At 40.8% G+C, this 129,256-nt stretch overlaps 16 protein-coding genes across 16 annotated transcripts; 7 read left to right on the top strand and 9 right to left on the bottom strand.

Moving 5' to 3' along the window:
* Positions 1-5,178: 5,178 nt before the first annotated feature.
* LOC310691062 (olfactory receptor 6B1-like) lies at positions 5,179-6,185 on the top strand (the record flags this gene model as incomplete). The annotated part of the gene is made up of 1 exon (XM_083470662.1): positions 5,179-6,185. The coding sequence occupies one exon, from the start codon at positions 5,179-5,181 to the stop codon at positions 6,115-6,117; it is 939 nt and encodes a 312-aa protein (XP_083326788.1). The 3' UTR covers positions 6,118-6,185.
* Positions 6,186-12,463: 6,278 nt separating this feature from the next.
* Positions 12,464-13,393, top strand: LOC310691080 (olfactory receptor 5V1-like; the record flags this gene model as incomplete). Its single annotated transcript, XM_083470679.1, has 1 exon — positions 12,464-13,393. The coding sequence occupies one exon, from the start codon at positions 12,464-12,466 to the stop codon at positions 13,391-13,393; it is 930 nt and encodes a 309-aa protein (XP_083326805.1).
* A 3,620-nt stretch (positions 13,394-17,013) lies between these two features.
* On the bottom strand, positions 17,014-17,958 carry LOC310691057 (olfactory receptor 12D1-like; the record flags this gene model as incomplete). Its single annotated transcript, XM_083470655.1, has 1 exon — positions 17,014-17,958. One exon carries the CDS (start codon positions 17,956-17,958, stop codon positions 17,014-17,016), a length of 945 nt encoding a protein of 314 aa, XP_083326781.1.
* A 4,824-nt stretch (positions 17,959-22,782) lies between these two features.
* LOC310691067 (olfactory receptor 12D1-like) lies at positions 22,783-23,721 on the bottom strand (the record flags this gene model as incomplete). Its single annotated transcript, XM_083470667.1, has 1 exon — positions 22,783-23,721. The coding sequence occupies one exon, from the start codon at positions 23,719-23,721 to the stop codon at positions 22,783-22,785; it is 939 nt and encodes a 312-aa protein (XP_083326793.1).
* A 4,037-nt stretch (positions 23,722-27,758) lies between these two features.
* On the bottom strand, positions 27,759-28,718 carry LOC310691675 (olfactory receptor 12D1-like; the record flags this gene model as incomplete). The annotated part of the gene is made up of 1 exon (XM_083471541.1): positions 27,759-28,718. The coding sequence occupies exon 1, from the start codon at positions 28,689-28,691 to the stop codon at positions 27,759-27,761; it is 933 nt and encodes a 310-aa protein (XP_083327667.1). The 5' UTR covers positions 28,692-28,718.
* Positions 28,719-31,894: 3,176 nt separating this feature from the next.
* On the bottom strand, positions 31,895-32,833 carry LOC310691674 (olfactory receptor 12D1-like; the record flags this gene model as incomplete). The annotated part of the gene is made up of 1 exon (XM_083471540.1): positions 31,895-32,833. The coding sequence occupies one exon, from the start codon at positions 32,831-32,833 to the stop codon at positions 31,895-31,897; it is 939 nt and encodes a 312-aa protein (XP_083327666.1).
* A 6,454-nt stretch (positions 32,834-39,287) lies between these two features.
* Positions 39,288-40,226, bottom strand: LOC310691673 (olfactory receptor 12D1-like; the record flags this gene model as incomplete). Its single annotated transcript, XM_083471539.1, has 1 exon — positions 39,288-40,226. The coding sequence occupies one exon, from the start codon at positions 40,224-40,226 to the stop codon at positions 39,288-39,290; it is 939 nt and encodes a 312-aa protein (XP_083327665.1).
* A 4,122-nt stretch (positions 40,227-44,348) lies between these two features.
* Positions 44,349-45,281, bottom strand: LOC310691672 (olfactory receptor 12D1-like; the record flags this gene model as incomplete). The annotated part of the gene is made up of 1 exon (XM_083471538.1): positions 44,349-45,281. The coding sequence occupies one exon, from the start codon at positions 45,279-45,281 to the stop codon at positions 44,349-44,351; it is 933 nt and encodes a 310-aa protein (XP_083327664.1).
* Positions 45,282-48,983: 3,702 nt separating this feature from the next.
* LOC310691671 (vomeronasal type-2 receptor 26-like) lies at positions 48,984-60,799 on the top strand (the record flags this gene model as incomplete). Its single annotated transcript, XM_083471537.1, has 7 exons — positions 48,984-49,104; positions 50,398-50,458; positions 52,634-52,780; positions 53,772-54,060; positions 56,196-57,053; positions 58,246-58,372; positions 59,519-60,799. 7 exons carry the CDS (start codon positions 48,984-48,986, stop codon positions 60,418-60,420), a joined length of 2,505 nt encoding a protein of 834 aa, XP_083327663.1. The 3' UTR covers positions 60,421-60,799.
* An 8,090-nt stretch (positions 60,800-68,889) lies between these two features.
* On the top strand, positions 68,890-91,404 carry LOC310691670 (vomeronasal type-2 receptor 26-like; the record flags this gene model as incomplete). The annotated part of the gene is made up of 8 exons (XM_083471536.1): positions 68,890-69,341; positions 72,351-72,438; positions 78,703-78,806; positions 86,244-86,553; positions 87,211-88,068; positions 88,432-88,659; positions 89,198-89,324; positions 90,503-91,404. Exons 1-8 carry the CDS (start codon positions 69,220-69,222, stop codon positions 91,402-91,404), a joined length of 2,739 nt encoding a protein of 912 aa, XP_083327662.1. The 5' UTR covers positions 68,890-69,219.
* A 1,761-nt stretch (positions 91,405-93,165) lies between these two features.
* LOC310691669 (olfactory receptor 12D1-like) lies at positions 93,166-94,230 on the bottom strand (the record flags this gene model as incomplete). The annotated part of the gene is made up of 1 exon (XM_083471535.1): positions 93,166-94,230. The coding sequence occupies exon 1, from the start codon at positions 94,102-94,104 to the stop codon at positions 93,166-93,168; it is 939 nt and encodes a 312-aa protein (XP_083327661.1). The 5' UTR covers positions 94,105-94,230.
* A 3,114-nt stretch (positions 94,231-97,344) lies between these two features.
* LOC310691668 (olfactory receptor 12D1-like) lies at positions 97,345-98,298 on the bottom strand (the record flags this gene model as incomplete). The annotated part of the gene is made up of 1 exon (XM_083471534.1): positions 97,345-98,298. One exon carries the CDS (start codon positions 98,296-98,298, stop codon positions 97,345-97,347), a length of 954 nt encoding a protein of 317 aa, XP_083327660.1.
* An 8,678-nt stretch (positions 98,299-106,976) lies between these two features.
* On the top strand, positions 106,977-107,924 carry LOC310691053 (olfactory receptor 5B21-like; the record flags this gene model as incomplete). Its single annotated transcript, XM_083470652.1, has 1 exon — positions 106,977-107,924. One exon carries the CDS (start codon positions 106,977-106,979, stop codon positions 107,922-107,924), a length of 948 nt encoding a protein of 315 aa, XP_083326778.1.
* A 5,151-nt stretch (positions 107,925-113,075) lies between these two features.
* LOC310691667 (olfactory receptor 5B21-like) lies at positions 113,076-114,020 on the top strand (the record flags this gene model as incomplete). Its single annotated transcript, XM_083471533.1, has 1 exon — positions 113,076-114,020. One exon carries the CDS (start codon positions 113,076-113,078, stop codon positions 114,018-114,020), a length of 945 nt encoding a protein of 314 aa, XP_083327659.1.
* Positions 114,021-122,507: 8,487 nt separating this feature from the next.
* LOC310691051 (olfactory receptor 5AR1-like) lies at positions 122,508-123,455 on the top strand (the record flags this gene model as incomplete). Its single annotated transcript, XM_083470650.1, has 1 exon — positions 122,508-123,455. The coding sequence occupies one exon, from the start codon at positions 122,508-122,510 to the stop codon at positions 123,453-123,455; it is 948 nt and encodes a 315-aa protein (XP_083326776.1).
* Positions 123,456-126,279: 2,824 nt separating this feature from the next.
* LOC310691666 (olfactory receptor 6B1-like) lies at positions 126,280-127,137 on the bottom strand (the record flags this gene model as incomplete). Its single annotated transcript, XM_083471532.1, has 1 exon — positions 126,280-127,137. One exon carries the CDS (start codon positions 127,135-127,137, stop codon positions 126,280-126,282), a length of 858 nt encoding a protein of 285 aa, XP_083327658.1.
* Between the last annotated feature and the right edge of the window lie 2,119 nt (positions 127,138-129,256).

Here is a 129,256-nt window from a genome sequence, read left to right as displayed (position 1 = left end):
AGCCAGTGTTATATCCTTTTTTTGCACCACGTTGCATCAAATGTTTTGGGGAAAGTTGTAGACCACAACATCTGGAGAGCACCATGGCATGAGTGTGGCAGTACCTTCTTGCTCATGATCCCCAGCAAATAGAACCCATTTTTATGTAGCTAAATAGATAGATAAAAAGTCCTTTGAATTGCCACTAGTTATTATAGTTTATACACAGTGGATATCAAGCATTAAAAACAAACAAACAACTGTGCAGGTTTCCTATGGGTCAACTACTGTAGGAGCAAGATACTCCAGTAGATAGACCTTTGTTCTAATGTAGCATGGCTCCTCTTATGTTCTTATCTTCAGAACAGCTTTCAACTGAAATTAGATTGCAAAGAAGAATTCAGAATGCATCCTGGTACTGGATAAAAGTCTCAGAAATTTGGACAACTTACAATGGACTTAAATTGACATCAGCTCATATTTGAATCCCATAAAATCATTGAGCTATGTGGTTAGTCTTAAAAACTCAAAGTGCTGAAAGTATAACAATGTGATTTTGTATAAACGCATTAGGATTCGAATGCTCTGTAACCCTATGTAAGTGTCTTTCAGAAGACCCATGTATCTCTAGCTATGAATTTCTCTAATGCTCAATGAACCTGGGGCTGAAAACATTCTAAGCTTGCAAGAAATCCTAGGAAGTAGACAATTATTATTGATTCAAATTTGTTGTACAACCAACACTTTGTAAAAACTTTATTTAACACAGTGTGGGGAAAGTAAACTCCACCAAGATATTGTAACACCTTTAAATAAATACATACTTCCTTTTAAAATAAGAGCAAAGAACTTTACTTATTACACACAAAAAATGTTAATGATTAAAATAAATTGCATTACACACAGCAATTAGGCACATATTTAAATACAGTGGTACCTCGGATTACATATGCTTCAGGTTACATACGCTTCAGGTTACAGACTCTGCTAACCCAGAAATAGTGCTTCAGGTTAAGCACTTTGCTTCAGGATGAGAACAGAAATCGTGCTCCGGCGGCACGGCAGCAGCAGGAGGCCCCATTAGCTAAAGTGGTGCTTCAGGTTAAGAACAGTTTCAGGTTAAGTACGGACTTAAGTACGGAATGAATTAAGTACTTAACCTGAGGTACCACTGTACAATCAAAAAAGGTGTGTATGAAGAAAGGTTTAGTTCCATTATAGGCATATATAATATATAGGGTTTATATCACTCTGTCAAGTCTTTCCATAAGGGATCCTGGGATTTCTGAGCTGATGTGGGAGAGAAATTAATTTCCATTACCAAATTTGCACTTCCTAAATCAATACATGAACCAAGAAATACATGTTCTTTGAAAGTTGCACTTTACAAAGTTTGTGATGCAGCTGAGAACATGTACAAAAATTCAAAAAATGCAGGCAAAAGAAGTGTACAGAAGTGAAAATAGCAAACAAAATTGTAAATTGAGTCCCCTGCTGCTATGGGAAAGCACACCTTGGTTTAAGAACGGACTTCTGGAACGGATTGTGTTCATAAACAAAGGTACTACTGTATTATAAAATGAAGTCTTCCAGGAAACTTCCAGACTGTCCTTGACCATATTATATGAATCATACACCCAGTTCCATATCTATCTCGGATCCTGAGGTAGGGGCAGTGATCTTTTATGATGTTTGGATGTCAGCTACCAGTTTGAATCAAAACGGAGGCCCAAAACTTCACGTTGGCATGACTTCACCATTTTTGAAGTAATGGTTTGGCCACCTATCTACATAACACTTCCAAACTCAGCATGAGGGGTTCCCAGGTGGGAGTGCCGGCCTTCATCAATGTTTGGATGTCAGGTGCCATTTTGAATCAAGACTGTGCACCAAATATGATGTTTCTGCCTGGTTCCCTGTAGCTTTACTTCTTTCAGCTAGAAAGCCCTTGGTGCTGGAACTCAGTGTCTGGGCTGAATGATGGGGTGGAGATTTTCCTACAGGTATACAGGGCTGAGGTAGTTTAGGGCTTTAAAGGTTAGCACCAACACTTGCAATTGTGCTCAGAAACATACTGGGAACCAGTGTAGATCCTTTAGGACCAGTGTTATATGGCCCTGGCAGCTGCTCCCAGTCACCAGTCTAGCTGCTGCATTCTGGATTAGTTGTAGTTTTTGATTCACATTCAAAGGTAGCTCCATATAGAGAGCATTGCAGTAGTCCAAGCAGGAGATATCTAGAGCATGTACCACTCTGGTGAGACAGTGAGCAGACAGGTAAGATCTCATCCGGTATACCAGATGGAGCTGGTAGGCAGCTGCCCTGGACACAGTTGACCTGCACCTCCATGGACAGCTGTGAGTCCAAAAGGACTCCCAGGCTGCACACCTGCTCCTTTAGGGACACAGGCACCCCATTCAGGACCAGGGAATCCCCCAAACCTGCCCTCACCCTGTCCTCCAGAAACAATACTTCTGTCTTGTCGAGATTCAACCTCAATCCATAAGCTGCCATCCATCCTCCAACTGCCTCCAGACACTCACATAAGATATTCACTGCCTTCCCTGGTTCTGATTTAAATGAGAGGTAGAGCTTTAAAAGTGCTTTTAAAGTACCGTAAGTACAGACTCTCAAGTCATAGATCTAAATCCATTAAACTATTTATGAACATTTATGAAAATTAGAACTCTACACTTAGCCAAATACAGAAGTGTAGCATATTCACTCTATTGATAATATTAAATGCTCTGAACAAGGGTTAACCTTTATGCCATCATTACTGACTTAAATTAGACTAAACTGGATAATTTAATACCAAGGGAATACTTTAGAGCAAAACCAAGGCAGAAGTTCATTTAAGACTTTGTTGTATCCTTTATCCCCTTTATACACACCTACACCTACACCTACACCTACACCTACACCCACACCCACACACCAGCTAATTGTGTCAGGTTGGAGAGACTGTCTGCTAACTAATTACACATTAGTAGATGCACTCATTGGTGTGTCTTCAGAAAGCCAAGGGACTTTATTTAAAGGAAAGACATCTACAGTATCTAGCCACTGGGGAAAAAAAAATACGACAAGCAAGCTGACTGTTACAATTGGGCCATAGGCAAAATGAAATAAACGCATTATTAGATTTATTCACAGAGCAAAAAAATTGAAGCCACAACATAGGTACCTATGAAACAATTATGCTTGATTCTGGAACGATTTAAAGCAAATGTGAGTAGAAAACTATATCAGACCTTGTGTGTTCGGTGACACACAAATACCAAATGCAATAATGGCCTTATTTATCTAATCAGTCTTGTTGATAAATTGTTTGTTTTTGTGCTTTTTATTTATTGGGGGAACATTAATGGGACTTATTCATTTCAATTTAAAGTATAGGAAACAGATTTAACTTTATTGCTTATTTCTTTGATTTTCTCTCCCTTATCCCCATTCAACTGGAAAATTGTACAAATCAAGTTGTAGTTGTCAGACAGGAGCTCCTGAATTAGAACTTCCATCATCCTTAGCTAGCAAGACTAGTGGTCAGGGATGATAGGAACTGTAGTCCAAAATCAGCTGGAGTCCCAAGGTTGGGAAACACTTCTGTAAGGGGATTTCTTCAGGAGAATAAAGGCTAAGGAGTAAACCCTACACAAATCTAGAGTGGAGTGCCTAAGACAGTTGGATGGCACCTTGTTGCTGCCTTCTGGCAACTCCTGCAGCCAAGCTGGTGTCAAATGTATTGCTCTGCTTTCCTTTGGACCACATCAGTGAGGCCAAGAGAGGGTCTTGTCATCTGCATAGCCCAGGACTTCCAGACATACCACCTAGGTTTGCTCTCTGTTGGGGTTAGGGATTCTACCTTTGCTTGGTCAGGCCACTCCATATATACATCACCTATATGACCCCTCAGCAACATGGAGCTTTTCCCCTTGCAATATTTCACATCATGCCACCTGTAATTCTGCACAGAAGATTCTCAAAAATTCCATCTTCAGAAAGGCATTATTATTGCAATATAAAACAGGTCAAAACCATTGCACATGTTTTATTTTACTGCCCATTTTACACATTTTAAAATCTGTGATAAATATTTAAACTCCATGCTGAAAGGAAGGTTAAATTGCCCTGACCTTTCCAGGACCTTTTCTTAGAGATGTCACGGAACTATAAGACTTGAGAGGCCCTTTTTAACCTTCTTATTAGTTTTACCTCAAAGAACAGTGGTACCTCAGGTTAAGAACTTAATTTGTTCTGGAGGTCTGTTCTTAACCTGAAACTGTTCTTAACCTGAGGTACCACTTTAGCTAATGGGGCCTCCCGCTGCCGTCACGCTGCCGGAGCACAATTTCTTTTCTCAACCTGAAGCAAAGTTCTTAAACCAAGGTACTATTTCTGGGTTAGCAGAGTCTGTAACCTGAAGCATCTGTAACCTGAAGCATCTGTAACCCGAGGTACCACTGTATGCCCTTTTCTGAACAGATGCCAATTTTATGCTTTGGCTTGTATACTTTAGTATGTCAATAAAGGTGATTGTTATAATGCATGCTGGTATTTCACTGCTGAAGCTTAGGTATTAAGTTATTACTGAAATGTTTGTGCTTAACTCTTTCTCTGAGAGCAATCCTACAGCTCCTCTGCCCACAATGTTGATGACTGAAGGGGGTACTTTGGTGGTGCAGGGGTGCCTCTCCTCTAGTAGAGCAGGAAACTGCTGGTGGAGAACTCGACCATGGTAGGAGCCACTGCGATGCCAAAAGCTACAGCCTCTGCTGGTGGTAGCAAGTGGGAAATCCTGGTATTGGACATTTCAGACTTGGGCAATGGTGGCATTAGATCTGCTTTATCCAAAGCTTGTGGTTACCCTAAGGGACCTGATCCTTGGGCTCCTCAGCTGCATTGACCTGTAGCTGGCACAGAATAATTGGAGAAAGAACTATTCCATCACCTTTAGGTAAGCTGACAAGGCTTGGGATGCAGTGGTGAATCTGTCATTCCACTCTTCCCTGGTCCCACTTAGGATTGCTCTGTTAATGTAATCAGTGAGAATTCAAAATGCTTAGTTGGCTGTAATGTGCCCTATGTGACTAATACTACTAAAATTAATAATTCTTTCTGTTGTATATTTTACTTTACTAAATATCATGATTTGCCATTTTATTCTTTAGGTTTGCATTATTACAGATATATTTGGAGATGAAGAACCAAACTATCATTTCTGAATTCATCCTCCTGGGGTTTCCTGCTGAGCTGGAGATCCAGAGTTTTCTTTTTGTGGTCTTCTTCATCACTTATATACTAACAGTCACGGAGAACCTCATTATTATCTCTGTAGTAAAAGGTAACCGGAACCTTCACAAGCCCATGTATTTCTTCCTGGGAATCTTGTCTTTCTTAGAAATCTGGTATATAACTGTCACACTTCCAAAACTGCTGTTAGACTTCTGGTCACAGACCAAAGTAATCTCCTTCGAGAGTTGCATGGCACAACTCTACTTCTTTATCTCCCTTATGTGCACTGAGTGTGTCCTCCTAGCAGTCATGGCATATGATCGCTATGTAGCCATATGCAACCCACTTCGTTATCCAGTTATCATGACCCATAGATTATGTTTCCAACTGGGTGTGTTCTCCTGGGTGTGTGGTTTTTCCATCTCCTTGGTCAAGGTCACCTTCATCTCTAGATTGAGTTTTTGTGGGCCTGGGGTCATTAATCACTTTTTTTGTGACATCTCCCCTGTACTCAACCTCTCCTGCACTGACATGTCAGTGGCTGAGTTGGTCGATTTCATTTTAGCTTTGGTCATCCTCCTAATCCCATTGTCTGTTACCATTCTGTCCTATCTTTTTATCATCAATTCAATCTTCCGTATCCCCACAACCCAAGGGAAGAAAAAAGCCTTCTCAACTTGTGCTTCACACCTCACTGTGGTCATCATCTTTTTTTCAACAACAGTCTTCATGTACGCTCGACCTAGAAAAATTCATCCCTTTAATCTCAACAAAATAGTGTCCATTTTCTATGCTGTGGTCACGCCAGCTCTCAACCCTCTCATCTATTGTCTGAGAAATAAAGAAGTAAAAGAGACATTGAAGAAAAATCTGGGCAGAAAATGCTGGCTCGGCTCAGAATAATGCTGCCCTTCCAAATCAAGATAGGTGGGATTCTCTAAACCAAGACGATATAAGTTTGAAGAATACCATTGTCCAAGGTCAGGAGTCTCTGCCAATGGGATGGGAAGTAAGTGAAAAGCAACCCAGCCCAATAACCTGGCCACTCCTTTTCTCCTTATTATATGACTACCATTATGGTAAGAATGATGTTGGAAGGAGCTAGTTAGGATGGCCAGAAGAAGGCCTCCAGGATTTTACATTTATTATCTTGGTAATCCCTATTTCTTGTTGTTCAGAGAAAATAAATAGAAAAAACAAACCATGTCTAGTTGTTTTATAAATTTTATAGCGATCACCAGAAAGAGTTGATTCAGTAACTCTCTTGCGTAACCCCACACTACAGATAAAAAGCAGTTTGCAAAAATATTGGCTTGTCTAAAGTCATCTATTAGCGTTGCCATATTATGAAGAGAAAAAAGAGGACACATTTGTCGACTTCTACTTTTAACTATGAATCGCTATGACGACTCTCATTTTACAAACCCATGAAAAAGAGGATGTGTTCTGGAAAAAGAAGACATATGGCAGCCCTGAGTCCTGAGCCAAAGCTGAGTCCTGAGCCAAATTGGGCATACACAGAAGGTGAGGCCTCAGGGGTGAGGCCTTGTCATGGGGTAAGGCACCAGGTAGGAAAGAGAGTCAGGCATCAGGTGGGAAAACCATGACCTCTAGTTGCATCTTCTGGGGAAAGAAAGAGCTTGCAGTCAGAGGTAATGGGAGGTCTCAGCCTTTCCATTGAGTTTTCCCATCTGATGCCTGACTCTTCTTCCTTCCCGAGGCCTGCCCCTCAAGACCTGGTGCTCCATGAAAGTTCAGTGCTGCCCTCAAAGGAGATACTGATGTTGCATGATTCAGGGTGCTCCTTTGTAAGTGGCGTCCCAGGAGAGAAGCTGCTTGCAAAGGAGCACAGAATTAACATCTCCACTGAACAGGCAGGTGCTCATCCTGCATAGTGCAGTGTGATCATTTGCCTGCTGCTTCCCAGAGGTTGGTAACTGGGTCTGGCTGGTGGACCAGATCCTTAACTTTACTATAGTCTATATGGGTCAACTTTGAAGGTGGGCACAAGCCCCGGTTTGCACCCCCATTGAGTGTTTTTGTCCAGCTGGAATGCATCATTGAACTCTAATAAAGCTCGTTGTTGTATGGCTGTACACTGGGCAGAACTAGCTGCAAAAATGGGCAGGGGAATGGCTATGACTCTTTCTATTGCAGCCTACATTCCAGCCATGCAAATGCCAAAGGTTTGCATACACACCACAAACCTCCTTGCTCCTTCTAGGTGAGCAAGAAGTTATATCACAGTTTAAGGGCACATTGCAGCCAGAAAAAGCATGCATGTAAGGGACTTGGACCTGTGGGAAGTCCCCCCAGGCCTGATGTTCTCTAGTCCTTCATAACTTATATGGAACCTAAGATGTCATGGGCCAGCAGTTTCTCTGTGGACCTACCAATAGGTTTAGGTCAACTATTATGGTCAACAATTAAGGCCCTGATCTGTGTTCCCTCATCTCTGAGGTGCAGGGGATGATGAAACACACAAATAATTTCTCAGTAGCACGGGTGCCAACTTGACTAAAGTATTGAGGGGGACAGGCAAGCCCTGCCCCACATAATCAATCAAATGACACAGAGCGCGTGCGCGCGCGCACACACACACACACACACACTGTGCCATTTGAATGGCAAGCTATGAAACATCTTGCTTCTTCTCTATTAGCTTAAGGATCATCTAAATATCGTTTTATTTCTGATGGTGTTTGAGATGTAACAAGATATGGTTCTCTTTTAATTGTCCATGATTTGTGTTTTGTGATTGTCACTTTATAAATACTCTTTGTTTTGCACTGGCATTGTCAATGTTGCTATCTTTTTTCAAGCAGCTTTGTCTACCTGTACAGAAGGGGGGGGGAGAGAAAATAATATAATATAAAATTAATACAGACAAAGCACTTTTTTTTCCTTTTAGCAAAAGCAGCTATATGCATGTAAAGTGTGAGTAGGGTGAGATGTGATTTTTTTCCTTCTGCCTTTTTAGCATTATTCTACTGTATTGACTTACATGACTTGTTCTTGTGAACCATCAAGCCCAAATGTCTAACTTAATCCCTAAAGAATTCTTGGCCCTAGTGATTTTGCTTTCAAGTTCCAAGTGAAAGACACTGAAATGACCAAATTGCTCTCTGGTCCCAAAAGTGAAGCTTTAATAGTTTATGAAAAGGACAATGTTGATTTTCAACATAATTCAATTACAGGCTTTGATTATGTATACAGGACACATATCAAGTTGATGCTTAAGTCTAAAATAGTAACTGGGGGGAGTATCAATTGACAAAGTTAGGATTAATAATAAAGAAAACACAAAAGAGTTAACCACAGAATACCCAGGGGTTCAGAGCAATCAAGTTAGAATAATAAGGCCTTAGTGTATCCACAGAATTTGCAGAGCTTTCTTTGTTCAACAATTAGAAGCAAACTGTTAATATATCCTTGTAGGAGACTGAATTTGTAGTGTGCTGAAATACAACAAAAGTAAAATACCAAACACACAAGGAAAGCAAGAAAGTGAGCATTAATGAAACTGCTAATATATATGGCCCAGCTTGACCCTTATTAAAAATATGTGACCAAAAAACAATGAGAAATACATTAAGGGAGAAAATGTTGGACAGAGAGTGGATATCAAAACTTTTAATTCTTCGTTTGCAAGCAATGTATAACATTGAACTAAAACATGAAAGATAAAGAAAAATATTTAGCACTACTGTTGTGTGGGAATTCTAAAAAAAAACTAAGAAATTCTGAGATGTATAAATGAATAGTGGTCTCTATAAGAATGCACAGAGTAGGGGAAACAAGCAAGATGAAATTGTGCTCTAAATAAAGGATACCAGATATGACCTAATGGGCATTACTGAAACCTGCTGATATGAGACATTATGATTAGAATATAGAAATTGAGGGTAAACTTCTTTTTCTTTTTCTTTTTTGAAGACCAAACAGAAAGGGAGGAGGAGTAGCTGGGGCTTATCTTACTCCAACATCTGGGCCTCTGTGTTCATTCACAGCTTGTTCAGAGGCAGATTTCAGGGGGTGCAACTGGTTCCACTGCATTGGGCACCGACACTAGAGGGTACTGTAGGTCTTTGCAATTATAACATCACAAATTGAGCAGAATAGAAGGCAAAATGTTGGCCTTACACAGAGTGCCACTGAAAATTTAAAAACCATGTCCACCACTGATTTGTTCCTTCTGGTTTTACTGTGAATGGGCCTGGGTAGAACGGTCAATATTCTCCTAGTGATTCTTTTATGCTATTAACATGCAGGAAAAGAAAAGAAAAAAGAAAAAAGAAAACCTATACCAGAATATTACAGATCAGTTAGTTTTGACATAAAGGAGTGCAGATTTTAGAAACTGGAATTGACAACCTCAGAATTTCAGAAAAAAAACTATTTCCTTTAAATTCCACATGGAAAATCATCAAAATTATCAGTTATATGCCTGTCCATGGAGTTTTCTTGGCAGGGATACTGGAGTGGCACAAAGTGAGGAGGAATTAAAGAACCTTTTAATGAAGGTGAAAGAGGAGAACGCAAAATATGGTCTGAAGCTCAACTTCAAAAAACTGAAGATCATGGCCACTGGGCCCATCACCTCCTGGCAAATAGAAGGGGAAGAAATAGAGGGAGGGAGAGATTTTACTTTCTTGGGCACCATGATCACTGCAGATGGTGACAGCAGTCACGAAATTAAAAGACGCCTGCTTCTTGGGAGAAAAGCAATGAATAACCTAGACAGCATCTTAAAAAGCAGAGATATTACCTTGCCAACAAAGGTCCGTATAGTTAAAGCTATGGTTTTCCCAGTAGTGATGTATGGAAGTGAGAGCTGGACCATAAAGAAGGCTGATTTCTGAAGAATTGATGCTTTTGAATTATGGTGCTGGAGGAGACTCTTGAGAGTCCCACGGACTGCAAGAAGATCAAACCTATCCATTCTTAAGGAAATCAGACCTGAGTGCTCACTGGAAGGACAGATCGTGAAGCTGAGGCTCCAATACTTTGGCCACCTCATGAGAAGAGAAGACTCCATGGAAAAGACCCTGATGTTGGGAAAGATTGAGGGCACAAGGAGAGGGGGACAACAGAGAACGAGATGGTTGGACAGTGTTCTCGAAGCTACCAGCATGAGTTTGACCAAACTGCGGGAGGCAGTGGAAGACAGGAGTGCTTGGCGTGCTCTGGTCCATGGGGTCATGAAGAGTTGGACACGACTAATCGACCAAACAACAACAACATCAGTTATATGACATGAAAGTACATATTGCCGTTTTCCACACTATGTGATTTCTGCTGTGATAATAGTGTCTAGAGCAATCATGTTCTCCATTTAAGAGTATGGAGCCTGGCCCTGGCAAAATCATCATAGGAAGAAATTACTTTGCCAGTCCTCTTCACAATTTCTCTTTCCTGAGAGTATGGCACAAATGCAGGACCTTCCAAACCACTACACATATTGATTGGGACATAGAATGTGTACATAAATGATAGAGGGATGGCCTTCAGATGCAGAAGTATGCAAGAGCCAAAATTTGTGGGTTCATATGAGGAGGGGACTTTAACATTTGCATCTACTATAGTGTCAATGCAGATTAGGACCCAGGAAGTAGCCAATTGCTCACAATGAGTGCCCAAGCCATTAAGACTTATCCTGGTCACATATCAAGAGTTTAGGAGCTCTGTTGGTTATTGCTGAGGAGCACTCCCCTCAACCCATATGTAGCCAGATAGGATGGATGCAGGCAGTCATCTCAAGGGAGACACATTATTAGTACCCAAGAGCATTCCTGTTTTCATCTGTGATATTTTGGAAGGGATGTAATGATTACATAGTTAGAAAACACACTTGGATTAATGATTTGTGCATTTCCTTTTACCCATGTGTGCAGTCAAACTGGTCCAGCCCATGTTTGTGAACAGGATTTGAGGATATATTAAAGGCCAAGTAATAACAGACTGCTGCTCTTTCATATCAGGAGTGGTGAACCAAAAATAAATTTTGGTGCTTTTTTGTGGGGGTGCTTGTTCTAAGTGCACCGACTTTGAAATAAACTCAACAAGATCATTAAGAAACTTTGCAGCACTGCCATGTAAGTGCAACACTGGGGCAGACATCAAGTGGAAACCATGACTGCAACTAAAGTAAGTCGGGGATATGAATTAGTATTGACAATGTAGACAGGTATTTGCATGATGCATAGTATATTTCTACCACTTACAGTAAAAGAAATCTAAAAGAATTTGAAAAGATTAAAAAAAAATGTTAAAGCAATTTACAGTGTAGACTAGACTCACTGAAATAAATGAATCTAAATTAGTTGTGTCCATTAATTTCATTGCGTCTGTTCTGAGTAGATCTAACTTTGGATAAAGAGAGACCAAGCCACAGATTATAGGGTGCAATGGTATGTTTCTGAGGCTTGGTTATTGTGTGGCAATACGGACACAGAATTTTAGTTTAAGGTTATTGGCAAACTTTTGGGCCACAACTTTATTGAATTACAGAAATGTGAGCAGTATTGGCTTAGGCATTGGCTTAGACTATATCAGACTCCTGCCCCCTTTGCAGGAAGTCAATAAGGGTAAACCTTACAAAGCCCTAGCTCCTCAAGCGGACTTCGGACAGGATCCAGGCCCTGGATTCCTTTAACGGAATACCATAGTGGATCAAGCAGACAAGAATAAAAGTAAACAGCCAAAGTTATCGATACTTGCATGAGGTACCCTCCATTTTCTTTACCTACTAAGAAGGAGGAAATGGAGATGAATGACTCACAAAATACATAACGGTAATCATAAATTGTGAATCGCATGATGCCACTCGAATTCTACACCACACTTAATCTAATAATTATTTGCTTTGCAGTTCTTTGAAACTCTTGTTTGTGATCATTTACTCCAAACTAATTGGCTGAGGAGCTATGGTATTGCATGGTGAGCCATACAACTCTCAAAGCTGTCCCTCCTCCCAGAGGCTTGATGAATGTCCAAGGCTACGATCCTATATATGCTCAGCTGTGGGATTTTTCCAGTTGAACTCAGTGGAGGTTAATTTCTTAGTAGAGATGTGCAGGAATGAACTGTGGTTAAATCAGCTTAACGGTCTTCCTTCTTTGCAGTACCTCAGAGGAGAAGACTTCTAACATTGCCAGGTGCTCTTCTTTCTTAAAAAGAAACAAATCTGATTGTCAAACCTTTCCAGTTAAAATTAATTCTCTCAGTATGATCCAAAGGATATGCAGGAATGGAAGGTAACAATCAAACGTCTGTGACAGAATTCATCTTACTGGGCTTCTCTGGCTTCTCTCAAGCACAATTTCCCCTCTTTGTGGCCTTTGTATCTGCCTATGTAGGAGCTCTGGTGGGCAACATTTCTATCATCACATTGATCAGGGTCTGTCACACACTTCACACTCCTATGTACTTTTTCCTGGTCAACCTCTCCCTCCTGGACATTTGCACCATCACTGCAATCATTCCCCAGATGCTGTTGAATTTAATGGATGAGAAAAAGACCATCTCCTTCCAATGCTGCTTAACACAGGCTTATTTCTTTGTCATCTTCCTGGCCACTGAACTGCTGTTGTTGGCTGTGATGGCTTTTGACCGCTATGTAGCCATCTGCCAACCTTTGCGCTACACCATCATCATGAGCCAGAAAGTCTGCAGTTACTTAGTGATTGGGACATGGGTGCTTGGTATCCTACTTGCCAATGTTCATGTACTCTCTGTCCTCCGCTTGTCCTTCTGTGGACCCAGTACTATCAACCACTTCTTTTGCGAGCTACCACCACTGCTTCAGCTCTCCTGCACAGACACAACCTTCAACCAGTATCTAATGTTGGTGACGGACCTCTTTTTGGGCTTTGGTTGCTTTCTGATGACTCTAGTCTCTTACATCTACATTGTTTCCTCTATCCTGAAGATCCAATCGGTGCAAGGGAAGAAAAAGGCTTTCTCCACATGCTCCTCTCATTTAATGGTGGTGACACTTTTCTACAGTTCAGTCATTTACACTTATGTTAGACCTCCATCCATGTACCTTGACATGGACAAAATTGTAGCAGTATTGTACACAGTGATCACCCCTATTCTCAACCCCCTTATCTACAGTCTAAGGAACAAGGAGGTAAAAGAGGCATTCAAGAAGTTTGTGAGGCTAGACAGAAACTAAGGTAATCCTCAACTCAGAATTGAAAAATTAGAACAGATTTCTTCTAGCCTGATATCAGAAATACTAGGGGTATTCTACATAGTGCCACACCATCACTCTTAATGTAAATCTCTCATTGCCTTGAAGCTAAACAACACACATTTTCTATATATGTCTTTTGGGTAACTGTATCCTCACACTGAAATTCTCATTAAAACCTGTTTAATATGAGAAATTTCACTAGTAAAAGCATGTTAAATAATGTTGCAACAAACACTGGAGCTGCTGGAGGGTGGGAGGCAAATCAGATTTGTCAAGAGGAATGGTTAAATAGCCAAGACTGTGCATCACAATGAATTATCACAGTTAATTTAACACAATTTCTGTCAGGGAACTGGAGACAGAGAGGGAGGAGGGAATGAGAAGTTATCAGGAGAAAGCCCCTTTGATTAGCAGCTTTTCATCTTCAGAAGAGAGAGAAGATGAAGGGGGGTCAGAGGGGAATGAATTTGAGAGGGAGGAGGTACTTCTGAGGGCAAGTACCTCTCGTCACAGAGGAAGGAGGGGGGTTGGGCTTAGACGTTGGTTATGCTGGCCCCCAAAGCGGAAGGTAGTTAGTCGGGATAACTACCCACCATGATCGGATCACATTTTTGAACTGCTTGTAAATAATGTCAAGAAGCAATAAAGCCTTGTAAAATATGGCTGGATTCCCGGACTCTTATCTCAGCTGAGCGCTTACAACTCACCTTGCTGACAATTTCCTTTTATTATTAAAACATATGTGGCAAATTGGTGGATATGTGAAAATTCATCTTAACCACATGCTAAAACTAGAAAGCCTTCAGATGCCTTTCTTTTTAATTAGAAAGGCTTCAGTTTCATTTTCTTTTTAATTAGGATGATTCTATACCATGTAGCAAACTCCCTCAGTAAAGATGGGAACAAGAGAATGTGACCAGGTCTGGGTGATTTAAACTTAGACAAGTCAGATATGTCAGAGACTATGAATTCAGAGGTTCTCTGTATCTGGCAGTGTTTACTATAATTCAACAGCAACTACTCTTGTTGCAGGGGTCTTGTGACCACTTATTTCTTGAATTGGGAACACCTTATAGGTGAGGCACAATGGATACAAAACTGAAACTTTATTAACAAGTATTCTATGAAGAATAGATCTTAATGGTTTCACTTAGATCCAGGACTGCCTACAAAGTGGTCAATGGCAGGTAGGTTGGGAGGTGGGGCTGACTCAGGGGGTGGACCCAATGAAGCATGAAATCTTCCTTTGAGTCTGCTGTTGGGGCATTTAAAGTGGCCTGCTCTGGCTCTAGTGCTCAGTTCTTCATTGGCTCACCCACCCTCCCATTGTGTAAAGGTTTGTCTTGGGTAATTTGACCTTGCTATGGACTCTGTTGGTTGCCATATTCAGGGCCAGGCAGAAATTTGTCCACCAGGCCAATTGGCTCCTGTCTGTTGGTTTTGCCTACCAAATAGCAATGGTCACAAATTAGGTGGCTTAGGCATTGGGTGAGCCTTAGTCTTGGATGGAGAGGAGGTTGTAGTCTCTGCCTACCCCTTCAAGTGAAAAGGTATCCTGCTAAAGGGATCTGAGATAAGTTGCTTCTGTACATGGGGAGTTCATATGCCCAAAGGGTGGAGGGGTGGGGGTTGGGCCATGGCACTCGTCAAGATGACGATCCCCACAGGGGCCCTCATATTTTATATAAGTCCTAGGACCCTGCACTGTCAGGTTGACCCAGGGCTTCACTTCTGGTAGGCAGGCCAGAAGTTGGGGTTTATGCCCAATGCCTATGCCAGACCTCTTACATCTTTAACCAATAAAGTTGTAGCCTTATTTGACCCATAAACTGTATTATGTCTGGTTCTTCCTAAATAGTTGAGGGGCAGTGGGTGGGTGGAATCTTGACACGACTTTGTTCATTATTTCCCTAGTGGGATAGGGATAAAAAATGTCATACAAGTAAAGTCATGGATCATGATGAAGTTCAGCAACATAAACTCTATCTGTGCTTTTGTATATGCACTTCAAGGTGTATTTTTATCACATTTTCCAAGTGTTGTCATGCAAAGTGATTGAATCCAGAGATAAATGTTATCACCGGTGCTATTTTTCTAGAAAAATAGGTGCTGGGATTCACCATGAACACCTCCCTTGTTCTCTTAGAATGGCAATGGAATTCATCTGAGAGGAGCCAGAACTGAGTTCCAGTGAGTTCCAGCTGATAAAAAGACCTGGTTATCATGTTTTAAAAGCTGCAAATCAAGCAGCTACTGGAAAAATCAGAGACAATGTATTAGCAGGAAAGAGAAAGTGCAGGAAGACTGCCCCCAAACACCAGCAGAGGAGGCGGTGTGTGGTGTGTGCAGCCTGTCGCAGGTGTCATCCCTGGGAGTGACATTGCCGCACTACCCCTAAGGGGTTTGCCACTCACCGCGGACGGCGCCCCCCTGGGACTCTCGCCCTGCCCTGTTAAAAAAACTGTGGGCAAAGGCCTGGCCAGGGCGAAGGCCTCTTATATACCTGCTGTGATTGACAAGGCATCTGACCCTCACCTGAATCTCATAACTCTCTTAACAGGTGATTTGGTCTGCAGCCACAGTGTGGAAATAAAGGATGAGATTGCCCACCAGATACCAGGCACTCTACTATTCAAATTAAGCCCCAGTGTTTACACCAGCGTAATAGAGTTGGCCGGGATGCCAGAAGGGATATAATTAAGAGCTTTCTCCATTATCTGCACAGCAGGGGGTGTTCAGTCAACAGTGCATAGGCTGAACTGACGTGTTCCCTGCTGGTTACCTGCTTTCAGCAATAGGGGTCGCTGTTTGATAGTACCCAGTTGGTTAGCTGTCAGATTCTAGAGCTCCCTATAGGTGGCTTTTAGGTAATTCACAATATACAGAGTCCATTCATAAAACGCAGTGTTCATTCATAAAGCAGTAACGTAAATCTACATTGCTACATATTGGGTGTATATTTCAGTAGTTGAACGTACAGGTTTATGGCCATGCTGTAGTGTAGTGCTTATGCTGTAGTGTAGTGCTTATGTGACTGTGAATAAAAGATGGCTGGGCTCATTGTCTTCGGGTTTGGGGGGAGAGGTGGCAAAACTGATTTCCAATAAGTCCCTTTGTTTCCATAACAAGTCCTTAATTCTTGTTATGTGACACCAGGGACCTAGAAGGGCAGGGCTTGTCAGTCCAAGCCCTGTACAGTCTCATCAGGGCTGCCCTTAAGGCAATTGGAGCAATTGGGCCAAATTGGGTGCCACTCCTAAGGGGATCTAGATGGATCACACCAGGGCAATCTAGATGGATTATATTTATATCTATGAGATTTTGCAGACTTTAGCTGTGAACTGGGGCCCTACCAAAAAACAAAAAACAAAAACCCAAGGTGCACTCCACTGCTTCAAATTGGACCCCAATGGCTAGCCCTGAGTGTCATAGTTGCTGGGCCCAAGTTGTCCTGCCCTCACATGAAATCTTGGGTTTGCAATTTTGGGAGAGGGGAGACTGCAGCACTGGGGAGAGGGCAGGCTGGTGAGGCCTGATAGATTTAGAGGCCCTAGGCTTCAGCCTACTTAACCTATACATAAATCCAGCGCTGCCTCTAATCATTTCCATTCAGTGAAAAGTGAAAATCTTCCCAAAATCTTCACCAAGGCAGCTTTGACTTCCTGGTTCCTCAGAGTATAAATAAGTGGGTTCAAAACTGGTGTGACTGCACTGTATATTAGGGTCACCATCATGTCCCTTTGAGAAGCATTACCCACAGAGGGGAGCATGTAGTTAAACAAAACAGGCACATAGAGCAAACCAACCACCATCAGATGGGATCCACAGGTGGAGAAGGCTTTCTGTTTACTACTTCTGGATTTCACTTTGAAGAGAAGAAAAATGATAATGTAGAAGTAGGAGAGGAGTGTTGCTATAAAAGGACCCATTACAATGCAGCTGGTTACAGTATTGAGGAGCATGAGGTTGAGGTGTGTGCTGCCGCAGGCCAGTTTCAACAAAGGTTTGATGTCACACAAAAAATGCTCAATGTGATTGGGCCCACAGAAGGGCAAACGGGCAGTTGCCACTGCATGCATCAGGGCATGAAAAAAGCCAGTGGACCACGTGGCTGCTGCCAAGATTTGGCAAACCTGCCTGCGCATGATGATGGAGTAACGCAAAGGGTTGCATATTGCAACATATCGGTCAAGTGCCATTATTCCCAGAAGAATGACTTCGCTGCTGCCCAAGAAATGGAAAAAGTGGAGCTGGGCCATGCAGCCAGCAAAGGAAATAGTTTGGACTGGCAACAGAAAACCAGCTAGCATCTTTGGAACTGTGGTTGTGGTAAAGAAGATGTCAAGGCAGGAAAGGTTTCCAAGAAAAAAGTACATGGGAGTGTGCAGCTTTGGTTCAACTATTGTGACGAGCAAGATAGCTGCATTCCCCACTAGGCTGGCCAAATACATCATCAGGAAGATGGCAAAGAGTGTACACTGAAGCTGCCAGAGATTGGTCAGGCCCATCAAGATGAATTCTCTCACCTCTGTTTGGTTCTCCATTGCTAAAAGACAATAGGGAACAATAAGAGGAGGTGAGGGCATTGCAGAATGCTCATAAAATCATTTATCTGTATCAGAAAATTTAATAGTCAGTAAGCTCTGAAACTGCAGTGGGAATAGAAGGTGGACAAAACAGGCTAATAACATGCACACAAATGATGGAAGGTGACTTAGAACTTCCCAGCCTAATTGTAAATGCATCTCTCACTGAGTTTGGAGATATCAGTTAATACTTACGAGCTTCATCTTCGTATTATCTCTTATCTCATGGGGTGGGGGGATGACTATTTGAAGCTGCACTGTAGCATCAGAGTCCATCATGACCAAGAGAATCCATACTTTCAGTCAACAAACTCAAAAACATTCATCATTCATACTTCTTTGTATTTTGCAATGCAGTCTTCCAATGAAGTAATGTGTACAGAAAAATCACATGCTGAGATGAAGAGTGAAGAATATGCATCTGCTAGTGAGGAAGACATTCACCTATGAATTATATTATATAAAATTTGTTTTGCAAACATGAGTATATTTAGAGAAATTCATGCAAACACCCAGTGAATCTTCATGCAGATAGATAGTGAAATTTAAAGAACCAAATTTAAGTTTGAAAATAATGAGATCCTGAGAAAAACCAAACAGAGATATTTGGCCATCCCTACCACAGATACAGATACTAGGTGAATTTTGTAGCTGGTGCACAGTCTTACAATCTAGCTAGAATCTGGATTTCCTGCCTTGAAATACAAATGGGGGAAATAATCAAAACAATGACAGATATATTTGGAAGCATACAAATCATGAACTTAGGTTAGATTGCCTTTGGGGGGGGTGTGCCTATTTGTGTGGCAGAGATAGGAAGGATGCCTAATTTCGGTCAGTGTTTGGCCACTTGGGAATAGCTGGTGGACACCAGTGTTTGGGGTCAGGATGAAAATTCAGAATGAAGTGGCTTATGGAATCTGCCATAAGCTTTTGAAGGAAAAATGGGTTATAAATATGCAAATGCTCTTCCGCACATTTTACCGTTGGTGAAAACAGCATTCAGAATTTCAAAATTATAATGAATGCAAAATGTTCATAAAGAGTTCTAATGAGACTATGAAACTTAGTCATTTCTGCAGTTCAGGTGAGATGCTAATTGTATGTTAAAGATGGTAGACTTTGCTGAAATATTTTCACCTTGCTTAGAAACGCATCTGAAGACCAGCAAAGGGTATTCTGCCTCAAACCACAATAATGCAAGGGGCATTGCCTCCAAACATTAATGAAAACTCAGTTTTAGAATTAAACACTTAATGCAACAATGGTAATGTTGTGTCCATGCCCGTGTTACCCATGGAAACATACACATAAGCACACAGGAATAGGCACTCATATTTTAATACCAAATTCCATAAATAACTAAAGCAAGATTGTTATTGCTTTCTCTTTCCAGTATGCCTCATTGGGGATCTTCTGACATGTTGTCTAGGATCAAAGAATGGAAACAGATAGCATTGTTTAGGATCAATGTGTGCTAATCAATTATTTGAGTTGTAGGCCACCAATTCTATTCAATTTAGACCAGCCTTTCTCAACCTTGGGTCCCCAGATGTTGTTGAACTACAACTCCCATCACCCCTAACTAGCAAGGCCAGAGCTCAGGGATGTTGGGAGTTGTAGTCCAACAACATCTTGGGACCCACAGGTTGAGAACCGCTGATTTAGACCCACTGAAAATAAAGAACCTAACTATGTAATCTTCAATAATTTCAGAGGATGCTATCTGTGTAGGACTAGCATTGGACACAATATTTGTATTTTATCATCATGAACATTTTCATTTTTCTATTGTGTTCTTTACCAAGGTTTATTAGCTGTAGCTTTCTGCAAAACAGACTGTAAGCTCGAACATGTACACTGCAACTTTCATAAGAAAGAATGGGACAAACATAAATCGCTTCATTAACATCCTATTATATATTGTGTCCTGTAAAGCTGCAGACAGCTCCTACCTTGATGAATCCACTTGTCCATAACATAAAACTAGAAGTTAATTGAAGCAGAGAATACTATACAAGGTAGGAGGTCATATGACTTTTAATAGATAAAAACAGTGTTACTGATTGCTGTGTGAACCACACATAAATATATGTGCCTAAACCCTGGTATGTAACATGTGACCCATTTGGGGAAAGAACTACCAGCATTAAGTTAGAGACTCTTGATTGTTCATGTGGGAATTGAATCTAGAAGCCTATCTATTTTGAGAAAATAAACTAGTTGCACTTTTGAGAATACAGATAGTGCTTTTGAGAATAGAAACAATTTGTGCAATCAATGCATGCTGGCAGTTGCATTCAATGATCAAGCTTTTTTCTTCTCTTTTCTTTTAAAGTAGCATTATGAATTTTGTTTATTTCGGTAAAATCTAAAAGGACTAGATTTCAGACTAGCAAGACACACATAAGAACTCATTCTTATGTGTGGCAAAGGGGGCAAAGAAAGGTCAATGAGGGGTGTGGCCTTTTAGTCTCAAAGCCAGACAGAGAGAACAGGGTGGTAGTGCTGTGGTTCCCCACCCATAACTTACTGTTACACCCAAACCTGGGGTGGTCATTTCCCCCCCTCTCCAAACAAACCACACTGTCATGGACAAGCTGGATTCAGAAGAGTGATGGGAGGTACCAGCTGAGGAACCCTCTAGGGAACCCCCAGAGGAATAAGGCTCAGAGCCGAGGAATTTGTGGTAAGATGACAATGAGTGGTCAGAGGGAGAAGGAGCAGACTGAGAGGAGGAAGCGTCAGAAGCAGAAGAGCAGACCCTCCAAGTGTCCCTATTTTCCAGGGATGTCCCTGATTTAGAGAAGCCATCCCGGTTTCTGATTTGATCCCAGAATGTCCCACTTTTCCTTTGGACGTCCCTATTTTCATTGGAGAAATGTTGGAGGGTATGGAGTTATCTGACCTCTGAGCCATCTGAAAGCAATCTTGTATAGGGAAGTTGTTTTTTTTAAGTTTAATGTTTTATTATGTTTTATATATGTTGGAAGCTGCCCTGATGGCTGGAGCAACCCAGTAAGATGTGTGGTGTATAAATAGTAAAAATATCGTTATGGAATGGGACTCCCTATTTTCATTGGATAAATGTTGGAGGATATGGAAGAGGTGACAGGATTTAGGGAACAGGAAGAGGCCAAGGCAGAGGACAGTTCAAACTCTGAGGCAGAAGAGGGGGCTGTAGAGGGGTGGAGCCAAGAGATAGAGAGGCAGGCTGCTGAAGAAGTCAGCGGGTCTCCCCCTCCTGCTGCAACCAGCTACCCTTTCCCTGGTCTCCTAGAACATGCTGAGAAATGAAAGGGGCAGAGCAGAGGGTGGTTGTGTGCAGACACAGCCTGAGACTGCAGGGGAAAGACCCTGGAGAGGAGGAGTTCTAGGCAGCACTGGGAAGGTGAGAATCTTCAGCCCTTGCAACTACTTCATCGGGGCAATACCTCGTAGAACGAGTTGCTGAGACCACTGGGCCGGATCTGTGGTTTGTTTCCTTGAATAAAAGAGTTAACTTCACTGACCTTGGGTGATTTATTGTTTCGTTGCTGACCTACTACTGACTCCAGTCCTGACACACAAGTTGTAATCAATGTTTGTCATTGGTTTACTGGTTTGGGTTTATTGAGACCCAGGTTCATATGGAATCTGAAGCAAGGAAATGTATGTGCTCCTGGCAGCAGCACAATCAGGAAAAAATGAAGCATCCACAAAAAAATACACAAAAACAAACCAAAACCCCCTCCCCGACCTGCTGCCCCAGCACATTTTGACCTGGTGCCAAAAGATGTGTAATGAAGGCACTAGCAAAACCTCCTTGAGCAGACCATTCCATAAATGGGGAGCCATTGTAGAAAAGACCAGTTCACATATTGCCACCCTCCAGACCTCTTATGGAACAGGCACATGAAGAAGACCATTCTGGTCTGCAAGGCAATTTCCTGAAACCGCATCCACCTATCAATCAGCTGATGTTGTAAGTGATGTCAACTGATGGGAGGATAGAATTTAGTTCTTTATTGCATGTGCATCCCTGTTCCCTACTTGGAACACATGTGTTCAGCCAAGACAAATCTCTGCCTCATCACCATTATTATTATTATTATTATTATTATTATTATTATTATTATTTTGCAGGCATCAGTTGTGATTGGGTCCTGTGTCCCATGCAGCCAATGTTTGTAAAATGCAGGAGAAAGGATGCTTTCCTCACCCTATCCTCAGATTTCCCCAAAGCATCAAGCTTGTTACTGCCATCCCCAAGATTCCTACCACAAAGTGCCAGGAGCTAGAGAACCCTGTGCAAGAGATGTTTACAAGACAACCCAGTCATCTTTTATGTGATATCATAATGCTGTAATATGATCAACAGGAGGATTTCCCTCCCTCCCTTAAAATTGGCACTTGTGCTCAAGAAAAAAAGGGAGAGTTCATCCCTGATATATGAATGAGGCCACAGCAATTTACTTTCGGGTCCTTTGATAAATAGAGTTCTTATTGATTACATAAGATGTAGAATGTAAAGCATATTTGGAGATTTTACTGAGAAAACACATCAGAAGTCCTTTAGAAGTAAGCTGAACAACCACGACACTCATAAAATTTCTCAGGAGTTGTGGCTTACAAATTTAAACAAAAAAATTCATCCACTATCAGAGGCCTGTAATGATTTACCACAAAGTAAAACCCAATTGTCTTTCTCTTGCAGTTCTGCTACAGTGTGAGTTCCTGCTCTGGTGGTTACATGTCTAAGAGTACTACCATTGGGGAAAAACCGTCTTTGATCATTTCCTTTCAGTGAAAAATGAAATATTTTTTCCCCAGAATCTTTAGCAAGGCAGCTTTGACTTCCTGGTTCCTCAGAGTATAAATAAGTGGGTTTAAAAGTGGGGTGAGTGCACTGTATATGAGGGTCACCATCATGTCCCTTTGAGAAGCATTACCCACAGAGGGGAGCATGTAGTTAAACAGGACAGGCACGTAGAGCAAACTAACCACCGTCAGATGGGATCCACAGGTGGAGAAGGCTTTCTGTCGACCACTTCGGGACTGCACTTTGAAGAGAAGAAAAGTGATAATGTAGAAGTAAGAGAGGAGTATGGCAATAAAAGGACCCATAGCAACACAACTGGTTACTGTGTTGAGGAGCATCAGGCTGAGGTAGGTGCTACCGCAGGCCAGTTTCAGCAAAGGTTTGATATCACATAAAAAGTGTTCAATGCGGTTTGGCCCACAGAAGGGGAGACGGGCAGTTGCCATTGTATGCATCAGGGCATGAAAAAAGCCAGCGGACCATGTGGCTGCTGCCATGAGTTGGGAGACCTGCTTGCGCATTATGATGGTGTAACGCAAGGGGTTGCATATTGCAACATAGCGATCAAATGCCATGACACCGAGAAGAATGCCTTCACTGCTGCCCAGGAAATAGAAGAAGTGGAGCTGAGCCATACAGCCACCAAAGGAAATATTTTGTGTCTCTGATAGAAAACCAGCCAGCATCTTTGGAACTGTGGTGGTGGAATAGAAAATGTCAAGGCAGGAAAGGTTTCCAAGAAAAAAGTACATGGGAGTGTGAAGCTTTGGTTCAGCTATTGTGACGAGCAAGATAGCTGCATTCCCCACTAGGCTGGCCAAATACATCATCAGGAAGATGGCAAAGAGTATACACTGAAGCTCCCAGACATTGGTCAGGCCCATTAAGATGAATTCTGTCACCTCTGTTTGATTCTCCATCACTAAAAGGCAGCAGACAACAATAAGGCGAGAGGAGGTCACTGTAGAGTGCAAGTAATATCCATTACCTACAGTATATAACAAAATTGTTTAGAAAGAAGTGTATAAAATTGCTCAGTGGAATTGTAGGAAGGGTGAAAGACTGTTAACATGTACATAAACGATAAAGATGACGAAAAACATTTCTATTTAACTCTAAACCCACCTTCATTCTGTTTAGGGATTTTTTAATAATAAAAAAATATTATAACTACTTATGAGAGTCATACCGTTCTCAAGTAGCCTGTTACTTGTTCATGGCCACATCAAAAGCTGAACCAAGTGCATCAGCACTCTATCCACCTGCAATTTCTAGAAAATGGTATTCAGAGACACACTGCCTCTGACAGGGGAGGTAGAAAATGGCCATCGTGACTAGTGCCCACTCATACTGTAGCTTTGTAGATTTCAAAACAGTTGATTACATCATCAATGTTGAAATTGGTTGGAGAAGCTGTCTGCAACCAACATGGATTCAAGACACTAACAAAAATGTTCTTCTCTTGATATTGGAATATGTTTGTTAAAAATAGTATGCCTGTATCCAGTGGTGATGCAGCTTTTTGACCTTTTTGTTTTCTATTCCTTAAAAGTATGAAGGTTTTCATACGTGCATCAGGTGGCAACAGAGTACAACTCCCAGCAGCTGACATGGTGTGTGTGCCTAACAAATACCAGGAACCTGCCTTGTAGCATCAGAGTCTATCAACAGAATTCATACTTTCAAAAACAACATGGGGAGCAAGCACAAGCTTCTTCCAAAATTAACCCTTATCTGAATGGTGCAACTATAGCCTTGTAATTTGTACAAAGATTGATATACGGTACATGCACGTGCAGGCATAGTGTGTATATACATTCATCTATTTGTGAGCATCAACATACCAAAATGTATCCTATTAGAAAAAATGGGAGAAATTTGTGTTAAAATGATGTTGAATTTTCATGAGGACTTTTCTTTTTTAAAAAAAACGCAAACTTGATGTGGAAATGTGAATAACCAAATTTAAGACTGAAAAGATGAGAAACTGAGTGTATGGGATAATTATTCTAGAATAATTATTGTGATTTTGAGACTGGTGATCTGGCATGGTCAATTCTTCCTGTCTCTGATTATCCCTTCCTGGCTCTGGTTATCTGTGTTTTATTGTTTTTTCTATCCTGGTCAGTAAAAGCCTTTGATGTATGGCCTGGCTTTTTGTCTCATAGCTGAGCCTGTATAAGCCCTAACAGGCCACAGGTCGATAAAATATCATAGAAGTCAGAAGTTTGGCACAGTCTATTGGCCACAGAGCTGTGCATCAAAGGCTACCTGGGGGTCACTTCGCCACTTCTTCAGGGCTTCTCAGTGGCAGATTGAAGTGCTTTCTTGGTAATGTATATTTTGCTTGCTGTTTGGAATAAAATCTGTAATCTTCTCACCCACTTGGATTTGTATTGCTTCTGAATCTAATTTTAAAAGAACCATCTTGCATTTAGCAAGACACTGAGAGGTTAACAAAATTGAGATATTTGCTCATCCCTGACACTGATACAGATACAATGTGAATCTTGTGGCCTATGTATGCTTCGCAGCATTAGATACAATGAATTATTGTAGCTAGTGCACACCCATGAAATCCAGACATTCTAGATAAGCCACCTTATTTGCATTGCAAAAGGGGTTGGAGGGCCAAAACAATGACAAAAATATTTGGAAAATGGGTTGCAACCTTGCTTGACACACATTGTGCTAAATATTCTGTTTGATCATGCTGCAGGCAGCTCCTACCTTGATGAGCCCATTAGATAAGACTAGAGGTAAATTGAAGTTTTGAATGCTGTAAGAGATATGAAGGAAGCCATATGTATTTAAAGGTGACAGGAAAAAATACACACTGATGGCTGTTTGAACCCCACATGGCTTTATAAGCCTAAACCCTAATATGGAACATGTACCCAGCCAATTAAAGATTTTTGCTGTCATTGGGGAAAACAACTACAATAATCAAGTTAGGGACTCTTGATTGTTCAGATGGGAACTGAATGCAAAAGCATATTGGTTTTAAGAAAATAAACCATTACTGCTTCTGATTGTGCAGATTATGCTTTTGAGAATAAAATAATATGTGACATTGGTTAATTCTAACAAGTTTTATTTAATGGCATTTTTTTTTCTGCTGTAGCATCATTATAGCTGATTGTTTCAATAATTTTTAAAAGACTCACATTTCAGAGTAGAGTATCTGTTATAAAGCACCATTATTTTCCCTCCTTGAAGACTGGTACACAGTGCAGATTTTCTCATTCCCTCTCATTTCACTCACCCACAAATCTCTACCAACCTCTTCTGTAATAATTTTGTGTTCAATGTATTGAGAAAATGGTTGACATGGTGGTATTAAGTAACACTTAGAACAAGCAATAATTTTCTACTGGAGCCCTTTCAGCAAACTAGGATCATTTCATTTTTGTTCCATTTATTATATTTCTATGCTGCTTTTCACTCACATGAGTTAACACTATCCAGAATATTGTTGGAAATTGATTTCATTAAACCATACAATCATTCTCTTTTGCTGTTTAAACTGAGGTAAGGTGCTTGGATGAGAAGTCGTTGACTGTAACATGCATTTTATTATCAAGATCCTGGAAGCAAACTCAGTTTTGGACATCTAGTGCCATTGGGCCCAGGTTCAGATGAAGGATGAAACCAGGAAATGGCTTAGCTCTTGGCAACAACACAAACAGGAAAGAGTGAAGTATCCACAATTTCAGCTATGTTGTATTGCAAGAGTAGGAAACCTCCACCCCACAGGCCAATCATGGTCCACCGGGGGTTCAAATTTGGTCTGTATGCCATTTCTGCAAATCATGCTCACCTATCAATCAGCTGATGTCGCAAGTGATGTCAGCTGGTAAAATACTAACTTGCATGCCTGTCTCCTACTGGGAATAGCCCAGGAAAGCAGCCCCAACTTTTTGCAGGCATTGCCTGTGGCAGGGATTCTCCTGCCTACAACGTGTGTGTGTGTGTGTGTGTGTGTTTGTGTGTGTGTGTGTGTGTGTGTGTGTGTGTGTGTGTAAAATACTGGTTTATTTCTCCACTCTCAATCACTTGATTGGTGATAGGTAATAGAAGCGTATAAACTATGCCTTAAAGCAAGGGGCCAATCTAGGCCCACCAGGACGTCCAATTTGGCAGATGCTGTGATTTCCCCAAACCACATCCACATATCAATCAGATGATGTCACAAGTGACATCAGCTGGTGAGTGGGAGGGTAGAGATCAATTCTGGCTTAGCTGTGGATGCAAGTGTCCCCCTTTTATGCAGGCATCAACTGTGAGGGGGACTTGTCCTGCATGCAACCAATCCTTCAAAGTACAGCCTTATTTCTCTTCTCTCCATCACCTGATGGAGAGGGAATAATCAAGGCTTTACCAGTCAGATACTTAGAACTCCCAAAAGCACCAAGCAAAGGGCAGGAAACACCTCTCACACTGAGATTCCCAAGTGAGTGAAAGCCAGGTGATTGTTGGGAGCTTGGGAACCCTGCAGAAGGGATTTTTAGTGGTGGGAAGAGGAAAGCACCCATCAATCATGTGACTGATGAGCGGATTTCCCACCCACCTTTCAATCTTGAGCTCCAGAACCCAATAGGTTCACCACCCAGGTTTAAATTGACATAAATGAGGACACAGCATCTGATTCTTTTAGTGCTTTGATAAGTAAATGGTCCATTGTCTTTCACAACAAGAGATAAAGTACATTTGGAGATTTCACCTAGGAAACACATCAACAGAACTTTCAAAGAAAGCTAAGAGACCACGATGGTCATACGGTTTCTTAGGAGTGGTGGCTTATATTATCTATGTTTAAACAAAAGATTTTAGCTGATATCAGAGACCTGCAATGATGTCCTGCATTGTAAAACCCATTTTTTTGTTTTGTTATTCTTCTTGTATTACCGTGGCATTTTGAGTTTCCATTTTAGTGTATGCTTGTCCTACTGTAGTATTATTCACAAAGTCTTTTTTGATTTTTTCCTTTCAGTGGAAACTGAAATATTCTGCCGAAAATCTTTAACACAGCAGTTTTGACTTCCTGGTTCCTCAGTGTATAAATAAGTGGGTTCAAAACTGGGGTAACTGCACTGTATATGAGGGTCACCATCATTTCTCTTTGAGAAGCATTCTCCACAGAGGGCAGCATGTAGTTAAACAACACTGGCACGTACATCAACCCAACCACCATCAAATGGGATCCGCAGGTGGAGAAGGCTTTCTGTCGACCACTTCGGGATTGCACTTTGAATAGAAGAAATATGATAATATAGAAGTAGGAGAGGAGTGTGGCAATGAAAGGTCCCATGGCAACGGAGCTAGCTACAGTGTTGAGGAGCATGAGGTTGAGGTGGGTGCTGCCGCAGGCCAGTTTCAGCAAAGGTTTGATGTCACATAAAAAGTGTTCAATGTGGTTTGGCCCACAGAAGGGCAGACGGGCAGTTGCCACTGCATGCATCAAGGCATGAAAAAAGCCAATGGACCATGTGGCTGCTGCCAAGATTTGACAAACCTGCCTGCGCATGATGATGGTGTAACGCAAGGGGTTGCATATTGCTACATAGCGATCAAATGCCATTACTCCAAGAAGAATGGCTTCACTGCTGCCCAGAAAATGGAAAAAGTGGAGCTGGGCCATGCAGCCAGCAAAGGAAATGGTTTGGACTGGCAACAGAAAACCAGCTAGCATCTTAGGAACAGTGACTGTGGAAAAGAAGATGTCAAGGCAGGAAAGGTTTCCAAGAAAAAAGTACATGGGAGTGTGCAGCTTTGGTTCAACTATTGCAACAAGCACAATAGCTGCATTCCCCAGTAGGCTGGCCAAATACATCATCAGGAAGATGGCAAAGAGTGTACACTGAAGCTGCCAGAGATTGGTCAGGCCCATCAAGATGAATTCTCTCACCTCTGTTTGGTTCTTTGTCACTAAAAGGAAGGAAGAAAGGTAGTTGAGATCACTGTAGAGTATTATTCACGTCCATCACCCATATCAGAAATCCATACAGACATAAGCAGATAAAACTCAGTCTAATTCTAAACCCCCTTAGAGAAGTGATTTTCTTTTCCTTCTACCATTTTCATTCCTTTTGAGATTCCTAGTCATATCATACGGATGAATGACTTGTAAAATCTACAGACTTTTTAAATGTGCAGAGAAGCTCGTGGCACACTCTTCCTGAGCCTTTACTCACGAGAACATTTATCCCAGCATCCTGTTCTCACAGTGGTAGGCCAGATGTCTATTTCCAGGTCACAAGCAGAACTTCAGTGCAGCTCCACTTTTTCCACCTACAATTCCCAGAAAATGGGGTGGAGGAAAACAGTGAACAAAAACCATAGCCAAAATGGTTAAGTCTCTTAAAAATAGAATCTAGCCAGACTGTATGAGAGAAAACCAGCAGGAACTGTTAATGAAAAATGCTGTAAGCTTTCTAAAGAATAATGAAGTACAACTATCCAAAACATCATTAACTTGCATTAACAATACATTTTTGAGTTTGTGTAAATAACATCTAGAACTTCTACATGGTAATTACAGTAATGCAAAATGTTTGCAGAGTGCTCTAATGTACAGGGAAGTTTTTAATGTTTAATGTTTTATTGTGTTTTTAATATTTTGTTGGAACCCGCCCTGAGTGACTGGGGCAATCCAGTCAGATGGGTGGCATAATAATAATAATAATAATAATAATAATAATAATAATAATAATAATGTCTCTTTTGCAGCTCAAGTAAGGTATTAACTGTATGTTACACATGCAGGCTTTGCTGCAAAATTCTCAATGAGTCTCTGCTTAAAAAGCACATCTGAAGCACAGCAGAAGGTATTCTGCCTCTAGCAACATTAATACTGGGAAATTAACTCCAGACATTGATTATAACTCAGTTTCAGTATTAAAGACTTCATAATCCAACAAAAGCATTGTTTTGTCCTTGTTTCTGTTACCCACAGAAACAGACACTGAGATATGAATATTTCATTGTCCATCACACAGCAATAGCATTGCAGGGATTAGATTAGATGATCCTCAGAGTCTCTTCCAAGTCTTTGATTCTATAAGACACTAACATTTTAGTATCTGATTCCATAAATAACTACAGCAGTGGTGAAATGAAGGGGTTTAGCCAGGAATTTTGCCCTGGGTGAAGCCTCTAGAGCAGTGGTTCCCAACTTTTTTTGGTCATGATCCACCTAAGCCACCTAGGCCTCTCGGAAATCCTGATTCCCCACCCCCCACCCCGGTGACATATAATTCTTATTATTCAAAAAGTGAACTCCTATTAACTTGGTCTAATTCATTCTCAAATTGCCACCCTTAAAAATCACCCTTGTGGGGCATGTGCCCCATGTTGAGAACCATGGCTCTAGAGCCATTGAAGCTCTGAGCCTCCAAGCAGTAAGCCTGGTCTGCCCAGTCACACAGACCCCACTCCATAGCAGTTTTGCTTTGCCTTTGTTGGCTCCGTCGTGTGACTCTGTGCCTCAGTGGAGTTGGAAAGCAATGAAGATTTTTCTTTTCTGTTGCAACAGAGTTCTCTCCCTCCTTGCAAGGAAGACAACTTTTAAAGACTTTAGAAATACATACAGAATTCCTTTAACTAATGTCTAAAATATAACCACTAATTTCCTGGTCACCCTACATATGTAACACAACCTTAGGAAAACGTCAGGCATGCAATGGAAGGGCACTTCCTCTTTGAAAATAGATTCGCAAAAAGAATTAATGCAAATTATATGGAACCTAAAGTGACTACAAAGTATAATTTTCTGAAATGAGTAACCTGGATAAAACCCTTTCCTCTGTGTTATCATAATTAAAATTTCATTTTTCTATTGCGTGCTTTAGTCAGGTTTATCAGCTGTAGATTTCCACAAATGCAGACTGTCAGCACAAACTAGTATACTTTCATCCTTGGAGTAAAGAATGGGATGAGCATACATTTCTTGATTAACAGATAGCTATATAGTGCATTCTTTGAAGCTGCAGACAGCACCTACTTTGATAAGTCCGCTTGTCCATTGAACTTGAGACTGCATTAAGTGGTATGAAGGAAGTACAGTATTTAAAGGAGACAAAGCAACAACAACAGCACTCTGATTGCTGTGCGAGCCCACACAATTTTAGTATGCAACATGTGCCCAGCTTGTTAAGATTGTTGGCCGCCGTTGGGTAAATTAGCTACATTCATTAATTTAGTGCCTCTTGATTGCTCATGTGGGAATTGAGAAAATAAACAATTTGTGCTTTCGATAATACAAAGTGTGCTTTTGAGAATACAAAAATTATGCAATCCATATATTCTGCTACGTTATTTTTAATGACCAAGATTATTTTTAACATCATCAATGTTTGCTCGTTCAACAATTTTTTTAAAGGCTCACATTTTTTAGTAGATAGTCCATCTTAACACCATTCTCTCCTCTCTTTAGAAGTTGTGTGCCCTGGCTCCACCACATGCAATGATTCCTGATTTAGGAAAAGAACCAGTCAAGACACAACATTTACATTTTGGGGTCAAAAAAGTCCACAACTTTTATTCATTGCAAATGTAATAGGTTTGGCGTAGCATTGGGTATAACCATTAACATCCAGCCTGGCTGCTGGAAGTATTTCCAAAGGGGTTTGCCCCTGAGACCAGGAGGACCTATAACATACATCAAAATGTCTCACCCCCACAAGAGAACCACCTTAAGGGGTTCAATGACCATAGCCCCCTCCTAGGCATCTTCCTGGATCCCTTTAATGGGATACCTCTTTCGTTTGGTGGAACAAGCAGAGGATTACAGCCTGCCCTCCACCAAGACTAAGGCCAAGCAAATGCCTAAACTGCCACATGAGCCAAGCACTTTTGGCTTGTCATCAAACCAATCATATTTTCAACCAGGCCTTTAAGCCTCCAGGCATTATTCCCTGCAGCTGACAGGTGGACACCGTCATGTCTAAACAAGAGTATGGCCCAGGCTACCATCTCTGATTTATTCCTCAGCATCTCCAGGTAGGACTAGGAGAGGACCCTGTCTTACACCCCAGAGAGCCACCATCAGTTAGTCAAATAGATCAATGATCCAATTCTGTATAAGCCATCTTCCTATGTTTGAAATATAATTTTTCTGCATAATATTTTCCTCAGAGCAGATTTTACCTCTTGATTCCTCAAAGTGTAGATCAAGGGGTTTAAAACAGGTGTGACCACACTGTACAACAGAGTGATGCTCATTTCCCTTTCAGAAGATTCACCAGTAGAGACAAGCATGTAGTTGAAAATAACTGGAACATACAAAAGTGCTACCACCGTTAGGTGAGAAGCACAGGTTGAGAAGGCCTTCCAACGGCTCTGCCATGACTGGACTTTGAAGAAGAGGAAGGAGATGATATAGAGATAAGAAAGGAGAGTGAGAAAGAAGGAACCTAGAGCAATGCAACTTGTGACAACGTTGAGGAGGGTCATGTTGAGGGCCGTGCTACTGCAAGCCAATTCTAGCAGGGGCTTGATGTCACAGAAAAAGTGCTGGATAAGATTGGGGCCACAGAACCACAGCCGGGAAGTGACTACTGTGTGTATTAGGGCATGAAAGAAGCCTGCGGCCCAGGTAGCCACAGCTAGCGCAAGGCAAGCCCATTTATTCATGATGATGGTGTAACGCAGAGGATTGCATATGGCCACATAGCGGTCATATGCCATGACTCCCAGAAGCATGCCTTCACTGCTGCCCAGGAAGTGGAAGAAGTGCAGTTGAGTCAGGCAACCAATAAAGGAGATAGTGTTGTGCCTCTTTAGGAAGCCATTCAGCATTTTGGGTACAGTAACTGTGGAGCAACATATATCAAGGCAAGAGAGATTTCCAAGGAAAAAATACATGGGGGTGTGAAGGCGTTGCTCAACCAGGACTACTGCCAAAATGGCCCCATTTCCTAGCAAGCAGGCCACATAGAGCAGCAGGAAGACTGTGAAAAGCATGTGTTGCTGTCTGTGGTCATTTGCTATACCCAAGAGAATGAACTCGTAGACCTCTGTCTGGTTCCCCATCTCTGTGCAGATAAAAAAAATAAAAATGGGGGGAAATAGGCCAGTGGTTTTAGAATGGAATTAGAAGAGAATGTACTGTAGTGATGAATGAATTGAAAGACAATGGATTGTGGTGTTGGGACTGAAGCCATGAAGGCAATTTGACAAGGCTTCTTTCCCTGGTCAGTTTTTAAATTAATTTTAAGGAAAACAATATGAGATAGAAAGGCATGAAGATTATTTTCAAAGTATGTAGTATTTCAGCAGAAGTCCAGAGTGTTGGATTAAATAATCTCCATCATTTCTTCCATCTTTGTGATGCTAAGTAGAGTGCTGAATGCAGGGTGGAATACATCTGATGCAATATTTATCTCACTCTGTCATTCCTGAAAGAATGATGAATTTTCATTAGCGCAGGGATAGTCAAAGTGGTGCCCTCAAGATGTTGTTGGACTCCAACTGCCACTAGCTCTAGCCAGTTTGCTCAGGAATTGAGTGAGTAATAGCATCTTCTGGAGGGTACTGCATTGGCCGCCCCTGAATTAGAGAAACACAGTTAGTGACATATTGAATAATCAGATCACATTTTGTATGAAATGAGTTTGTTAGAGTCTCTTCTATCCTACACACACTCTCTTTCTCTCTCTTGCTATTCCCAGGTAGAACACCATTCCCGCTGTGGGAGAAGTGCAAAGCAAAAAAAATTAGTGGTTGTACCTTCTCTCCATCACCTGTTAACACTTCACTGTCTTGTCCAAGCAATAAACGTATCCCTCACTTCTTTTTCTTGCTCTGAACATAACCAAGGAACCACTTTGCATTGCTTTGTCATTGTTTTAGCAACCTTTGTAAACCTGCCTTACATCACACTTACAGGCTTGGGCTATCTATTGCATTGGTCTGTGGTTATATGCCCCTCCTTCCATTTCATATGCACATCCTTTAAAAGACTCGACTCACCAGAGTGCTCACCAAACAACCAAACTGGCTTCTTCAGATGTGTCCCATGTTTCTTTTTGTTCCTCCTTCCTTTCATTTGTTAAATGTGTAAAAAATGACAAAAACCACAAGTGTTGCATAAACTACAAAAAGGTTTGTTCTTGTTGATTCAGACTGGCAACTTTAATTGGCCCCTGTAGCTGTGTCATTATGGGAAGTTTGATGTCACTTTCCTCCCGAGAAAAAAGACATTGAGTTAAACATTATTAGCTGCAAAGTTGCTCAACATCAAACTGCACTTAAAGTTACAGTACAATGGGACAGCTGCAAACATGGGAAACTCATTGCCCCAGTTGCATGCAAAGGAACAAAGAAAATGAAAGATAGTGAAATTTATGGAAGATCCATATTATACACCTAAAGCATGTTCAACACACATTTGAAACACATTATTCACCCCAAAAATTGTAGGAACTATAGTAAGGTTACCAGATTTTTTTCAAAGAATCCGGGGACACTTTTTTTTTTTTTGAAAAGAGAAAAAGGTTATTTTAAAAAGTTATTATTATTATTATTTTAAAGAAGTAATATGTCCTCTTCTGTGGTCTCCTCTGTCACATGGCCTTCCTCTAGGCCCCAACCTGCTCTCTTGGAGTGCTAGCCACTGTGGAGTAGGCTCAGCTTGGGCCTGGGCTTGGCCATGTGTCCTTGCCCTCCCAGTGCTCTCCTACTTCTCCTCTTCAGCAGCAGCAGCGGCGCAGCAAGGTTGGGGCTCACCTCTTTTTTCTCCTTCCTCTTTCTCTCCCTTCCTTCTCCTTCTCCTCTCCTCCTTCTCTCTGCATCAGCTCTGGGGTTTTCCTGGCCCCAGAGCACCACTGGGCAGTCGGCCGGGCGGCCAGGTGCTCTCGCTCCAGGCTCGATTTGGGTTGGAGGTGTCAGCGGTTTCCCCAGTTGATGCGCCAGGCGTCTCCAGTTCCCCCTTGGCAGCGGCTGTGGCAGTGACAGTCTCAGCAGCCCGGAGCCAACCTGGTAGCGCAGTTGGCTCTGGCTGGCTTCAGGAGCTGCCTGCTGCCATGGTGCCCACCATTTTGCCTTGCCGGAGGTCCCCATATGATGTGTCTTGTGCCGTTGAACCAATCACACAACATTCATTCCCTGCTAATAAATCTACAACACCTAAAATATAAATCTGGGGACATTAAATGAAATCCAGGGACATTCCGGGGATGGATTTTGTCCGTGGACAGATTTGTAAATCCGGGGACTGTCCCCAGGAAACAGGGACTTCTGGCAGCCATAAACAGAGCTACTCCATCTCAGAGCTACCATTTCTAGCACTCCTAAGAACTTACACTTCCCAGGGTTGTTTGGGAGAAGTCCTGTGCTTTAAATGTGCACCACTTGTGCTTTAGATGTATAGTGCAGATCTGCCCATAGCTATGTATACTCATTCTATATTGGTGCAGCTCCATCAAGTTGCATCTCCAACTGATTACCCACTAGTTATTAGGCAACATTTAATCAGATAAAGATTTTTACTTGGCATGGAGACAAGTGTTTAAAACTGTTAATTGCTGAAGATCAATTGTTAATTGCTGAAGTAATTGTTAATATTGAAAACTAGCACAACAGTATTACTACGAGACAGAAAACGAGACATGATTTACATGTGCAGACTGTAAAAATCATGCTTTGTATCATTTCCCACATCTATTCCACTTTTTCCACTGTGTGAACTGTACTCCTAATTTTTAACTCATTTATTCCTTTATTTCTGTAATGCAACCCATAGGGGAGAATAAGTTATGAAGGTATCTGAAATTTGCTAAGTAGATGGGATGTGGGTGGTGCTGTGGGTTAAACCACAGAGCCTAGGGCTTGCCGATCAGAAGATTGGCGGTTTGAATCCCCACGACGGGGTGAGCACCCATTGCTCGATCCCTGCTCCTGCCAACCTAGCAGTTTGAAAGCACGTCAAAGTGCAAGTAGATAAATAGGTATCGCTCCAGCAGGAAGGTAAACGGCATTTCCATGCACTGCTCTGGTTTGCTGAAGTGGCTTAGTCATGCTGACCACATGACCGGAAGCTGTACGCCAGCTCCCTTGGCCATTACCAGGATTTCAAAGGTGGAATTGATGTCCCAGGGTCATTTCCAACAGGCTCTTTATATTGGATCTTAGACAAGTTGACCGAAAATTGTGAGTTTTTTGCGTTTTTGTAAAAAAAGAAAGAAAAAAAGCTCAATAATCTTGGAGTTTGTTTAAAAACAGCTCAACTTTTTGAAATATGGCAACCCTGTAGTTAAGGGATCCACATACTGAATGCATTTTTGTTATCTTTTTTAAAAAAGTTGCTTGCTGCTGCAGCTCTTACCTTAACAAACTATATACTTCTTTCAGTCTAGATATTCAACTTGTAAATAGATTAAAATCCACAGAACCAGAGTAAGATGTTATCATCAGTTTGCCCACACTCATATTAAAGCAGAGGAGAGATATAGCTTCTTTGTATACGTTTGAGAGTGCTCATTTTATCACATCTACCCTCCTTTGGAAAAGAAAAACCAACCTCCCTTTAGGAGAAAAAACCAAAACCTTTAGAGATTTTTCATGTCATATGAGAATTCCTTTGTTTTTGAAAACATAAATGATTAATAAGGTCTTTTGAGATGGTATGTTAATTGTTTGTTTTATATGATATTGTCTAGAGTGAGAGAGAAAATTTTGAGCTTGTTTAAGCAAACTTGCTGATGAATTCCAGCTATGAAATTTCATGCTGGAGTCCATCTTTGAAATTCTTTTGTAGTTCTTCTCAGGCCAGTAACAGTGAATCCTTCTTCTTTTTTACCCATTGGTTTCTTCATGTTGCCTTTTTTATATATCAGATCTGTATCCAATTATTAGTTTGGGAAAGGCTCATCAGTTTGTTCTTTGTAGGCAGCAAATGGGTATTGTTGACAACTAAAGGAATATATCATATTGGTTGATTTTATCATGTCTCATAATGCTTTTGCAAATAGGGAGATTTCACCCCAACTTTCATTTCCTTTTTGCCTTCCCATCCACATAATTTTGGTGAGCTCAGTATGAAACTTCAATACTTGATTGAAAACCACCAAATAAATTGTGGTGGAGTTATTAAGTTATAGTGGACTTGTGTTGAGTTAAACTGGAAATGTGTTTATAATGTTATCAAGACTATTTTTGGGAACATGTTTTTGTTAAATACTATGATTGTTCTGTTAGGCTCTTAAAAGTGATGTAAGGTTCAGACAAAGTTCCTCAGTTTATTTATTTGCATTTATTTATTAAATTTTATACCACCCTTCATTTGCATACCCTCCAAAATTTCTCCAATGAAAATAGGGACATCCCATTCCATAATGATAATTTTACTATTTATACCCCACACATCTTACTGGGTTGCCTCTGGGCAGCTCCCAACATACCGTAATTTTCGCTCCATAATACGCAGTTTCTTCCTCCTAGAAAGTAAGGGGAAATGTCTGTGCATGTTATGGAGCAAATGCCTACGGATGGCGGGGGAATCTGCTGCAGTCGTGAGCAGTCCGTGGCTTGCTTTGAAACAGCAAAGCCGGTGTAAGCGGCTCCTGTCAGCGAGCCCAGCCGGGGAGGAGGGAGAGAAGCAGAGCGGGAGAGGACAGGAGCCACTTACACGAGTGTAAGCGGCTCCTGTCCAGTTGGCTGCTTTAAAACAACCCCGTGCTCTCTGTCCCTGCCTGCAGTTTTTTGCTGTCCGATTTTGGATTAGCCACTGTAGGGGCTGTGTGTGTGCTTGAGCTATCGTTCTCCTCCTCCTGCCTCCCGTTCACTCTCCAAGCGCCCCTGCGCTCTCCCAGTGCTCCTGCGACTTTAGGATTGATACTCTGTATGTCTGTGTGTGTGTGAGGGATCGTTCTCCTTCACTTGCTTCCCGTTCACTCTCCCAGCACCCCTGTGCTCTCCCAGTGCTCCTGCGACTTTAGGATTGATACTCTGTATGTCTCTGTGTGTGTGAGGGATCGTTCTCCTTCACTTGCTTCCCGTTCACTCTCCCAGCACCCCTGTGCTCTCCCAGTGCCCCTGCGACTTTAGGATTGATACTCTGTATGTCTGTGTGTGTGTGAGGGATCGTTCTCCTTCACTTGCTTCCCGTTCACTCTCCCAGCACCCCTGTGCTCCCCCAGTGCTCCTGCGACTTTAGGATTGATACTCTGTATGTCTCTGTGTGTGTGAGGGATCGTTCTCCTTCACTTGCTTCCCGTTCACTCTCCCAGCACCCCTGCGCTCTCCCAGTGCCCCTGCGACTTTAGGATTGATACTCTGTGTGTGAGAGAGAGATCGTTCTCCTTCTCTTGCTTCCCGTTCACTCTCCCAGCACCCCTGCGCTCTCCCAGTGCCCCTGCAACTTTAGGATTGATACTATGTGTGTGTGTGAGGGATCGTTCTCCTTCTCTTGCTTCCCGTTCACTCCCCCAGTGCCCCTGCGACTTCCAGCGCCCCTGCGACTTTAGGGCCGGTTCTCTGCCTGTGTGTGTGTGTTTTGACCTCACTGGGCTTGTTGGGGGAGAGTGTTGGTCACAATTTTTCTTGATTTGTCTCCGAGTGGTTACTATCGTGGTTTCCTTTGTTTGTCTTAGCGCGTTGCTTTTAATTATCTTTAAGTGTGAGTGTGAGCGTTTCGGCAGCTGCCGAGCCGGGGAGGAGGGAGAGAAGCAGAGCCTGCTTGTTTTAAAGGAGCAAAGTGGGAGAGGAGAGGAGCCTCTCCTGCATTATTAGCAGCATCCTTCTCCACACACCCCACACGTGCTCCTTGTCCCTTGAATGCTTTTCCTTCCCTCCCCACTTAAAACGTGGTTACAAAGCACAGATCCACATGGATCCTCAGGATTTTTGCACTGGGTCACCCCAAATTCACCATCAGATCACATAGCATGTCCATGGCTACAGCCTGCACCAAAAAACACACACGCACCCACTGTTTCATTGGGCCGCAATGGCACAAAAACGTGGTTACAAAGCATGGATCCACATGGATCCTCAGGATTTTTGCATTGGGCTACCCCAAACTCACCGTCAGAACACATGTCTGTGGCCACAGCATGAACCACAAAAATCATACATCCACTGTTTCGTTTAGAATATTTTTTTCTTGTTTTCCTTCTCTAAAAACTACGTGCGTGTTATGGTCAGGTGCGTGTTGTAGAGAGAAAAATATGGTACATAAAATCATAATAAAACATTTAAAAAAACCTTTCCTAAACAGATTTCCTTCACATGGCTCAGGGGTCAGATACCCTCCAATATTTCTCCAATGAAAATAGGGACATCTTAAGGAAAAGTGGGAGATTCTGGGATCTTATCAGAAACCAGGATAGCTTCTCTAAATCAGGGATGTCCCTGGAAATTAGAGACACTTGGAGGGTCTGCATTTGTAGATCTCAGGGTGATTCTCAACATAAAAATACACCAAAGAACCACAAAAATATAATAAGAACAAGAACAAACCAATAAAGCCTCTTTTGATCATTTCCTTTCAGTGAAATGTCAAAAACCTTCTTCCCAGAATCTTCAACAAGGCAGTTTTGACTTCCTGGTTCCTCAATGTATAGATAAGTGGGTTCAAAACTGGTGTAACAGCACTGTATATGAGGGTCACCATCATATCCCTTTGAGAAGCATTACCCACAGAAGGAAGCATGTAGTTAAACAACACTGGCACGTACATCAATCCAACCACCATCAGATGGGATCCACAGGTGGAGAAAGCTTTCTGCCGACCAGTTTGGGATTGTACTTTGAAGAGAAGAAAAATGATAATGTAGAAGTAGGAGAGGAGTGTGGCAATGAAAGGTCCCATGACAATGCAACTGGTTACAATATTAAGAAGTAAGAGATTCAGATGAGTACTACTACAGGCCAGTTTCAGCAAAGGCTTGATTTCACAAAAAAAGTGTTCAATGTGATTGGGCCCACAGAAGGGCAGACGGGCAGCTGCCACTGCATGCATCAGGGCATGAAAAAAGGCAGTAGACCATGTGGCTGTTGCCAATATTTGGCAGACCTGCTTGCGCATGATGATGGAGTAACGCAAAGGGTTGCATATTGCTACATAGCGATCAAATGCCATTACTCCAAGAAGAATGGCTTCACTGCTGCCCAAGAAATGGAAAAAGTGGAGTTGTGCCATGCAACCACCAAAGGAAATGGTTTGGACTGGCAACAGAAAACCAGCTAGCATCTTTGGAACTGTGGTTGTGGTAAAGAAGATGTCAAGGCAGGAAAGGTTTCCAAGAAAAAAGTACATGGGAGTGTGCAGCTTTGGTTCAACTATTGCAACAAGCACAATAGATGCATTCCCCAATAGGCTGGCTAAATATAGCATCAGGAAGGTGACAAAGAGTGTACACTGAAGAGCCCAGAGATTGGTTAGGCCCATCAAGATGAATTCTCTCACCTCTGTATGGTTCTTCATCTCTAAAAGACAGCAGGGAGAAAGAAAGGTAGGTGAGTACCATTCAAGCCATTTACCTATACAGTGGTTCCTCTACTTATAAACATGATCCCTTCCGGGGTGTCGTTCGCACCCTGAAAAGTCCGTAAGTAGAACACCACTTCTGCTTGTGCGTGTGACATGATAGAGCACTTCTGCGCATGTGCGAACCGGCGAACCCAGAAGTGTTCATAACCTGGAAAAAGGCAATGTGAAGGAAACGCAACTCGAGGTATGACTGTGTCTGAAATCTCTACAAACATAGCCAGATAAAACCCCAGTCTAATTCTAAACCCACTTACATTCTTTATAGGGAAATGATTTTATTTTTCCTACAACCATAATCATTACTTGCGCGCCCAGGTGTCGCACAACCCTCAAACCTGTCTGATGAATAACAGTCAAGAAACAGTATTTTTGGTCAAATCAGGGACAATTTTATCGCCATCCCAGTCGCAGAGCCATCCCCTCCTACCCCTAGAAATAGAGACTCACATTTTAGCATATCGTTACATAAATAACTACAGCAAAATTGTACCTGTGTTCTCCTTCCAGTATGACTCTTTCAGGATCATCTGAAATCCACATTTGGACAAAGAATAGTTACAGATAGCATTGGTCAAGATTAATGTTTACCAATTAATTAATGTTTGCCAATCCAGTTATTTGAGTTGTAGCAAACACCCATTTAAATTATTGAACCCAAGTTATGTTCATTAACTTCAAATGGTCTTATCTTACTAGCACTAGCACCAGTTTCAACCCTTTGCTTTACTTTATCATCATGAGCATTTCATTTTTCTATTGTGTTCTTTACTCATGTTTATCAGTTGTAGTTTTCACAAAAGCAGGCTGTAACATGCATAATTTCACCCTGGGAGTAAAGAATTGGATGAACATAAATTGCTATATTAACATCCAGCTATATAGTGAGTTCTTTCAAGCTGCAGACGGCGCCTACCTTGATGAGTTCGCTTTTCCCTTAGATGATTGAACATGAGACTGATGTTAAGTGGTATGAAGGAAGTATTTAAAGGAGACAAAAGAAATACACTCTGATTGCTGTGTGACCCCACGTGAATGTGTAAGCCTAAGACTTAGTATGCAACATGTACCCAGCTTGTTAAAGATTGTTGGCTGTCATTGGGGAAATCAGCTACATTCATTAATTTAGTACCTCTTCATGTGGGAATAGAGTCTATAAATCTCTTGGTTTTGAGAAAATAAACACTGTGTGCCTTTGAGAATATAAAGTGTGCTTTTGAGAACACAATTTGTAGAATCAATAAATTCTGCCAAGCTGTTTTTAATGACCAATTTTATTTTTAGAATATTATTTTATAAGGCCCACATTCTTGAGTACAGAATCCATCATAATGTAATTGTATTTGTGCCTTGGAAGCTGCGTACAGATTTTCTCCTCATGTGCCCAGGCACCACCACTACCCTGATGTCCCCTGATTTAGGAAAAGAACCAATCAATACACAATAATAATTTTGGGGGTCAAATAAGGCCACAACTTTTATTATTTACAGATATAATAGGTTTGGCAAACACACTGGGTATAACCATTAACACCCAGCCCAGCTGCTGGAAGTATTTCCAAAAGGGGTTGCTCCTGAGACGAGGAGGACCTGTAACATACAGTACATCCAAATGGTTCACCCCCACAGGAGAACTGTCTTAAGGAGTGCTATGGCCCTAGCCCATGCCTAGGTGTCTGAAGAGTAGCACCTCCTCCCAGATCTCTTTAATGGGATACCCATTTCCTTTGGAGTGTCAGGCAGAAGCTTACAACCCCCCTAAAACAAGAGTAGGGCCAACCTAAACTGTCATCTGAGCCAACTACCATTATATGTAAATGCAGCCTCTTGTCAGGTTTCAGTGAATTCTGATCCTTTCCCGTCTCACAGTAGACAGCCAAGGAAGTAGACAAGGAAGCTCTTACCAAGTCTTTATTCAATATCTACGGCAAGAGGCCTCTGTACGCTGCCCCTTAAGGTTAATGGTGTTGCTCCAACTGAGCTCCTGTCCCCTCCCTTCCTAGCAACAGCACTTCACCTTACAGTGGTCGCCAGGGTCTAATTGTCTCTGAGTCCTTTGCTCTTCCACTTTCAATGCATGTCAGGTTCTGGGAGAAGGAGGGGGGGGGTCAGAAATACTGTTCTGTGATAATGTGTTTCTGTCTCGCCCTTCTCTTCTCCCAAAACCTCCCAACTCTTCTGTTCACGTGTCTCTGAGCTGTGACCTTCCTCAAACCACTGCTTCAGGAGAAGGGGGGCAGTCTCCACCATTCCTCCTCAGTCTCATCCCCCTCAGTCCAGTCCCTGACATATCTTTATCAGAGGTGATGTTGGGGTGCCAAATCAAGAATCCACCCAATAACTCGACTTTGCATTTCACTGCACAGTTCACCTTCTTTCTTGCTTGAGTTATACAAATTGGGTGTGGAACACCACACCATTGCCTCCTTTCCAACAGTTCAGACCCATTTGTGGGTAATTTCTCATTAAAAAGCAAATTAATTCATACTTTGTGAAGCAATCAGCAAAACAAAACACAGCCATGCTTAAAAATTGTAACTTCTTTGAATTTTGCAATGTCACCCAAGTAATATGTACAAAAAATTCATACACCAGCATAAAGTGTGCACAAAAGTGACATATTTGTGGAAGTAGCACACAAAATTCTATTATAGCAGGGGGAAATGATATATCAGGAGAAATCCCATACAAACATGTGGCAATCAGGAGAAATTCACACTGAAATTGGAGAATTTTCACAAGGACTTTAAATAATGCAAACTGATGTGGAAAAGTGGAAAAGTGAAAATAAGTTGGAAAAATGAGAAACTGAGGGAAAATGTAATTGACAGATTTGCTCATCGTAGCCTAGACAAACTATGTTCTATAACCAAGGTGTCACAGGAGCCCCTCATTTTCCCAAGAGATTGCTTTTTCAGCTGAATGTTGCTTTTATTTGTTTATACCTGCTTACAATGATACCCTCTTTCCATCAGATCTGGGCTTTGGATCAGCTCCTAGCTTCTTGGTTTTATTCTCAAATGTCATCTCAGTTGCCAGGGTAGAATTTCACCTGCTGCATCACATCTGAATTGGATATGATCTATGTATACACATGCTTCTTTTGATAAACTGAAAATAGAGTAGTGAGAGCATTTTGGCCTTTACTGCCAGTACGATGAATTTTGCACCTGCCAGTATGATATCTCTTCAGCAACACAGATTGCTGTTTGCCAAAAACTAACCATTTACACATACTTCTGGCAATGCAAGTACAGTCGCATTCCTCCCCCCCCCCACTTCTTTTTGATGAAATTACAGAGGCATATCAGTTCCCTTTATCCCACAATGAAATAATTTTTGTTTTCAACATTGAATAAGGACCATGCCTTCCATCAATCAAGATCTACCCCAAAGATCTTACCTGCATTACATTGCAGCAGAGAGTTTGGTCATAGAGTATACACTTGCCTATGATCTACAGACAAGCCCTACAGGCATGCTCACATGGTATTCATGTTTTAAAGGCATGTTGGCTTTATCTGTGTGTTACACACATTTTTAGGTGTTTACAGGAAAGGGGAATCACCATAACGATTCATTATGAAAGTCTGTAGACCAAGGATGGGAAGCATTAGCTCTCCATTTGTTCTTAGACCACAACTCTCATATTCTTTGGTTACTGGCAGTGATGTCTGGGGTTATTGGAGATACAGTCCAACAGCATCTGGATTGTTCTATATCCCTATTGTAGACCTTTTGTGAGGTTGAACCAGTTTCAGAGACCAGATCTATCCAACAGATTGTTACTTACTGTAGCTTGGAAAGACACAATATAAAAGACAGTGGATTTGATCTGATAAAAAGATTTAGAAAAGTCATGCCCGTTGCATGAAAATATCCCACCCACCAATAAAGAATCCAGATATAGCTGCCCCCTCCCTTAGTTCAACACAGGAAAGCCTAAAAGTGGTTATGAGGATCTTTTGACATTCTCTGTGCCTAGCTGCATCTTATGACCTTCCATGGCCAATATCAGTTCTCTGAAACAAGGGCAATAACAAACTATTAAGTCCATATTTAAGCTCTGCACTTTTGATTTATTAATTTTTTAATAGCAGTTTTCACTTCTTGATTCCTTAGAGTGTAAATCAGAGGATTCAGAACTGGAGTGACAACAGTGTACATGAGAGTGACCATGATTTCTTGCTTTAGGGATTCTCCTGAGGAGGGGGGAACATAAGTCAAGATAGCCCCTGCATAGAAAAGAGTCACAACTGTGATATGTGAGGCACATGTGGAGAAGGCTTTTGCTCTGCTTTCCTTAGACTTTACCTTTAAGAAGAGGAAGGAGAGGATGTAGGTGTATGAAAGAAATGTTAGGAGGAAAGGGAGCACAACAATTAGGCCTGTAACTATGTTGAGGAGCTGGAGGTTAAGAATGGTGCTACAGCACGCCAATCTCAAAAGGGGTTTAATGTCACAGAAGAAGTGCTGGACTATGTTGGGGCCACAGAAATGGACCCGAGATGTCATTATGGTGTGCATGAGAGCATGGAGGAATCCAGTGGTCCAGGTAGCCATGGCCAAGAAAAGGCAAGTCTTCTTGTTCATGATGACAGTGTAACGCAGTGGATTACATATTGCTACATAGCGGTCATAGGCCATGACACCCAGCAGTAAAGCCTCACTGCTACCCAGGAAGTGGAAAAAATGAAGCTGTGTCATGCATCCAATAAAAGAGATTTTCTGGTATCCAAAGAGGAAGCCTGTCAACATCTTTGGTACAGTGACGGTGGAGTAGCATATGTCAAGGCAAGAGAGGTTCCCAAGAAAGAAGTACATAGGGATGTGCAGGCGTGGCTCAATCAGTGCTATGAGTAAAATGATGGCATTCCCTACCATGATAGCAAAGTAGACAAACAAGAAGCTGATGAAGAAGAAGGTTTTCCGCCCAGGGACATTAGTCAGACCCATGAGGATAAAATTATTCACATTTGTCTGGTTCTCCATCACTGAAAATAAAGGCAGAAATATTGCAAGGAAGCATTATTATGACAGGCTGTTTCCGTTGTAAATGAGCAAAGATGAAGCCAAAGAAAGAAGTAAATCAGGTGGATGGAGGAAAGGATAAGTAAGTCTAGAACAATCAAAAATAGAAATTGGTTTCATAGGCCACAGTAAATCACAGCTAGGATCCTCTGCCAAATCTAAATTCCTGACTATGCTAAAGGGTATGCATAAGATTTGGGGTGGGTGGGTAGAGAAGAGCTGATCTCTTCATCTTTGCTGACTCCTCAGGCCCCAATCTTCTCATATTAGCAAATTGCTCTAAAGATCAGCCTACAATGATGTGCTGGGCTTGTTGGCTCTTAAATGAAGAGTGAGAACTTGCATACACATAACAAAGACACTGGGTGCCACAAAGGCAAGCCCACCAACCAGTTTCCCAAGTAAAAATATGATTCTGATGCTTCATGCCCATATCCATCACTGTCCTAATCAGCTTTGTACTACCTGTACATAACAGGAGCTGGGAATCATAAGTTGGGAGAAGAATATTGCTCTCAGATTCTGCTTGTATGCTTCCCATAGGTGTCTGGTTGCCCCTGTGAGAGCAGGCTACTCTACTATGTTGGCCCTTTGGCCTGACTGAGTGGGACTCTTCTTGTGTTCTTATGTGACATTGGTGTGTATATCAAGTGCACCTTTTTCTCACTCTAAAATCCTTGCACCTCTTTAGAAGAAATTTATGTCTGCAAATTTTTATCCACTTCCCCAAGTTATAAATGTTTGTTTCCCCATTATAAGATACAGGGCAAGCATCTGAAGCTTGGGAAAACAAGGCAAGCCACTCTCTAACAGAGCTCTCAAAGTGGGTCCAAAGCAATTATATTCCCCTACTTCTTTGATGCTCCAGTGGTAGTAATGACAAAAAATAGTAGTAATGCCCCCCTTCCACCCTGCTACTGCCCTGCTATTATGAGACTGATAGATTTGGACTTGGCAGATCTTCTTCCATGACCACTCCTTTCTTTGACCAGATAGAATTATTATTGAGTTACAGAGCACCTTCATTGTTGGCAAAGACCTAAGGAAGAAGAAGTCATGCTGGAATTAAGCAAGGATGTTTTCTGAAGAAGTTGTAGGACTTCAGCTCCCATTATCCCTGATCATTGGCCATGCTAGCTGGGGCAAATGGGAAATGGAATCCAAGAATATATGAAGTTGAAATTGTTGTTATTAAATTGTTACTATGTTATTGTTTTGCTCTGTTATGATGAAATTGTTTTTGTAGTGTTTGAAATGCATCCCGGTTTCTTTGTTGTAAGCTATTTTGAGCATGACTTTTTGTGTGGAAAAGTGGCATAAAAATAGAATGAATGAATGAATGAATGAATGAATGAATGAATGAATATTGACAGCCATGGGTTCCCTATCCCTATATTCAGTCCAGAAGCAATTTCAGACCATCTTCTGCTATTCTAACCTTTCTCCAATTTCCGTCCTATATCCCACTCCCTTTACAACTATTTTACCCACTGTAAATAGATGTTGTAAATCAGGAGTTGACTAGACTCAAGCACAGGAATGTGTGGACGTAGCTCATATTTCAATAGTATTTACCCAAACATAATTGCTCAGCACTGGAGTGTTTCCTTTTAGAAGACTGGAGGAAGGAAAGTAGAAATTAAGAATACAAAGAGTACACTTTATACTTGCATCTTTTTTTAGGGACCAAGCATTAACCTTTCCAGCTATTCTTCTCAGTCAATGGTGTCCGGTGGAAAGCAGTATTCCAGAAAAACTGGTGATGTTGTGATTGTATGGTGCCATTCGTACCCAATAGCAGACCTTGTTTATGCAGTCCCTTTGTATAAAATCAATACACTGGGGGTGCAGTGAGTGGAGGGACAAGAGATCTGTTAATTACTATCAAGGGGAGAAAATGCGTAAATAAATGAGGTAATTTACTCAGGATTAATACAAGCAAAGTACAACCCAACCCATATCATACTCCAAGGAGTTCAAGGTGGCACGCATGAATGTCACCCTCCTTTTCATCATTGCAACAACTCTGTTAGGCTAAGAGATAATAACAATAATAATAATAATAATAATAATAATAATAATAATAATAATCATTTACCATTTGTACCCCGCCCATCTGGCCAGGCCTCCCCAGCCACTCTGGGCGGCTTCCACAGAGACCCTAAAATGTAACACGTTACAAACTTTCCTGAACAGGGCTGCCTTAAGATGTCTTCTGAATGTCAGGTAGTTGTCCATCACCTTGACATCCGATGGGAGGGCATTCCACAGGGCGGGCGCCACCACCGAAAAGGCCCTCTGCCTGGTTCCCTGTAGCTTTGCTTCTTGCAATTAGGGAACCGCCAGAAAGCCCTCGGCGCTGGACCTCAGCGTCCGGGCAGAACAATGGGGGTGGAGACGCTCCTTCAGGTATACTGGGCCGAGGCCATTGAGGGCTTTAAAGATCAACACCAACACTTTGAATTGTGCTCGGAAACGTACTGGGAGCCAATGTAGGTCTTTCAAGACCGGTGTTATGTGGTCTGGGCGGCCGCCCCTAGTCACCAGTCTAGCTGCCACATTCTGGATTAGTTGTAGTTTCTGGGTCACCTTCAAAGGTAGCCCCACGTAGAGCGCATTGCAGTAGTCCAAGCGGGAGATGACTAGAGCATGCACCACTCTGGCGGGACAGTCCGTGGGCAGGTAGGGTCTCAGCCTGCGTACCAGGTGGAGCTAGTAGACAGCTGTCCTGGATACAGAATTGACCTGCGCCTCCATGGACAGCTGTGAGTCCAAAATGGCTCCCAGGCTGCACACCTGGTCCTTCAGGGGCACAGTTACCCCATTCAGGACCAGGGAGTCCTCCACACCAGCCCGCCCCCTGTCCCCCCAAAACAGTTCTTCTGTCTTCTCAGGATTCAACCTCAATCCATTAGCCACCATCCTCCAACCGCCTCCAGGCACTCACACAGGACCTTCACTGCCTTCACTGGTTCTGATTTGATAACTGATCTGAGGTCACTTACTGTGCTTCATGGCTGAGTGGGGATTTGAACCCTTAGTCCCCCAATCCTGGTACAACACCCATATCATTCATATCAATGTGCTCCCACTTGAATAAAACACAAGACTGTATTTTGATGCAAGGGGCACATTTTTATCAACCATTTGCATATGCAACAAGCAACTTCTAATTAACATTATCTCAGGTCTGCTGACTTGGAGGGGTGTGTGCTGTCAAAAGGCAGGAGGGCTGGGTTGTCAGGGTACAGTGGGGGGTGGGTGGAGAAAGAGAGGAAGGCAGATTCTGCAGGCCCTGCCCTGCTGGTGCTTCCATGTGGTAGCACATGGAACATGCTGCTAAAGCTTTATCCACCAGGATTGAACACTGAGCCCTGCTGCCCTTCCTGGCTGCACATTGAATTAGGGTTCACAGGGTTACTGCAACAGCATGCTTCATTTAATTCCAAGCAACTAGTATTCAGAGGCACACTGCCTCTGAAATTGGATGAAGAAAATAATAATTGTGGTTAGTAGCCATGGACAACTGTGAAGCGGGAGAGCAGTCATGGTGGGTGCAGGGAGATGCTAGAGAGGAGAAACATGCAGACACCAAGCTTGGCAACCTGGAAGTGCAGCAGTGGGTTATGAGAACAAACACATTTTTTTAGTTGGGTGATAAAAATGCAGCTGGGAGATAAAATGACACTCAGGATTGAGGAATGCTGTGCAGGCAAGAGAGTAAGAGACAAGCCAGCAAAAGGTTTGAGAGGATCTGACTTGGATAGTGACCAAACAAAAAGAGGTATGAAGATGGGGGCAGAAGAGGGGGTGAGTATATGAAATTATGCTGAGGAGGGAGGAAACGAAGGTTGCAGTGAGGTAACTGTAAGAACGCTTAAGGAGAGATTTAGGCCTGCCTAAAAGGCTAAAAAAGAAAATCTATAAGAAGAGAACTCACAGGTCTGCAATTTCATCTCCTCCCAGTGGTGAGGCAAGGGAAGAGCAATAAACAGTGCTGTTACTTGGATGTTGACTATATGCTGGAGCACAGAGTGAAATTACTACTGCTATCCTGGGTACAGCAGGAAAAAGAAGGAAGGAAAGAAATTTTGCTGCTATGATTGTACTCCATGTCCAGAAGGGATGATCTCTAAGTATAAAGGTGGGAGGAATAACTTACACAATTATCTTATTTGCATTTCAATAACACAACATGAAGTGTAAACCCTTGAATGTATAGGGAGATATTTTACAATGCAAAACTTTACACCAAGACTAGAAAACTTAACTATTAATCATTAAAAGTTTAGAGTGTGGGACTGAGTAAATTTGTGTCCATCACTATCTCTCAGTCTAAGAAACCTCACAGGGTTGGTGTGAAGATGCCTTGCCAGGTAGTTCCACTGTCACTGAAAGTCTTTCCTAGATGTTTCCTGTGTGAATAGGATATCCAAAATAAACTTTTTCCAATGGACCATTTTACATTTCAACAATATACTGTGCTTTTAATATTGTTTCATTTAATTGATTTTCATAACCTTATTTCAATAAAGAGCAGGTTATAAATTACTTAAATTAATATATAATAAAGGACGATGCTGCTTTCCGAATTGTGTGACATTTGTTCCTCAACAGCACTGAAAAGCCTTGTGGAATGACACCTTGGAGTTTATTTTACTCAGCCAGATGATAATATCACTTACATTTTCGATAGAACCTCACCATTATTATTTTTCCTGTTGGATAATCTTGCAATGCAGTTTCTATTATTAAGACTTCAAACAAAGAACAGAATAAATAGTCAGCATAGCAGAACAACGTAATGTTTTACTGTTTCATGAAACAACATGAAACATTGTGAAGATTGCCTTTAGAATATGTCTACGTGGGGGAAAATAAATTTCCAAAGTCATCAATGAAATTTGACTCAAATTTTCTGTTTAAGTCTTTATGTGTATTTTTTTTTTTTCAGAATAAAAAATCATCATGACATTATTAGAGTTCTGTGACACCCCCCGAAAAAGTTAAGAACCAATTCTTTAGCTATATATTGGTCAATGTCCAAAATATTTAAAAAGCTCTTCCTTTATTCCAGATATGGAAGCCTGTGTGAAATGTCCAGAAGATGAGTATCCCAAACATGACCAAACTCTTTGGTACTCTTTGGTACTCTTTGGTTAAGTACATCCCCTCCATTCCCAGATACCAATATGCACTCACTGCATGGGGAAATCATACTAGAGTGTAATGAGGGTTCAGTGGCTATGTTTTATGGTGTCTTAGTCTATATGGGTTTGTTGGCCATTGTCAGCTTCATCTTGGCTTTCCTGGCCAGGAAGCTACCTGACAGTTTCAGTGAGGCCAAATTTATCACTTTCAGCTTGCTGGTGTTTTGTAGTGTTTGGTTGTCCTTTGTTCCCACCTATCTGAGCACCAAAGGAAAATACATGGTAGCTGTGGAGATCTTTTCCATTTTGTCTTCTGGTGCTGGATTACTGGGTTGTATCTTTTCCCCTAAATGCTACATTATTATATTCAGACCTAAGCTGAACACCAGGGAACAACTAATCAGCAGAAAAAAGTAAAAGAACATGAGTGCATATGTTTCTTTCTGTTTGTGTATGTAGTTCATTGGAAATGCTGGTGGGAGGGGTGTCATAAGAATTCAGCCATGGGTACTTGCTTAAGCAAATGTCTGTCCTTCAATTCTTGTATGCAGAGTTTGGCCAGAAACATTTCATTTTAATTTGGTTCTCACTTTAGATTGCTAACATCTCCTGCATTTGAATGGAGCCTTTCCTACTTAACTGTTCAGGGTAATGCTAACTCGAATGAAGACGCAATTATAAGTCATATGATTCCTTGTTTTGAGGGTCCTCAAAAAATAATTGGCTTGGAAATAATTTCTCCATATGTGTGTGTTTGGTTGCATATATATCGCCATCCATATGATCAGTGACTCAAAAAACTTCTAAATGGTTTACAAGTACAAAAGCAATTATAAGATATAGCCACATGAAACGAAAATACAAGTTACCAGTAAATTAATTTCATCTACACACCAATGATTGAAATATACCATAGCAATCAATATAGTTAAAATAGCAATTTATACTGAAGGACCTGGGCCAAGCCAAACATAGTAACTTTCAAAGATTCCTGAGTCATGTGTTTTCTTGCTTCTGCAGTTTCTTAGCATCGTATTAACAACTTCATATCCAGCCTATTCCCAGATACATACAGTACACAACATTTAGAGTATCAGCTTCTTCGGCCAGGAAACACTCCCAACCCATTCTTATGTAAACATCATGAACATTTTAAGTACTGCATTGATAAAGATTCTTACTAATTAAATTAACTATCAGTAAAAATAAATGGGGAAAACAATATTTGGGAAAGATCTTCTAGCAGTTTTGTTATGCAGGATAGAACTTCAGAAGTCAGCAACACACTGGGGAATGATAATCATATCTGTCAAAATTGCTAGTTTATGTAATTGACATTTATCACATGTTAGCAAGTGTCTGAAGTAAAGCCATAAAACACTTGTATTCTTCAGAATTAGATCTAGGTAGAAGCAGGGCTCTGTCATTCTTCCGTTAGATTATCTCTCTTTTATATTAGGATATTTTTCAGAAGCTAATTATTCTTCAAAAAACAACAACATACATACAAATAAAGTGAGGAGCTTTAGACTTGGATGTAGACTTTATGAGTCCCATTGATATCAGCAGGAGTCACATTCCACTAACTTATTATTGATCCAGTTCAAAGAGAGAAACAGATGAACAATATTAACTAGAACAGTTCTCCCGCCACAGACCACATAAAACTTGTTGAGGTTCTTTGCAGACCACTTAATGGTCTTCCTTTTGCAGCAATTTTTAGATGCTGAGGTTGCATAATTTTAAGAGGAATTTATTGCTTTTTCATTTTGAATCTTGTATTTTATTATATAAAATTCAAATTGTAAATGTTCTTCACAAACATGCTGTTGGACAGCCTCAACGGAGCATGTAGACCACTGGTGGTCCACAAACAATAATTTGAGAACCCCTGAACTAGAAAACAAAGGATAGAACTAGAACAAACTGGCATACTCATTCTATAGCAGGCGAAGTTGAAAATCAGTGCAGCCATAGTATTATCTACTATTTGATTGAGGCCGTACCTACTGAACCTTTAAAAACCACATGCAATGCTGTAGAGGGTACCATGGGAATTGAAATTTGGAAGGGATTTTTTGTCAACAGGATCATCATGGTGATAGTTTTGCTGCTTACACTGTTGTGCCATACTGTATGCAAGTCACATTTCATTAATTGCAGCATACGTGATGATCCGCTCCCTATTCTTCATGAATTTTACCAGCCAGGGGATCTTGTTATTGGTGGGATGGTTTCTCAAGTCCTCTTTCTCTATAATGTACCTTCTCTAATTGAACCACCTTCACAGATTGTGACTGATGAACCTATGTAAGACACCATCACCTTGCTCTCCCTTCTCTCTCACACACATTTTTTTTTTTTGTAATATGTAAAGACCATATTTACCAGGAACACATATTTAAGGAATACTGCATTTATTTATTATGGTTGTGAAAAGCAGCATGTTGGCAATGCTTGGAGTTGTTAATAAATATTTTGCCTTCTATGTGATATTGCTGGGCACAAGATAATAATAAACTTTCCCTTACAACTGCCAATGAAATGAATGGACCTGTTTGGTTTATCTTTTCTTCTGCACAATGGAGGAATATGCTCAAGGAGGAATATGACATTGTATTATAGTGTATTTCACGTTTAAGATCGGTAAAAAAACTTTTGATTTAAACATGCTGTCTCTTACATGCTCTTCCACATTTATACATATAAAATTGTTGACGACCTAAGCAATATATATAGCTATGAATCCACAAAATGCATAATTTAAACTAATGTGAAATCCTATATGCATATGGTGAAAATACATTAAGGGAGATAATGATTTTCATCACTAAGATGGAATTTGATATCTGTGATGAGTGTTCTCAAGTTTGGTGTTGGAGCTTCATTGTTTGTATTGCTCTGTTCTTCGTTTATGCTGTTGTAAATTAAAAAAGGCTCCAGAACATATTAAATAATTATTCATTTAAAATATAATATAATCTACAAATAGAGAATATATGGTCTATATACATTGGGTTACTTACAGCTTGTTTACCTGGTTGCCATTGTTGCTGGTAGACAATGGGAAATACTACAGCAACAGCAGGCAGCAGTTTGTTAACAAAAAGTATGATCCCAAAACAATTTGAGCATTTAGTTGCTCAACTGAGATACTTTATTTTCATTTCATTTTGAGTTTGTTTCCTTTTAGCTTCACGGCAGTCTTGAATGGGTGTGGATGAGGAATGAAGAATACAAATGTGTTTTTCATTGCTTCTGTCACTGTTGTTTTATTAAAAAGCTGTAACTTACATTGCAGTTCGGTGCCTAAGGACTACCAGCACATCCTGGCCTTAGCCTTTGCTGTAAAAGAGATAAATGAGAACCTCAATATCTTACCAAACATTTCCCTGGGATTCCACATTCTTAATAGCTACACTGCTAGCATGACCTATAAGGCCACCCTGAGCCTGCTTTCTAAACAACAAAGATTTTCTCCTAACTTCAAATGTCAAAATCAGAACAAACTGGTCGCTGTTGTTGGAGGATGTGTCTCTGAAATCTCTGCCAATGTGGCCATCATTTCAGCAATCCACAAGACACCACAGGTAACCTGTGTGCATAGTTTTATGAAAATGAGATACTTGTGAGCTTTGCAATATGGCTGTAAACACCACCATGATTTGAGAAAAAAGTGTTGATGATCTTTTGGATCATGGCCAGCTGATGGGCAGGTACATTTTTTCACTTAAAGAGAAATTTGCAGGGGTGAATGACAGGGGTGTAAGTACAGAGACGAAAGTGGGCATTGAACAGGAGATGTGACTTTTACCTATGGACATTCCATTATATTCCAGGCACACAAAACCAAGCAGTTTTTACACCCCCAGAACACACCAGTATTTTCACCACTAGAAGGCAAGCAGCATTATCACAGCACAAACTCACTTGAACAGAGTCAGTGTGGGATGTTGCCTGCATAGAGACATTGTTTCCTGTGTAGCTAGAGGGAATTACTTTTAAGATTATATTATATGGGTCATGGATCAAGAAAATTTAGTCTGCACTTCTAGTTTTGACAATTGAGGGAGCTGAAGTGTGATAAATAAGGGTAGAGAGTAATTGAGGGGAAAGCCGAGGCCTGCATGTTAATACCCAGTGTGTTATTAAAATCCGTTGGTGCAGATCAGGAGTAGGAAGCCAGCAGCTGAGTTGATCTGAGAAACTGCCCAGGGTAAATACTTGCTTGTATTTGAGTATCTGAAATTGTTTAAACTGTCCAAGCAAGCAGAAATACAACCAGAGGAGCTCTTAGGGCAGATTGTCCCCAGTAGCTGGACTGGGCTGTGGATATATTTGCCTAGAATTGAAATCAGGGAATTTGTCCTGAGGTAAAAGCCACTTAGAGGCTAGTGTCAGGAATGGTGTCTCCCGAGTCTTTAGAAACCGTCAAAAAGAACCACAAGAGAATATTTAGCTTAAAGTTCATTCTGCCTCCAGAATTGGTGTCTATCTTATTCCTAAGCCTACTATACATACTAGTAATAGGATGTTTTGAAAGCATTTGAGTGAAGTGGTTGCAGCAGGGGGGGAAAGTTACCTAAATTGGTGTTTATACACCCCTGAAGCTGAGGGAACTAGTATCACTGAGAAGAAGAACTGAAGAACACAGAAATAAAATCACAATGATGTTATTGCTATGAAAAACTTGGGAGGGAAATGAAATCAAAGGAGACAAATCAAATGTTTAGGCAAGCAACAACACCCATTTGCACACCCATAGGATGCAGGAAACATGGCTTGGCGCTAGGCTGGCCATTTTGATTTGCTCAGATTCCCATTTTCCCAATCCTAAATTCAGTTCTGCACATTTCTGCAGCAAATTGCATTTCTTTAGACAAAATCCTCTCATTTTAATGTTTTTAATGTGTTAATTTCTCCTAATAAACACACTTTTGTATGCAGCTGCGACTAATGTGCATTTTTGCAAGCAATTTCTCCTAATATAATGCAGTTTTTATACTGTTTGCATTGATATCCTATTTTTGTTCTTACTTTCCTATTATATATGCTTGTTTATAAACATTGTTTGGTTTGAGAATGGCTTTGTTTCGATTCTCATATACTTTTAAAATGGATTTAGCTGTAAATGTGAAATTAATTACCCCCCCATCCTTACCAGTATGACATGTGAAATCATTCTCCCAAGATTTCAGCTGATCAGAAAGCAGATTTATGTGAGATTTTGTGATGTGGCTGTAAATAGATAAATACAAGATTAGCCTGAATTTAAAGTAATAAAGGCCCATCTATGTAGCTTTAGCTAGTAAGACTACATGTTGACCACTGTTGCCACACTTAAATAAGAATGCACTCATTTCAGAATAGGTTCAGAGGAGGACAATGAATATGGTCAGGAGTATGGAAAACACATAATATAAGGAAAGGTTGAAAGAAATTGGTATGTTCAGGCTCTTGAAAATGAGTTTGAGGCAGAATATTGCAACACTCTTCAAAGACTGAAACTATTGCCACATAGAAGAGGTCAAAGATTCAGTCTGTACTGCTGCAAAAGAAGTACTTGCTTAAGGTCCAACACTGGGAGAAAAAATACTTCAATAATAGGGCCAATGAAACAGCCATTGATTGCAGAAACTGTGATTCTGGTTTTCAAAAGGATGTTGAACTAGATTTATTATTCTCTTGTAATCTGTTTGAGAAATATTCATGGGTTTCATTACAGCTCACTTACGGATCATTTTTATCCCTACAAAGTGCAGAAATGCTATTCCCATTCTTGTACCAGATGGTGCCCAATGAAGCCCAGCAGCACAAAGGACTTGTCCAGTTACTTCAGCATTTCAGATGGACCTGGGTTGGGCTTTTTGCCGTGGATGATGACAAAGGGAATAGGTTTTTACAAACAATAGTGCCAACGCTTACCCAGAATGGCATCTGTTATGACTTCATAGTAAACATACCAAAATGGAGTTATATGGATGAGATGCTAGACTGGTTTTTTAAGCACATGGATGCTTATATCATTGTCTTTGAAAGAAAGGCCAATGTATTCTTTGTATATGGAGAACCTCCATCCTTTCAAGTTCTAAGAATGATGTTGTTTCTAGCACCCATGGCAGACTTGCCCCCTCTGGGTAAAGTGTGGATTATTACATCCCACTGGGATTTTGCATCACTCTCTATTCAAAAGATTTGGGATTTACAAACCTTCCATGGTTCCATATCCTTCACGGTTCACTCAAATAAACCATTGGGATTCGAAAATTTCCTTCAGATGCTAAGACCTTCATGGGCCCAAGGAGATGGTTTTATCCAGGACTTTTGGGAACAGGCATTCAACTGTTCATTACAAATGTCAAATGGGCAGCATCAGGAAATGAAATACTGCTCTGGAGGAGAGAAGCTGGAGAGTCTTCCTGGTACCTTGTTTGAAATGGAAATGACTGGCCACAGCTACAATGTCTACAATGCTGTCTATGCAGTGGCTCATGCTCTGCAAGCCATTTACAAATCCAGTTCCAAAGGCAGACAGTTGGGAGAACAACAGAAACTGTTTTTTCAGAATGTGCAACCATGGCAGGTAATTACAACTGAACATTTTGAAAAGACTATGTTTTCTTCCAGAAACCAAGAGAATTACTAGTCTGTATGATGCAATTCCTGTTCTGTGGTGCTTCTCATTTCCTTTCATGCCCCCACCCCTTTTTGGATATCTATTTGGATAAGTATTGGTTGCCCCATGATAAAATATTGTTATTTCTATTCATTAACTTGGAGCTTATGGAAATTAATGATCATTAGAAATATCAAATAATCATATAAGGTTTCCAATTCAATAATAAGACATGACTGCCCAATGGATGAAGTCACCACATACATTGTTGAAATGTTTTGAAACAGTTGTTGCTTTGTTGATACTTTCTATTTAGGTCCATCATTTTCTAAGGACCATGTTGTTCAACAATAGTGCTGGGGATTCAGTGTGTTTTGATGATAATGGAGAATTAGTTACAGGTTTTGATGTAACAAACTGGATTATTTCTCCGAATGGTTCGTTGTTTAGGATCAAAGTTGGAAAATTGGACCCTCATGCACCTTTAGGAAAAGAGTTAAGCATAAATAATGATCAAATTGTGTGGCATAAAGTTTTTAATCAGGTGAGATACAGTTCTGTGGCATTTGATGTTTTGACTCAAAATTTTCAGAGGTTTTGAGGACATCTAACTATATTTCAACTTTGATTTTTGTTAATCTCAATAGGAAGTATTATTATTTCATGAACCTTTTTGAAAACGTTATTATATTCCAGTTCTAATTCTGATTAATTCCAATTTTATGTTTGATTTTTCCTCTCCCCCAATAAATAAATAACTTATTTCATGAATTGATTTCAGGATGGTGGGCTCAGTATTATCTTTAATGGACCCTTTTCATTTTAACAGTTTTTTCCATATTTAAGGGAGCTATATCCACCTATCTAAAAAGTATACGTTTCTACATACACTACTAAACATACATCTCTCCATAGAGGCAGTGAGTAAGCAATCTCAAAGTTCAAGGACACATTCTAGCCAATGAAAACAAAAACAAGAACCTGGAAAAGAAAATGAAACATACAAAGTCCCTCCACAAGTAAATCTTAACTAGGCAACACAGAGAAAGGTGAACCAGCCCTTCTCTCATTTGGGAGTTTTCCTTTCTTCTCCCAACCTGCTTTTTTGTGTGATCTCTTATGCTCTCATTACTAATCTCTCTTTAGTGTTTCTGTACAGGTGCTTCCCCTTTCTGTGTGCAATGACTACTGCTATCCTGGATATAGCAGGAAAAAGAAGGAAGGAGAGAAATTTTGCTGCTATGATTGTGCTCCTTGTCCAGAAGGGAGGGTCTCTAAGTATAAAGGTGGGAGGAATAGCGGGCACAATTATCATATTTGCATTTCCATAACTCAAAATAACATGTAACCCCTTGAATGTATATGGAAATATTTTGCAACACATAATTTTAAACAAATCATAAAATACCTTTCTAATAATATTTAAGAGTTTCAAAGAGTATGGGATTGAGTGAATTTGTGTCCATCCCTATCTCTCAGTCTAAGAAACTTCACAGGGATGGAGTGAAGATCCCTTGCCAGGTAGTTCCACAGTCACCAACAGACTTTCCAAGATTTTTCCAGTCACAATAGGTAAAGGTAAAGGGACCCCTGACCATTAGGTCCAGCAGCAGACAACTCAGGGGTTGTGGCGCTCATCTCGCTTTACTGGCCGAGGGAATGGAGTACAGCTTCTGGGTCATGTGGCCAGCATGACTAAGCCACTTCTGGAGAACCAGAGCAGCACATGGAAAATGCTGTTTATCTTCCCGCTGGTGCGGTACCTATTTATCTACTTGCACTTTGACGTGCTTTCGAACTGCTAGGTTGGCCGGAGCAGGAACTGAGCAACAGGAGCTCACCCCATCATGGAGATTCGAATCACCAACCTTCTGATCAGCAAGCCCTAGGCTCTGTGGTTTAACCCACAGCGCCACCCACGTCCCAGTCACAATAGGGTATACAAGATAAACGTTTCCTAATGGACCACCTGGCATTTCAAGTATATACTCTTCTTTTAATATTTTTTCATTTAATTGATTTTTATAATCTTACTTTGATGAAGAGAAAGCTATAAATTATTTAAATAAATACATAATAAAGGACATTTCTGCTTTCTGCATATCCAATATCAGATGTGAGAACTCATTGTGGAAAATTTGTTCCTTAGTGCAACAACCTAATGTTTTACTGTTTCATGAGACAACATGAAACATTGTGAAGATTGTTTTTAGATTCTGTCTATGTGAGAAAAAATAAAAATTCCAAAGAAATTAAATAAATTGAATCCAAACTTTTCTGTTTATGTTTTCATGTGCATTTTTAATCCTGATGAAGGTGTCCATCATTAGATTCTTAAAGAGGTCTGTATCACCGAAAAAGTTATGAACCAATGCTTTTGCTATATATTGATCAATGTCTGAAATATTTAAACAGTTCTTCCTTTATTTCAGATATGGATGCCTGCGTGAAATGTCCAGAAGATGAGTATCCCAACCATGGCCAAACCCAATGCATTCCCAAGGTCCTAAGTTACCTCTCTTATGAAGAAGATTTAGGGCTCATCTTAGTTATCTTGACTATTTCTTTTTCTTTGATCATAACATTCGTACTTGGGACTTTTATGAAGCACAATAACACTCCCATAGTCAAAGCCAACAATCGGACTCTCACCTACATCCTTCTCATCTCCCTCCTGCTTTGTTTCCTCTGCTCCTTTCTCTTCATTGGACAGCCTGGAAAGGTGACCTGCCTTCTCCGACAAATCACTTTTAGCATCATCTTTTCTGTGGCCCTTTCCAGTGTTTTGGCAAAAACCATTACTGTGCTTCTGGCATTCATGGCAATCAAACCAGGATCCAGGATGAGGAAATGGATAGGGAAAAAGCTGGCAAATTCTATTGTCCTTTTCTGCTCCTGTATTCAGGCTTGCATAGGTACTCTTTGGTTAAGTACATCCCCTCCATTCCCAGATACCGATATGCACTCCCTGCATGGGGAAATCATACTTGAATGTAATGAGGGTTCAGTGACCATGTTTTATGGTGTCTTAGTCTATATGGGTTTGCTGGCCATTGTCAGCTTCATCTTGGCTTTCCTTGCCAGGAAGCTACCTGACAGTTTCAATGAGGCCAAATTTATCACTTTCAGCCTGCTGGTGTTTTGTAGTGTTTGGTTGTCTTTTGTTCCCACCTATCTGAGCACCAAAGGAAAATACATGGTAGCTGTGGAGATCTTTTCCATCTTGTCTTCTGGTGCTGGATTACTGGGTTGCATCTTTTCCCCAAAATGCTACATTATTATATTCAGACCTGAGTTGAACACCAGGGAACAACTAATCAGCAGAAAAAAGTAAAAGAACATGAGTGCATATTTTGTTTTTTTCTGCTTGTGTATGTAGTTCATTTGAAATGCTGGTGGGAGGGATTTTATAAGAAATTGGTGATGTCTACTTGCTTGAGGAAACAACTGTCCTTAAACTCTTATATGCATTCCATTTCAACTTGGTTCTCACTTTGGTCGGTTAAAACAATTCCTGTTTAACTGGTCAGTGGAATCCTAACTTGAATGAGGGCACAGTTATCAACTCTGATTATTCCTCCTTGTGCGGGTCCCAAGCATTTAAATGGTTTAGAACAAATATCTATAAAAATGTGTTTGTATGTGTATCCACATACACATGATCAGTGCTGGCATTATTCGCCCAAATGACTTAAGTACAAAACCAATGATACGATATAAAGGTAAAGGTAAAGGTACCCCTGCCCGTACGGGCCAGTCTTGACAGACTATAGGGTTGTGCGCTCATCTCACTCTAGAGGCCGGGAGCCAGCGCTGTCCGCAGACACTTCCGGGTCACATAGCCAGTGTGACAAAGCTACTCTGGCAAGCCAGAGCCGCACACGGAAACGGCGTTTACCTTCCCGCTGATAAGCGGTCCCTATTTATCTACTTGCACCCAGGGGTGCTTTCAAACTGCTAGGTTGGCAGGCGCTGGTTCCGAGCAGCAGGAGCGCACCCCACCGCGGGGATTCGAACCACCGACCAAGACCTAGGCACTGAGGTTTTACCCACAGCGCCACCCGCGTCCCCATGATACGATATAGCCGCATGTAATTACAATGCACAGTAAATCAATGTCATCTGAACACCAATCATTAAACTGTACAGTAAACATATTTTTTAAAAGAGCATATTAATCAAAATAGTTATACCAACATTTTATACTGGAGGAACTGGGAGAAGCAAAATATAGCAACTTTCAGAGATTCCTGTGTTTTCCTTTCAGAGATTCCTGTGTTTTCAGAGATTCCTGTGTTTTCCTTCTTACACATATTCTTAGCATAGCGTTAGCAACTTCATATCTACTGGAAAGGGCCATCCTCCAAAAAGCATAACAATAAAAAGGTGTTAAAGAGCTCCGGGAAGCCCCCATCCCATATTGGTTTTTAAATAAATAAAACTAAAAAAGTTAAATGAAGCTTTCAACTTCCAGCAAAATCACCCCGAATCACCTCCATTCACATTATAATTCACTGACCCCTTATATAATTTGAGTATTGAAGTCCCCTTTAGAGTCCTGTAGGACAAAAGTGATTAACCCACTTGCGGGTCCTCTGTAGTACCTTGCGGGGCCTCTGTAGTACCCATAGTATTTTCTTCTACATTTGCCATTTAAGGGTGTGAGTGCCTGTGGAATTTCAAGAGAGTGGTTTATATTCACGTATTGTCTCCCCCCCCCCCCCTTGAAATTATAAGGTGCTGCTTTTTCGTGGATGATTTAAAAGTACAAAACTAATTTAAAAGCTCTGGGAAGAGCTCTGGGAAATGCACAACCAAAAGTGAATTTTAAAATAATAAAAATCATGAAATGGAGATTTTATCTATCAGTAAAATAACCCTCACTTACTTCAATTCAAATAATAATTCAATGACCGTTCCTATAATATAAGCACTACTCAAAATTCACTTTGGGGGTTTCTAGAGCACAGTCCCATTTGTCTTTTAGGGACTGCCATATGAGGTGGAGGGGCTTTCTTTGAGTAGAGTTCTGAGGAGAGTTGTTTGAAGTAATTCAGAGAGGAAAGATCCCAAAGACTGCAAGGTATGTAAAAATAATGTACCAGAGCAGGACTCTATATCAACTGGAATGGTTCTTGTTGGTTTCTTCCCTCTCCTCCCTGATATGTGAAGGGGGACAATAGCCATTGTGGATTCAAGGAGTTTCTAAAGAGGAGCAACACACAAACACCAAGCCTGGCAATTTGGAGTTGCAGTGGTCGATTATGAGAACCAAATTTTTTTTAGTTGGGAGATAAAAATGCAGCTGAGAGATAAAGTGACACTCAAGGTTGAGGAATGCTGTCCAGAGACAGGAGGAATAGACCAGCCAGGAGAAGGCATAAGAGGATCTGACTTGGATATTGACCAAACAAAAAGAGGGAGAAAGGTGGGGGCAAAAGAGAGGGTAGGTAAAAGAAGTTATGCAAATGAGAAAGGAGAAGAGGGTTGCAGTGAAGTAACTGTAAGAGCACAAAAAGAGAGAGTTAGGCCTGCCTTGAAGGATAAACAAGTTGATCTGTGAGGAGAGAACTCAACAGGTCTGGGTTTTCACCTTCTCCCAGTGGTGAGGCAAGGGAACAGCAACAAATGCTGTTGTCATTCGTATGTTGGCTATATGCTAGAGCACAGAACTGTAGTCTAAAATTCTGGGTGGGGGTGGGTGGTTACACGAATGCTTTACAAATATCCAGTGCCAGTTTTGTAAGCTTCCACCAATTAGGGGATGCTAAGTAAGGCTGAGAGGGAGAAGGCATATGTGGAGAGGCGCCATCAGTGTGTTGCTGGAACTCAGCGCTATTCCACTGTTACATCAGAGTCAGCAGATGCCAGTCAGACCCCAAAAAGGTATCTGGCTGCAGTGGTGGGCTGACTGAAGGCCAAATATCAGAAGTTAAATCCTGATAGGGCAGAGGCACAGTGGTTTATCAGTTCCCAAGTTTAGAGATTGGGAGATTTACCTGTTCTGAGGGGGTTGTACTCCTACTCAAGGAACAAGTACAAAGTCTGTGGGTGTTGTGGATTCATCTCTGTAATGGAAAGCCCAAGTGATGTAAGCAGCAAGGAGCACCTTAAACCTTCTTCATCAGGCAAACTGGATATAACTATTCCAGTAGCCTAGATACTGTGATCTATGCATTGGCAACCTCAAAATTAAATTCCTGTAATATAACTTCTGTGGACCTTCCCTGCCCGCAGGGAGCAGAACAAAGGATCATAGGCAGCAAAGATGATAAACGAGCCTCTGCTCGTCACTAGCCTGAGTCAAAAGACATGAAACATATTTTTGCAGGGCCATGAAATTCATATTACGCAACCTACACCCAGCCACTTCGGCCAGGAAACAGATACCACCAACCGGCATTATGCTAAAATTATGAATATTTTAAGTACTGCATTGATAAAGAATCTTACTAATTAAATTAACTATCAGTAAAATTAAATGGAGCAAACAATATTTGGGAATGATCTGTTGAGAGAACTATATCCATCAAGACAACAAGTTGTGACTCTCCCTTTCCCCAGACATGGCTTTCCAGTTATCCCAAATATAAATGACCCATGTATGAAGCTGAACCTAGTACTGCTCAGATATGGATCTACCAGCTGTACAAGACTAGCTACTTATTATCCCTCTAGCAAAATAATAATAATAATAATAATAATAATAATAATAATAATAATAATAAGAAGAAGAAGAAGAAGAAGAATTTTTTATTTATACCCCGCCCTCCCCAGCCAAGGCCGGGCTCAGAGCGGCTTACAAGCAATAATAAAAACAAGATGAGTGATTACAACTTAAAAACAAAAATAAAATACAACATTAAAATAATGGAACATTAAAATATTAAAATGAAGCCTCATTGCAGGAGAAGGAAAAGAAAAAAGAAAAAAGGGGGGGAGGGAATCAAATTGGCTCCAATCCAAAGGCCAGGCGGAACAACTCTGTCTTACAGGCCCTGCGGAAAGAAATCAGATCCTGCAGGGCCCTGGTCTCATGAGACAGAGCGTTCCACCAAGTTGGGGCCAGTGCTGAAAAGGCCCTGGCTCTGGTTGAAGCCAATCTAACTTCCTTAGGGCCTGGGACCACTAGGGTGTTGTTATTTATGGACCTTGAGGCTCTCCGTGGGGCATACCAGGCGAGGCGGTCCCGTAGGTACGAGGGTCCTAGGCCGTGAAGGGCTTTAAAGGTCAAAAGCAGCACCTTAAATCTGACCCTGTACTCCACCGGGAGCCAGTGCAGCTTGAAAAGCACTGGATGAATATGCTCCCATGGCAGAGACCCTGTGAGGAGCCTCGCTGCAGCATTCTGTACCCGCTGGAGTTTCTGGGACAGCTTCAAGGGCAGCCCCGCGTAGAGCGAATTACAGTAGTCAAGCCTGGAAATGACTGTCGCATGGATCACTGTGGCCAGGTCGGGGCGGGAAAGGTAAGGGACCAACTGCTTGATGCGGCGAAGGTGGAAAAATGTCGCCTTGGCTGTTGCTGTGACTTGGGCCTCCATGGAAAGGGAGGCGTCAAGGATTACACCCAAACTCTTAACGGAAGGCAATGGCACTAATTGGGCCCCCGCAAGAGAAGGGAGTTGGTCCCTCATCCCCATGCTATCCCGACCTAGCCATAGGACCTGTGTCTTCGAAGGATTTAGTTTCAATCGGCTCCCCCGAAACCATCCAGCTACAGCTTCCAAGCATCTGGTCAGTGTGTAAGGGGCCGAGTTGGTGTGGCCATCCATCAGCAGATAGAGCTGAGTGTCATCAGCATATTGATGACAGCCCAGCCCAAAGCTCCGGATAATCTGGGCAAGGGGGCGCATAAAGATGTTAAAAAGCATTGGGGAGAGAATTGCGCCCTGCGGCACTCCACACACCAAGGAGTGGCGTGACGACATTTCCCTCCCCAGTGCCACCCTCTGTCCCCGACCAGAGATAAAAGAGCACAACCAGTTACGGGCTATGCCCTGTATCCCCACGTCTGCAAGGCGATGGTCCAGAAGATCATGATCGACCATGTCAAAGGCTGCTGACAAATCTAAAAGGATCAGCAGTCCTGACCCGCCTCGATCCAGTTGTCTACGGATATCATCTGTTAGGGCAACCAGAGCCGTCTCCGTCCCAAAACCAGGACGGAAACCGGACTGAAATGGATCTAATGCCGATGTTTCCTCCAGAAACCTACCAAGCTGTTCAGCAACCGCTCTCTCAATTACCTTACCCAGGTATGGAAGATTTGAAACTGGGCGGTAATTGGATAGGTCTAAGGGATCTAATGAAGTTTTCTTTAAGAGTGGACGCACCACTGCTTCCTTCAGTTCCCCTGGGAATGTCCCCGTGTCAAGGGACAAATTGATAATTTCAACCAGGGGGGTCCGCGCAACATCTGGACACTCCCTAATCAGCCAAGACGGGCACGGATCAAGGAGGCAGGTGGTGGGCCTACCAACTTGGAGGAATCTATCCACATCAGTAGGGAGTATCCGATCGAAATGGTCCAACACTGGACCTGAAGTCAGTCGAGGGGCCTCCAGTTCAGTCACTGTATCTAAATTGGCAGGGAGGTCACGGCGGAGCAACAGGACTTTCTCCGCAAAAAAGCTCGCGAATGCCTCACAGCTGTGGGTCGAATTTGTGCTTAAATTTGGTTGTCCTCCTAAGGACGTTATTGACCTAATTATTCTAAAAAGTTGTGCCGGGCGAGAGCTAGCGGATGCAATGGAAGCTGCAAAGTAAGATTTCTTAGCAGCTTTCATAGCCATCTCATAGGCTTTCATAAGAAGAAGAAGAAGAAGAAGAGTTTGGATTTGATATCCCGCCTTTCACTCCCCTTCAGGAGTCTCAAAGCGGCTAACAATCTCCTTTCCCTTCCTCCCCCACAACAAACACTCTGTGAGGTGAGTGGGGCTGAGAGACTTCAGAGAAGTGTGACTGGCCCAAGGTCACCCAGCAGCTGCATGTGGAGGAGCGGAGACGCGAACCCGGTTCCCCAGATTACGAGTCTACCGCTCTTAACCACTGCACCACACTGGCTCGAATGATGCAAAAAAGAAGAATGGGGAGGAAATATTCTATCAGTTTTGTTATGCATGATAGAACATCACGTCAATAACACACTGGGGAATGATAATCATACCTGTCAAAATTACTGGTTTATGCAATTGACATTCAGTGCATGATAGCAAGTGTCTGAAGAAAAGCTATAAAACTCTTGTATTCTTCAGAATTAGATCTAGGTAGAGGCAGGGCTCTGTCACTCTTCTGTTAAAAAAATCTCTCACTTATATGGATATAAGTGGATATATTTCCACAAGCTGATTTATTCTTTTTTTCTAAAAAAAACACCAAAAAAACCCATACAAAATAAAGTGAGAAGATAAAGACTTGGATCTAGACTATATGAGACCCACTGATATCAGTGGGAGTCACATTCCACTAATTTATCCAGCTCACACAGAGAACATATAAACAATATTAAATAGGACAGTGGTCCTGCCATGGAGAACATAAAAATTGTTGAGGTTCTTTGCAGACCACTTTGCAGGCTGTGTAATTTTAAATGGTATGCTATTGCTTCTTTTATTTTGAATCCTGTATTTTATTGCATTACAGCATGAATTCTATAGAATTCTAATTGCTCTTTACAGACATGCTGTGGACAGCCTGAACTAAGCAAGCAGACCACTGGTGGTCCACAAACAACAATTTGAGAAGCCCTGAACTAGAACACAAGGGTATTGGCACCCAAATTCCATAACGAGCCAAGTTGTAAATCAGTGCAACCAGAGGATTATCTATGATTTGACTGACGCTGTAGCAAATGCAATGCAACATATAGAGGGTACCATGGGAACTGAGATTTGGTGGGGTCATTTTGCCAACAGGATCATGACAGTGATGGTGTTGCTGCTTATACTGTTGTGTCATACTGTATGCAAGTCACATTTCATTAATTGCAGCATACGTGATGATCCTCTTCCTATTCCTCATGAATTCTACCAGGCAGGGGACCTTGTGATTGGTGGGATTGTTTCTCAAGTTTTCTTCTTGTATAATGTACTTTCTTTCCTGGAACAGCCTACACAGAATATGATTGGAGAACCTATGTAAGACACCATGTCCTTTCCCCCTTTTCCTCAGTTTATTAAAAAAAAGCATGACCCCAAAACATTTTGAGCATTTTGTTCTTCACTTGAGATATTCCCCCACCCCCATTATACTTTGAGGTATGTTTTCTTCACTGTAGTCTTGAACAGATACAGATGACAAATGAATAATTCAAATGTGCTTTTATTACTTCTGTCACTGTTGATTTATGAAATAGCTGTAACTTACATTACAGTTCAGTGCCCAAGAACTACCAGCACATCCTGGCCTTAGCCTTTGCTGTAAAAGAGATAAATGAAAACCCCAACATCTTACCAAACATTTCTCTGGGAATCCACATTCTTAATAGCTACTACACTGCTAGGATGACGAATAAGGCCACTCTAAGTCTGCTTTCTAAACAGCAAAGATTTTATTCTAACTTCAAGTGTCAGAATCAGAACAATTTGGTAGCTGTTGTTGGAGGATGCATCTCTGAAATCTCTGCCAACGTGGCCATCATTTCAGCAATCTACAAGACACCACAGGTAAACTGTGTGCATAGGGATATGGATTTATTTTTACAATAGTGGTACACCATCATGATTAAAGGTAAATGTGTCTGCAGTCTTTTGGATCATGGGCAGCGGGTGGGCAGGAACACTTTTTCACTTTATGGAAACTTCTAGGGGTTAATGTCAGGGGTGCGGGAACAAAGGCAAAAGATTGCAGGGATCAAGAGATGTGACTCTTACCTTTGGACATTCCATTATATTCCAGAAACACAAGAGGAAGCAGTTTTTACACCCAGAGAACACACAACTATTTCCACCTCTAGCAGGCTTAGGCATCATCACGGTACAAATACACTATTTAGACAGGCAGCTTGAACAGGGTCAGTATGGGACGTGGTCTTCATAGAGACATTGGGGTATGGAAAACATATCATATAAGGAAAGGTTGAAAGGAATTGGTATGTTCAGTCTCTTGAAAATGAGTCCAAGGTGTAACATTACAACACACTTCAAAGACTTAAGCAGTTGCCACATCGAAGAGGACAAAGCTTCTATTGCTGCAAACGTACTACTTGTTTAGGGTTCAAAATTCAGACCAAACGTTCTTCAATTATAAAACAAATGAAACAGCCATTTGTTGCAGAAACTGTGATTCGTGTTTTCAAAAGGATATTGAACTAGATGACCTACAGGACCAATTCCAAAGTAATGATTTACTATTCTCTTGTAATCTGTCTGAGAAATATTCATGGATTTTATTACAGCTCACTTATGGATCATTTTTACCAGTACAAAGTGCAAAAATGCTATTCCCATTCTTGTACCAGATGGTGCCCAATGAAGCCCAGCAGCACAAAGGAATTGTGCAGTTACTTCAGCATTTCAGATGGACCTGGGTTGGGCTTTTTGCCGTGGATGATGACAAAGGGAGTAGGTTTTTACAGACAATAGTGTCAATGCTATCCCAGAACGGCATCTGTTATGACTTTATAGTAAACATACCAAAATGGAGTTATATGGATGAGATGCTAGACTGGTTTTTAAAACACTTGGATGCCTATCTCATTGTGTTTGAAAAAAAAGCCAATGTATTCTATGCATATGGGGAACCTTCATCCTTTCAAGTTCTAATAATGATGTTGTTTCTAGCACCCTTGGTAGACTTGCCCCCTCTAGGTAAAGTGTGGATTATTACATCCCACTGGGATTTTGCATCACACTCTATTCAAAAGATTTGGGATCTACAAGCCTTCCATGGTTCCATATCCATCACGGTTCATTCAAATCAGCCATTGGGATTCCAAAATTTCCTTCAGATGCTAAGACCTTCATGGTCCCAAGGAGACGGTTTTATCCAGGACTTTTGGGAACAGGCCTTCAATTGTTCATTAGAAATGTCTAATGGGCAGCATCAGGAAAGGAAATACTGCTCTGGAGAAGAGAAGCTAGAGAGTCTTCCTGGGACCTTGTTTGAAATGGAAATGACTGGCCACAGCTACAATGTCTACAATGCTGTCTATGCTGTGGCTCATGCTTTGCAAGCCATTTACAAATCCAGTTCCAAATATAGGAAGTTGGGAGAAAGACAGGAACTGTTTTTTCAGAATGTGCAACCATGGCAGGTAATTACAACTGAACATTTTAAAAAGTCTATGTTTTCATCAAGAAACATAGGGAAATCTAAGTCTGCATGATACAATTCCTCTTTCTGTGGTGGTTTTCATTTCCTTTCAGTGTTTTTTTCCCCTTTTGGAAATCCATTTTGATAAATATTAGTGGTCCCATGATAAAATATTGTTATTTCAATTCAAAATCACCCACCACCTTAGAGCTTATGGAAAGTAATGATCATTTGAAATATCAAATAATCATATAAGGTTTCCAATTCAAGAGCAAAACAAGATTGTCCAATGGATGAAGTCACCACATACATTGTTGAAGTGTTTTGAAACAGTCCTCTCTTTGCTGATACTTTCGTTCCATCTAGGTCCATCATTTTCTAAGAACCATGATGTTCAACAATAGTGTTGGGGATTCAGTGTGTTTTGATTATAATGGAGAGTTAGTTACAGGTTTTGATGTAACAAACTGGATTATTTCCCCGAATGGATCATTGTTTAGGGTCAAAGTTGGAAGACTGGACCCCCAGGCACCTTTAGGAAAAGAGTTAAGCTTAAATGATGATAAAATTGTGTGGCATAAAGTATTTAATCAGGTGAGAAACAGCACTGTGACATTTGATGTTTTGACTCAAAATTTTCAAATGCTTTGAAGAAATCTAACTACATTCCAACTTTAACATTCCTAAAATCCCACAGGATCTTTTATTATTTCCTGAAGCTTTTTGAAAACTACATTATATTCCAGTTCTAATTTTGTTGGATTCCTATTATGTGCTTTATCTTTCCTCTCCTCCAATAAATAAATAAATTACTTATTTTAAGAATTGGTTTGGGATAGCGAGCTAGGTATTATCTTTAATGTACCCTTTACATTTTAATAGATATTTCCATATTTAAGGGATATTTATCTACCTATTTAAAAAGTATAGGCTTCTACGTACACTACGTACACTACCAAACATACATCTCTTTGCAGAGGCAGTGATGAGTTCAAGACACACTTTAGAAAACAAAACAAAAGCAAGAAATAGGAAGAGAGAGAGAAAACCATACAAAGCTTAAATCTTAACTAGAGAAAACAGACAGAAGTGAACCCTTCCTGCTCTAACTTGGGAGCTCTTTCTTTCTTTCTTTCTTTCTTTCTTTCGTTTCAAATCTGTTTCAAGGTGATTGAGCAGGTGGTTTTTGAACAACTCCAGGCATGCCTGGAGGATGCAGACCATTTGGATCCCTTCCAATCATGATTCAGGCCTCATCATTGGGCTGAAACTGTCTTGGTTATGCTGGTCAATGATCCGGCGGACTAGGGACAAAGGTGAAAGCTGTTTCCTAGTTTTGATGGCTCTCTCAGCAGCTTTTGATACCATCAACCATAACATCCTTCTGGACCATCTAGAGGGGCTGGGAGCTGTGGGCACTGTTATACAGTGGTTCCGCTCCTTCCTCCTGGGCTGTGTCCAGAATGTGGTGTTGGGGGATGAGTGTTCAGAATCCTGGGCTCTCACTTGTGGGGTGCCTTAGGGTTCCGTCCTCTCCCCCATGCTTTTTAACATCTATATGAAGCTGCTGGGAGAGATCATCAAGGGGTTTGGGCTGGGTGTCCATCAGTATGCGGATGATACCCAGCTCTACCTCTCTTTTAAACCAGAACCAGTGAAGGAAGTGAATGTCCTCTGTGAGTGTCTGGAGGTCGTTGGAGGATGGATGGTGGCTAACAGATTGAGACTGAATCCTAACAAGACAGAAGAACTGTTTTTAGGGGACAGGGGGAGGACTCCCTGGTCCTGAATGGGGTGAATGTGACCCTGAAGGAGCAGTTGCAGAGCCTGGGATTCATTTTGAACTCACAGCTGTCCATGGAGGTGCAGGTCAATTCTGTGTCCAGGGCAGCTGTCTACCAGCTCCATCTGGTATGCAGGCTGAGACCCTACCTGCCTGTGGACTGTCTAGCCAGATTGGTGCATGCTCTAATTATCTCCCGCTTGGACTACTGCAACACGCTCTACGTGGGGCTACCTTTGAAGGTGACCTGGAAACTGCAATTAATCCAGAATGCGGCAGCTAGACTGGTGACTGGGAGTGGCCACCTGGCAGGGACGCGGACTTAGAAAAAATATTGGGGGGGCCCGGGAAAGCTCATGAATAATAAATAAGCTCATGAATATGCAAATAAAGTGGCTCCGGCCCTAAATAGGGCAAGCCACGCCCCCCCAGCCAGCCGATTGGCTGGCTGGGGAGGTGTGGCCAGTCGGGATTCCCCTGTTCTCGCGGGATTTCCGGCAGTGCCTTGGCTGGGATTCCCTTGGCCGGGGCTCTCCGATTAGGGCGCGCGGCTGGCTGGCTGGCGAAGGAGCAGGTGGGGAGGAGGCGGGGGACGGCGGCGGCGCTCTGGTGGAAGGGCGCCCGCCCGAGATTATTGGGGGGGCTGAGCCCCCAAAAAAAATTTTTTGAGGGGGCTCGAGCCCCCTCAAGCCCCATGGAGTCGGCGCCTATGCCACCTGGACCACATAACACTGGTCATGAAAGACCTACAGTACATTTCCAAGCACAATTCAAAGAGTTGGTGCTGACCTTTAAAGCCCTAAACGGTCTCGGCCTCAGTATACCTGAAGGAGCATCTCCACCCCCATTGTTCAGCCTGGAAAGTGATGTCCAGCGCCAAAGGGCTTCTGGTGGTTCCCTCACTGTGAGAAGCAAAGTTACAGGGAACCAGGCAGCGAGCCTTCTTGGTAGTGGTGCCCGCCCTGTGGAACACCCTCCCATCAAATGTCAAGGAAATAAACTTTTAGAAGACATCTGAAAGCAGTCCTGTTTAGGGAAGTTTTTAAACTCTGATATTTTATTGTATTTTAAATATTTTGTTGGAAGCCGACCAGAGTGGCGGGGGGGAAACCCAGTCAGATAGACGGGGTATAAATAAGAAATTATTATTATTATTATTCCAACTTGCTTTTGTTTGTGCTCTCTTTAGCTCTCATTACTAATCTCTCTATAATGATTCTCTATAAGGTGCTTCCCCTTTCTGTGTGCAATGACTACTGCTATCCTGGATACAGCAGGAAAAAGAAGGAAGGAGAGAAATTTTGCTGCTATGATTGTGCTTCATGTCCAGAAGGGATGATCTCTAAGTATAAAGGTGGGAGGAATAACTGACACAATCATCTTATTCACATTTCCATAACATAGCATAAAGTGTACCCCTTGAATGCATATGGAGGTAGTTTGCAATGCAAAATTGTAAACAAAAAACACACCAAAACCCTAATAATTAATTTTTAAGAGTTTCAAAGAGTGTGGGACTGAGTGAATTTGTGTCCATCATTATCTCTCAGTCCACGCAACCTCACAGGGTTGGTGTGAAGATCCCTTGCCAGGTTCCACTGTCACTGAAAGTCTTTCCTTGATTTTTCCAGTCCCAATAGGGTAGCCAAAGGAACCTTTTCCCAGTGGACCATCTGGCATTTCATCAATATACTCTGCTTTTAATATTGTTTAATTTAATTGATTTTTATAATCTTATTTCAATAAAGAACAGGTTATTAACTATTTAAATAAATACATAATATAGGACATTTCTGCTTTCAATATACAATACTGAATGTGAGAACTTATTGTGGAACATTTGTTCCACGGCAGCATAGAAAAGCCTGCACTTGTGGAATCCCAGCCTTGACGTTTATTTTCTCCACTTTGATAATACCGCTTATAGGATACCGCTTATAGGATTAATACTTCAAACAAAGAACAGAATACAGTGATGCCTTGGGTTAAGTACTTAATTCGTTCTGGAGGTCCATTCTTAACCTGTAACTGTTCTTAACCTGAAGCACCACTTTAACTAATGGGGCCTCCCACAGCTGCCGCGCCGCTGGAGCACGATTTCTGTTCTCATCCTGAAACATAGTTCTTAACCCGAGGTACTATTTCTGGGTTAGCGCAGTCTGTAACCTGAAGCGTACGTAACCTGAAGCGTATGTAACCCAAGGTACCCACTATAGATTGACAGCATAGTAGAACAACTTAATGTTTAACTATAGTATGAAACAACATGTAACGTTGTGAAGATAGTTTTTAGATTCTGTCCATGTAGGGAAAAATAAATTTCTGAAGCAATTAAATAAATTGAATACAAACTTTTCTGTTTATGTATTTATGTGATTTTTTTCTCTGAGGATGGTGACCCTGAAAAAGTTAAGATGATGATGATGATGATATACCCCGTCAATCAACTGAGCGTCTGCTCAGCCACTCTGGATGGCTCCAAACAGAATATTAAAAACACAATAAAGCATCAAACCTAAACAGGGGTGCCTTCAGAACAATGCTTTTGCTATATATTGATCAATGTCTGAAATATTTAAACAGTTCTTCCTTTATTTTAGATATGGATGCCTGTGTGAAATGTCCAGAAGATGAGTATCCCAACCATGACCAAACCCAATGCATTCCCAAGGTCCCAAGCTACCTCTCTTATAAAGAAGATTTAGGACTCATCTTAGTTATCTTGACCATTATCTTCTCTCTGATCACATTATTCGTACTTGGGACTTTTATGAAGCACAATAACACTCCCATTGTCAAAGCCAACAATCGGACTCTCACCTACATCCTCCTCATCTCCCTCCTGCTTTGTTTCCTCTGCTCCTTTCTCTTCATTGGACAGCCTGGAAAGGTGACCTGCCTTCTCCGACAAATCACTTTTAGCATCATCTTTTCTGTGGCCCTTTCCAGTGTTTTGGCAAAAACCATTACTGTGCTTCTGGCATTCATGGCAACCAAACCAGGATCCAGGATGAGGAAATGGATAGGGAAAAGGCTGGCAAATTCTATTGTCCTTTTCTGCTCCTTTATTCAGGCTTGCATAGGAACTCTTTGGTTAAGTACATCCCCTCCATTCCCAGATACAGATATGCACTCGCTGCAAGGGGAAATCATACTTGAATGTAATGAGGGTTCAGTGGCCATGTTTTATGGTGTCTTAGTCTATATGGGTTTGCTAGCCATTGTCAGCTTCATCTTGGCTTTCCTGGCCAGGAAGTTACCTGACAGTTTCAATGAGGCCAAATTTATCACTTTCAGCTTACTAGTGTTTTGTAGTGTTTGGTTGTCCTTTGTTCCCACCTATCTGAGCACCAAAGGAAAATATATGGTAGCTGTGGAGATATTTTCCGTCTTGTCGTCTGGTGCTGGATTACTGGGTTGCATCTTTTCCCCAAAATGCTACATTATTATATTCAGACCTGAGCTGAACACCAGGGAACAACTAATCAGCAGAAAAAAGTAAAAGAACATGAGTACATATGTTTCTTTCTGCTTGTGTATGTAGTTCAATGGATATTCTGGTGGGAGCGATGTCAGAAGAATGGGTTATGGGTTCTTGCTTAAGCAAACGTCTTTCCTTAAATTCTTGTATGCATTGTTTGGCCAGAAATATTTCATTTCAATTTGGTTCTTACTTTAGTTTGCTGACATCTCCTGCATTTGAATGGAGAATTTCCTATTTAACTGTTCACTGTAATTCTACCTCGAATTAGACACAATTATCAACTCATAGGATTCCTCATTCTGAGGGTCCCAAGCATTTAAATTGCTTGTGGCTCAAAAAAACTTTTAAATGGTTTACCAGTGCAAAGCCTATTATAAATTATAGCCACATGTAATTAAAATACAAGGTAAATCAATTTCATATGAACACCAATGATTGAAATATACCATAGCAATCAATATATTTAAAATAGGGATTTATTCTGAAGAAACTGGGAGAAGCTAAATATAGTAGCTTCCAAAGATTCCTGAGTCATGTGTTTTCTTTCTTCTACATTTTCTTAGTGTAGTATAATCAACTTCATATTTCTGGAAAGATTTCCCTTGCCTTTTTTGGGAAGACAATCCCCCAAAAGGCTTTTTTTTTTTTTTAAATGACTGCTAAAGAGCTCTGGGAAATCCTGACCCTATACAGGATGTGTGTGTGTGTTAAATTCAGTTTCTAACATTCAGCAAAATCATCCTCAGTGAAGGTTTATATAATTTGCAGTGAAGGTTTATATAATTTGCGTAGTAAAGTCCCCTTTAGGGTGCCCAGACTAGCACAACCCTGTTTTTCCTTTAGAGACTGCCAGAGGGCATGGAAAGGCTTTTTTCAGTACTGTTCTGAGGATTTTCTGGGGAGAATTGTTTGAAGTAATTGGGAGAGGAAAGAGATTCTAAAGACTATAAGGGATGTAGAAATAATGAGCCAGAGCAGGACTCTATATCAGTTGGAATGGTTCACCTTGGTTCCTTCCCTCTCCTCCCTGCCATGTGAAGGGGAAGAGTAGCCACGGAGGGTTCAGGGAGTTGATAGAAAAGAGGACCACACAAACACCAAGCCTGGCAACCTAGAAGTGGTGTGGTGGATTATGAAAACCAACACCTTTTTTAGTTGGGAGATTTAAAGAAGTAGCTGGGAGATACAATGATACTCAGGATTGAGGAATGCTGTGCAGGCAAGAGGGGAAGAGACCAGCCAGGAGAAGGCATGAGAGGATCTGAAGTGGATATTGACCAAACAAAAAGAGGGATAAAGGTGGGGGCACCGAATGGATGAGTAATGGAAATTATGATGAGGAGGGAGGAAATCAAGGCTGCAGTGAAGTACAGTGGTACCTCTGGTTGCAAACGGGATCTGTTCTGGAAGCCCATTCGCAACCTGAAAAGAGCGCAACCTGAAGTGCTGTATCTGTGCAGGTGTGCGGTGCAATTTGGCACTTGTGCGCATGCGAGAAGTGCAATTAGCGCTTCTGCGCATGCGCAAGTGGCGAAACCCAGAAGTAACCCTTTCCGGTACTTCCGCGTCACCACGGGACACAACCTGAAAAGACGTAACCTGAAGTGTCCATGACATGAGGTATGACTGTAACTGTAAGAGCACTTAAGGAGAGGGTTAGGCCTGGCTAGAAGGAAACTCACAGGTCTGGGGTTGCACCATCTCCCAGTGGTGAAGCAAGTGAACAACAGCCACCTATCCTTCACACATGAAAACAAAGCTTACCATAACCAATCACAAATGAAAAACCACACCCTAGGCCAAGCCCAACCTCTCTTACCACCAAAGGAACACAAGTGAATAGCAGAGAACCTGCACAAGTGACGCTGACACAAAACCCCACACATATATTAAATAAAATAGAAACCTTGCCACCTGACCCCACACCGACTCGCCTTCCCCCCCCTCCACCTCTTTCCCCCTTTTCTTCCTAATGTAACACTAAGGTCTCAACAAACAAAACTGATCTGTAAAAATGTTACTTGGAAAAGAAAAAAAGAGAGAGACACTGCTCATACTTTTGTAAACCAAGAATTTTTAAAAAACTAAAAATATATTAAATAAATAATTTATTAAATAAACACTGTAGTCACTACAATGTTGACTATATGCTGGAGCACAGAGTGATAGTAGCCATACTCTTAAATGTGGAGCTGGGGCAAGGGGGTCAGAGGGATGCTTTACAATTCTCCAGTGCCAGTTTTGCATTCTTCCCCCAATCAGGGAATGCTAAGTAAGGTTGGGAGGGAGAAGGCGTATGTGGAAAGGAGTCATCAGTGTGTTTCCGGAACTCAGCTCTATTCCACTGTTACATAAGTGTCAGCAGTTGCCAGTCACAACACAAAAGGGTATCTGGCTGCAGTGGTGGGCTGACTGAAGGCCACATATCAGAAGTTAAATGCTAGAAGGGCAATTGCATGGTGGTTGGTCAGTTCCCAAGTTTAGAGATTGGGAGATTTACCTGTTTTGGATGGAGTTGTACTCCCTTTGAAGGAACAGGTACTAGGGATGTTGTGGATCCTTCTCTTTAATGGAAAGCCCAAGTGATGTAAGCAGCAAGGAGCACCTTAAACTTTCTTCATCTGGCAAACTGGATATGACTATTCCAGTAGCCTAGATACTGTGATCTATGCATTGGCAACCTCAAAATTAAATTCCTGTAATATAACTTCTGTGGACCTTCCCTGCCCACAGGGAGCAGAACAAAGGATCACTGGCAGCAAAGCTGATAAATGAGCTTGGCTTAAAATGTAGCATAGTCACTGGACTGAGTTAAAAGACATGAAAAATATATTTCCAGGGTCCTTAAATTCATATTATGGAACCTACTCCCAGATACATACAATGCACAACATTTAGAGTATCAGCCTCTTTGGCCAGAAAACATACACCTGCCTTATGTTAAAATCATGAACATTATAAGTACTGCAATGATAAAGAATCTTACTAAGTAAATTAACTATCAGTAAAAATATGTGGGACAAACAATATTAGGGAATAATCTGTAACCATCAACATGACAAGTTATGACTCTCACTTCCCCTAGACTGGGCTTTCAATTTATGCCAAATATGAATGACCATGGATGAACTGGACAGATCTGGATCTACATAAAACTAGCTACTTTTTATCCCATAAGGGGAAAGAAGTGTCTGACAAAGGTGGGGGAAGGGGGGAACTTCTACCAATTTTGTTATTCATGATACAAAGTCGGAAGTCAACGACACATTGGGGAAATGAGAATCATAACAGTCATAATTGCTGGTTTATGCAGTTGACAATCAGCACATGCTAGCAAGATCAAAAACAAGTGTCTTAAGAAGAACTATAAAACACTTGTATTCTTCAGAATTAGATCTAGGTAGAGGCAGGGCTCTGTCATTCTTCTGTTAGATAATCTCTCATTTATATGTTAGGATATATTTCCACAAGCTGATTATTCTTCTTAAGAACAAAAACAAAAGAAAACAAAAGAAAAAAATCACTCAAAGTAAAGTGAGGGGATAAAGATCTGGATCTAGACTGTACGACTCCCACTTATATCAGTGGGGTTCGCATTCAACTAACTTATTTTTGATCCAGCTCAAAGAGAAAAAGCAGAGGAACAATATAACTAGAACAGTAGTTATCCCCCCACCATGGGCCACTTCTTTTAATTTGAATCATATATTTTATTGTATTGCAGCTTGAATTCTATAGAATTCAAATTATAATTGTTTGTTACAGACATGCTGTGGACAGCCTGAACGAAGCATGCACACCACTGGTGGTCCGCAAACAGCAATTTTAGAAACCCTGAACTAGAAAAAAAAGGGTACTGGCACCCACATTCCATAACAGACCAAGTTGTAGATCCATGCAGCCAGAGTATTATCATTTAAGGCTGTAGCAACTGAGGCTTTCAAAACTGCCATTTAGATGGGTGGTTTTGCCAAAAGGATCATGACGGTGATGGTGTTGCTGCTTCTCCTGTTGTGTCATACTGTATGCAAGTCACATTTTATTAATTGCAGCATTCGTGATGATCTGCTCTCTATTCCTCATGAATTTTTCCAGCCAGGGGACTTTGTTATTGGTGGGATTGTTTCTCAAGTCTTCTACCTCTATGATTTACTTTCTCTCTTGGAGCAGCCTACACATATTGTGACTCATGAACCTATGTAAGACACCATCTCCCTGCTCCTCTCCCCTCACTTTTTTGTAATATGTTCAGGCCTTAATTACAAGGAACACATATTTTAGGAATACTGCATTTATTTATTGTGGGTGTGAACAAATGATAAGCTGGCCATGCTTGGAGTTGTTAATATGTACTTTATCTTCTAGATAACGTTGTTAAACACAAGGAAATAATAAGCTTTCCCTAACAAGTGTAAGTGAAATGAATGGATCTGGTGCATTTCTGTTTTCCTCTACGTAATTACCTCATTAAGGAATATGTCCTTCTCTATTTTTGGCCACATTGATTCTTATTTTTCAAGACTTTTGATCCCTTATTCTTCACCCCCATCTCTGTCCCACATATGACTTATTTAATCATATTGTGCTTTCATCTCACATTATTATATTTTAGAAACAGATGTTGTTTAATTGTTCCTGCTGATTTCAGGCTGTAATTTATCCAGCCGACTCCCAGATTACATAGGGAAAAATCAGTTTAATGTCCCTAGGCCCACATCATACCTCACTGCCTAAGGAGACTTTTCGTGTGATAGGTTCATTGCAGCTCTTTGAAATAAATTAAAATGTGAACAGATAAAATATTATAGGGGTTTGTGGGTTTTTAAAGGGGTTTTTTAATTGGCCCTAAGTAACTGTAGCATGGTTTTCAAATGTTTATAGAATGTATATAGAATATTTTAAGACTTGTGATTGTACACTCTACTTGTAATCTTCTCTTTTCCTCGCCTAATCATAGATGATCTCGAGTAGCACTAATATATCCAGATAATAAATGAGCCAATATTAATTACTAGATCTAACATCACCTTATGGGGTATTTCACATATAATATAAGTAATAAAATCTTTTTGATTAAAATATGTTGTTCTTTACATGCTAATAAGCATTATATATATCTAAAATTGTTGATAATTAAGCAAAATATACAGCCACCATATATATATATATATATATATATATATATATATGTTTTCGTAGATTTTCACGGGTACAGGAATGCAGGTTTTGGTGTCCTCGGGTGTCTTCCCGTGTAAAAGTTGGGGTGTCTAGGCGACGTTTCGACGAGGTCTCACTCGTCATCTTCAGGCTGGTGCTTTCGGCTTCTTGTTACTGGAACAGAGCGGGATCTCAGTGTTTGAGTTCCTATAAATACTGTAGAGGGGTGTGGTGTATTGCCTCAAAAGTTCTGGGCAGAGGGGAAGTTCCCAGGCTAGTGTTCTTTTCTTCTTTTGTTCCTTAATTACTTGAGGGATATCTTGAGTGATTTCTTGAGTGATATTCTGAGTACCACTTAGGTGGGTCATTAGGTGTGGATTAGTTGCTAAAGCCTTCGTGTCTTGACCTCTTGAATTTGTGAAGAGTTTTTCTGGGAAGATGGCTGTACTGCACTTAGTTGTGCTTTGGCTTGGCTTCGTGTATAGGGGCGAGCTGTGGTTTTGTGCCCTGTGCCAGCCAGATCTGTGTAGGGATTGCAGGGGGGTGCAGCATCCGGAGGTGCCACTATGGTTTGGTTACTGGATGGTGTCTGTAATTTATCTGTGGAGAGGGTCTGGGTTTGGGTCTGGTGTGGTTGATTGGTGGTGGCGTTCTGTGTGCCTCTGGATCTGGTGTCGGTTTTTGTGGGGAGGGCTAATTTCCAGATGTCTGGCAGGCGGGACGTGTCGTCACGCTTGTTCATGTTGTGAGGGTGTTTCTCTATCTCGATGGCTTCCATGATTATTCTCTTGTGGTGATGTTCCATGTTAAAGAGCAATTTGGAATCTGCAAAATTAATTTCGTGTCCTGTTTCTTTCATGTGTTGGAAAAGAGAGGAAGATTTTTCTTCTTTTTTGACGGCATTCTTGTGTTCTGCGATACGTGCATTTATTCGTCTGTTTGTTTGTCCAATGTACGTGGCTGGGCAGACTTTGCAGGGTATTTCATAGACCCCTTGGTTTTCCAACTGGATTTTATCTTTGGGGTTTCTGAGGATATTGGCTATTTTTTGGTTGGTGCAAAAGGCTGTTTTGATATTGTGTTTATGGAGGATTTTGCTAATTTTATCTGTAGTGCCCTTGATATAAGGAAGGAGGGCCATGCCATTGTTTTCTTCCGTGTCTTGGTTTTTGGGGGGTGTTTCTTTTTGGATTAGCTTCTTAACCCTGTTTTGCTGGTATCCATTGGCGATTAACACATTTGAGAGATTCTGTAACTCAGTTGTCAAGTGGTCTTTGTCAGCCAGGCGTTTGGTTCTGGAGATGAGGGTCTTGGCTACGGAGTTTATTTGTGCAGGGTGGTGGTGTGATTGAGCATGTAAGTAGCGGTTGGTGTGTGTTTTTTTCCGGTAGATAGTGTGTCCTAGGGAGCCATCAGGTTTTTTGTAGATTAGGACGTCAAGGAAGGGAAGCTGGTTGTTGGCTTCTATTTCCATAGTGAATTGTATTTTGGGGTGTAGGCTGTTGAGATGTGTGAGGAAGCTATCTAGTTTTTCTTTCCCGTGTGGCCAAATTACAAAGGTGTCGTCAACATATCTGAGCCAAAGTTTGGGTTTGTGTTCTGACTTGTCTAAAGCATTGGTTTCAAAGTGTTCCATGTACAGATTTGCGATGACCGGTGAGAGGGGTGATCCCATAGGTGCTCCTTCTATCTGTTTGTATCTTTGTCCATTGTGGATGAAGTACGTGTTGGTTAGGCAGTGGTTGGTCAGGTCCAGGATGTATTCGGGGGGATTGTATTTGTTTTGAATGGCTGTCAAGGCTTCATTAATGGGCACTTGTGTGAAGAGAGATACAACATCGAAGCTCACAAGTAGGTCATCGGGATGTAGGTTTTGCTTCTTTATTGTTTCTATGAACTGGAAGGAGTTTGTAACGTGTGAAGAGATGGATTCTGCATAGGGCTGAAGTTGCTTAGCGAGAAATTTAGCGAGATTTTGTAGAGGTGAGCCTATGGAGCTGACTATTGGTCTGAGTGGTGTTCCTTCTTTGTGTATCTTGGGGAGGCCGTAGAGTTTGGGGCATCTGGATGATTTTTCTCTGGGGATGATTCTTAGCTGGATTTCTTCACTGATAGGAGAGGCTTTTATTTTGGATTTGGTGGTTTTTTCCAGATAGGTGGTGGGATCTGTTTTTATAGGTTGGTAGGTAGGGTCTTGGAGTAGATTTGATAGTTTTGCTTGGTAGTACGATGTGTTCATCACAACAGTGGCATTACCTTTGTCTGCTGGGAGAATGATTATGTTGTTGTCTTTCCTCAGGTTGGTGAGTGCTTTCTGTTCTTCTTTGTGTAAATTGCTTCTGGGTGGTTTGCTGGAGCAGAGGATGTTGGTGACTTCAAGTCTGATTTTATTGGCTTCATCTGGGTTGATTTTGGTTAGGCTAGCTTCGACTCCGCATATGATGTTTTCCGTGGGGATGCGTCTCGGGGTAACTGCAAAGTTGAAACCTTTGGAGAGTACTTTGGTTTCAGTTGAGGTGAGGATCCTGTCTGATATGTTATGTACTGTTTGTTTCATGGGTTGTTGTGGAGGGTGGCTGGGCTTCTGGCGTCTCTCTAGTTTGTGGAGTTTGTTGGTGTGTGTGTCTGTCTTATGTGAGGTCTCAGTTTCAGCTCTCCAGACGGCTAGTTGTTTGCATTTGTCCCAGAGTGCAGGGTGGATTTTGTTACAGAGTTTGAGGTGAAGAGTGAGCAGATCTTTGTTGGTTTGGTTTAGTAGGTATCTTTTCTTATGTAGTTCGTTTCTGATTAGGGATAGTTCAGTTCGTTTCAGGATCCTTTCGGTAGCTGGGGTTTTAGAGTGGAATTTAAGTTGGAAGCATGTGGGAATTAAGTTGTTGTCTCGGCAGTTGCGTAGGAACAAGAGATCACATAAGATGGTGGCTCTTCGGATTTCTAGTTTCTCGTAGGTTCTTGTCAGCTGGAAGGTTTCCTCCCCGTAGAGGTGAGATATTTGTTTTCGTAGATTTTCACGGGTACAGGAATGCAGGTTTTGGTGTCCTCGGGTGTCTTCCCGTGTAAAAGTTGGGGTGTCTAGGCGACGTTTCGACGAGGTCTCACTCGTCATCTTCAGGCTGGTGCTTTCGGCTTCTTGTTACTGGAACAGAGCGGGATCTCAGTGTTTGAGTTCCTATAAATACTGTAGAGGGGTGTGGTGTATTGCCTCAAAAGTTCTGGGCAGAGGGGAAGTTCCCAGGCTAGTGTTCTTTTCTTCTTTTGTTCCTTAATTACTTGAGGGATATCTTGAGTGATTTCTTGAGTGATATTCTGAGTACCACTTAGGTGGGTCATTAGGTGTGGATTAGTTGCTAAAGCCTTCGTGTCTTGACCTCTTGAATTTGTGAAGAGTTTTTCTGGGAAGATGGCTGTACTGCACTTAGTTGTGCTTTGGCTTGGCTTCGTGTATAGGGGCGAGCTGTGGTTTTGTGCCCTGTGCCAGCCAGATCTGTGTAGGGATTGCAGGGGGGTGCAGCATCCGGAGGTGCCACTATGGTTTGGTTACTGGATGGTGTCTGTAATTTATCTGTGGAGAGGGTCTGGGTTTGGGTCTGGTGTGGTTGATTGGTGGTGGCGTTCTGTGTGCCTCTGGATCTGGTGTCGGTTTTTGTGGGGAGGGCTAATTTCCAGATGTCTGGCAGGCGGGACGTGTCGTCACGCTAGTTCATGTTGTGAGGGTGTTTCTCTATCTCGATGGCTTCCATGATTATTCTCTTGTGGTGATGTTCCATGTTAAAGAGCAATTTGGAATCTGCAAAATAAATTTCGTGTCCTGTTTCTTTCACCCAGAAGCAATTTACACAAAGAAGAACAGAAAGCACTCACCAACCTGAGGAAAGACAACAACATAATCATTATCCCAGCAGACAAAGGTAATGCCACTGTTGTGATGAACACATCGGAATACCAAGCAAAACTATCAAATCTACTCCAAGACCCTACCTACCAACCTATAAAAACAGATCCCACCACCTATCTGGAAAAAACCACCAAATCCAAAATAAAAGCCTCTCCTATCAGTGAAGAAATCCAGCTAAGAATCATCCCCAGAGAAAAATCATCCAGATGCCCCAAACTCTACGGCCTCCCCAAGATACACAAAGAAGGAACACCACTCAGACCAATAGTCAGCTCCATAGGCTCACCTCTACAAAATCTCGCTAAATTTCTCGCTAAGCAACTTCAGCCCTATGCAGAATCCATCTCTTCACACGTTACAAACTCCTTCCAGTTCATAGAAACAATAAAGAAGCAAAACCTACATCCCGATGACCTACTTGTGAGCTTCGATGTTGTATCTCTCTTCACACAAGTGCCCATTAATGAAGCCTTGACAGCCATTCAAAACAAATACAATCCCCCCGAATACATCCTGGACCTGACCAACCACTGCCTAACCAACACGTACTTCATCCACAATGGACAAAGATACAAACAGATAGAAGGAGCACCTATGGGATCACCCCTCTCACCGGTCATCGCAAATCTGTACATGGAACACTTTGAAACCAATGCTTTAGACAAGTCAGAACACAAACCCAAACTTTGGCTCAGATATGTTGACGACACCTTTGTAATTTGGCCACACGGGAAAGAAAAACTAGATAGCTTCCTCACACATCTCAACAGCCTACACCCCAAAATACAATTCACTATGGAAATAGAAGCCAACAACCAGCTTCCCTTCCTTGACGTCCTAATCTACAAAAAACCTGATGGCTCCCTAGGACACACTATCTACCGGAAAAAAACACACACCAACCGCTACTTACATGCTCAATCACACCACCACCCTGCACAAATAAACTCCGTAGCCAAGACCCTCATCTCCAGAACCAAACGCCTGGCTGACAAAGACCACTTGACAACTGAGTTACAGAATCTCTCAAATGTGTTAATCGCCAATGGATACCAGCAAAACAGGGTTAAGAAGCTAATCCAAAAAGAAACACCCCCCAAAAACCAAGACACGGAAGAAAACAATGGCATGGCCCTCCTTCCTTATATCAAGGGCACTACAGATAAAATTAGCAAAATCCTCCATAAACACAATATCAAAACAGCCTTTTGCACCAACCAAAAAATAGCCAATATCCTCAGAAACCCCAAAGATAAAATCCAGTTGGAAAACCAAGGGGTCTATGAAATACCCTGCAAAGTCTGCCCAGCCACGTACATTGGACAAACAAACAGACGAATAAATGCACGTATCGCAGAACACAAGAATGCCGTCAAAAAAGAAGAAAAATCTTCCTCTCTTTTCCAACACATGAAAGAAACAGGACACGAAATTAATTTTGCAGATTCCAAATTGCTCTTTAACATGGAACATCACCACAAGAGAATAATCATGGAAGCCATCGAGATAGAGAAACACCCTCACAACATGAACAAGCGTGACGACACGTCCCGCCTGCCAGACATCTGGAAATTAGCCCTCCCCACAAAAACCGACACCAGATCCAGAGGCACACAGAACGCCACCACCAATCAACCACACCAGACCCAAACCCAGACCCTCTCCACAGATAAATTACAGACACCATCCAGTAACCAAACCATAGTGGCACCTCCGGATGCTGCACCCCCCTGCAATCCCTACACAGATCTGGCTGGCACAGGGCACAAAACCACAGCTCGCCCCTATACACGAAGCCAAGCCAAAGCACAACTAAGTGCAGTACAGCCATCTTCCCAGAAAAACTCTTCACAAATTCAAGAGGTCAAGACACGAAGGCTTTAGCAACTAATCCACACCTAATGACCCACCTAAGTGGTACTCAGAATATCACTCAAGAAATCACTCAAGATATCCCTCAAGTAATTAAGGAACAAAAGAAGAAAAGAACACTAGCCTGGGAACTTCCCCTCTGCCCAGAACTTTTGAGGCAATACACCACACCCCTCTACAGTATTTATAGGAACTCAAACACTGAGATCCCGCTCTGTTCCAGTAACAAGAAGCCGAAAGCACCAGCCTGAAGATGACGAGTGAGACCTCGTCGAAACGTCGCCTAGACACCCCAACTTTTACACGGGAAGACACCCGAGGACACCAAAACCTGCATATATATATATATATATATATATACACATACATACATACATACTGATATGAAATCCTTTATGTATATGGAAAAATATGATAAGGGAGATAATAAATATGATTACTAAGGAATTTGATACCTGTTGTGAATGTCCTCAAATTTGGTGGTGGATGTTTAATATTTACTTTCTTCTTTTATGCTTTTTAAAGGTATGATATGTGCAGGAACATTTTGAGTATTTATCTCTTTTATAAAAAGATATTTAATTTTCATTTTATTTTGTGTTTATTTTCTTCTAAGGGTAGCAGTTTCACTATAGTCTTGAACAGATGCAGATGACAAATGAAGAATACAAATTTGTTTTATTGCTTCTGTCACTGTTGTTTTATTAAATAGCTGTAACCTACATTACAGTTCAATACCTAAGAACTACCAGCACATCCTGGCCTTAGCCTTTGCTGTAAAAGAGATAAATGAAAACCCCAACATCTTACCAAACATTTCTCTGGGATTCCACATTCTCAATAGCTACTACAGTGCTAGGATGACATATAAGGCCACCCTCAGCCTGCTTTCAAAACAGCAAAGATTTTCTCCTAACTTCAAGTGTCAAAATCAGAATAAATTGATAGCTATTGTTGGAGGATGCCTCTCTGGAATCTCTGCCAATGTGGCCACCGTTTCAGCAATTCACAAGACTCCACAGGTAACCTGTGTGCATAGGGGTATGAACATTAGATATATGTGAGCTTTGTGATGTGCCTGTAAACAGATAAATTCAAGTTTAGGCTGAATTAAAAGAATCAAGGAATTGGATCCAATGCTAATCATATTTAGAGCAGAAACAGTGAAATTATTTTACATGACTACTTTTAACCCATTCATTTGGGTTTAACTGCATAAAACCCACAGTTTCCAAGGCTCCAATAATTTCAATTTCACTTCGCTTTGCACTAGGAAGACCTCATGTTGACTACTGTGTCCAGTTCTAATTGGCAGATTTAAATAATAATGCACTCATTTCAGAATGGGTTAAGAGGAGGTGAGTGAATAAGGCCAGAAGTATGGAAAACACATCATATAGGAAAGGATGAAAGAAATATGTCTGTTTAAAATGAGTTCAAGGTGAAACATTACACTTTTCAAAGACGTAAACAACTCCCAAACAGAAGAGTCCAAAGATTTCTTTTGGACTGCTGCAAAGGTAGTACTTGTTTAAGGGTCAACACTTTAAATACTTCAATGATAGGACAAATGAAACATCCATTTATTTGAACTAGATGACCTACAGGACCAGCTCCAAAATATTGATTTACTATTCTCTTGTAATCCGTCTGAGAAATATTCATATATATTTTTACAGCTCACTTATGGATCATTTTTACCAGTACAAAGTACAAGAATGCTATTCCCATTCTTGTACCAGATGGTGCCCAATGAAGCCCAGCAGCACAAAGGAATTGTGCAGTTACTTCAGCATTTCAGATGGACCTGGGTTGGGCTTTTTGCCGTGGATGATGACAAAGGGAATAGGTTTTTACAGACAATAGTGCCAATGCTTACACAGAATGGCATCTGTTATGACTTCATAGTAAACATACCAAAATGGAGTTATATGGATGAGATGCTAGAATGGTTTTTTCAGCACTTGGATGCCTATCTCATTATGTTTGAAAGAAAAGCCAATGTATTCTTTGTATATGGAGAACCTCCATCCTTTCAAGTTCTAAGAGCGATATTTTTTTTTGCACCCTTTGCGGATTTACGACCTCTGGGTAAAGTGTGGATTATTACAACCCACTGGGATTTTGCATCACACTCCATTCAGAAGATTTGGGATTTACAAACCTTCCATGGTTCCATATCCTTCACGGTTCACTCAAATCAGCCATTGGGATTCCAAAATTTCCTTCAGATACTAAGCCCTTCATGGGCCCATGGGGATGGTTTTATCCAGGATTTTTGGGAACAGGCATTCAGCTGTTCATTAGAAATGTCTAATGGGCAGCATCAGGAAATTAAATACTGCTCTGGAGAAGAGAAGCTAGAAAGTCTTCCTGGGACCTTGTTTGAAATGGAAATGACTGGCCACAGCTACAATGTCTACAATGCTGTCTATGCTGTGGCTCATGCTTTGCAAGCCATTTACAAATCCAGTTCCAAATATAGAAAGTTGGGAGAAAGACAGGAACTGTTTTTTCAGAATGTGCAACCATGGCAGGTAATTACAACTGAACATTTTAAAAACACTATGTTTTCTTCTGGAAACACAATGAATTCTAAGTGTGCATGATACAATTCTTATTACTGTGGGGGTTTTCATTTCCTTTGAGGGGATTTTCCCCTTTTGGAAATCCATTATGATAAATATTAGTGGTCCCCTGACAAAATATTGTTATTTCAACTCATAGTCACCCACCAACTTGGAACTTATGGAGAGCAATGATCATTAGAAATATCAGATAATCATATAATCTTTCCAATTCAAGAGCAAGAATGACTGCCCAATGAATGAAATCACCACATACATTGTTGAAGAGTTTTGAAACAGTCCTCTCTTTACTGATACTTTCTTTCTATCTAGGTCCATCACTTTCTAAGGACCATGTTGTTCAACAATAGTGCTGGGGATTCAGTGTGTTTTGATGGTTATGGAGAATTAATTATAGGTTTTGATGTAACAAACTGGATTATTTCCCCGAATGGTTCATTGTTTAGGGTCAAAGTTGGAAGACTGGACTCTCAGGCACCTTTAGGAAAACAGTTAAGCATCAATGATGATCAAATTGTGTGGCATAAAGTTTTTAATCAGGTGAGACACTGCTCTGAGGCACTTGATGTTTTGACTCAAAATTTTCAAAGGCTTTCAAGCATTTTTTTTTTTATTTCATGAACCTTCTTGAAAACAACATTATATTGCAGTTCTAAATTTGGTGGATTCCTGTTATATGCTTTATCTTTCCTCTCCTCCAGTAAATAAATAAATTTCTTATTTCATGAATTGGTTTCGGGTTAAAGGGCTAGGACTTTAATAGACCCTTTACATTTTAATAGATATTTCCATATTTAAGGAGCTATATAAGTTTCTAAATACACTACCAAACATACATCTCTCTGTAGACACACTGATGAGGCAATATAAAAGTTCAAGGACACATTCTAGCCAATATAAACAAAAGCAAAAAGAGGAACAGAAATAGAAACATACAAAGTAAATCTTAACTAGGCAGCACAGATAAAGGTGAACCCTCCCTGCTCTCACTTGAGGATTTCCTTTTTTCCCCCAACCTGCTTTTTTGTGTGATCTATTAGGTACTCATTACTATTCTCTCTTTAATGTTTCTGTACAGGTGCTTCCACTTTCTGTGTGCAATGACTACTGCTATCCTGGCTACAGCAGGAAAAAGAAGGAAGGAGAGAAATTTTGCTGCTATGATTGTGCTCCCTGTCCAGAAGGAATGATTTCTCAGTATAAAGGTGGGAGAAATAGCGGGCACAACTATATTATTTGCATTTGCATAACACAACATAAAGTGTAATCTCTTGAATGCACATGGAGGCAGTTTGCAATGCAAAATTTTAAACAAACAAGAGAGGAACTTACTATTAAGAGCCAGTGTGGTGTAGTGGTTAAGAAAGGTAATCTCGTAATCTGGTGAACCGGATTCGCGTCACCGCTCCTCCACATCCAGCTGCTGGGTGACCTTGGGCTAGTCACACTTCTCTGAAGTCTCTCAGCCCCACTCACCTCACAGAGTGTTTGTTGTGGGGGAGGCAGGGAAAAGAGAATGTTAGCCACTTTGAGACTCCTTAAAGGGAGTGAAAGGTGGTATATCAAATCCAAACTCCTCCTCCTCCTCTTCTTCTTCTTCTTCTTCTTCTTCTTCTTCTTATTATTATTATTATTATTATTATTATTAATTGTCAAGAGTTTCTAAGAGTTTGGGACCAAGTGAATTTGTGTCCATCACTACCTCTCAGTCTAAGCAACCTCACAGAATAAATACAATATAAATAAATATTTCCTAGTGGACCATATGGCAGTTCAAATATATACTCTGCTATTAATATTATTTCATTTAATTGATTTTTATAATCTCATTTTGATGAAGAGCGGGTTATATATTATTTTAGTAAATGCATAATATAGGACATTTCTGCTTTCTGCATATCCAATATTGGATGTGAGAACTCATTGTGGAACATTTGTTCCTCAGCAGCACTGAAAAGCCTGCACTTGTGGAATTCCAGCCTTGAAGTATATTTTACGTAGCCAGATGATAATATCACCTACATTTTCAGGATAATCTCACCATTATTTTTTCACCACTTTGATAATCCTGCAATACAGCTTCTAGGATTAAGACTTCAAAGAAAGAACAGAATAAATTGTCGGTATAGCAGAACCACCCAATGTTTTACTGTTGCATGAAGAACATCAAACATTCTTATGGGGTTGGGGGATTCCCAAGCAATTGAATAAATTGAATGCAAACTTTTCTATTTATCTCTTTATTTTAGCATTTATTTCAGAGGAGGGTGTGCATGATACGAATCTAAAAGAGGTCTGTGACCCTAAAAAGGTTAAGAACCAATGCTTTAGCTATATATTGATCAATGTCTGAAATATTTAAACAGCTCTTCCTTTATTTCAGATATGGATACCTGTGTGAAATGTCCAGAAGATGAGTATCCCAACCATGACCAAACCCAATGCATTCCCAAGGTCCCAAGCTACCTCTCTGATAAAGAAGATTTAGGACTCGTCTTAGTTTTCTTGACCATTATCTTCTCTCTGATCACAGCATTCGTGCTTGGGACTTTTATGAAGCACAATAACACTCCCATTGTCAAAGCCAACAATCGGACTCTCACCTACATCCTTCTCATCTCCCTCCTGCTTTGTTTCCTCTGCTCCTTTCTCTTCATTGGACAGCCTCAAAAGGTGACCTGCCTCCTCCGACAAATCACTTTTAGCATCATCTTTTCTGTGGCCCTTTCCAGTGTTTTGGCAAAAACCATTACTGTGCTTCTGGCATTCATGGCAACCAAACCAGGATCCAGGATGAGGAAATGGATAGGGAAAAGGCTGGCAAATTCTATTGTCCTATCCTGCTCCTTTATTCAGGTTTCCCTTGGCACTCTTTGGTTAAGTACATCCCCTCCATTCCCAGATACGGATATGCACTCGCTGCATGGGGAAATCATACTTGAATGTAATGAGGGTTCAGTTGCCATGTTTTATGGTGTCTTAGTCTATATGGGTTTGCTGGCCATTGTCAGCTTCATCTTGGCTTTCCTGGCCAGGAAGTTACCTGACAGCTTCAATGAGGCCAAATTTATCACTTTCAGCCTGCTGGTGTTTTGTAGTGTTTGGTTGTCCTTTGTTCCCACCTATCTGAGCACCAAAGGAAAATACATGGTAGCGGTGGAGATCTTTTCCATCTTGTCCTCTGGTGCTGGATTACTAGGTTGCATCTTTTCCCCAAAATGCTACATTATTTTATTCAGACCTGAGCTGAACACCAGGGAACAACTAATCAGCAGAAAAAAGTAACATGAACATGAGTGCATATGTTTCTTTCTGCTTGTGTATGTAGTTCATTGGAAATGCTGGTGGGAGGGGTGTCATAAGAATTCAGCCATGGGTACCTGCTTAAGTAAACGTCTGTCCTTCAGTTTTTGTATGCAGGGTTTGGCCAGAAACATTTCATTTCAATTTAGTTCTCACTTTAGTTTGCTAAAATAATTCCTGTTTAATTGTGCAATGGAATCCTAACTTGAATGAGGATACAATTATCAAGTCAGATGATTCCTCCTTGTGTGGGTCCCAAACCTTTAAATGACTTGGAATAAATTTCTTCACATAAACACGATCAGTGGTGGCATTACTCGCCCAAATGACTTAAGTACAAAACCAAATTTGAGATATCGCCGCATGTAATTAAAAGACACAGTAAATTAATTTCATCTGAACACCAATCATTAACATGTACAGTAAGTTTATCTATTAAAACAGCATCTCAATTAAAATAGTTAAACCAGCAATTTATACTGGAGGAATGGGGGGAAGCAAAATATAGCATCTTTCAGAGATTCCTGGGTCATGTGTTTTCTTGCTTCTACATATTCTTAACATAGCATTAGCAACTTCATATCTACTGGAAAGGGCCATTATCCAGAAAGCATAAGAATAAAAAGGTGTTTAAGAGCTCTGGGAAGCCCCCATTCCATGTCAGGGTATTTTTTATTTATAAAAAATAAATAAAATAAAAATAACAAAGTTAAATAAAGCTTTTAACTTTCAGCAAAATCATCTGAAACACTTCCGTTCTTATCATAATTCACTGACCATTTATATCATTTGACTAGTGAATTTCCCCTTGGTGTGCCCAGATCACAGTCCCTTTTGTCCTTTACAGACCACCATAGGAGGTGGAAGGGCAGTCTTTGAGTAGAGTTCTGGGGATTTTCTAAGGAATCTTAGAATTGTAGAGCTGGAAGGGACCACACCACAAGTGTTATCTAGTCCAATCCTCTACAATGCAGGAATCATTTGCCCTACATGGGGCTCAAACCAAGAACCCTGAGATTAATTCTCATGCTTTGTGTGCCAAAGTCCCATGCCCCACAGTTACCTATTGATTAATAAACACACAGACACGAGTATGTAGGTTAATGGGCTAAAACAGGCCATAACTTTATTGGTTACAGATGTGAGTGGTTTGGCTTAGGCATTGGATGAAGCCTAAGTATATCTTGACTCCCACCTGTCTGCAGAGAGTCAAACTAATGGTAAAACACCAGAAGGTGAAGCCCTATGACTGACATTAAATAGGGCCACCCCGAGCGGTACCCCTTGGGGTCATGGCATGGCCCTAGCGCCCCAACTGTGCTGAGGTTTAAAACACCCATGGCCATACACCCTGCCAGCATTGATTGGCCGGGTAGTGTGACATGGCCAGGGGATGGCTTGAGGGGCGCCTCAATCCCCTGCCCCCTAGCCAGGCCACCAAACAAAGTGTAATGTGATGCACATTGCAGGGTGGAGAGAATCCTAACTTCACATATGCACACATTCATGCTGAATGCTGGCTGAATGCTGGCTGGAACTGACCAGAAGTGAGATCTTGGGGTCATAGTCTATAATCCATAGCCACTCTCTTCAGGTAGGATTCTCTCAGCCCTACCTGAAGATGCTGGTGATTGAATCTGAGACCCCCTGCATCCAAAGAAGATGCTATATCACTGTGCAGCCTCACATTTGAACTATTGCTTTCACATTTCACCTATCGGCCTCTGCAAACAGGAAGACATGTCATCTCAACTTTTGACAGCAACAAGCTACCAGTATTTTCCTTATGGCTAATTTCATTTCCTTGTTTCTCAGTGTATAAATAAGGGGATTTAATACTGAGACACCTACATTGTACATGAGGGTGGATATCATGTCCGACAGTGGTATATCTCCTGAGGAAGGCAAATAGTTGAATAAAACAGGCACATAGAGCAAATGCACAACTGTGAGGTGGGATGTGCATGTGGAGAAAGCTTTCCATCTTGCTTTGTTTGACTTGACCTTCAGAAGGAGAAAAGATATTATATAGAGGTAGGAGAAGAGTGTGAGGATGAATGGGATCATGACAATTAAGCCAGTGACTGTATTGAGAAGGCTGATGTTGAGCTGGATGCTACTGCAAGCTAACTTCAGCAGTGGCTTGATGTCACAAAAGAAGTGCTCGACAAGGTTTGGGCCACAGAAGTGCAGCCGGGAGGTCATCACAGTGTGCATGAGTGCATGGCAGAATCCAGTGCCCCAAGAAGCTGCTGCAAGCAATAGGCATGTGCATTTGTTCATAATAACAATGTAACGCAGAGGATTGCATATAGCCACATAACGGTCATAGGCCATAACTGCCAGAAGGACACCTTCACTGCTTCCAGTGAAGTGGAAGAAATGGAGTTGAGTTAGGCATCCGCTGAATGAAATGTACTGAGGTCCAGATATAAAGCCTGCCAGCATCTTGGGCACAGTGACTGTAGCATAGCAAATGTCCAGGCATGAAAGATTGCTGAGGAAGAAGTACATGGGTGTGTGGAGGTGAGCTTCAGTCAGCACTGCAAACAAAATGATACTGTTTCCTAGCAGACTGATGAGGTACAACATCAAAAAGAGTAGAAAGAGGAAAGGTTGCAGTCCTTGGAGATCTGTCAAGCCTAGTAAGATAAACTGGCTCACTTCTGTCTGGTTCTTCATCTGTTTTCACAGAAGTGGTAGCCTGTTAAAACCTGTAGATTTTAGTAAGGACACAACATAAATAACTGAAATGTCTTGTCAGGGCTTATCCACATTTAACTTTTACCCCACTGTTTCCAGACACAAGTCTGTGCCTAAAAACTCTGTGTCTAAGTGTTATTGTTTTGCCCCAGAGCTTTCCCTGAAAAAAACATGCTCTTTAGTGCTCAATCAATTTGAGTTTTCCATGGATTGCTATTTGCTCTGATTGAGCTTTAAGAGCAGGTTTTCATGGGGAAAGGTCCAGAGCAAAAAGAAGAGCTACTCAGACATGGAGCTTTAAAGTGTGGTCCATGCCTAGAAAGAGTCAAGGAAAAGTGAGTGTGAATAAGCCCTCCACTGCAGCCTCTAGTAGGGATATGCATGATGCCTTTTTCCATGTAGTACTGCTAAATACCTCAAATCCCATTTATTTCAATGGATCTCCACTAAGCAAGATTAAATCTGGATCTAACCCACTAAACAAAACGGACCAATTTAATCACATCCTTACAGGTTTTGCATTCACAGTAATCAATTTGGATTTTTACCCCTTTCTCATTTTTAAAATTCTTATTTTTGATGCATTTTTGACTCTCTCTTTTTGGAGATATTTTCTGAATGTTTGATCTCAACATTTGTCCATACTTGAAACTTACCGATCTGTTTGAATTTCTATTGAAGATGCATTGAAGGACAGTGTACCTCCTATCCAAGTGCTTATGCTGCTGAAATGTAGCTAACAATACAGTGCTATAAATAAAAGTAGTTATATCTCTATAGCTGTAATGGCCAGGGGCACATTAGCCCCTTGAGGCAAAATGTATATAAGAACTGGCTTCATGAGTCCCACACCATATTATTATATGCACTGGAGACCAATTACTCAGTCCATTTCAACTGGTAGTAGTAGTGATGTGGAATACATTAATTAAGAAAGGGCTTCTAAAAGTGACAAAGGAATTAGTTGCACAACTTCCATAATATTCTTGCAGCAATGGAATCACCATCCATTCCCACCTTGGTGGCTTGCAGAACCAAAATTCTCATGAACATCAGTAGGCACTGCAGACTGCAATATACAGAATGAGAAAGAAGTAAGGCAAGCGAACCAGCAAAACCACTCGCTCCTTCTTAACTACTTAACTATTGCCAGAATTTTATTTTTATTTTTATTCTTTATCTCTGTCTTCACTAAACAGCCTTTTAACCTTCTGGACTTTAAGTGACCCAACTTACTCTAAATACTGGGTAGAGCAGTATAGAATTTAACCATCCCACACCAGGGCCCCATAGCCCAGAGAGCAAACCGTCTGGCCAGCTCTTCACCTTTAAAGGTGCCAATAATAGGTTATTACCTGAAACTTAACTGTTTCCCTTCCTTCAAAAGTGACTCAATGAAGTGCCAAATTAACCTATTAATAAACATGACAGCTTGGCTCTGAAACTGGCACGCCCCAAAGACTTGTACCAAACATGCATCCAGATGGTATATGATGCTAGAGAACAATAGACTGTGGGGTTTCCAATCACTGGTCAATCAGTCAGGCTATTCAGGGCTGCCAGTTTATATCTGTGATTGTCCACAAATCTAAGTAACAGGCACTGTGCAGCAGGCTGAAAAGGAAACAACAAAACACTATTCACAATGCAATTCTTTTTTTCTGAATTCAAGGGGCGGGTGTGTGAAATTATTGCTTTGGTGCTCCAGAATAAGAACATTGGAAAAAATATTGCTCTTCCAAAAATAATATTTTTCTTGCAAACAATTCCAGTAAAAGTTCCAAGATGATATTTGATTAAATTATTCAGAAGAAGAATAAAAACAGAGGAGAAACTTGTTGTGGTTCACAGGCAACTTTATTAGAGGGTCTGTTGATCAAGCAATAGTTCAGACTAGAAAATGAAGCCTGGAAATTAAGGGATATGCGTGTGTGTGTGTGTGTGTGAGAGAGAGAGAGAGAGAGAGAGAGAGAGAGAGAGAGAGAGAGAATGTATATTCCACTTTTCCATTGTTATCATAATGCTGAGAGAAGCTTCCCAACAAGGTAAATTTGGATGATTTGGGGGCATTCTCCCCAGTTGAAACATGATCTTAATAAACTCCACAAGTCAAATCAAGGGCCCCAGAAAAAAAAATCTATTTCTTTGTCACTGTGAATTTTCTGACTATCTAACTCTATGTTTCCCTATATTTCTGTTTCCTTAAGTCCACATGTTTTGCAAGAAGTGAGGCTATCCAAATGTTGAATGTTGCCTCTGTAACACTAAACATGTCTGGATTTATTTTTATTATCATTATCATTATTTTAAAAGAACACTTTTCCAATTGCTGCTGCTGGAAAAAAAAATCAGGTTTCTCTGCCTTAACAGCAACAAAACCACAGCCAGGCAGTGCTATATACCCGAAGAAATAAACATCTGGGCTTATTTGTGTGCAGTTTGGCAGGCTTAAGCCACTTTGCAGGAGCTCCTGTCTCTACAAATTTCCAAAATTTGGAATTTTATAGCCGTTTTTGGATCCCCTGTTATAGAGAATATGGGACAGAGACTCAATATATACAGAGCAGCTTGGGGCCCAAATTATGGAGGGGCCACATAACTCAAAGGTAGGTCAGATTGTTTATAAACAAATAAATAAAATACATAAAATAAAATATGTGGAGTATGGTGGTTAATGGGTTAACCTCTGGTATGCCCTGTGCCTGGGAGGGACTTCTACGGAAGTCAGGCATGTCTGTGTATTTTAGTTTATGTGTTCTAGCTCTGATGGAGTTTGCTGCTTTGCTTGTAAATAAACGCTGTAGAATAGAAGTACAGTGTTTGGACTCTCTTTTCCTTCTTCTTATACACGAAGGCAACCGCTGCTACCCTGCTACTCTGCCTTTGGTGAAGTTTTTCCCAGAAGATTGCACAGAGGGAAAAGCAGTGTTTTCCGCACAGGGAAACACACTGGACAGGCAGAACTCCCAAGAAAATGAATGGATGAATTAGGTTGCCAGATATGTCCTCATCATCTAATGTAATAAGGGCAAATGTAAAGTGGAATACCCTAGATAATGCGAGCAGGGTCTGGGCTTGTATTTCTCATTATCTCTTTCCTCTACCATGCACTTCTCAATACCAGAAACAAAACCCTATTTTCTCATTACATGCCTACATCATTTATCAGATTGTTCAATCCTATTTCAGCTGACAGTGTTACAAACTGAGAAATAGATTTCACATCAATAGCTGTATCCTCACAGTGATCAGCAATCTCCCCAGGCTTTTCCTCAGAGCTGACTTCATATCCTGGTTCCTCAGGGTATAGATCAAAGGGTTTAAGAAAGATGTAACTACACTGTACATGAGGGTGGCTATCATGTCTCTCTGAGGTAAGTCTCCTGATGTTGGAGGGAGGTAATTGAACAAAACTGGCACATAGAGCAAACCTACAACTGTGAGGTGAGAGCTGCAGGTGGAAAAGGCCTTCCATCTCCCTCTGTGTGACTTGACCTTCAGTAACAGGAAGATGATGATATAGAGGTAGGAAAGGAGTGTCAAGAAGAAAGGGATCATGACAATTGAGCCCGTGACTACATTGAGGAGACTAAGATTGAGTTGTGTGCTACTGCATGCCAGTCTCAGTAGTGGCTTGATATCACAAAAGAAATGCTTGATGATATTGGGGCCACAGAAATGAAGTTGGGATGTCATTACTGTGTGCATCAGGGCATGAAAGAACCCCATAGTCCAAGTTGTGGCAGCCAGTAGAATACACACACGTCTGCACATAATGACTGGATAGTGCAATGGATTGCATATGGCCACATAGCGATCATAAGCCATGACAGCTAGAAGAAGAGCCTCACTGCTTCCTAGGAAATGGAAGAAATGAAGCTGGGTGATGCATCCAACAAAGGAGATTCTTCGATGAGCCAACAGGAATCCAGATAGCATCTTGGGAAGGATGACTGTAGAGTAGAAAATGTCCAAGCAAGAAAGGTTACCGAGGAAGAAATACATAGGTGTGTGGAGTTTGGTCTCAGTCACCACCACACACACAATAGTACTGTTGCCCAACACAGTTACTAGATAGAGGAGGAAGAAGAAAACAAACAAGACCATTTGAACTTCCTGTTGGTCTGTTAAGCCCATGAGTATGAAGTGAGTGCTCTGTGTCTGATTCTCCATTGTTGCTGGGATTTTTAGAAAAAGCAGATAAAAGAATTATTTTAGAATGTCATGATTATATATGGAAAAGAAATTTCATATAAAGAAGACTAATAAATATGTGATTCCTTACATTTCAAAGAGAATTGCAACACCTATGCTCATACTAACAATCCTCTTGGGAGTCCACACTCTCCACTATGAAATATTGCTGAAAACACTTCAACAGGTGTCTGCATCCTGCCAAGTAGATGATTATAATTTTGGTTAAAGAGTTGGCAGAAAAACTCCAGAAAAAATCAAATAGTTTTGGTGCTCTGAATTTCTTCCCCATCCCAATTTCCTGAAAATATGCCCTTCAATCATAATGGGGGGGGGGTGTGTGTAGGATTTTGTGCTGCTTTCTTGGGGAAAATAAATTTCCCCATAAATTTCAGGAGGGGGGTGGCACTTACCTTACAAAGGCTTGGCAGGAAGGGTGGCTTGTAGGAAGCTGCATAAACCATCTGCATCCGAAACCTTTGACCAATGATTGGTCAAAAAAGAACTTCCTATAAATGTTGTCCCAGCTCTAAGGAAACATATAACTCAGTAGGTTAGAGTGTGGTCTGATAATCCCAAGGTTGCAGGTTTAATCCCCATATGGGAGAGCTGCATATTCCTGCATTGCAGAGGGTGGGACTAGATGATACTCAGAGTCTCTATGATTCTATATTTGTTCTATAAACACACACACACAAACACACACACACACACACACACACCCTGTGGCAAAACAGCTGATTTGTGTTAAGGGGTTGGAAACAAATTCTCAGAATGTTTCAGACAGCCCTAGTAAAAAATGTTGGTCTCAGATACTAGAAGGCCAGACATGTTCCCTACTATGATAGTTATGAAGTTGACACAATGGCCTTTGGGCAAGCCTAGCCTATTTCATACAGTTGGTGTGGGAGAAAGTGGAGCACATAAATCTAACAACCCTCCCTTTCATTTGTGGCCAACAATCCAAATATTTGGATTATGCAAGAAATCTTCACAGGCCAGAGAATAGATGCTGTAAATATGTGATTGCCAAAATGAAAGCACTGAGGCAGAATTTTCTGTTATCGTATTTATGGATAAAGGAAGCAATGAACTAAGGCAGAATGGGAGCGGTAGGCGGTGGTAAAGGCTTTGACTTGTGTAACGATATTAAAATATTTGTAACATAAAATGGGAAGGGCAACTATTTTGCCCATTATTCTCCAGGGGAGGACTGAAACAGCACTAGAGGTGCTCAACAGCATCAACAAAAATTCAAGTGATTTTTAGGGGGGCGGGAATCTTTAATAAGAATTGTTAGCTCACCTCTGCAGGCTTGAATGCTAGATTGTGGTGTTGGTGGTCATCCTTAACAGAAAGTCTATCAAGAACATAAGATGAACCTTACTGGATCAGACCAAAGGCCCATCAAGCATTCTGGATCAGATGGATGGGGTGGGAGACTACCCTACCTATTCCAGATTTCCTGAATCTCCTTCCTGGATCTCCTTCTCCTCCCTGGACCATAAAGATGTGGCAGGAGAATACTTCATCTAATCCAACATCCTGGATCAGACAAAAGGTCATCTAGTTTAGCAGCTTTTTCTAATAGAGGCCAACCAGATGCATACAGAAAGCCCACAAGCAGGACCATATAACAGCTCTCTCCTCACTTGTGATTCCAGACAACTGGCATTTAGAGACATACCACCTCCAGCAGTGGAGGTAGAACATAGGCATTGTGGCTAGTAGCCATTATTCACCATGAATTTTTCTTATCCTCTATTAAAGCCATCCAAGTTGGTGACCACCACCACAAGTGAACTTAACTGCAAGAGAACTTCTTCTCTTTCCCAAAGTTATTCCTCATTATGTACCTGTGAAGCTCAGTTTCTCCTCTCTTTGATGGTGAAAAACTGGGAAGTAAAGAAAGGGATAAAGACTTGCTAAGTGCAAAATTAGAAGAGCAAGAGAAATTCCCAAATACTGCAGTGTAGCATCAAGATTCACCTGAAGAATAAAACCCTCCTGTAATCATATTGAATCTATATATCACTGTGGAAGTAAACACTTTATCCAGTCACTGATTACAATGAAACCATGAACCACTTGAGACAGCAAGGATGATACAATAACACAACAAATATTCCCGTGGTACGAAGGCAAAATGGAGTGTAATTTTGAAGACTGAAGCTAGCAGGTGAATAAACAATCAACAATCCCATAGAGGATATGATATTCAGATTTCATTGTATTTATTTGAAATCTCAAAGGTTTTGGAGATAACGCTATAGGATTTTGATTTCCTTCAGTTGGGGGACCACTAGACCACAAAAGACTCAAAAAATATCTCTCACTCATTCTTCCACACTGCTCGTTCTCTCTCTCTCTCTCTCTCTCTCTCACACACACACACACACACACACACACAAACACAAACACACACCTGTAACCCAACTCCCTGTAATAGCAAACTTAGCTGGTGAGTTCAACAAGGATTGTTGCTAAACAGGACCACTATAGGCAATACAAAGACCTTTCCTGTGATGCCTCATTAGTATCATGCCACAAACTCAATGATCCAAAATGATCCCCAAGGGGATGCCATCCAGAATTGCAAAGTTGAAAAAGGCAGGTAGCAGCGCCGGCCCAAGACATATTGGTAATGGAGGTGAACCACAGAATGTGTGCCCCTGCCATGAAGCCTTACTAGGACATTTTCAGCATTTGTACAGCACCAAAAACTCACCAGCAATTATGATAATGCTAATGTTGATAATAATGATAATATTTTGGAGAATTGGAGAACTGGGCCCAAACTAACAAAATGAATTTCAACAGGAACAAATGTAAGGTTCTACACTTAGGCAGGAAAAACTACCTTCACAAATACAAGATGTGGGACACCTGGATTGCCAGGACCTAGGAGTCTAGGGGTCTTAGTAGACCACAAGCTTAACATGAGTCAATAGTATAATGTAGCAGCAACAAACCCTAATGCTATTCTAGGCTGAATCAACAGGAGTATAGTGTCCCAATCAAGGGAAGTAGTGTTGTTGTTGTTTAGTCGTTTAGTCGTGTCCGACTCTTCGTGACCCCATGGACCAGAGCACGCCAGGCACGCCAGCTTCGAGAACACTGTCCAACCATCTCGTCCTCTGTAGTCCCCTTCTCCTTGTGCCCTCCATCTTTCCCAACATCAGGGTCTTTTCCAGGGAGTCTTCTCTTATCATTAACTGTTGTTGTTCTCCAGCAGCAATCATGTGAGTGATTAACCCTAGATTGCAAATTCACCACCTTGGTAGGGTGGCAGCTGAGACATTGTTCTCAGGCTCTGTGAGAGTGAGGTGTTTTCCAGGAACTCAACAGACTTAGGGGCTAATGTAGCCTGTATAAGAGAGAGCTATGCTTGTCAGCTCTAATGTTATTTTATTTTATTTTATTTTATTTCTAAGAAGATCCTGAGCCTACGTCTTATGGAACAGTTTGGATGTATCATTTACTGGTTTTTGTTCTGCTGTGAGGAAAGTTTTGCATGTAAAATTTTGAATTTTTAAAAATGGCTCTAGACACCCTTCACCCTGCCACCTCTCCACTTCCTTTTTTTAAAAAAATGATATTTATTGAAGAAATTTTTTATAAAGTCACACATACAAAAAAAGACAAGACAAAAAAATAAAAAAATAAAATAAAACCATCATTCTCAAATTCTCCACTTTCAATACCTTCTTTCTTTGACCTCCTCCTCCTCCCTTTTCTTGTATCCTGATTAATAATAATCGCAGCAAATCCTTTCCTTAATTCATAGTATTCTGTCATTACATTACCTTAATCTGTTTTCATCTTATCTTATAGAAAACCTTAAAGTTTAAAACTTAAATCTTATTTTTACCAACTTCTCCTAACCATAACATTCTTACCTAATTCTTTAGACATTTTTACAAGAGCCAAGTAATTTCATTTCAACATTTTTCTAACATTCATCAATTTTATAAAACAATCCTAATGGTAAAAAAAGAAGAAATAAACAATCCAATCTTCATCCATCGTCCCTTCCTCCTGGTCCCGGGTTTTGTCAGTCCTTTTTATCCTATTAATCTAGCACATTAACCTGGTAATCTTATATCCGAGACCCTTAAGTCTCTTCCATGTCCCTTCCGCAGCTCTTCTTCATATTTTCCTTTCATTCGTGGGAACTCCAGCCTGGTAATGTTTTTGACCCTTTTCAACAAATCAGTCCCTTTTCCATAGTCTAGACTAGACTCCATGTGGTATTTAAAGACAAGTTCCAGATTCCCTCCAAAATTGAGAGCCCCCACAGCTCCAGACGTCTGACGGCCTATTGCCAGACTTGAGAAGTCCAAATCTCCCTGTATAGGGGGGTCTGTCCAGCCCCCCATTTCCAAACCTGACCAAACTTTATCTTTCCAAGTCTGGTTTTTTCCAAGTTCATTTGTCAAATCCAAAAATTTATGTTTCTGCTGGGTCGCAGCTCCCTCCGTCTCTGGCGCCCAAGATTCAGCAGCATCCTCTTTTCTCAGTTGTTCTGTCATGGCACACTCCTGTTTTAGTTCCTGGGTGGGCTCCATATAATTTCCCACTACCTGTTCAAAGATTCTGGCCGTATTAGTCATCAAATCCATCTTCTGGCTTAACTGATCCAATAGGGCATTTATTTTGCAGAGAGCACCCAACAGTGCTTCTGAAGACATTGTCCTGCAAGGTCACAAATCCTTTCCCACGGTTGTAATCTGAGCCCGCTGCAAGCTCCCAGGAATTTGTTACAATTTCACAGTCCCCCTCTAGGGGAAAACTTCTGGTTGTTCTTTCTTTTGAAAACAACAGCAACAAAGTTTCTTTTTTAAGGTATTTTGTCCATATTTGTTCTTTTAAAATGCGAAAGGAAACAATGGAATCACTATGTTTCTCTTCTTTTAACTATCTGTCAGAGACATTTCTTTCAGGTCAATGAGCTTCAAACGTCAGTTCTGACACCCCGCTCCAGGATCAGGACGGTGGAAAATTACTGTGCTTTAAACTCACTTCTGCAGGTTTAAACAGCCCCCCCCCAAAAGATCCCCCTTCTTCTCCTGCTTCTGAAGGGGGGTTCAGCCATTTTAAATGGTGAAAGCCAATACTTTGAAAGTGATTTTCAAAGCTCTAGTTTACGTTGTCTTTGCTTTGTTCTGGCTACAAGGAAACGGAAGGCTGACTTCCTGTTTAGACCTTCCCATTTCAGTACCAAATTTTAAAGTCCAAATTCCTTTCTATTTCGCCAGTTCTTAATTAAAGTCCAAATATTCAATGTTTCAGTACTCACGGGTGGTTATTTTTGATGCCAAATTGTCCCAGGAAAAAGGCAGCGCTCTCCGGCAACGGCTATGCAGCATTGCTCTGCAGAAAAAGCAATTGACTCACAGCACCGTGCCACTTCCCCCTCGTCGCTTCGGAGCCCGTTAGTGGGTTGCTTTGCGGGTTGGGGGACGCTAAGGGTGCCCGCCGAGTCCCACGGTCACAGGCTTCATCCGCCTGTGATTTCCAGAAGGGTCACCGCTTCGCCGCAGCGGAAAAGACCCGTTTCATGCGGAGCTGGTCCCTCCAGTTCAGAGGGAGTCCGCCATTGCTGATGGCGCCACCCCGGAAGTCCCACCTCTCCACCTCTCCTGTCTGCTAACTCTCCCCTTTCAGGGTCTGGAAAGTTTCATATGGAGAGAGGTGGTCCTTGATGTATTGTGGTCATGAAGCTCTTAAAGGGGAATGTGGCTCATGGACCGGAAAAAGGTTCCCCACCTCTATACTAGATGGCATCTTTGAGGATGTGGTCAGTTTCCTTCAAGTGTTTTCTTTATAACATGAGCTGAAGAACCTCCAGCCCCAAATACCTCTTCATTTGGCCCACCATTCCCACTTCCATGGCTTGGCAAACATGATATCATCATGCCAGATCTGGGGAAACTAAAGTCACCACTGGGCCAAAAATGTGTCTGCAGGTACCTTCAATCAACAGATTGGCAGTGAGGTGCTGCAAGGCACTATTATTCCCTCAATGCTCTTCAACATTTCTATGAAGTCATTGAAATGTTATGGAATGCCCTTCCCGCTGAAATATGGGACACTCCATGTCTATTGGCATTCTGCCAGCTTTTTGATCTTTCTGCCTGAGCTGCCTATCTCAACTGTTTTGTAGTTTGATGTTATATTATATTTATGGATGTTTACATTTTACTATTTGAGTTGCTGGTTTTAGAACTCTAAAATCGCACAATTTATATACTTTAAATGAGGATGAGGATGAGGATTCCCCTTGGCTGACTGTGATAGACTTCTTACAAACCACAGACTCCAGCTTGGCCACAGTGCTGTCCAATAGATGTTCCATCCTACCACTTGACACCAAATATTCATCAAACTATGATAGATCTAATTTGGTTTAGCCCTCCATGAACATAAAGTTATGAGGATTTATAATTCCTATCTCATTGCCACACTTTCACAGCACCCACTGGCACAGTCATAATTAGAGTTGCATCATCTGTTTACAAAGGGAATGTGTACTTTCCCCCCAGAAGAGCAATTTAAGCACAGTTCTTCTTGAAAACTCAAGAGGTTGTTTTTCATATTAATCCCTTGTGCCCATTTCCCACCTTTTAATCCCTCTTCATGCAAAACATGTTAGTGTGAGATGCAGTCATGTAAGACACGCAAGAAAAGCGTCATGTGGTCATCACAGCTGAGGAAATGAATCATTAAATTATTCTGCCTTCGTTCCATCTGATGGTCAAGAGGAAAGGTAGCTTTTTTATTCTCAGATCCTATCTCTGTTTTTCACTAGATGACTTAAGATTTGACATTCCTTACAGAACAATGCTAGAAAAGCAAACGACTCAAAGGGGAGGTCTTCTATATCTCTCTGTGTCTTCTATATCTCTCTGTGTCTTTCTTTCAGTGTTCCAATTGTCTTTCCTCTGTGATGCAAAAACCTAGCCATTGTTTCCATTACTTGCTAAAGATTTACAATAGAGACCTATACATGCCTACTCAGAACTAAGTCTCATTAAGTTGAATGACACTCTCAAGAAAGCTGGTGTACGTTTTCTAACCTCTGACAACACAGAGATGGGCACTCATTTCAGTGAGCTTAACCATGCCTGTGTTGAGGTGTAGCCCATACACCAGATATATTTTCTGAATGACACTCTCATGGACCTCACATTTTCACATGACATGACATAGAAATTTTGTTTCTGGGTTGTTGTTTCTTAGATTTTGCTTGAAATTCTTCAGACATTTCTCCTTTAGAGAAACACCCAAATTGGTCTCAAATGTCACATTGCACAACATTTTCATGAGAACTATATTGGACATTGATAAATGAACTAGAAATGTTTTGGAGGACCAGTGATCATTCAGGGATCCACTGCAGAAGGCAAATTTTATTTCATTTAATTCAATATGCTATAATTTGAGACTTCTCACATTTGTTCTCCATGCAATTAACTTATCTATCCCTTCTAAATGATAGATTGCTCAGCTCAAAACATCTGCAGGATCTGATGTTCTTCTGCTTCCCTAGATTTTACTCTTTGGCATGAGCCCCTTTTTACAATGTGATAGGAGCTACCTTGTAGGGTGAAAAGTGGTTGAATGAACTGTAAGAACATGCACATCAGGTCCATAACATACACCTTCCCTATGAATTTCTAAATCTGTTGAGATCGAGGGTGCCAGTTAGGAGGAAAGACCCTTGTAACCAGTCCTTTCCACAAAGGGTGGGCAAATGTCAGGCTTTTAAGATCTACTGATTTTTTTCCAATAGAGCCCCGAAATTTACCAGCCACCATGCACATAAAGTAGAATAGCAATTCTAAGTTATTTTCAGTACCAGCAATAAAATGAATTCATGCAAAAGTCAGGTTGACTGAAATTTTCTACTGCTTGGCAGGTGAATTTAATATTGATGAATTACTAAATAATGTGGAAACAGAAACCATTACCGTTTGCTCACCCATGTTCTGCAACCTAGGAGCATATCACATAGAAGCTCCTCCATATTGTTAAAAGTGTATGTGAATGAAGCCTCAGGGAGATACAAGTTATTTTGGTTGAATTTTGGTCCCACTAAAATCAATGGAACATTCTAGCTTTGACTGAAATCTCTCCTTTATTACAAAGGGAGTCTAATGCAGCTAAATTACTCTGTATCCAGTGCTATGCATATAATGGGTGGCACACTGACAACTGTTCTTTCCATTGCAGTGAATGCAGAAGAGTTCATACGCTGCATAGTCCTGCTTGACTGGAGTCAGAGAACTAGATCACATACAAAAATTTGCAGCACAATTTTTATGATATTGTTTCATCTTCTAAATATAAAGTATGTTGTTTATTTAGTATATATAGCCTGCCATCAAAAAATATTTTCTGACATGGGAAATACTGCTAACAAGTTGCTAAAGGTGAAATAAGGAGCTTCACAACTAAGTCAAAATCTTCAACAGATTCTCCAGCCCAAACTATATCCATGATTCATTGTTCATAATGATATACCACTCCATCAAGATTAACCATAGGAGAAATACTTGCATATCTGAAGTGATAAAAAAAAATTTCTAGTGAACGTTGGCAATTTACACTTAAAGATAGTAGAAATTAAGCATTTTAATTTCAATTCCAAAGCTATGGAGAATTTTGACAAAGGCAATGGAACACCAATAACCACATTTACCCTTCTGGGATTTGGAAATGACCCTAAACTACAAATTCCATTCTTCATGGTGTTTGTATTCATCTACACTGTGACTGTGGTTGGAAACATTATAATCATCACTCTGGTAGTCTCTGATCATCACCTTCATACTCCTATGTACTACTTCCTTGGAAACTTGTCCTGCTTGGAGACCTGCTACACTTCAACTGTCCTCCCCAGGATGTTAGCCAGCTTCGTGACAGGGGATAGAACTATATCTCTTGGTGGCTGCTTTGCACAGTTTTTTTGGTTTGGGACCCTAGCAATTGCTGAATGCTACCTGTTGGCTGCCATGTCCTACGACCGCTATTTAGCCATATGTAAGCCCCTCCACTATGCCACTCTTATGGATGGGAAACTCTGCTTTCTCTTGTCGGCTGGGTCCTGGCTATGTGGGATTACAGTTATGACAATAGTAGTAAGTTTAATGTCACAACTATATTACTGTGGTCCCAGTGAAATTGATCATTTCTTTTGTGAATTGGCACCAGTGATTAATCTCTCTTGCAGTGATACTACTATGGTGGCACTGGTGGGTCTCATAGTCTCAGTCATCGATGCTATTCCGTCTTGTCTCCTAACGCTGATGTCTTATGTGTGTATAATTGCCACCATCTTACGTATCCCATCTTCAACAGGGAGGAAAAAGGCATTTTCAACCTGTTCTTCCCACCTTATTGTGGTTTCTATATTTTATGGATCATTAATATTTGTATATGTGCTCCCAAAAAAGGAAGCTTTGTGGGAAGTGGACAAAATCTTTTCAGTCTTCTACACAGTCTTAACCCCTTTAATCAATCCCCTTATCTACAGCCTGAGGAACAAAGAGGTGAAAGAAGCTTTAAGGAGAGTCATAAGCAAATGCAGGGTTTTAACATAATTTGCACTATTAGCCAAAATATGCCTTAAAATGACCTTGTGAATGGGCAGGCTCCCACAGAGAAGCTCATACTTGCTCTGCTCCTAGCCAGGAGAAAAGGAGTGGGTGCAAGATGGGTGGTTGTATTTTAGGACATCTGATCTACCTACTATGCTGTTTCCGACATTCTGAGTATTCTAGGGGGCATGGAGAGGATCTTCTCTGCGATGGGGAATGGTTGTGCTGATATTCAGAACTGGTGCTCTGAGGAACTGATAAAAAGTGATGATCTAATTTCAGTCAACTTTCATCTGTCCTGTGTCAATTTCCACTGAATTATTTGTTTAATGTGGCAAGGATTGACAAAATATCCTTATGGAGGGTCAAGGAGAGAGAGGGAGAGATTATTGACTCAACACAAAGTGACTTTCTGACTAAAACCTTCAGCCAAAACAAATAGGTTTTTTGCTTTTGTTTCCTTTCAATATCATTGTTGGAACATTTCCTGATAGTTTCCACTGAATTGGGATATATATCGTCATTGTGATGTTTCATCCTGGTTTGTGTCAAACCAGCTAGCATTACAAAGCCAAGCTATCCATGTAATATGGAATATTTTTCTTATACTTGTAAACAGTACTTTTGCTATGTTTTTCCATTGAATAAAACACGGTAAACCATGTATGTCATTGTAATGGATTGCTTTGAAGTCATTCCAGCATCGGGTGGGTGGGTGGGGAAATCACTACCCAATCCTGGTCTGTATTTTGCCAGAACAAAGGTGGCAACTCTACTCATGAGGAAGCTAACTGGTGTTCTTTCCAGCCCTTGCAAAATTCTTGTATTTATGAGTTTGCTCAAATTCTAACCCTTTACTGAATCTATTGATTTGGCAAGCCCCCCTTCCTTTTTTAGCACACATTGCTTGCCATCAATAAATATTCTCTGTTCTAGGAGCTATTGAGTTTCAGAACTGCGTTGTAATATTCAGTGGATTCTCCAGTCTAAACTATATCCATTCTTCATAAAGAGGTATCACTCCATCATCCACGAGAGGTCCAGAAGGTGACAACACAAGAATGGGCCTTTTCTGTGGTTGTTCCCTCTTTTTGGAATTCTTTCACCAAGGAGACTTGCCTAGTGCCTCTACTATATAGCTTTAAGCATCAGGCAAAAGACTTCTCTATAGCTAGGTCTTTGACTAATAGTCTATGGCCTTTTAAATGTGTTTGTGGGAGTGGGGTTATTAGTTTGTTTTCATTTGTTTTATTATGTATTTTGTGCTCACATTTTGTATTTTTATGTTCTGAACCACCCTGTGATCTTTGCATAAAGGCTGGTATATAAATTAATCAATCAATCAACTGAATCAGATGACGCTTTGCAAGTGGTGAACCTTTGAGTCACGTTTGTCCTTATATGATGTTTAGGGAAACCAGCACTATGTAATCACCTTCTGTGAAGCCTGGCTTGCAAGTGGGTCAAACTGTAAGATCTCTCATTGGGTTTCGTGGCTGAACCCCCACGGCAAAAGATCATTTGTGAAGCTTAGGAGGGAATGTGTTTCTTGAGCTGAAAAGGGTTCTGCATCGCTATAATAGTATCAGTATGTATCAGTTCCTTCCAGTGTTTTCTTTATAACATGATTTCAGCCTTAAAAGTGTCTTCATTTGGCCTACCACTTCCACTTCCATGGCATGGGAAGCATGACACTGTGATGCCAGATGTGGGGAAGCTAAAGTTACCACAAAAATGTGTTTGCACATACTGTTGATCAGCAAATCAGCATTGGGGTGCTGCAAGGTACTATTCCCCCCCCCAATGTTCTTCAACATTTCTTTGAACTCATCAAGATTTTTCAGTTGGTTATTGAATGCACTTCCTGTTGAAATATGAGAGGCTCCATCTCTATGGGCATTCTGCCAACTTTTTCATTTCTCTACCTGCCATGGACTGGTTGGACACAGAGAATGGGAGGAACCAGCTGGAGAACTACCAAGGGAAGAAGGCTCAAAGCCCAGGAAGTGCAGCAGGGGAGGACAGAGGCCAAGAGGCAGAGATGAATCAGGCTTGTGCATAGTCATGGGTGTCTCCCCCTCCTGCTGTGACAAGCTCCTCTCCCTGCTAGTCTCCCAGAATGAGTAAAGGTATGAATAGGGTGTAGAAGATGTTGGCTTCACACAGGCTCAGTCTCTGATTGCTTGGGAAAATCCCTGGAGAGGAGGGAACTTAGATGGCTGTGGGAAGACAATGACCTTCAGTCTTGGCAACTGATTCATGGGACAAGACCTGTAGGGATGAGCTGCTGTGCTTCTTAGGCGTGACACTCTGGCAAGTCTAGCAGTTAATGGATCAAAATTGAATCACAACAAGACAGGGATACTGTTTCTGGGGGATAGGAGGCATGCAGGTGTGAGGGACTCCCTGTCAGGAGCTCGTCCTACACTCAGGTAGGACCCTGGCAGAGACACATGCCCAACTAGCATGTTATCTCTGTCCTGGTCAATCGTTCAAGAGTTTCAAATGCTTTCTTCAGCCCGAACATGACAGTGACCGATGCCAACAGATATTGGAACACTTAGAGAATCCGTAGAGTCTTTGCAGCTTGCGTAACAGACCTCAGCAACTCAGCATTTTGGCTAATCTACTTTATTTACATATAAACACACATGGAGCACTGCAAAATGGCTCCCTCTTTCTCTAGCATCAGACAGCAAAGAGAAAGAACAAAGGATAATAGTCCCACTTCACGGAACACAGTAACACAAACATCCTGTCTCTGTCACTTCCCACTTTGTGGAGTCAAAACTCCACAGTTTGTGACAGACAAAAATCCCATGACCCCTAAAGGACCAGGTGCACAGCCTGGAATGTCATTTTGGACTCACAGCTATCTATGGAGGTGCAGGTCAACTCTGTGCCCAGGACAGCTATCTACCAACTTCATCTGGTATGCTGGCTGAGACCCTACCTTCCTGCCCACTGCCTCTTCAGAGTGGTGCATGCTCTTATTATCTCCCAATTGCACTTTATGTGGGGCTACCTTTGATGGTGACTCAGAAACTGCAATTAATCCAGAATGTGGTTGCTAGACTACTGACTGGGAGTGGCCACCACAACCATATAACACTGGTCCTAAAAGATCTACATTGCCTCCCAGGATGTTTCCAAGCACAATTCAAGGTGTTGACCGTTAAAGCCCTAAACAGCTTTGACCCTGCATACTTGAAGGAACAGCTCCACCCCATTGTTCAAAGCAGGCAGATCCAAGGTCCAGCTCCAAGGGCCTCCTTGCTAGAATTGAAATTACAGGGAACAAGGCAGAAGGACTGTGGAATGCTCTCCTGTCAGATGTCAGAGTTAAAGCTACTATATAACTTTTCATAGACATCTGAAGACAGCTCTGTTTCGGGAAGCTTTTACTGTTTGATTCCGCCCTCCCCCCTGTATTTTTGCTGAAAGCTGCCCAGGGTGGCTGGGATAACCCAGTCAGAGGGGTGGGGGTATAAGAAATAAATAATTATATCATCATCACCATCATCATCATATACAGGTTGTGCTAACTCCAACTTGCACAATCTGATTTACTACCAGCTTGCTCCTGTCCCCACCTAAACAGCCTATCTTAACTGTAGTACGCCCTTGCCTGACTCTTACAAACCATAGAATCCAACCTGGCCACAGTGCCATCCAATCAATGTTCCATCCCACCACTTGGTACCATATATCCATCAAATTATGATGGCTCAAACTAAGTTTAGCCATCTAAGTACATAACATTCTGAAGATTCCTATCTCGTTGCCATGCATTCACAGCACCCATCAGCACAGGCATAATTAGAGTAGAACTTTCCCCACAGAAGAACAATTTAAGCATAGTCCTTAGAAAACTCAAGAGGTTTTTCTTCATACTAATCCCTTGTGGCTATTCACCACCTTTTAAACCCTCTTCATGTAAAACATATTAGCATGAGTTACAGTTATGTTGAAGTGGCAACACAGCATAATGTGGCCATCACTGCTGAGGAAATAAATCACTAAGCTATTCTGCCTGGTGGTAAAGAGGAAAGGTACCGGTAATTTTTTATTATTTTTCTCAGACCTTATCACTGTTATTGAGAGGGATGATGTCATTCAGGAGAAAATACCCTTGTAAACAGCCCTTCCCCTGTAGCTATGACTGTTACCTTTACACAAAGAGTGGGCAGACTTCAGGCTTTTAAGATCTACATCTATTCTTAATAGAACCCCAGAATTTATCAAACACAGCCAGCTGTAAATGCCATACAGACAGAATGGAGCAACAAGTCTAAGCTGTTTTCAGTACCAGAAATAAAATGAGTTTACAGTCCATTAATGCAATAGCCAAGGTTATATTAAATTTTCTACTTCTGAGCAGGTGAGTTTAATGTTGATGTCATTACTAAACAATTGGGAATCAGAAACCATTAGCTTCACCTCACTCCTGCTTTGCAATGCAGGAGCATATGACATTGAATTTCTTCCATATTGTGGAAAGTATATGTGAATGAAGCTTCAGTGGGTAATAATTTTTGAGATAGATTCAAGCTAAGTTAGATGAACTTTGGTCCCAGTAAAATAAATGGGACATGCTAGTCCTTAGTGAAATCTTTCATATTTCAAAGGGAGTTTAATGCAGCTAAAATACTCTGTATCCAGCCCTGTGACTATAGTGAGTAGCTCAATGGGAACTGTCCTTGCATTGTAGTGAATGAAACATAAGATTCATTAGAGCTCCTATGTTTCATAGTCCTACTGTATTGTAGCCAGAGAATCAGACCCACAATCCACAACTTGTTGCACAATATTATTATTTTATTGTTTATCTTCTAACTGTAAAGTTTGTTATTTATTTAGTATATATAGCCTAACATGAATAAATATTCTCTGATCTAGGGAATATTGAAAATGAGTTGCTCAAAGTGAAACAAGAAGTTTCACAACTGAGATGCAATCTTCAGCTGATTCTCCAGTCCAACTTATACCCATGCTTCATGCTTGATAAAGATGTATCACTCCATTAAGATTATGTTTCCAATTTCTGTTTGAAGTGATTTTCTAAAATAACAGCAATTCATGAAAGTTGGAATATTACACCTAATGACCTAAAGACACTATATTTTTGGCAATTTAATTTCAGTGACCATTGCTATGGAGAATTTTTACAAAGGTAATGGGACATCAATAACCACATTTACCCTTCTGGGATTTGGAAATGACCCCAAATTACAAATTCCATTCTTCATGGTGTTCGTAATCATCTACACTATGACTGTGGTTGGAAACATCATAATAATCACTCTGGTAGTCTCTGATCATCACCTTCATACTCCTATGTACTACTTCCTTGGAAACTTGTCCTGCTTGGAGACCTGTTACTCTTCAACTGTCCTCCCCAGAATGTTAACCAGCTTCCTGACAGGGGATAGAACTATATCTATTGGTGGCTGCTTCACACAGTTTTTTTGGTTTGGAACCTTAGCAATTGCTGAATGCTACTTGTTGGCTGACATGTCCTATGACCGCTATTTAGCCATATGTAAGCCCCTCCACTATGCCACTCTTATGAATGGGGAACTCTGCTTTCTCTTGTCGGCTGGGTCCTGGCTATGTGGGATTATAGTTATGGCAATAGTAGTAAGTTTAATGTCACAACTATATTACTGTGGTCCCAGTGAAATTGATCATTTCTTATGCGAATTAACACCGGTGATAATTCTTTCTTGCAGTGACACCACTTTGGTGACACTGGTGGTTCATATACTGTCAATCATAAATGCTGTTTCTTTTTTCCTGACACTGTCGTCTTATGTGTATATAATTTCTACCATCTTACGGATCCCATCTTCAACAGGGAGGAAAAAGGCCTTTTCAACCTGTTCTTCCCACCTTATTGTGGTTTCTATATTTTATGGATCATTAATATTTGTATATGTGCTTCCAAAAAAGGACGCATTGTGGGAAGTGGACAAAATCTTTTCAGTCTTCTACTCAGTCTTAACCCCTCTAATCAATCCCCTTATCTACAGCCTGAGGAACAAAGAGGTGAAAGAAGCCTTAAGAAGAGCCATTAAAAAATGCAAGGTTTTAGAATAATTTGCAGATGCCCTGTCCACACATCAACATTAGCCCAAGTATGCCTTACCATAACCTTGTGGATGTAGGCTCCCAGGAAGAAGTTCACATATTCTCTGTTCCTTCTGAGTATTTTAACCACAACACAGCATGGCAATTATGCTAAGATTTGCCTTAGTGGTTTATCTGAAATGGGGATCATGGTTCATGTCAGTAACCATAGAACATTGGCTACATATCGTGCTTTAGAAGAATCCTTAACTACAAGCCCCATTTTGGATGGCAGACTAATATAAATTTTAGATTAACTGTTGTGCCTTCTGTAGTTAGTAAATAAGGAAGAGTAAAGCTGATGTAACCTGCTTCTGCGATCCAACATGTTTATTCAATTTGCAGCATGCCACATTTTAATTTGCCGTGTCATGTGAAGCAGCCCAGAATACATATATTACAAGACTCTATAGTGAACATAGATGTAGAGCTATTTTTTCCCCCAGATTCCCGGAATGCCTTTTATTTAGCCACTGTTTTGGTTTTGCAGATAAACGTATGGTAGTCCCATGGCACATATGCAAGCATTTTCTTATTAACATGAGTGAGGAAACTCCAGCCCATGGCCTTCTTAGACCTAAAAGGCCTACTCATTTGAGCCACCTTTCCCACTTGAATGATGTGGCAAATATGATGCCATCCATCATCATCATCGTTGTCATCATCATATATTTATACCCAACCTTTTCCCCTGACAGAGACTCATGATGTCACATGTGGGGCAGGTAAAGTTCTAGCTATGTCAAAAGCGACATTGCAGGCACCACCAATCAGCTGATCGTCAGCGGGGTCCTATAAGGCACCATTTCCCCCCAGTGGTATTTAACATTTCTTTGAATCCATTTTTTCCCCCAGTGTAGCACTGGTATTGTCAGGCTGCTGCCAGTGACTCCCGGCCAGTTGCCCAGGAACATACAAAGACATGGAAATGTTTCTTACCATACACTTTTTATTCAGTATTTACAGAAAGAGGCTATAGAACCCAACCTCTTGGATAATGGCATTGTCCACAGTGAATCTCCACCCCCTGTCTCTCCCAGTTCCTCGTTTGTCATCCTCATTCCCTCTCCTGTGGGTGGTGCTACGTGCCCTTTGTCTTTGAGCTCTTTGCTCTCCTACTTTAAAGGCTCGCTGGGTTCTGAGAGAGGGCCGGGTCTGGAATGCTTTCTAAAGACACTGTGTCTATCAGCTGTCACCCCCTGGTGTTTCCTCCTCCTTCTCTCCCATTATTTCCCAACTTTCCCCCTTGTTGTAAGAATTTTAAAACAAAACAGTATATTTTCCTGTATCAACAAAGGACGGATCCTTCCTGCTCACAATAAAGAGGTTTCCATGTGTTCTTGTACTGTACTGTAGCCTGTACATGCTCATGTTTTCACATATGTGTGTATTCTGCTTGTATTCTGCTTGTCCCTCTCCCCCTTCTCCCTTCCCCTTCTCCTCCTGCCACACTATATGAATTTGCCTTTTTACAGAAACATTGTAACATCTCTTGATTTAAAGAAGCTTGTGTGTCTATACCAAATGTAACTTTAGTTGTGTAAAATTGTAATTCCACGAATGTAAAATGTATCTATTATGTTGCAAGGGAAAGATAAAGTAACGGATACCTGTCAAAGGTGGCCTCAGTGGTACAGTGCCATCTATTGAGTCTACCATGCATGAATCTCATACATTCATTCACAAAAAACATGTACTCTCATTCACAAAATGCAACTTTATTTAAAAGCGATCATCACTATCTTCCTGCATATCCTTGACAGCCCACAGGCAAAACGCTCAAATCCTGTTTCCCTCCTTATCAGCCCGCTCCAGGTGTCACTCCGATCACTCTGCAAACAAGAAAACATATCAGTAAATATGTCACAAACAAGTTTGCATAAGCTTCTTACTGACACCACCCAGGAAAAACAATGCAAATCACCCACAAGAACTGTTGTTAACACAGATGTTTTCCCCAAGTGTCACTCACCTCCAAATCCATTCATGCCATGCCTAGTCTGTCTCTTCTGTAATCCATGTACTTGTATTCTCCTGTATGAAAAACCAAGTGTATAAATATCAGGGCTTGCCTTTGGGATTCCTTCTCGTGAAGCAAGGAACCCTGTTGCAACAGTCATTTCTTTGTTTTCAATAAAGATCAGGCTTACAAGCCGCCTTGCTACAAATTTTCCCGGTTTGGTCTCTGTTCTTTACTCCCAACATTTAAGAGCCTAAAACGTGCCTTCTTGGTAGTTGCAAATCACTTAAGGAAGGCAACAATTTATGGGCAAATTTCTTTAACACCCTCATCTGCCTCTGAGCCATGACATCCCTAAAACCCCTGTTGTAAATCTAAACTGTCTTCCTCTTCCTCCTCCTTACAAGGGTCAAGCTGGGGAGGGGGTCTCCACCATTTCTCCTCTGCCCAGTCCCTGATAGGTATTATGGAATGCACTTCTTGTTGATATATTAACATTCAGCTGGCCTATTAAGCTGTCTGCCTAAGCTGCCTGTTTTAATTGATGATTTAATTGTAGGTTTATTATTTATTTATTTATTATGCTTTATTAACTGTAGTTGCATCCATACATCAAAGACATTTTATAGACTGTAGATCAAACTCATCAAAATAAAAATTCCAACAAAGAAGTATATATCTACATAAATTTGATTTCCCGTCCTTCTCAACATCTTTTCACTCCCATCAACCTATTACCTAAATTTATCAGCAAAATCATAATAAAATATTAATATGCATCTATGTATATTACTCTAGATCATATATATTTATATTATATTTATATAATCATATATATTTATAATATATTTATATCTGTGTATATCACTCTACTTTAACCCATTTAACCTTTATTTACAGAGCTTATTCAAAAGCTGCCACTGAATTCAGATTGCAACACTTATTTTTTAAGTAATTCTTTAGAGGTTTCCAGTTATCAATGAACTCCCGTTTTTGCTTATCTTTAATCTTTTCTGAGAGACTATCTAGTTCAGCATATTCTACCAATTTTAGTAATTTCTACCAATTCTGATCTGATGGGGATTTGGTCACGCTTCAAATGTTTTGCTAAAAGTACTATCGTGGCTGTGGTGGCATACAGAAAGATTTTCCTTATCTTCCTGGCTACACCTGCTCCTGTAATACCCAATAAAAATGATTCTGGTTTTTTTTTGGGGGGGGGGAGGATGCATTTAACATTATTTGAAGCTGACATGTATGTCATTCGAGAAGGTTTTGATATTTTTATAAACCCACCACATATGGAGCACCTGGTTCTCCGTATCTCCAACATATATTAGACACACTTTTGTACATTTTGGAGAGTTTAGAAGGGGTTGGATACCAGTGGTATAACATCTTTTGAAGGTTCTCCCTTAACGTGTAGCATGCCGTAAAGTTCCAATTTACTTTCCATAGGTGTTCCCTTTGGCTCATCTCTATGTTGTAACCAAAGACTTGGACCCATGTGATCATTGTGGACTTAACCTCCTCCTCCTTGACTTCCCAGTCCAGGAGGAGTTGGTATGTTTTGGAGAGGGTTTTAGTTTTAGAATTTACTAGATCTGATTCAAATCTGGAAATCTCTGTCAAAATCCTCTTTTTTAATCACATTTATCACATTTGAAGGTTTCAAATAATTGATAATATTGGAACCAGTCCTTGGCTAATTTTGATAGACTTCTTACAAACCACAGAATCCAATATGGTCACAGTGTTGTTCATCCAACACCTGGCACCACACATTCATCAAGTAATGATAGACTGAAGTCAGTTTAGCCCTCCAAATGAACCAAGTTTTGAGGTGTAATTATTTCTACCTCACTGCCACACTTTCACAGCACCCACTGACACATTCTGTTAGGTATAATTGGTTTAATTGACACTAAAAAGGGAAAATTCCTGTGTATTAATGAAGCTTTAAAATGAAAAAAGTCTAAATGTGTATTGCTAACACAGGGTTTTACCACTGTAGTTTTTTTAGCTCCTAAATGGGTTAATGATTGCCTCTAGATTGTTTTCTGTTACTCTAAACTAAAGTAGCATTTGATCATGTGATGAGGCTATTGAGTTTCAAATTCGCCATCTGGAAAGGGTGATGGCTCTGAAAGCAATATCTGGAAGCAATATCTCTCAAAAAGATAAATATGAGGACAAATTGGCCAACATATAGAGAGCTCCTAATTGAAATGGAAAATCAATTAAACAGAAAACAAACCAAAACAAACAGTCAAAAGTTTTTAGTTAAAACATGATGTTTTCTGTTTAACTGAAAATCTCAGTAATAATAATAATAATAATAATAATAATAATAATAATAATAATAGAAAAATCAATTAAAATTAAGAAAATTTGAGGAAATAAGAGAAAAGATAACAGATCAGTTACAATATTTTCAACTAAATGAGATTTTTAAAGAGGATAAAAAGTTACTCAATATCTAGATTTAAAAGATTATTGAATTAAAATTATTGAAGAAAATGTACAGCTTGCTGCTAGAATGGGAAACAAAGGATGAAGAGGTTCAATGTGTGATGATTAAGTGGGCAAAAGATCTGGGACATAATACTCAAATGAGTGATTGGGGGAAATTTGGAAGGTGAATCTGAAATTCACTGCATGTACAACACTGAAAGAGAACTATATGAAATTGATGTACTGTTGGTACATAACACCAGTAAAACTTGCTAAATGTATAGAACAAGTTCTAATAAATGTTGGAAATTCAAAGAAATTCAAAGAAAAAGAGGGTACCTTTTACCACATGTGGTAGGAACGTTAAATGGTTAAAAGTTACTGGGAAATGATATATAACGAATTGAAGAAAATGTTTAAATTGACTTTTATTAAAAAAACAGAATTAGGAATAACAGGAAGCCAGATCTTGAAGGAAAATAATAAATTGTTTATGTACGCAACAGCAACAGCCCAGATTCTATTAGCCCAAAATGGAAGGAAGACATGATACCAACAATAGAAGAATGGAACTGAAATTGATGGACTATGCTGAAATGGCTAAACTCACAGAAAAGCTTAGAGAGATTGATAATGAAAAATTTCAAAAAAAAGGGAAACCTTTATTGTGTATGAACAAAAATATTGCAAACAAGTAGAAACATTGGGAGGCTTTGATTAAATATTTGCAAGCAGTTAAAAATGAGATAAAGTTAAAGAAAGGAAATTCGAATTGAGATATTAAGGTTTGATGGTAATCAGTTAAATGTTGATAAAATAATGAGAATAAGAATAAGAGGTTTAATTATAATTATGCAGAAAATGTATACATTCAATGAACCAGAAAAGGGAATGGAGGAAAGTCAGGAGGTTAAAGAGAACCTCCCCAAAAGAAAGAGATGATGTTTATATATTGGAAAAAGTGTTGATGTTTGATGTTTATGTTTTTATATTTTTGTTGTTGTTTTTGTTGTTTCTGTTTTGTGTTTTTGCTTTTGTTCTCTTTTTTACAAAGAATAATTGTTGAAGTTAAAATTGTAAAATCAATAAAAAAAACATTTACAGAAACACACACACACACACACACACACACACACACGGAGTGCGTTATTAAGCTTCCAATCACTTCAAACTGCACAATATTGATACCTACAATACATTCTTAATTAAAGTAGAACCATCATTTTACAAAGGGAATATGCCTCCTTTTCCCAGAAGAGCAATTTAAGTGCAGCTCTTCTTGGAAAACTCAAGAGGTTGATCTTCATACTGATCCCCTGTGACCATTTCCAACTTCTTATATAATCCCTCTTCTTGCAAAACATGTTAGCATGAGATGCTGTCATGTGAAGTGACTGGACAAGTTGTGATCATCACAGCTGAGGAAATGAATCACTAAGTTGTTCTGCCTTGGTTCCATCTGATGGTCAAGAGGAATGGTAACATTATTATTATTCTCCTCACACCCAATCACTTATTTTCACTAGATGTCTGCCTATTTTAAAATTTCACATTACTTACAGATCATTGCTGGAAAAGCAAATGACTTAAAGAGAAAGTTTTCTCTCTCTCTCTCTCTCTCTCTCTCTCTCTCTGCATGTGTTTGTGTGCTCCAATTGTCTTTCCTCTGCAATGCAAAAACCAGGACATTAATTTCACTATTTGCCAAACATTTACAGTACAGACCTATACATGAGTACACAGAAGTCCCATTAAGTTGAATGGCACTCTCAGGAAAGTTGGTGTATAGTTTCAATCTTTGGCAACACAGAAATGGGCATTAATTTCAATTACTTTAGCATTACTGTGTTGAGTTGTAGCCCATGGAACATGAGTAAAACAGATATATTTTCTGAATGGCATTCTTGTGGCTCTCACATGACTCTCCCTAAAGATTTGTTAACCTTTTTTTGATTTCCCCTTGAAATTCATCAGACCTTTTTGTTTGGGGAAAAACACCCAAATTGGCCTCAAATATCACAGTGCATACCATTTTCATGAACATTGTATTGGACACTGATAAATGAAATACAAATGCATTCAAGAAACTGCAATTATCCAGGAATCCATTCCAGAAGGCAGATTTAAATAATAATAATAATAATAATAATAATAATAATAATAATAATAATATGCTGTTATTTGATACTTCTTACATTTGTTCTCCTTGCAATTACTTATCTATCACTTCATCACTTCTGAATTATCTTGCTTAGCTTCAAACATCTGCAGCAACTGATGGTCTTCTGCTTCCTTGGATTTTACTCTTTGGTGTGTGTCCCTCTTTACAAACTGTTATTCAATTGAGAGAGAGGGTGCCAGTAAGGAGGAAAGACCCTTGTAAACTATTGGTATTTCACAACTTTAACCTGTTGCAGGATTGCAGTTGAATACAGTGGTACCTCAGGTTACATACGCTTCAGGTTACAGAATCCGCTAACCCAGAAATAGTGTTTCAGGTTAAGAACAGAAATACTGCTTCAGGTTAAGAACTTTGCTTCAGGATAAGCAAGCTCCGGCGGCAGGGCGGCAGCAGGAGGCCCCATTAGCTAAAGTGGTGCTTCAGGTTAAGAACAGTTTCAGGTTAAGAACGGACCTCCGGAACGAATTAAGTACTTAACCTGAGGTACCACTGTATAGCAGAGCATACGCGGACTTCCAGAAGGATGAAGCAGGAACAAGACGCTGCTACCAGTAACTTATAGGTGTTTTATTATTTACAGCAGACTCACAAGTTACTATATAAAGGATACAGACACGGATCTTAACTCTCTCACTTAACATACTCCAGATGGCTCTCAGAACATACACTGACCAACCAACTATCCAGCCAAGGAAGGTCATGAGTCATCATGCCTATGTGGAGACCTCGACCAATAGCAGAGTTGTATCCAAGCTCCCATATCTCTAGGCAGAATAACCCCCTCTGCTCAGTCTTCTTGGCCTTCAGTCAACTTCTTAACTGCTTTTGTGAGAAGCTGCATCAAATGGCATGTAGGCATAAAAATCCCAACATAAACAGCCCTTCCTCTGTGGCAATGTTTAGTCATATTTTCTCCCTACATGAAGCATGGCCAGAATCATAATCTACTTAAAACAAGAACTAAAGAATATACCAACCACAGTTAGTTTTAAATGTGTACAGATAGAATGAAGGAACAAGTCTAAGCTGTTTTCATTACCAAAAAATAAATGAGTTTGCAGTCCATTCATATAAGAGTATACTTCAGGTTGTCTCAAGTTTTCTATCTCTCAGCAGGTGTATTTAATGTTGATGCCAAACAAATGGGAATCAAAAGCCATTACCTTCAGCTCACCCCTGCTTTGCAGTGTAGGAGCATATTACTGGGAAGTTATTCCATGTTGTGGAAAGTGAATATGATTGAAGCCTCAGGGGGTACCTGTGAGATGGATTCAGGCTAAGTTAGTTGAATTTGGTCCCAATGAAATCAATGAGACATGCTAGTCATGACTGAAATCTCTCATTTATTTCCAAGGGAGCTAAAGGTAGCTATCATGGACTGTATCCAATCTTCTGAGTAAAATGGGCAGTGCACTGAAAAGTGTTCCTTTCATTGTAGTGAATGAAGATGTATTAGAAGCACCGGAGTTCATATTTTGCATAGTCCTGCTTGATTGGAGTCAGAGAACCAGACCCACCACCAACAGTTTGTTGTTCTATATTTTTACTGTGCTGTTTAAACTGTAAAGGTTTTTTATAGTATATATAGCGTGCCATCAATAAGCATTCGCTGGTCTGCAAAATACTGATGATGAGATGTCAACAGTGACACAAGGAGCCGCACAACCGAGTTGTAATTTTCAGTTGATCTCCAGTTCAAACTATATCCACGATTCATCGTTTAAATAGATGTATCACTTCATGATCATTAACTACAGGCAAAATTCTTCCAAATTTCATTCGAATGATTGCAATCATTGAAATCTGAAATATTAACATTCTGGGGAAACAACAATTTTAGCAATTAACCTCCAGTGAACCTATGGAGAATTTTGAAATAAGCAATGGAACAGCAATAACCACATTTACCCTTCTGGGATTTGGAAATGACCCCAAATTACAAATTCCATTCTTCATGGTGTTCATAATCATCTACACTGTGACTGTGGTTGGAAACATCATAATCATCACTCTGGTAATCTCTGATCATCACCTTCACACTCCTATGTACTACTTCCTTGGAAACTTGTCCTGTTTGGAAACTTGCTATACATCAACCCTCCTTCCCAGGATGTTAGCCAGCTTCCTGACAGGGGATAGAACTATATCTCTTGGTGGCTGTTTCACTCAGCTATATTGGTTTGGATCCCTAGTTGTAGCTGAATGCTACCTGTTGGCTGCTATGTCCTATGATCGCTATTTAGCCATATGTAAGCCCCTCCACTATGCCACTCTTATGAATGGGAAACTCTGCTTTCTCTTGTCGGCTGGGTCCTGGCTATGTGGGATTACAGTTATGACAATAGTAATAAGTTTAATGTCACAACTATATTACTGTGGTCCCAGTGAAATTGATCATTTCTTTTGTGAATTGACACCAGTGATTAATCTGTCTTGCAGTGACACCACTTTGGTGACACTGGTGGGTCTTACAGTCTCAGCCATAGACACTATTCCTTCTTGTCTCTTGACACTGATGTCTTATGTGTGTATAATAGCCACCATCTTACGGATCCCATCTTCAACAGGGAGGAAAAAGGCCTTTTCAACCTGTTCTTCCCACCTTATTGTGGTTTCTATATTTTATGGATCCTTAATATTTGTATATGCACTTCCAAAAAGGAAAGCTCTGCGGGAAGTGGACAAAATCTTTTCAGTCTTCTACACAGTCTTAACCCCTCTAATCAATCCACTTATCTACAGCCTAAGGAACAAAGAGGTGAAGGAATCTTTACGGAGGGTCATAAGCAAATGCAGGCTTTTAGGATAATGTGCAGAAGCTTTGTCCACACATCTGTGTAAGCCAAGATATTCTTTACCGTGACATCGTGAATATGCACATCTATGCTAGGGTTTATGGTTAATGTTACTAATCATAGCCTATTGGCTATACACCATGGTTAAGGAGAGATCTTAACTACTGTTCCCAGTTTGGATGACAAACTGAAGCACAATCCCTAGTTTAACTGCCATGCCACACTGTTGTTATATAGCAGGTATGAATTCCTCTCTGGGAGCCAGCTTGGGCTTGGGCACAGGTTTCTCTGCACACCATGACCACTGCCAGCCTGAGCCAGGGAAAGAGGCGCATGGGCATGGCAGTGGCAGCCCCTCAGACCTGTGCACCTCTTTTTCCTGCTCCGGCTGGCAGCAGCTTGGGCTGGCCTCTTTTTTGCTGTTCAATATATGGCAAACCTACCTAACAAGAATCCCATGTTTTTAAGGCATGCTTAGGTGATTGCTGTTGCTGTAGCAGCAGCTGCTTAAGGGGGCTTTTTAATGGATGGAGTTACATACTGATGTTTGCTGGTCCTTTATTTCTGTGATGACTGGGATGGCACCAAACAGATTAAATAGGAACATCAAATAATTGCTGGAAGTACAAAATTCCTGTGATTGACATATTTCAGATCATGTGGTCATGCAGGAAAATTCAGATATATTTGAGTTTACTTCTGAGTGAAACAAAGGATATTTTGGGTTATGATCTTCCCAATGACCCACTAGTGATATTGTTTCAATATCTTAAGGATAGAGTTCAGAGGGATAACATTGGAAATTGTTAACTGCAGGAAGAAGGATTGAATGCCAAAATCTCAACAGACTGTTGGCTAACTAATATATATGGTTAATCTATTGAATTTAATCAGAACCAGAGATGGACAACAATGTGAAGACAAATAAGTGGAGAAATAGAGTGGAGAAATAATAAAAAGCAGGATTTAGTGAATCTATATTTGGGATATATTAAAGTATATAAAATAGAAAGGATGGAGGCAATCTTATGGCAAGATTCACTAGGATGAGTGAGTTAGGATGTGGTGGATCTTCAGCTCAGCCAGTTGATTCCCAACTCAGCTGGGCTGAGACCAGTGTAATTCCCACCAAAAGGGGCTTTCTGGCGGCATGACAGTGACAGAGCTAGGCAGTAGCATGACATGGAAAGATGGATAATACAAGTCAGGTTATTTTTTAAAAGCTTGTTTTCCTTCTGACAGGCTTGGGTTGGCAGCTGCCTTGCTCCTTAACAGAGTATGGTTTTGACATAACTTTACACTGGGTTAACTTATGCTGGCTTGCTTTATACCAGCTTCTTGTGTATAAGATTGCTCTCACAGAGAATATGAGTACTTTATTATCTGTTGTTTATCATTTTATTGTAAAATGGCATATATAGTCAATGCAGTGTACAATTCAATAGGCAATGGATGTAACCAAAGGCTTTGTAGTAGGAATTTTATAAGGTGATTTGTATTGTGATATTATGAGTATATTATGCATATCATGCAGGAATCTGGCATTCCTGTTCCATATTCCCTTTTATTACAGTCATCCACTATGTACTTTGCCTTCTTCCTACAATTATGCTGTCTCTGAGCTTTCTTCTTCCCCACCATTGAGGACCATGTCTTACAAAAAAAAAACTTTATTTTTTCTCATTTCCCCCCATCCTGTCCAGTCTATCCCTGTATATATCATTTGTTGTTCCTTGCTTTTGTCTTATCAACTTATATTATTTGTGATGCTTTCATGAAAAGGACATTGTTTTCTTTTCCTAGCTTGTAATGAAATCTAAAAAGACTGTTATGGTAGTTATATAACCTATTCTGTTTTGTAATTATTATTTTATAAACTTATTTTATTTTTCCCCAAGGAAGGTCTAGCAGGGTCCAAAATGCTTATTAAATCATTTGCTGTTCACCTTACTGCTTTTGTGTCCAGTTCCTCTTATTTTGGGGCGGGGTCATATTTTTGTGGAACAGTGTCTCCTAAAAGGCAGGTTGACCTGTTGGAAATCAAGCCTATATTGGGAGAAGCTGGCAACTCTCCTAGGCACCAGGTTTGGTCTTCGCTGACCTCCCTGGCTGCATTCCCCAGCAAGCTTAGGCTAGGTCTCGATAGGCGACCCTTCCCAGCATAGGAAGAGCACACCCACTCCTTCCTGCTCCCCCGGCAGGGAAAGGAGATAGTCAGAAATGTTTATTTACATCCTTTATTTCTGACTCTTCAGCATTACAGAAAACATGTCTGTTCTCTTCAAACATCGGCAAACAAGTAAGAAAGACTTCCTGTACAATCGCAAGAGGAAGGTCTCATATTACACTCTGAGCAAATTCCGGTGAACTGCCCTGTGAACTGACTGGAACACTGTTTCCCACAGTCAGCCAAATCACACGATGTCAACAAGCTGGCTGTCTGCAGCTGCGATGAGCTCATATGCTGACATGACCGTCATCATTTTTCTTATTCCAATAGTAGATAGCAATTCAGTGACACTGATATGAAACACATAGAGAAGCTTCTATGTTCATGCAACAGATTAAGCAAAAATATTTTCTTCACATTGGTTAAACTTCAGCTGGGTCAGAAGGAAATAATGAAGTTAGCTGGATATCATTTGAGATGGCCAGAAATATTTATTCACTCACTCAACATAGAGGGGTGATTCTAAGAAGTTTTCTCCGATGGAGGAATGTCTTCTATTCATAAGAAGGTGTTATTTGTCAGAAGTGCCTTAATCTGCCAAACAATTCATTGGATCTAACCCAGACATTATCCTATATCAGTTCACAATCAGAAATTCTTTTTTCATTCTACCCAAAGCTGCTGTGGAAAAATGTACTTCTCCTTACAAAACTAAACAACTGACAGATAAGCTTACTCATAGCTTCCTTTATCTCTCTGTTTCTCAGGCAATATACAATGGGATTGACAATGGGGGTTAGAACTGTATAAAAGATGGAGAAGACTTTGTTCAGGTCTTTCAATGTGTTTGTTTTGGGAAACATATAGACAATGACAAGGGTTCCGTAGAAAACTATAACCACCGTAAGATGGGATGAACAAGTGGAAAAGGCCTTTCGTCTCCCTGTGTTTGATGGAATTCTTAGGACAGTGGAGATGATCAAACCATAGGACACCAAAATCAAAAGAAATGGGGCTAGAGCTATTAGGGAAGAGAGGAAGAAAGCCATTAATTCCATCTGTTGTGTATCACCACAGGCAAGCTTTATAACCGGGGTGAAATCACAGAAGAAATGATCAAGAATACGAGGACCACAAAATGATAGCTGGGACATCAAATATGTTGTTATAGTGTTAAGTAGAAAACAGCTTGCACACGATCCCATCATAATCTGTATGCACAACGTATGATTCATTAAGGCTGAATAGTGAAGAGGCTTGCAAATTGCTAAATACCGATCGTAAGACATAGCAGCCAGCAGATAACATTCTGAACCCACAAGAGAGCCGAAGAAATAATATTGTAAAAAACAGCCCCACATAGGAATTGTCCTCTCTCCAGTCAAGAAACTTGCTAGCATCCTGGGTACTATGGTTGAGCTGTAGAAGGTCTCCAGGCATGAAAGGTTGCCCAGAAAGAAGTACATGGGGGTATGGAGATGCTGGTCACATATGATAAGAACAACAATCAGAAGGTTTCCAGTCATGGTCACAGTGTAGACCAGAAGAAACATCAAAAAGAAAATTAACTGTAGTTCAGGAACATCACTAAATCCCAAGAGAATGAATTCTGAAAAGTCTGTCTGGTTCCTCCAGTTCTGGGTTCCCATTGCATTTACTATGCATGGATAACAGAAACAGAAGTACACTTGTGAAGATAACCATATACACAGTTCTTAAAAAATCGAATCTGTTCATTGATCTTTTAATAGTTCAAAGATGGATTAAATCTGTAAGAAACATGGCAAATTAAGAGGTTAGATGAAATAATTCCACAGGTGTTGCAAAACTAACTCTTTAATACAGGAGTGACCCACCAAAATGTTCTATTTGACATGGGTCTGTAACTTTGCTTCTACCTTCTTGGGAGAATGAGCTTTGAAGCAGAGGATGGGCTATGCATGCAATGTAATGTCAGCCAGACATTGCAGAGTTCAAGAGGGAGAATGTCTTCTCAAAGACAGGATATATATCCATAAAATAAACATTATCAGTCTCATATAAAGGTTAATATTTCACATACTGTATATATAGAATTTGGGCAAAAAAAAAATCAGTTGATCTGAGAAAGCATACCTTAGCATGTTCATATCTCGATGAACATGTTGAGATTGGCTTGGAAGTGTCTTCTAATGAAGGGTAGTTTTATCAATTAACCTTGTAATCGCAATAGTATTATTTGCTAACTTAGTTGATTGTGGGACCTTATTGGTTTCTGCTACTTTGGTAACTGGGTGTGAATAAAAAATATTGAATTTTACAGAATTTCCAAACTTATGAAGCTGCCTCATACTGACTCAGACCACTGATCCATCTAGATGAGTATGGTTCATTCTAGCTGGTAACAGCTCTCTGGGGTCTCAAAGGTCTTTCACAACACATGTTGCCTATTCATAAAGTAATCACAGAATGGGAGGTATGCCAGGGGTTGAAACTGGGACTTTCTGCATGCTCTGCCACTGAGCTACATCTATGTTTTGTGACAATGGTAGCCAATGCTTCTGTTGCATTCAGCCTGAAAATAACATCTGCAGAGATTGTTATGTGGATCCCATAGGTGTACACAGAACTCAGCCACATCATATTTATTCTGCTTTTCAACAAAGGTTAAGCTCAAAGTGGCTCACAGTAACAAGAGTGTTAAAAAATGATCACTATGATGACTATAAGATCAAAAACAATAATTTAAACAAAACAATTCATCAAAACAATGCAATTCAATGCAATCTCATAGTTATTCAAAATATCAGGAATAGCTCCTTAACACCAGCCCTGTGCCGGTTGGCATGCTCTCTCTTAGAAGAGGCTTCCTCATTCAACAAAACACTCCCAAGCTGCAAGTTATTTCATAGTTTTTCACCCGCAAAGAGAGAAACTGATTACTTCTATGTTGCGTTTGGAGTGGTGGTGCAATAGGTTTCATAGAAGACCCACACTGTCTATGGTGTCTTTCTTACATGTGGGATATTTAAGACGACTCCTTTCCACAATCCCTTTGCAGGAGTGTACTGGACTTTCTTTCTCCTCATAGGGTGCACAAGCATCACACAAAGAGTGATAGAACAACATTCCTTCAGTTCTTGACCTTTGGCTCACATCACAGAAGCTTCTAGCAAGCCCTTAAGAGTAACCAGCAAGTCCTGTTTACAGTTAACCCTGATAAAAGTCAATACTCATCAAGCTCTGTATGCACCATGAGCCTCTACATGAATGATCCATGTACCCCATTGATAGGTAAAAACAAGTGGCTGATTTTTCAACTTTGAGCACTTATTTCAATCTAGACATACAGAAGTTCTTCAGAACTAAATGTTGAACCAGTTCTAGTGGCTTACTAAGCAGAACAAACTCAATGTTTGATGTAAAATACTCTCAAATCATGATTTCTAGTGAACTAGATATCACTCTCTTATTAAACCTATGGTTGCTGTTATGCTGAAGACCAAAATTCTAAATGTATTAAATATACTGTACAGGTCATTTAATAAGTTCCACATTTCTGCATTAACATACCTTATTGGAAATAATGCTCCATTCGTGTCTAAGTTAGGACACAGTTAGAGCTTCTATTGCATTTTTCATAATTTTGCTAAAGGATCGGAATTC

This window comes from Podarcis liolepis (genome assembly GCF_965112155.1).
Source record: "Podarcis liolepis genome assembly, chromosome: 13".
Taxonomy (NCBI): domain Eukaryota; kingdom Metazoa; phylum Chordata; class Lepidosauria; order Squamata; family Lacertidae; genus Podarcis; species Podarcis liolepis.
This window is presented reverse-complemented; position numbering and strand designations above follow the sequence as displayed.